The sequence below is a fragment of the Ruditapes philippinarum genome, unplaced genomic scaffold, assembly GCF_026571515.1.
Source record: "Ruditapes philippinarum isolate M1 unplaced genomic scaffold, ASM2657151v2 ctg5696_1_1_1_1, whole genome shotgun sequence".
Taxonomy (NCBI): domain Eukaryota; kingdom Metazoa; phylum Mollusca; class Bivalvia; order Venerida; family Veneridae; genus Ruditapes; species Ruditapes philippinarum.
In genome coordinates, this window is record NW_026864013.1 from 72,661 (window position 1) to 181,830 (window position 109,170).

Sequence of the window (109,170 nt, forward strand, 5' to 3'; positions counted from 1 at the left end):
CTTTTTGTTTGAAGTTTTGACATTTCTTTCTATAAATCTGAGTGAATTATTTGCTTTTGCTGTTATGTTGTTTATATGATTGGTCCAAGATAAATCTTTACTAATTGTTACACCTAAATATTTTGCAGCCTCAGTTGATTTTAGAACTTTGTTTACCATGTAAATTATAAGGGGATGCTTCTGGATGTTGTTTTTTTTTGCAGCTGATACTAAGGACTTCACATTTATCTGGGTTAAATTCCATGGACTAATCAGATCCCAAGTTTTCAAGACTGTTGAAATCTTTTTGGAGGGTTTTTGCATCTTGGGTTGATTTGATTGTTACTATTGTATCGTCTGCAAATACAATGTAGTCTAACCTTGCCCTTAACACTATCAGTGAGGTCATTTATGTAAGAAAAGGCAAGGTCTCAGGATCGAGCCTTGGGGGACACCAGAAAGAACTGCTAGGTTGTCAGAGTTTTGACCATCGACCACGACCTGTTTGGTGCGACCATATAAAAATGACCTTGTCCAATTGATGACCTCTGAACTAACACCTAGTCTGTGTGGTTTAAGAAGAAGCTTGTGGTGGTCGACTTTATCAAATGCTTTGCTGAAGTCCATAACAATGACATCGTCTGTTGGCCTTGCTCTAAATTGTCATGAACTTCCTGGGTGAAACTGATAAGCTGGGTTTCACAGCTATGTTTTGACCTGAAACCATGTTGGAATTTGCTGAGAATATCATGCTTATCGTAGAAAGACATGATATTGGAGACAATTATGTGCTCCATTAGTTTTGAGGCAATGCAAGTTAATGATATTGGTCTATAGTTACTAGGCTTCCAGTTTCGCCCTTTCTTATAAACAGGGGCAATGACTGCATGCTTCCAGTCATAAGGAACAGTACCAGTTTTTAAGGAAATTTGGAAGATGTGTGTGAGAACTGGGGCAATATCAGTATGAAGTTCTTTCAATAACCTTGGGGACAGGTGGTCGGGACCAGAGGCTTTGCTTGGGTTTAAACCTTTGAGTAGTTTCTTTGTAAACTCATTCCTCGGTTATGTTGACATTTGGCTTTTGGTTAGTTTTGTGGAATGAGCAATTGTTTGCATGACAGGTTTAGACTTAATGGTTGGGGGCGGGAAAAGACAGACTCAAATTGTTTGTTTAGTATGTCTGCCTTCATTTTGGAACCAGTAAAGGTTTGACCATCACTCTTTAAAGGTGCGACTCCACAGTTTTCTGTTTTGTTTGATTTGATGAAAGAGTAGAACTTCTTACTCATGAGTCATGCCTGGTTGTGAATTATCAGAGAAAATAACCTTTTCTAAGTACAACAAGTATGAGTTCCTTTTTTTCTTTTTGGACTTTGCCTCTAAGCTTTTTTAATTTGCTTAGCAGGTCCGGGGTATTTTTTTGAATACAGTCGATCACGTTTCCTAATTTGGCTAATGATGTTTGGATTAACCAGGGTAGATCGCGACGTACCTTAATTCGTACATGTACAGACTCAATCAAACCGAGACTGCAATTCTCTTGTAATTTTGTTGTGATTAATGCTTCCGAGGAATCACTTTTGTAACATTCTGTTTATTTGAGGATTATTAAAATCAACACCACAGCTAGCTTATAATACAGCTTTATTGTTTTACATTCATACATACACTGTAACTCTCTATAAAATACATGATAAACATAACATATTAAAACAACTATCTAAATAGCTCCACCTCTTGGGTGTGTACTAAGTGTCAGTCATCACATCCTCCCTTGATTTGAATAGTTTCTCACGGTATAAATTCATAAACTAATAACATCTACTTCTAGTATGAACACCTAGAAAACTAATTGCTTATTAGATAAATATAACACTATAATGATTGCTTATTAGATAAATATAACAACATAATCCAACTTCTAATGTCAACACACCCTTTGTTTGATAACACAATTATTATCCAAAGTATGGCTTTACATGACTTACATTCCTGTAATAAATGTTGCCACTTGTACTTATCACCTTCACAGATGTGCCCTTTTGACTTACAACCCTACAGATATCATTTGCCCAATTAGTTAACATTTTACCTTTATTTTTTCTCATGTCTGAGAATTAGGACTCTCTGCCCTATCTTGAATTTTCTGTACCCTTTGGCCATATGTTTGTTTGCCCAATATTGAATTCTTTGTTTCTGTATCCTGTCCCTATTTCTCAATTTTGCGTTAACTCTTATTTTTTCTAACTGTGGAATTTTTGTTTTAATATCTCTGTTAAACATCAAAAATGCTGGTGCAAAATTTGTAGTGCAATGTGGTGTTGCTCTGAAATGTAGCAAAAATGTGTTTAATGCTTCTCTCCAATTTTTGTTTTCTGAGATTGCAGTATGAACACACTTTTTTAGAGACCTATTAAAATTCTCTACTAAACCATTTGACCTAGGAAAGTATGGTGTTGACCTACAATGTTTGATGCCATGTTCATGACAAAATACCTTAAATTCCTCACTGCAAAACTTTGATGCATTATCCGTTCTAATTTGTCTGGGATATCCAAACATTGCAAACCATTTACTTAACTGATTTATGATTGACTTACTTGTGGTTGACTTTAGAATTGCCACTAAAGGATACCTGGTGTAATAATCTATCAGAACCAACAGGTTCTCATTATTTGTTGGACCCATAAAATAAATCTATGCTTTGTTCTTTCCAGGGGTAGATGGAAGTTTTGTCATTACCACAGGAGGTTCTTGCGGGGTTTGAGACACCATCTGACATGCATGACAAAATTTTATCATATTTTCTACTTGTTTGTCTAAGTTTGGGAACAAAACTTTTTCTCTAATAAGCCTTTTTGTTTTCTGTATTCCCACGTGTGATGGGTGAGCGGATTGAAGTACATGGGATTGTAAAAAAATGCTCTGGAATGCGGAGTTTATTACCCTTCAAGATAAGAGAATCTTTGACCGAAAGATTATGTCTGACTTGGTAATAGGGTTTTAATTGATGCGGGTTTTTCCATTTATTTTCTCTAGACAAGTGCGTACTTGTTTCAAGACTGGGTCACTTTGTGAACATCCTTGAAGTTCATCTAAGGTTACAGCTATTGGGACAGAACAATTTGTAACAAGATGCACATAATTTTCTGTTTGGCTACAGATTGAATCATCTGTTTCCCTAATTGGTTTTCTGGACAAAATATCTGCCCGATTCAGATAACCTGGTAGAAATTGTACTTGAAAAGAAAATGGCTGTACTTTTAAAACCAAGTTTAATATTCTTGGGGTTGATTCATGCCTTCGAGTGAAAATTTTCTCAAGGGATCTACAGTCAGACAAGACTGTGAAATTAATTCCCCAAAGATAAACATGAAATCTGAGTATCATATACACAACTGCCAAGGTCTCGCGCTCAGCTTGACTGTAACGCCTTTCTACATCAGACAAGATACGACTTGCATACGCTATTGGTTTAAATGTACCATCTTTTTGTTTTTGCTCAAGAACTCCCCCTACCCCAACAGGAGATCCATCCACAATGAGCCTTGTTTCTGCTTCAGGATTATAATAGGACATGACCCTAGCACTTATGAGACATTGTTTGAGTTTTTCGAAGCTTTCATGCTGGTCATTTCCCCAGACCCAGGGTTCTTTCTTTCTTGTTAATTTTCGCAAGGGCTCAGACAGAGTGGCATAATTTGGGATGAATTTTGAACAGAATGAAACCAGACCTAAGAATGATTTGACTTCTGTGATATTGGTCGGAGGTTCGGCATCTCGGACTGCCCTGACTTTTGCGTCATCAATTTTGATGCCATCTTTGGACAGTATATGACCCATGAACTTAAGTTCAGTTTTACAAAACTCACATTTGTCACGGTTCAGAGTCAGATTCTTTTCACGCAACCTTTGTAAGACACGGACAAGGGCTTTATCGTGTTTTTCAACAGAGTCTGCATAAATAATTATGTCATCAGCAATATTTTGGCAATTTGGAATATCTTGAAGCAATTGCTGAATGATTCTCTGGTGTGTTTCTGGGGCCATATTAATACCAAAATTTAGTACTTTGTACTGGTATAAACCCTTGTGACATACAAAAGTGGTAATATATCTTGATTTTTCATCTAATTCTATCTGGTGAAAAGATTGTTTTAGATCTAATTTTGAAAATATTACAGATCCATTCATCTGTCTGCATCAAAACCTCCTCTATATTTGGCATAGGAAATCTTTCCCTCAATCTAGCTTTGTTTGCCATTCTCATGTCAACGCAAAGTCTTACATCATTATTTTGTTTTGGGATGGGAACTAAACTGGACACCCAGGGAGTCGGACCCTCTAATTTCCGTTAGTAGGGTTTTAAAAAAAACTTTTTAATATGGTCAAAGTACTGAAAAAAATACAAAATCTAAGAACACTGGTGTAAAAAGTCAACCGGGTGATAGGATTTCAATCTGAAATATAATAGCAAAAGTGTTAGCTGCTGATTGAAGTTTCATTATGCTTAATTTTTCGCTGTCAATTTCAGCTGAATAAGTTTTATATTTACTGAATAAACTTGTTTAAATGATAATCCATTTGTAAATAGATAACAAATCCAATACTTGATTTCTAAACTACTGCAAGTGTAATCGCCGACAGCTTTTATAACTTAATTGTATCCCATATCATATTTTTATTTGCTTCTGAGTTAGATTTTAAGTCAAAATTATTTTCAAATGTTTATTTGTCAAGAATTTATCAACACCTACTTATAATAGTTTGCTTTTAAAAAGACGAGATAGTCATGTTTTTCCAAATGCTGTATTTAATCTTTTGTATTTTGTCACAAACCCATTTTCCATTATTTGGGTATCCAAACAAACATCATTCAGACTCTGCTAACATAGATTTGATAACTTTTTTTTTTGCGTGTTTTTATAGTGATTATATAATTTTCAATGTATTTATAATTATGCTAGAATCATTGTGTAATGTTTCAAGTGACCAAGTATGCCCATCCAAGTGTAAATGACTGGTCAGTGGAAGATAAATGTAAAAATAACCTGCCATTTTGCCATATGTATGTTCAATTTTATATTTTACTATGAAAAAGTCTTCAATAAGTCAAGTGACAAGCATAAATTTTTTATAAAACTTTATATTGTTAACATCAAATATTATATTGTATTGTCAGAGATGTAGATAACATCTATGTTTCTGATATTGTACTGTACTGTGCTGTGTACGTACTGTACTGTACTGCTCTTTATTCACTTAATAAGCTGTACACTATATATGCAGGAATAATTTATTTCTTTAAACATGCCTTTGAATATTGTTGATATAATGGAAATAACCACAGCGATGTCGTTGCCTATTTACATTTTTAAAACCAATTATGTTTCATTAAATATTATGTTTGACATTTGTGTACGGAAATTTTTACCACTGTGTTATATTCTTTATTAAATTGAAGTTAAATATTTGATGAAAATTTGTGACAAATTGCATTTTTGATGTAAATATTTGCTATTTACCAATAAATGTCTTATTCTTCCGGGTTTTTTACGTTCATGCTATATTCTGGTATCTTCCCTTTACCATACACTAAATTAAAAGCTATATTGCCGGCTCGCCACGGCGAGCCGGTATTATATACGTTAGGATTTTACCGAGAAACAACCTAAAACTCGGTTTGATTGAGTCTGTTCATGGTAATGGAAATTGCAAGTTACCGTCCACGCCCCCTAAAACATGATCCCGAATTTGGTCGTCTTGGTCAATAAACTCACAGGACACTGCCAATTTCGACAAACGAACAACATAGTTATCAATTGTTTCACCACACATTTGTTTTGATTGATGAAACACATGCCTTTCGTATTGAGTATTGTTTTTGGCTTTGAAATAATTGGATAGACTGTCAGCTGCATCCTTATATTATGTAGTTCTAGGGCTGCCTAAGCTATCAAAGACATCTTGTATTTGTGACCCACCGACATGCAGTAGCAATGCTTTCTTTTGAGAATCTTTAGTAACTCCAGCTGCTTGAATATATATTTCAAATCGTTTTTCGCATTGTTCCCAAGCTTTTGATAAATTTGTTTGCTCCCCAACTACTATAAATGGTCCTGGTGTTGATAGTTCAAATTTTGCTGCCATCAGTTTATTTCATGTAGACACATGCCTTTGAATATTGTTGATATAATGGAAATAACCACAGCGATGTCGTTGCCTATTTACATTTTTAAATCCATTATGTTTCCGAGCCGGTATTATATACGTTAGGATTTTACCGAGAAACAACCTAAAACTCCGAATCCATCCAAAAATTTAATCGAAGCTTGGCTTCCAGCTTTCTTCAAAATTTATCTGTCAGGGCTGGAATCCAAAATGATTTAGCCAATCAAATGTAATCTTACATAGCGTCATTTTTAAAAAGCAGCAAGTATTGCTTTGAGCGCAAAGATATTTATAATGATGATTAAAATGTTTGTTATCATGAATTCTTTTCAATAAATCATATTTACACTGACTTTTGATTTAGCGATTTCACCTGTTTTCTCTGTAGTAAGTTTTCGTTTGGTTAGTTAACATAAGTGTACATCTGGTTCTGTGCATTTTTTCCTTTTTCTTTTTTTTCCGGTCACTTTATCATTTCCGGTGTGTGTGTGTGTGTGGGGGGGGGGGGGCGGGGATCCCGGGATCCGGGACGCCCGGGATAGTATTAGATATATCGGGAAATGGAATAAACTATATTTGTGTTGATTATTGTCGTAATGAAAGGCGATTAAACGATATTTTTTTATTGTATGTTATGAATGGTAAATTAATTTAACTTAAGATTTAAATATATTTAAAGCTATTTATTAACAAACTTAAAATGCGGAAATCGCAATACTTGGTAATTAAATGCCTAATTAAATCAAAGTTTTTGTTAATATAATATTTGGCTAAATTTTTATGTTCATGTATTTAAATATTATTTTTAGAAAAGATCATAAGATATACTTAAAATAGTTGGTAACAAAAAAGATTTTTTCCATCAAAATTGATTTCAAAGTCCTGCAACTTTTTAATGGATTGAGATAGAGTCAAATGCTTTTCAGCGTTGGTTACACGTTACCTTATGATCGATCTGGGGTCATTTTTAGCCTGTCACAAGTCCAAAAGTTTCTTGGCGATGAGAGGGACTGCCGCCCCCTTCAAACCCCCCAAACAGAAGGGGGCACATCCCCCTTCTGGTAACCCCCTGATGTATCTTTTGGTTGGGGGCCCACGGATTTATATTACTATAAATCCGTGAGGGGGCGCGCCGAAAAAGTGGTCACTTTTTGAAAACAACATTTCTCAACCAAAAACAAGTGTTGGGGGCCTAAATAAGACATTTTTTCACCATTTGAGACAACAAAAAATGGGGAGGGGGGGTGAAAAGGCGTTAAAAGGCGTGTATATCGCGTATTGGGTTAATACGATCCCGGCTTTTCTGAATATGACGTGGCAGTGGTTAACTCCCATCTAATACCATCAGGAGTCCTCTTTCATAGTTGTTCATATTTTTCTTCACATAGGTCAAGGACACGTCTTATATAGAAACACATACGCACACCTTTATACCTTATTAATGACTAAACCTTAAACATTTGGCATGTGGTATTGCCTTGTTGACCACTTAAAAATTTTGTTCATGTATCTACATCATATCCATTTGTTTAAAATGTTTCACATACCAAGATGAAGTGGACATATAATTTTTATAAAAATGCTTAGGGAAAATATGTTTAAGCTTCAATGCCTCCAGCTTTAATATTGAATATGTACCAATGCCATGAGAACTTGTACAAATCAAATGTTAATCATGCCCTCGCCCACACCCAAGAGAGTTCCTCAGTAATATATTCCTGTATAGGACTTGTGTCACTCATTCCAATACTAAATAACATATTACAACTTAACTTCGTATAAAGAGACATCTTTATGAATTCTACCTATCTAACATTTTTTTGGTTAAGGTGAACAGGCCATATAGTAAATGTGCATAGACATAGGGACTTCATTCTATCTGTTTACATGCATCTTCATAATTATATATTCCTCTTTGTTAAACTGAGAGAACTGGCTTCCATAACTTTATATGTCACTTTTATTTTGATGTTCGCTGAAGTCTCTTCAGCTAACAGAACTGTCATTTTTACATCCTGGAAAAAAATTACGAAACAGTCTGATCAGGATCCACGCTGTTCGCTTACCAACCCTATTACAAGTAGAGAAACTGATAGCGAACAGCATGGATCCTGATCAGACTGCAAACGCACTATGTTGGTTTTGTCGTGACACGGCTCATATAATTGTCTCAATTGGATTTACGGCAACTCGACGAAATATAGATCAATTGATTTACGGCAAAATACGGATGATTCACTTTATGGTAAAGCAGTTGTTAACAACACCATCAATTAAGGATATAGAGGATATTTGTTTGTTTTGCATGTAAGATTGAAATATAATTTCACTGAGTGAACACCAGGCATAGCCACGAGTGGAAATATAACAGCTGGTGTTCACGAATGAAATATATTTCAATCTTATATGTAAAACAAATAAATTTTCTTTTTATTTCATGCGTTTTAAGTGATTTTAAGTAATTTTTACTGATTTTGCCGCGTAACGTCGCGCATTATCCTTTGTGACGTCATCACATCATGAGTCGCATCATCAATTTTGAAATATAGTTCTGTTAAATTTCTCTAATTTTGTTACATTTTTAACATTACGTATGGTGACATCGACTTTCTTTTCCTAAAGAAGCAAAATTTACGCATGACGGCATTTATTTCTGCCTGTTATTCCATTTAGTTATGATTTTCTTTTCGTCCGCATTCAGATATAGTCCGGCTACAGTGAAATTATATTTTATAAATTTCACTAGTGGTTTATCAGAATATAATCATCTGATATATTACAATAAAACACTGGAAAGCATGAAATAAATATATATAATTTAAGATAATTATTATAAATTCAAATGTTGGTATTATAATTTGGAGAGAACACATTCTTCTATAATTATCACAAATTAACGTACTCATCTCAGTTAAAGTTAATAGATTCATAGATTAACAAAATAATATAACTGGTGAATTCTGCCTTAAAATCCTGTGAATTTCGATATGTTTTCTTCATGCTTTTTTGTAGAATCTTTTACCGACAATGCTGCGGTCATCCATCGGGCTTGTTGCCTGAAATATTTACATATTGAATTCTAATCAAACTCATATCTGTGGTGTATTGAATGTTAGGCAATTTTTTGTCAATCATATTTTATAGAATCCAGTACTTGTAACAGGCATAGAGCAGGCCAATATATGAAGCTCGGTTATGCAAAAGAGAAACAAACAAAAAACTTCTTACAACTGATATTAATCACTTTCAAGTTCGCTTCCTGCAACCAACCAGTACTGATGTCAAACGAGAAATCTTGGTCATGCCTCAAGTCGGACTCGAACCCACGAACCTTATATCGAGAGGCAGTCACCTTACCATAAGGACGCCGCTACCGTTTAAGTTTTATGTTTTAGCTCTAATCAGAAAATAATGGACTCAACTTCTTTTAATAAAGTTTAAGATTTCTTCGGTCCGTCATATGAGTTTAGAAAATAAGAAGGATTGCTATATTTTTACGGCCTCTATATTGCACACATTTTGTTAATGGAAGCATTTTCTTCTAAAGTAAAAATGTTGTTGCTAGGTAAATTCTGTCACTGACAATTAATTTATGTTCCTGCATGACAAACATTTTTAACAATTACTGAACGAGGTTCCAGTACACACTTATTTCCATATCTTACCACAATTTTGATTGAGTCGACATGGTGACCACAGCAGGAATGTGTCCATGTCCGATGCATTTAATAAAAGTGGGCTAGAATGTACTAAATATTTTATGTACCTCCGTGCATGTACTTGATAGCTTTATAACATAATCAACTTTACCGAAACAAGTTCACCATCCTTAATGTATACAACAGTGACGTTGTCGAACTTCCTAGGACCAGTGAGCTGAGATCTGCTCTCGTATGTAAGTTTTCCGTCTTTAAAGGTGCATAGAACCTGCAAAACATGATTTATTAAGAACTGATCTTTTAACAAAGTTAAATTTTGAAAATTAACCCAATGTGCCTTATCATAAATCTGAAAAAGAAGGACTGGGCATGATGTGTTCTTTAGTGTGTTTGCATCATGGACCTACACTGGTGGCAAATCAAAAGGCTAAACACTTTTGGTTCCAGCAGGTTAAGGTTTAATTCTCTGACATGGCTTTGACTGGAAGTAAGTTTATTTGAGTGTACAATAAAGCTACCATTTGAGAATTGTGACATACTGGATTGAAATATGAAGAAAATAATGGCTGTTTAGGAGTTATTAGGTCTTGCAAATCAAACCTTATTATGGTACAAGGGATTCTCCGGTGATTTCTTATCTTTTGCTTCAAACTCCTTGTCTAGCTCATATGTGACGTCATCAACTACGCCTTTTATCAGTTCTGTAGAGTGGACAACTTTGTTTCCTTCAACCTTTATTGTCATGATCGGCTTCGTGGACATTATAAAATCTATGTCTTCTTTTGCCATTTCTGTAAAATGAATTTCAAAAATAATAGTCCACCGTTTAAAAGCCCATTATGCCTCATGAATGCTTCTTTTTTTCATTTCTCAAAAACTTTTTTTTATTTAGTTTGGTACCTTTATAGTATCCAAAAAGTTACTCATTGTCCAATTACCTGAACCCTCTTATTCAGCTGTTGCTTTTAGGCCATGAATACAGTAATAGTGAATCAGTATTTTGTATGGAAGTCAAAATACTACTTTGTTTACATTTTGCTACCTTCACGACAAATTAATTCACATTGATCGCTACTTTCTTTAGGGAATATAATATCTAACATTATCTTAAACCATTATTTAAATATTATCAAATTATTATCTGCCCTTTTTTAAAAAGAGAAAATTTATGTATTTCCACAACAAAATGTGCCTTTAACAAAAAAACGCCGTAAAAGAGAGATTATAGAGACCATATGGCTTGTTCAGAATCTAGCTTATGACATGAAAATTTGCATTCTGAGAAAATGATTGCTGTTTATAAAATGTTACACACACACATACGCACGCACGCACGCACGCATACACATTAGTTTTCCAACGGGGACATAGGAAAATTGCTCTGCAATCATATATTAATACCAGCATTAAGTCAGCTTTTAAAAGATGTACCAATAAATTGGCAATAATCATTTTTGGTCCATAACACGGCGTAGGCAGCTTAAAAATAACCCATACCATATTGCAATGTACAGATTAGTCACGGGACAGCACGGTGTCTAGTTGTAACATGCGACGCCCTCAATGCTTTGATGTAAATGCATGTTCGATTTTAAATAAAACGTATGTAAATATTGAGATAAATGAAAACATACAGATTATGATGTATGCTAATGTGAGGTAAAAATACGTGTCTGTAGGAAAAATGATTTACAAGTTGAAAGTTCAATGAAAAGTGTAAAAATTACATTGCAAATTGTTCCTCCCTTTGTCATAGTCTGTGTGACAGCAATATGAATAGATTACAAATATTTGCACAAATAATTGTTGAACAATGCCTGTCTTTCTTTTCATGTTTGCTTTTTGCGTTCTGACAAAGTAAATTCTTGTTTAACTACCAATGTCATGATTAGTTTTTTTCAACATGTATATTTTTTTCTATACAGTTGAAACTTGAATAAGCCAGACGGTATTTACTTTTGTATTGTTCTTAGATAATACGGTTCCCGCCGCACTTACAAAATTGAAAATATGTTTTCCCGCCATAATTACAAAAAAAGTGTTGGGAATACGGTTTCTCTCCACAATTACAAAAGTGGGAAAACAGTTTCCTATCATACTTACAAAAGTGGGAAAACAGTTTCCTATCATACTTACAAAAGTGGGAATACAGTTTCCTATCATACTTACAAAAGTGGGAATACAGTTTCCTATCATACTTACAAAAGTGGGAATACAGTTTCACGGTTGGGCCGTGTTTTTAAACAGGCTTTAATGTATTAATGGCCAGTGAAGGGTTAGATATCAATATATAGTTCATATTTGAGAATTTTGCTTTATAAAGATGTAAAGTATACCATTCAAAGAATGATGCATAAAACTAAAATTAAATTTTGCGGAGTATAGTCTGAAAAAGCGCGGAAGGAGGTTAATTCCATAAGAGTCGTTTTTTCATCTTTTACAAACAGCCATTATGATAATTTTGGGGTTCAATATGAACATAAGTACATTATAACTATTTATACAATTCTTCAAGAACAGAATGATTTCAACAGTAAAAGCATCGCTTCCATTAGATATCATCAGTTCATCATAAAGGTGCTAGTCGCAATGATTTGACCTAAAATATGTTTAATCTCGTTATTTATGCAATGTAATATCAAATCATTTAAAGAAAATAAAACGTTTTTTTGTTTGTTTTATTGTTATAGAGAATATAACAAAAAATCAGATATATACTATTTTTTTAATAATTTGATATTATGTTGCATAAATAACAAAATTAAACATATTTAGGTGAAATCAATGCCACAAGCACCTTTGGTACATCAGTGTAAATCATGTTTTATTCGCAAACTCATAATTCGTACGCATTACACGCACGCATAACGAAAAAACACACGCTAGAATGCAAGAACGCAAAAAGAAAACTAAGAAAAACGGTACGGTTACAAATACTGTACTATATTCTTTTCAGAAAGGGGAAAAAAATAATGCGTTTTGAAGAAAAAAAATCAAAATAGACGTCATTTCGACAAGGAATCGGGATAAGACAGTGATCTACTATATAAAATAGAAAAATCAAACTTACTGCCAGCTTCCATTGATTCTCTGAAATTTTCGTCCCGGACATGGTTCCAGGTACCGCATAACGTGTTTTTCAGTTCCTCCATATTGAAACAAGTCTGGACTATTTGTAGATGACACTCGAGGACGACTGTGTTGAACTAAATGATCGACTGGGCATGTCTTACTTTCTACACTTAATATTAAATGTATATAGATAAGAGTATTGATTTAAGTGTGCCAATAATTGGTAAAATTTTGCATGTTATATTTGACCTGTACAAATAACTAAATATTGATAAAGATATTAGGCCAAAAATTGCTAAAATTCTAAGTTTTATGTCCAACCATTTTTCGGATTTTAACTCAATAAAATGAAAATGTTGGTTCTGTTGAAGATAACCTGATTTAATGAAAATAGAGCCGTGTCATGACAAAACCAACATAATGGGTTTGCGACCAGCATGGATCCAGACCAGCCTGCGCATCCGCGCAGTCTGATCAGGATCCATATTGTTCGCTTACCAACTCTATTACAAGTAGAGAAACTGATAGCGAACAGCATGGATCCTGATCAGACTGCGCGGATGCGCAGGCTGGTCTGAATCCATGCTGGTCGCAAACCCATTATGTTGGTTTTGTCATGACACGGCTGAAATATATTCATAACTTTAATACGACAAAAATGCAAAAGGCCGGGTATTTGTTTTTTTAAGTTATACAATGGAATCGACAAAATGGAAAAATTAAACAAAGACCAACACAGAAATTGTTGCAGCAGACTATGTTTGTTTTTTGATGGCTAGTGATTTAACTACACGTCCACGCCCTAAGCTTAAGCAAAACTCAACACTTGAACATAGAAATGGTGATTTTTTTTACTAATAGGACATCCGCAGATATAAATGTTCCTACAAAACATTGTTGAAGTATCATTTTTCCTCATTTATCTAACCTTGTTGATGACCATAACGTAGAATATTATATGAGCCGCGTCATGACAAAACCAACATAATGCGTTTGCGACCAGCATGGATACAGACCAGCCTGCGCATCCGCGCAGTCTGATCAGGATCCATGCTGTTCGCTTACCAACCCTTCTACAAGTACAGAAACTGATAGCGAACAGCATGGATTCATGTTGGTCGGAAATCCACTATGTTGGTTTTGTCGTGACACGGCTCATATATACATGTAATCCGTTCCTGATGCATGGTCTCGTTTGTGTTGACAAAGTTCTTGCATTTTAGCACGACAAGGGGTCATGAAACACACAATTGTTTTATGTCAGCCTTTTACCTGAGTTTATCAACTTCAATTTTGAATTTTTTGCAATATTATCGCTGTTTAAAATTTAGACAATCGATTAAATGTCTAAAAATACATTGACCCCACGTTATTACTTGCCGGGTTTATGTCAAAGGCAGGTTGCAATATGAATAGATACAGAATTTCGTTCGTACGCCTGTTCGTTCATAATTCCTGGAGTAACTCCGTCTTAAAGAAGCTTCAGTTTGTATATTGGTTGTCAAAGCGGGTTCAGATTCAAATGAAATATAATCTTTCACAGTACATGTTTGCTGTTCAAGTGTTTAAACAGCTGGTCTTACTTCTTTATTATACGTATAATGAGGAACTATCTTACGCAAAATTAACCATTGTACAACTTGCACCCGTCGGCATCACCTCTCCCCCAAAGCAGATATTCAAATATTCCTTATTTCTCAATTATTTCTTTACATAATTAAAATGATTTAATCAACGGTCACATTGTCAATAAAGGCCAATTTTCGCTAACCCTTTATTTAATAGAACAGGGTAACTTACAAATAAAGACCACTTGTTTGTAACAGCCGTGTTCAGTATCACCCTTGGATGACCTTTGTTCACGGGTTTTACTGTAAAGTTAATTTTTTCAGAAGCAAAAACTGGAAATTATTTCTTGTCTTAGAAAATAAAAGTACTATAATTCAATGTTAAAACATATTTATTTATCTTTAATCGTTGAAAGTTCTACAATATAAAAAAAATTTTGTGTAGTGATATTCTGCAAGCAGACATTTACAATAAATACAAGCACTTGTAATCTGAATGTACAGATCTAAAACAAAGTGTACAATCAAAGTCAATGAACTATTCTACAGTACTTTCAAATATTTAGAATCTACAATGCCCGAATTATTGTATTCAGGTGCTTTTGTTATTTTTCAACAGAAATAATATCAAGCAGAAATTATATTATAAAATAAATAAATTTCGATATGATTTCTGTATTTGACAGCTGATGTTAATAAACATACATTTATTTTCTTTTCACTTTGTTTAAATAGTGGTGAAAAAATGTGAATTCAAAAGAAATGTTACATTCCCCTTTAATCTCAAATATGAAACTCTCAAGTTAAGACATTAACTTTCTTTTATAATTCTTAACACTAAATAAACTTTCTTTTATAATATTTTATAAGAAGACCTCTGAGATAGTCCAACTAATTGTGCACCGCGGTGAGATATTGTAATATTTTATATTATATAGGGGCAATATCTTCTCTCTCCGTAGCAGAAGCGAGATTCTGACCCAGAACAAAAATATATCAGAATCTAGCTTTGGCACGTCAATATATTTTGACTAACCTTTGAGGCACTAGCTCCTGGTAGCCATTTGTCGGGACTTGTATCGAAGTTCAGATGAGATTTTTTTACGTTATATATATGTGGACAATATTGTATGTGTGCGTGCGGGCGTGTGTCCTCCGATTTCAAAGATTACTTCACAAGCTCAGCTGTATGTGATGGAGCATTATCATGGAATAGACGAATATACATGAATCCTGACACAGGATCTATAATACTTTTGCCCATAGGCACCGAAATTTTACGACTATACCTTCACGGGTGAAGAATATGCAATAACGGACCTTCTTTGTGCCCAAGGTCCTTTTGGCAACTACAAGCTTTCTACGTGTTCGGTTAGCTATATTTTGTTTCCAATTTTTATTAATGGTTTGAAATAGTGAAACCATGTTAAGTATATATACAGAATTTATTTTAGTTCGACTGTGGAAGAAGCTATATAAGCTTATAGACACACTTTCAAATCCGTTCCTTCTGACCAATGAGTGTAAAGTTTATTGATGAAGAAAACAACGACTTGCCACTGACAGGGGTTGAACCGATGTGGCTAGAGATAATAAGATAACTTGTCCGACGCGTTAACCACTCGGCCATGCCGCCACTTAAATTGTTTCGTTACCACTAACAATGTTTGCAAACTGTCTTTGATTGGAGCAATTATTCAGCGTTATGGAATCGTGTACCATTATTTCCCCGACTTTTCAGACAGTTGGTCAGAAATAGGCCAGATTTTTTTGATTTTTTTTTTTTGACGGACTCCATGCTAGTCACAAATCGTTCTTAACCTACGAACTGTCTTTTAATGTTGTTGTTTTTTTTTGGTAGAAATTGCTTTAAAATGTATAAATTTGGCGAATCAAGCCGGTGGACAGGGTTTGACCCTCGGGACAGGGTTTGACCCTCAGTACCTGGCGGCATTCTATATTAGCTTAGGTCAACAGTTTTCAAGCACTTTAGCGGCCTTGTTCTTCCTTATAATGCTTATTCGTTTAGTTAACTGTAAGGGAAATAACCTGTCAGATTGACTTTCATATTTAGGAAAATTAGTTTACTCCCTTAGTAGCAAAAAAAGGCGTTATTTAAATAACATAATTGCATCATCAAACCATGCAAAAGGGGAGGTCAATCATAGTTTATTTTATAAACAACATCCTAGCACGTACGCCATCGTCCGTAACAAATCGATTTGTATGCAAGTCGGCTTACACATTTTACACGTCTTGTTTCACATTTTAATGTGTATGAAATACTGCAGTAGTACATGGGCTTAATTTTGTACTGAGCGCGTGGTTATTAATTGTTTACGTTGCATGCTCGACAAAAAATATGGCGGAACAACAAGTTGAAAATTCGGCAGAGGGATCATCTCCAAAGAGAAACATTTTGATTGCTATGGATGGTAGTAAACATTCAGAACATGCTTTTGAATGTAAGTAATGTTTATTTTTGTAATCCTTCATGCGTTAATTAAACATTTTGTAAAGCCAAATTGCTTAAATATCCCAACTAACGTTACAGTCTAATTTAATTTTACTTGCAAATACATGTATTACAACTGTGTAGTGGGGTGCTGTATTGTTTTACGCATGTAGATTTAAGAAATTAACTTTTTACATATTTTATAGATGCACACGGATCGTAATGTTATGGACGTACACTATATCACCGTAGGGAACGTGTTACAGTATCGCGTTTTTCGGTTACAGTATAGAATTTTCAAGATGGAGGATTATTTGTTGGGAGGACAGGTAGGTGATTTTTATTCCGGTCCATACTACAAGTAGTTTAGTTTCTAAAAGATGTTTTTGTGCTTTACTTGGAAGGAATAGAATCCGGTATCTAGTCATATATTTCTTTAGACCCTGCACCGCAGATTTATCGCTATATTGTCTCATAAATATGCAGATTTGACAGTTTGGAAATTTGAATCGAGAGACCAACGCATTTTTCCTGCAATTTCGACATTATTTATGCATGCCTAGAAAAAGTGAATCTACAAAACGTTAGTCCTTTATGTTAGGAAACGTTTATAAAAGTAAATGACCAGTTGAACCTATTTTCCTGTTCGTTAAATCCGTTTGAAAAAATAAACAATGTTACAGTATAGAGCGAGGTAATTTGTGCAGGGTTACAGCATAGACCTAGCGATTTTTATCCGATTTTGTTACAGTTTATACCCAGATTTCGGTTACAGTTTAGACTTCGATATTTTCTATATATACTAGGTAAAATGTATGAATGTTACATAGACTTTTAAATCTCTGTGAGCTTATTGGCCCGATGGCTATTCGTCCGTCTGTCGTACATATGTGTGTGCAATCTCATCCGCTCAGTAACTACTTGACTAAATGTGATGAAATTTACATGACTTTCTACCAATTAAGTTGTTCAAATGGTTTCGGTTGCAATCGGGGATACGAAAACCCAAAACATAGATTTTGAAAAAAGACAATGTTTAAAGACCCTTCTCATCTCGAACCAAAAGCATTCAAATCAAATCATGATCATGGCGTCATTTCGAATGCTTCTTTGTTGAAGTTACGATTATTTTGTCATTATTAAATTAAAAGTCGTTTTTCTTTATTTCAGACATCCTGTATAGCAGTTTTCAATTTTTTGAAAAAGAAAACAATATTGAAAGTTAAAGAGTATAAATTAAGGTCAGACAATTACAATATTTTTTTTTTCTAGTGAGCCTGATGGAGGTACATAATAGTGGCAGAGTCGGGATAAGGCCGTCGACTTCAAATCATCGTTCATTTACTGCTGTAGTTGAAATCCAATCATGACTTTGGATTCTTTGTATGTGAGGAATTTATAAAGCTAATTTACGGAAGGTCGGTGGTTCTAGTCAGGTGCCCGCTCGTGTCTTTAATGTTTCACAAAGGGTATCTGGGGTCTTTCTTTACACTAAAGCAGAAATGTTTTCACATGACTTCAGTGTCGTTGAAACTTAAAATCCGAGAAAGCCAAACGTAACAAAATAGAGTTAAACAGAATCCCTAAAGAAATTTCAACACAACAAAATTGAAAATATCCATAAACCTTTTTAAATACTCACAAAATACATTATGGTAGATGAAAATTCCAACTTAAAATAAAATTTAAGGTTGCAGTATTGCTCACTTAAATACTGTTTAATCATTCTTAGGGTATTGCCTGCCTGTTAATTGTGTTTTTTGACAGCTTATCTATGGTATGCAGGTTTCATGACTTCCGATCCCCTCTCAAAATTTCATTTTGTTTAGTTTCACTCATTGTAATCTCGTTTAGGGCACACACAATTTTTAACTTGGGGGAATATGCCGCTTTTCACAGAATGGCAATAACGTGTCACATTGACGGTTCCATGATAACCGCCATATGAACACATCCACAGATGTTAAAAAATCTGAAGTGTACCAGTTCATGTTTAATGTGAATTCTGCTGAAGCCGGTGCTAGGAGGCGTGGACGGTAGCTTGCAGTTACCACTACCTTCCATGAACAGGTTTAATCAAACTGAGCCTGCAACATTTTCATGTTTTCCGTGTTGGACTTCTGTTAAGGATTATTTTTTCTCTATTTTATTACTAATAGGCATTATTATAATGTGTAATGATATCAAGCAATAATCTTTCTTCTCTCAATACAATTCGATAAAAGTTACTGTTGTTGTCGTGAAAACAGTCCTTACTTAGGACATTACTTATTCTGCAAAAAGTCTCAATCTGAAACTTAAAGTAAGAAAATAGCAAACTATAACTTTTCTGCTATTGAAAAAAAGTAATAGAACCTTTTAAGAATGTATTAAATAGAAAGGTATGAGTTATTTCATAAAAATAATGGATACACGAACTTTAATTGAAATTTGGCAAGTATCTAAACTGTAACAGAAATCTGGGTATAAACTGTAACAAAATTAGATGATAGTCGCTAGGTCTATGCTGTAACCCTTCGAAATTAACCTCGCTCTATACTGTAACATTGTTTATTTTTTCAAACGCATTTTACCAACAACAAAATAGGTTCAACTGGTCATTTACTTTTATAAACGTTTCTAAACATAAAGGACTAACGTTTTGTAGATTTACTTTATCTAGGCATGCTTAAATAATGTCGGAATGGGAGAAAAATGCGTTGGTCTCTCGATTCAAATTTTCAAACCGTCAAATCTGCACATTTATGGGACAATATAGAGATAAATCTGCTGTGCAGTGTCTGAAGAAATATATGACTAGATACCGGATTCTATTCCTTACAAGCAAAGCACAAAAACATCTTTTAGAAACTAAACTACTTGTAGTATGGACCGGAATAAAAATCACCTACCTGTCCTCCCAACAAATAATCCTCCATCTTGAAAATTCTATACTGTAACCGAAAAACGCGATACTGTAACACGTTCCCTACGGTGTATATAGCTAACGCATATACACGTGCATGTACCTCTCAATTTAAAGCATATTCAAACTAGAAATGTGTCCATAGGACACGGGTGCCCCCACCGCGCCACTGTTCTGTCAATCTTTTTACTAAGTCAAGGGAAATAACTCTACAAATATTTGATAAATCCACAAGCGAAACTCCAGGTGCAAATCTAAAATATGCTGAGCAACCTGCCCATAAGGTTTAATGACTATGTCAAATCCAAGTTGAAAATTGCAAAAATTTTCTAAGTGAAGGGCAATAACTCTAAAAATACTAAATAAATCCAGACGAAAATACCTGGTGCACAACCCGACATGCTTTATCAATTTTTTCTGTAAAGTTACAAAGGCTTCCCCAGGGGCAAAAAACTTTTTGAGGGTTTCGTTCGGGGCACCCTGTTTGGGAAAATTTCCAAAATTTTTTCTAAAATCCCAAGGGGCAATAAAACCCGGGAAAAACTAAAAAAAATCCACATGAAAAATACCCCCGGTGGGAAAACTACTATGCGATCAACATTCCTGTAAAATTTCATGACCCCTAGGTTTAAAAAAACTTTTCGGGGGGTTTACCCTTTTCGACACAAAATTGAAAAATTGAAAATTTTTAAATAATTTAAGGGCAAAAAACTCTGAAAAATTTCTAAAAAATCCAGACAAAAAATACCCGGGGGGACAAATACACATTTCTGTCAACATTCCCGGGGAAAGTTTCAAAGGGCTCAGTTTAAAAAAATTTTTTTTGGTTTCATGCCGACACAAGGCTTTAAAATTTTCAAAAATTTTTCTAAATCAAGGGCCCAAAAAAACTCTGAAAATAAATTAAAATTCCCCGAAAGAAAAAATTTGGGGGTTGCAAACAACCATGCCTTTATTTAACATTTCGGGGAAAGTTTCCAATTTACTCTAGGTTTTAAATACTTTTTTGGGGTTTAAAATGCGACACAAAAGTGAAAGGAAAGGGAAGGGGAAACCCCGGACGGAACGGACAAGGGGTTAAAATTTCCGGCCCAACTTACGGTTTTTGGGGGCCCCCCAAAAAGAAACCCTCTTAAAAGGTTAACCCTTTTTTTTTCAAAATTTAAGTTTTATATGTATCGCATGTTGTTTCAGCATGTAATGTGAAAAATGACGTTTTTTTACCCAAAACCCCTTTTTAAATCAAAAATTGTACAATCAACAAGGGGACCTTAGCCCTTCCCCTTATAAAATTTGTAATGTTTAATTTTATGGGAAAATTTTTTTAAATTTTTTAAAACCCCATCCTCCCCGAAAGGGCCCCAAAATATTTCCCGAAAATTTTAAATTTTGGGGGAAAAAAAAGTACTGGGGTTTTTTTTTTTTTAAAAAAAAATAAAAAAGATTCCAAAATAAAAAAATTAAAAAAATTTTCCGGGGTTATTTGGGGAAAAAAATGACCGATTTTGGGAGTTTTATTTCTATGCATTATTACAAATTTTGGAATTTTCTTGTTAAAATGCAAGTGCGGGGTTTCCCATTTTGTTAAATTAATCTTTGTTCACTTTACAATAAATTTTTCTTGTTTTAAAAAACATTTTTTTTAAAAATTTTTATTTCTTATTTTCATAAAATTTTTAAGGGGGGAAAAATTTCAAAGGATTTGTCTTTATTTTGAAAAAGGGAAAAAAAAAACGGAGTTTTCGATTTAGATTGGGAAGGTGTCCCGTTGGAGCTTTTCGCTACTTTACACCATAAGCTCCAAAACCACCCCGGGAAAAACTGGGGTTTTTGGGGGAAATGAAATAAAAACGAAGAGTCCGAAAGGGATTTGCGATTTGATGACCCAGGGACTTTGAAAAGTCGAAATACCCGGGTTTTGGTTTTGACACGAAGTTAAATAAAATCACGGTTTTTGATCCGGTGGGTTTTTCGGGTTTTTTTCGGAATTTTTTTTCCAATGATCGGGTATTTTTTCGTGTTATCGTTGTTTCGAGTTGTGTGTGTGCGTGCATGCGTGCGTGCGTGCGTGCGTGTGTGTGTGTGTCGCGATGTCCATAACGGGACATCGTGAGATTGTTATAAAAAATAATTATATGTAGCGTTGTTATAACATTAATTTAAGTCTTCCTGAAATTTAACAGTTGGGTAAAAGTTTGGTATTGATCTCTAAATCCCTGGTGGAAGCTCACGAGTGTGAACAAGAACACGTTAGTTATATCACCTATACTGTTTACTAGTTGCCTATATATTCTGTTTGATTTAAGTATTTCATTACAGGGATGTATGAGTGAATGTGTTTTTTATCAATGTGGAGTTGTTGCCCTTTTGAATTGGGCTTCAATTTTTCGGGGTCTTTCAAGGGTTTTGTTGGAAACACATCTAATAACAAAGGACACCCGACAACGGTTTTTTAAACTTGCTCAACAAAGTGCAGGAATAGAAGTCAAATTACCAAAGTAAGAAATAAATAAACAAAGGGTTCTCAGTTTATATTTTTACATGCTTTTGGGGGCACGTTCTTTTTTTTTTGCATGATCTTTACTGTAGAACGAATTTCATAAAATGACCCAAAAAGCAAAAACCAAACCCCGTTAACATCCCTAAAACTCGGATTTTCGCCATGGCAATGATTTCTTTTTTTTTTTGTCAGAGAGATAGGGTCTTATTTTTAATTATTTACCATATCTTAAACACTCAAAGCATATCTCGCTATGGATTATTGTTACACCTCTAATGGGATGTACTATGCAGCTTTAAAGATGAAAAAACGTCAGCCTATTTTATCTTTAAGCATCACTGAATCTGTGTTTTTATAAGTTCATGATGTATAACTTCACATTTATATCTTTTAAGGTCATTTAAACACACATAAAAGTTTCTTTATCAAAGATCGTCTGCTTCTACATTTTTAAATTCTAAATGGCAAGTGTAAGCGCTTAACACTTAGAAACTTCTTTTCAATAGATTTTGCAGGAAAAAGATTTTATAGAGAACATACAGAAAAAAAATATTGTTTAATCATTTATTCATATTCATTAATGTGTATACATTGCAGTGTCCTATTTATTTGACTTCATCTTCAGTGGCACATTTTAATAATCTTTCAAAACAATTGATTGCCGACCGCTCCTCACATTATATATGAACTCCGCTTACTGGTAAAGTCTTCTGATTTTACAAAATACTATTGTGTTATGAAAGATAACTTTTAAAACCCCTGGTATTGTTAACAATTAATGTAAGGTTGGTAAAAGTAAATGCTATTTCATTGGCCACTGTACTGTAAACTAATTATCAAAAATGTGAATTATTCTAGAATAAAGATTTGTTTGTTTACAGCGGCGGCATTAATGGGAAGTCCAGCAACTAAACATGCCATGTTTCAAGAGCACGAGGACCAAGTGAAGAAAGTATTCAGATCTATTGAAAATATAGCAAACAAACATAACGTGAGTTTACTATATCGATGTTTGACTGTATTTCTTACTTAAGTATCCATTATGCATGCATGGGTACAATTTTTAGGCATTTACCTAAAGATCAACTTTTTCTGCTCCTGAAAGCACTGTATTTCTATATAAAACCAACTGATATAATGATAAATTGTTCAGATATTTTTAACTTGCACCCATGTGTATGTATGGAATGTTATTTTGAAACCTTTAGTAGAAAATATTTCCTTTGATTGAAGCCAGTCTTTAATTTTTTACACAGTCCTGATATACATGTATGATGGAGTCTGTTGCATCTTTAGGTACCACATAAATTGGAGCGTTTAAACAAACCGGAAAAACCGGGGGAGGCAATAATAAAAGCCGCGGAACAACAAGACGTACACCTGATAATCGTAGGAAGCCGAGGTATGGGTACGATCAGACGTACAATCATGGGCAGCGTTAGTGATTACATCATGCATCACTCGCACGTGCCAGTTGTCGTCTGCAAGCACGAGGATGAACACCATAAACTAAAATAACAAGTGTGTTGATTAAAATACGTACATGTATGTTGTGCCATTTTAAATATACATGTCCATTTATTTGATAAGATCACTGCTGATTGTCGTCAAGTTTTATTTTGATGTAAACTGTTTTACTTGAAATGTCCGATACCGCAACAAAGAAACATGTTCAGAGTTTTCTCGTCCTAGGTGAAACAAGTGTCTTAGATTTTATATAAGTGTTTACGAAATAGAAAGTGAAGTTTTCACAATGGGTTTCCCCGTTGTAATGATTACTTTAATTTTGTTTTATCTTAAATATATTTCATTGCATAATGTGCATGTATGACAGAACAGAACAGAACAGAAATTTTATTAAGACTTGTACAAAGTACATCATCTACAATACATTATATTCACATATATTTTAGCTGCATGAAAATTTACAAACAAAATCTGGATATCAATTTTACGTTTCTCAATTAGTTTAATAATAAAATATAAAGTAGGTAAACTAACAAACGGGAGAACAAGAACTGCATAGCTACTGAAAAAAAGATGGCATTTTGTATGATTTTTATAATAAATTAAGATCAATTATGAATATTTTTGGCTGATGGAAACAAATCATTTGGAGATGAACATTTGATTCAATACTCAAAGACATTAATAAGCTTAAAAAGTATGTATACCCAATATCGCAAAGAGCTTCTTGAAACAAATTTTGATAAAACGCTACAAAGCTCATTATTTTATGTGTTTTGAGTTAACAGTTTGGAAGTAATTTGTAAAATATCTGAATGGATTTCTTTAATAGGTAAGTTATTTTTAATATTGTTTTCTTAATACCGTCATACCGATTTTTACCATATACAAAAAAAAATGGTATTCATCTTTCAATATCTAGATATTGCAACCACAAACATATATTTCTTCCGGTCGGAGAATCCTATGTTCTACTAATCTACATGTTTTGAATTCTAAGCGGAAGACATTCATTCTTATGCTACAAAAAATAAAATCTAAACACCTAGGATAGTATATTTCAAGATAACTTCATTATCAAAACAAGAATTTAACATTTCTTCATATATATACATAAACAGGCTTTTTCCAGATTAACTGAACGCCATCTTGCTTGAAGGAATCAAATAAGGCGACATTTATTAATTCTGAATAAAAAGCATAAACACGCTATGTCTATTGTATGTTAAATATGGTTAAATCAAATCGTCAATGTTAAAAATCACCTTATCAGTATTTTTTATTTAAAAAAATATTTTTTATACAAAATTTTTTTCTAGGAACAAAACTACAAACCACCAAATTTGGGGTTCCCACACTGCCCTTTATGGGCTTACTCAAGTGCTTGAGTATAGAACTGTATTTTATATCATAATTGTCTGTATTTACACAGTTTTAAACAAATTTAATAATTCTTACATATCTATGGAATATATAATGGATATCTTCACAAGTTCCATATAACTAGTATTACATATATTTAATTCTAAACTTTTAACAACCTTTTCAAAATTTTCACCATGTATTCTTTCCAATTTCCTTAGAATTTAGAATAACCCCAAATTCTCACCATGAATAATTTTAATCATTGGTTGAAACGAAGGCATCAAACAACTGAACATAATGTTTTTGACTAGATCAAATCTTACATTTACATAACAGTATGTTCTTTTTGATTTTAAAGCTTTTCTTCAATTAACGTGTTCTTGATTTAGAATAAATTTAACGCTTAGTATAGTTATCAAAATAGATACCTAGATAATTTGAATCCATTAATCAGCTTTCGATTCTTGGCCATTCATAGGTCCAATGCTCAAGATGCTAAAATGCAACACCCCTTTTTCGAATACCATGGATAACATTTTTGTTTTTGAGGTAATAACTTTTAAGGCCCCAAGTTTACAATAAGACAATAAGAAGATTCAAAAGAAGTTTTGTCATTACATCTTCTGGGTTTGTTTTATGACACAATTAACATTATTTACAAAAATAAGCAATAATTAAGCTTAATATTGACACATGTAAATACAAAACGCCAAGACACTAATTTGAGGCCGCGTCTGACAATAAACCAACCATAAATGAGTATTTGCGACCATACTTCAAGCATAGAACTCAGACCGGCCTGACGCATCTGCGCAGTCTGATCAGGATCCATACTGTTCGCTTACAAACCCTATAGCAAGTAGGGAAACTGATAGCGAACAGCATGGATCCTGATCAGACTGCGCGGATGCGGCTGGTCTGGATCCATGCTGGTCGCAAACGCACTATGTTGGTTTTGTCGTGACGCAGCTCATTTGTTATTGCTTTCATATGAACAGTGGCCTTTGAATGGCCTTCATTACTTTAATTCATGTTTTATTTATTGTATATTGACAATGGTTAATTAAAAATCTTATATGCTATATTGTTTTGTTTACTTCATATTTGTATATTCAATCGGTATTTCTATAATTTTGGTAAACAGGTTTGCTTAAATAGAAATAACATATCGCATCTTTACATGAGTTATGTTGTACTGTAGTTTATTTCTCTCAATAAAATGACATCGGTGAATAACAAGTAAAAAAAATAAAAAACAACAGCTTTTTTGGGCATTACCCACCCAATTAATTGTTGTAGAATTATATGAATTACAGATTAGAGACATGAGTGTTGATTTTATCTTACTAACATTTAGATACTTTGTCGACATTAGCCAGTAAGTGACGCGGAGAAATGCAAATTTATCTGCGTTATTTAAAATGTATAAAATATGGCAAAGGGGAATAACTGTATGAAACAGATGTCTGGCTTCTACGTATTTTTAGCATAATAGTGTTTTATTGTTCATGAATTTATAATCCATATGCTTTATGTTGCTAAATTCATATTTTCATGTTGTACACATATGTAAGTATCAGTATGACGCGGCTGTTATTTGGTAAGCTCTGGTATTAGTAAAAACTTTAAGCTGAGACGAAATTTTACATTACATTATGTACTACATTTTTGTAATACTTATGCAAGATTTTTGTTTATTATTTTATTATTCTTTACATCTGGACCAATTATTCCATCTGTTATATTTATATTGTTTTTTGTTAAGTGACACCAAGTGTTTGTTTTGTTCTAAAGTAGGTATGTTTGGTATTTTTGTTCTACACAATTTTTGGCATGTTAACAAATGACCAAGATCTAATTTCAACAAATGTGAACAATATAGGTCTCTGCTTTTATGTAATAAATGCATGAACTTGAACTGTTTTGTGTTTGAATTACACATGTATATATGAGCTGCGCCACGACAAAACCAACGTAATGTGTTTGCGACCAGCATGGATCCAGATCAGCCTGCGCATCCGCGCAGTCTGATCAGGATCCATGATGTTCGTTTGCAAACCCTATTACAAGTAGAGAAACTGATAGCGAACAGCAATGTTGATCCTGATCAGACTGCGCGAATGCGCAGGCTTGGTCTCGGATGCAATGCTGGTGCGTTCTGATCAGCTCATTATGGTATGGTTGTCACATTTGGCGCGGGCTCATCATTTATGTTTAAATACAGCACCAGTTGCAATCCTTACAATTGATATATAACAAAAGAAAATATCCGAACTAAGAGTCAACTGTGTAGACAAGGCACGAAAACGGTTGCATTGTTCGATTATGAAAGTGACCTCAAACATACATACTAATTATACGCGGTTTCTTTAGCGAGAGGTCAACTAAGACTAAGACATGCGCAGTTGTTGTCATCGCACTTATTTAGGTTTAACAACAACTCGTTAGAAAATATTTCCTTTGTTAGCTCCAGGGCTAATTTTAAGTTTCATATTATAATGACTATTTCATATGAGTAACAAGGTGCACAAAAATTATATTGTAATGAATCGGGACCAAAGAATTTCAAGAGTTTTATGGTCGTTATCAAATCCTTTTAATTATAATTAGAGAATTCCGCAGCCAAAAAACTTTGAGGAAAGTGTTATACACTCGGAAAATCTACTCAAAAAACATTATATCTAGAGAATATTTATCATACAGACAGAAAATAATGCATATTTGCATAACTGTGTGATACAAGACAAGCATATTGGTAAGAAATGGAGTATTGCTAGAGAGTTTTCTCACTTGTGGGAACTTTTCATTTTCGTTTAACTTTGCACTAAACCCCATAGTGAAGCATGAGTTGTGTTGAATTGTGATTCTCTACTTTTCGTAAAAATATGATACAATAAGAAGTTAGAAAGGGGTGCATTTGTTATGTTAGTTTAGCAGACGAGAAATATAATTCTGAAAACAAATGGAAGACAGGTGTGTCCTAGTGCTCCATACAAAGAAATACCTAGGCAAAAGTATTAGATGAGCAAGGGTCCCGGTGTAAATACAAATTTGGTATGTACTCTATACATGGAAATAATAGTTTTTGAACAACTCTTTATATAATGATGTTACAGCTCACGGCATATCTAATGGTACTATAGTGGAGGAATCTGTATTGTCTGAGCCCTGGGGTTCTGCATTAAACAGGAATATTCTATTTTGAAGTTCGTGATGCAATATTAAAAATCGGGATAGAAACAAAACAGGCATTGCTGATGGTATTGACGATCTGCACATATGAAATTTTTTGAAAGATAAATAGTAAAATTCAGATTATATAGTTTTACATAAACTCTTTCTAATGTTTGTTTATGAAACGTGGTATGTCCTTGGTGAACTAGGGTAAAAGGTATTAATTAACGACCATTCCGAATCAAATACTAAAGATCAAAGGGATCCAATCGAATTAACAGGGGTAAATTACTTTGGACCCAACCATGTACAAATTATATTGTTATAGTTCTCAAATGAAGACTTAGCAAACTGGCTTGAAGATAATGAAATTACTTGCAGAAGGGGCAAAACGGTTTTTCAGAAATAGAGAAGTACTTTAACAGATCATATTACATAGCCTAAACAAGCACTTATTGAGTAAAACTGGCTACTTTTGGGCTTCCAATTGACTTCAGAAGGCATATGATACTGTAGTTTCCGGCTCTGTTTGTTGGAATCGTATGCTACCATGGGTGTTAATGATATTTGAATGTTAAAGCATTAAATCTTTGTAGCTAATAGTAAGGTTCTGGTGTTAAATTGAATGGCTACATATAAGATTGGTTTTATGTAAGATTGGTTTGGAGACATAGGATGCATTATTGTCACCTGTGCCTTATTTAATTGTTTTAAATAAATGAACTTGTCTTTACTATCAATACACGCTTAGATTTGGGCTTAGAAATTAAGATGATCGGTACTGGAAGGTATCTATTCTTTTATACGCAGATGACATTGTTCTACTGCAAAAATGAAAATTGATTTGCAGACTATGTTGAATACCGTTGTTGTGATTGGTGTTATACCACTATGTCTATTAATATGTCTAAAAGTAATGTTATTACCAGGGTTACTTTAGAGACACATTTCATAGGTCTAAGATCCGAGTATGATAATTGTAAATGTAATGGCATGCGTTAGCACTATACAAGACAAATAATTAACTATATTTAGGTTTGTATTGAATGAGTTCTTAGATTATAATGTAAAGCAAAGTTTTATGTCACAAGCAGCAGGATAGAGCCTTGGGCTTTTAATTGCTAATATTTCAAACTATGAGTGGCATGCCCTACCATGTTTTAAACAAAGTTATGTCACGACTCCGCTAGTTTGCCGGTAGTAGCATATGGGGCTCTATATTTGGGGACAAACAGTATGCCTGTATTGAGATGCCGATCCAAAACAGGAGCTATGAGGTTTCTTTTTGGGTCACAGATAGATATACCCAAATCTGCTGTTTGCTGGTGACTTGGTGCTGGGAACCCAGTGTTTGCTAAGCAGGTTTAAAATGTGGGTAATTAAATGTTTTTATGTGATTTTCAAGTATGGCCAGATTCTCCGTCTAGATAAAACGATCTTTAAACATTAGTAATAATGCTGTCTGGTACCTATAACTTAAAAATGGAATTAAGAGTACAGAATATTTTGAAAGATAACAAACTTGTGGTGATTATATTGCTATGGAACATGTACATGTTACACAAGAAAGAATTGTTAGATAAAGTTGTAGATAATGTTTTTTTAGTGAATATCTAGACAAATTTGTGATTGATCACTTTCACTGATATACGTAGTTTCTAGCATTTCGTGGTCTTAATAGAACTAAGACATATAGAAACATTTTCAAGTTTAACTATGAGACGAAGAAGGGGATGTCAAAACTATAACTGCATAGCAACAGATCTTGCATATGCCTAAATTTCGTATATATGTGGAGTAGCACCCATTATAGGCTAGAGACTGGTAGATTGAGCGGACTTGGCAAGTAAATGAAATAGAATTATTGTCCTTTAATGGCATTAGGGGTAGAAATGAAAACATGTGTTGTGTAATCTGCAAATGTCTATTCTGACATTAGGAATCTTATAAAATTTTTATATACATGTATTTGTTTTGACAAATGTCAGACATAATACCCCGCGTCGGAAAAATCCCCTTTGCATACCCGGGACAAATCCCCTTCATGGGTGGACATAATCCCCTTTCATGTTTTTTGCAAGCGTGGACAAAATCCCCTTCACTACCCCGACAAAATCCTTGTTCATAGGTTTCTAATGTACTTATTAATGCTCATAAAATTATTGATGAATAATGCACTTTTGTTATTTTTTCATTTATAATTATGTATCACTAGTTAACATTTAAATCTTAGTTGGAAGTTTTCATTAAAATTATTGTAATTATCACTTGCATACATCATATTTGATTAGGCAATTTCTTTAATTGTTTTTAAATTGATTTAGTATGAATTAACATTTTTTTATTAGCCCAATTAATTGTTTCATTGATTGTATATTAGTTGATAATTCTAATTGAAATAATATATCATTGTTACAATTTCTATTGATGAAAAGAGTGATTAATATTAATCCCAATCCCACCCCAAGATCACTGGCAAATACCTTTGAATTGATATGACATGCTTTTAACAAAGCAATTTTAATGTGATCAAAATGGTGTCTCTAACCATTGATGTGCTTTCTGCTGAATATATTTTCTACTTATTTATACATTTAGGATATTTCCACACAGCATAATGCAGTATGTCGCTCTCATACACTTTATAATTTATAAACCTTTATAAACACTTTTAAAGGAAAATTCATTCGAGGGGGATTTTGTCCAGGTAGCAATTTTTTATGAGGGGATTTGTACTTCAAAATTTCCCACACATGAAGGGGATTATGTCCACCCATGGAGGGATTATAGTCCAGAATATACAAACAATACATGAAGGGGAGTTATTGTCCGAAGGGGATATATGTCCGTACAAATAAACGATTTTTGACTAATACTTGTATTAATGCTTCAGACTTGCGGTGTCTCCAGATATTGGTAGTAATTGTCGAAATAAATTGATTATACACATGGTAAGGATTTCTCTAATAATAAGTTAAGGGCTTTATATTTTTTATCACATGATAAGACACTGGTTTAATCTAGTTCTCATTTCTATTCCTATTTAAAGTAACAGAAGTATTTGGTTTTAAGAGGGCTGTATCATTTGATTATGACAGAATTTTAAAGTGTTTTTTATTTGACAGCTTGTTTTTAGATAAATTTTAGATAAAGTTTATGTATGGATTAGCAACTGTGTACTATTAATTTTTTTTTTATATGCTAACTTATGGAAAATATTGGGATGTTCTGGTTTTGTGCAGTTCATGGTGTGGGTGGAGCACGACACGTGGTTAACATAAGGTTTAACACTTCTGTGTTCCAACAAAATGCTGATTACTGAATTGTGTATATGCGTGTATAGCGTTCATCTAATTGTATAATGCAGTGGAGTTTTCCATTCTAATAAGACCACCTTGAATGTTTCAAAATCAATTGCCAAATCTCGGCAATATAGTAGATATAGAGTTTTTAAGTTTATGGGAGCTGTAAGTGGCTCGCTGATAGGGACCATTTCCGCTGTTGGGGCCATCATTTTGCTTGTGGTCTCTTTTTTTTATTTCATTTTTGGTGTGAAACTATTACTGTTAACTGTTAAGTATATGTAAATATATGTAAACATATAGTCTCAGATAATTTTCTTTTTAGGAATGACCATATTCGTAAATTGTGTAATTTTATATTTCATTTTAAAATTGTTAACTTTTATGCGATGAGTACTGGAAATGAGATATAAATTATATATTTATTATGGTGGCTGATTAGGAACGCTTTTGTGCGTCGTGTTGACGCTCGCGACAACAGGACAAAGCGCCAAACGGCGCGTTGTCGGACTTTCGTCCTGTCGCTAACGATGTACGCCAAACGGCGCGTTGTCGTGCGGCGTGTTGTCGCGATGTCACATTGCCGCTCGGTTCAAATCAAAGGATTGGCTCATAAGTCAAGCGTCAGGGCGACATCGACAACGCAACGCGCAATGTACCAAATCAGCCACTATATTTTATAGTTAAATTGTTTACTTTTAATTTTTGTGAATAGAAGTGAATATATTGGTATGAAAGAAAAAATATCTGCATGACTCGAGCATGTGTAATATATACGTGTATTAGGCCATTCATTCTGAAGTAAGGCACTTGTATACAAAATGTATAGCTACATTTGTAAGTAAAATAATTCACATAGTAACTCCATTAATATCATTGGGGAGAGGACAGACGAAGAATTGTGTTATTACATTAAGTGTACTTATTAAGAATCCTTTGTTTAGTACACGAATAATGCAACGATTTTAATGTTGAAATGACCTTTAACATACCACCCGTTCTGTCTCGCCTTATAGATAGCGGGATAATGAGATAAGTTTGTTTGTCGTTTTTTTCTGTCTTTCTTTTTCTGAATCATTCATGTATGATCTTGAGAGGTTTTGTTCATTTTTTTATTTTATTTAGAAACATATGAGCGGCGTCACGACAAAACCAACATAATGGGTTTGCGACCAGCATGGATCCAGACCAGCCTGCGCATCCGCGCAGTCTGATCATGATCCATGCTGTTCGCTATCAGTTTCTCTACTTGTAATAGAGTTGGTAAGCGAACAGCATGGATCCTGATCAGACTAATCGGATGCGCAGGATGGTCTGGATCCATGCTGGTCGCAAACGCACTATGTTGGTTTTGTCATGACACGGCTCAAATTATAATTTGGTATTGTAATGTAATACGTACGCATTTCTCGTATCGTATAACGTCTTTGTAGTTTTAAAGGGTAAAAGTTACCGCCGCCTTAAGATGTTTAAAATAAAAACGTATCACTTAAAACAGATAATTAATGACTCATAATTAAACCCATATAAGATATAGTCGTGACAGTGTACACCCTTGATTTAATGTTTTATATTTATATGTTCTTATAAATACTTATAAATACGCGTTTTAACTATAAGCGTTATAAACTAAATATTTTACACATAAAAAGGCCCCAATTGCATTAAACTGAAACCTGGTTTTACCCAAAAAGTTTCAACCTAAAATAACAAAGAATTTTACCATTTATAAAATATTTACAATTATGGTACGGATTTATGTATGGAGTTCAAAAGAAAAGTTGAATTTATCGATTGCCGATGATCGAACATTTAGCGTAATATATCTAACATATACATGTATATATATGCATTTAGGTTTAAAAAAGATTTCGCTGCATTTGGCATTAAGATCCGGGTACCAGTCCAGTGCACACAGTTGTATTTTATTTATAGATAAATCGCATGTCTAAACAAACTAGATCTGACATTTTTACAAAATGGCCGACTCTGGACAGACAGTGACAAATTCTGGAAAGAAGGTTCTAATTGCAATTGACGGAAGCAAACATTCGCACTTTGCATTTGAATGTAAGTTTAAATTTGTTTTACAAGTTTAATTTATTGCTTTTTTTATTTTATTATTAAGTAGCATTATAAACCTTATTATTATTTATTTGGACAAATGGAAGCGACAAGATTTAACTAGAGCTATGTTTATATCGAAACAGAAATATTGTATCATCATTATGGAATTTTAGTTACCAACTTTAACCTAAATAACGACTTAATTTTCTGGTTTACTTCTTAAAACTGCATTTATTCTAAAGTTTTGAACTCCTTTCATATAAAACGTGTTATTGAATAAATGTATTTATCGTTTTAGTTTCGCTGATAAATATTACCATGTAATGTCAAACTAAAACTACGTTGCCTTAACATTACATTTGAAGTTTGGTTTTTGTAATAGCAAGAATAATCAACAATACATTGATCGTTCTGATATAAATGAGCCGCGTCACGACAAAACCAACATAATGGGTTTGCGACCAGCATGGATCCAGACCAGCCTGCGCATCCGCGCAGTCTGATCAGGATCCATGCTGTTCGCTTACAAACCCTATAACAAGTAGAGAAACTGATAGCGAACAGCATGGATCCTGATCAGACTGCGCGGATGCGCAAACCCATTATGTTGGTTTTGTCGTGACGTGACTCAAATAATGAATTTTATTTTCACAAACAGTACAACCTTGAATTTATTGACTAAACATGAATTACATGTATGTTAAAAAAACAAGTGGGCGAAAAGGAACAGAACAGAATAGAAAATTATCTAGGTCTTGTACGATAAATACAAAATTAATGAACAACATCTGTCGAAAATATAATCTGCGTCTTTTTATAGAAGACCTATATCTATGCACAAGTCAATTTAAACTCGACTCTCACGTGCGGAGTTTCACTTTTGTAATTCCAAAGCCCTGGAAAAGGTACTGCCCTGTGGAAACAGTAAGGTGTTAAAGTCCCGATATAATTTTTCTGCATTGTGATACAGTTTTATCAACAAAACAAAAACACCTCATCTATCCGGCAGTTCGATGACAGAGGGATGGTAAAATCTTGGTTCATTTTCTCGGCTATCGCCCGAGCACCGTCCCGGTATGGGGTGGGGTGATGTTTCAAGAGATTGGTGCATTACTGGCATATAAATTAAACGAAACAATGCTTAGCGATGACATTGTAGAAAAGAATTTTGTAAATAACCTGCTTTAAGTATTTTTCTTGTGTAAGGAAATTTATCATGTATTTGATAATGGTATGTGACATCTTAAGACAGAAAAAATATATACAATACAAACTTAATGGAGTTTTCCTTCAAACAAAGAAGATGAAAAGAAAGGTTAAACATCTATAAATCAATTTTCTTTTGATATTTAACTGAAATGCCAGATAACAAAGGCATAAATAATGTTTTATCAGAAGGAAAAACACTTTAAGTAGATTTTCGAAAAGTTCGAACACTTAGGAAATTTGTTTTAACTCCACAAAGTACGAAGGTTTTGTACGACTATGACAATCGCTTCGAATATGTTAATCTGTACGAATAATATATAAGATATTTCATTACAAAAAATGAAGTATTTCACATTTTTCATCTTTCCAACCAATGATGATAATTACCCTACTATTTTTGGTCAACTGTTAGCCACCTTGTGAAGTTTATATATTTCAGGGTATGCTGAAACTGTTTATAAGCCTAGCGATGAAGTCATCATCGGATTTTGCTCCGAAATCGGCACACACCTGTCAGGTACTCTTATTTCTAACTTCTCCAAGCGAAATATGTATATATATTTGCGTGTTAAAATGTTTTACTCAGTGCAAACAATAATGACCATAAGATTTGTACGGGTTCTTCAATGGTATATCACTTAAATGTTTAATAGCGTCACATAATTATAATCTTTTGAACTAGGTTTACTTTACTAAGCCATAGAAATTCACATACCGCATGAATAAAATGTTCGTATTGCATTCTGTTTTTGTACGTGTTTAAGCACCTCCCAACTTATATATACTTGCATATATTGAGTAGAGTCGATGACTTCTAATCCAGTTACCTCTCTGGCATGGGTTCAATCCCCGGGAGATGCTTTGGTAGTTTTGCACGGAGGAAGGTAGTCTGGTACTGGTGTAACTCTCCAGGAACGATGGTTAGCAAACAAACAAACAGAAAGCATATATTGATATGACTTTTGTTACTCTGTCAGGGATCGAATCTGCTACATTATTCATGGCAATCTCACTCTTAAACACAATAGAACACCGCTTTATATAGCATGAAATGAGACAAATAAACAACACATGTGTTTATCATTCCAGCAACTGCGGTGCAGGCAAGTCCGGCAACCTTACATGCTTTGGTAGAAAAACATGAAGGGAAGGCGAAGGAAATATTTGATTCATTCGACAAAATAGCAAACAAATATAACGTATGATCATTAGTAAATCTCTTGTTTCATACACGTAATTTATAACATATAAACGAGTGCTATTATTATCAATATTATACCTCACGTGATTTATTTGTTTGGTAAAATAAAACAAATATCGCATCCAACTGAGGTTGATAAAAAGAAACTTCACCTCTGAGAAGAGGTTTGTACCTCGGTTGATATCACTTGCTAACATTCAGTTCACAAACCCTCGGTGGGATTTGATGAGAAGGCAAACGATTAAGAGTCTTGATCCTTATTTCTTTAAAAGAAAATTCAAAGTTGTTTTATGTATAAAAAGCATAAAGAGAATATAAAACACGTTTCAAGCTTAAAATTTCAATATTTTTAAAACTAAATTTTTATTTTTACAGATACAGCACAAACTTGAACGCTTACATGACCCTCCTGGAGAGAACATCGTGAAATTCGCGCACGAAAATAACGTGGATTTGATCATTGCCGGAAGTCGAGGTCACGGAACACTAAGACGCACCATTATGGGTAGCGTGAGTGACTATATCGTGCATCATTCTCATGTACCCGTTCTTATTTGTAAGCACAAGGACGAGCATCATAAGATCAAATGATCAATTTGAAGATCAAGTGACAGTTCCAACTGATGGCATATATATATACACAAAAACGATTATAGCATTGTACAAATATTATTCAACGCTGTAACTTATATCTAACTAGATCTCGTCGCCTACATATTTTTATGTGAATAACTCGGATGTAGACCAAAAAAATGGAATTCTAAATCAATATCATTCTTGTTGCACAATTTACAAATTGTTCGGTTTCGGGAATTCTGTGTGCTTCTCTTTCCTACGTAGTTATCATAATACAGTTAGTTTGTAGTTTGATTGTAAATATATAATTATAATTATACAATATATTCTTGTTTTATGTGATTATTTCATCTTTTAAACTATCCATCTATGTTCCCCCAAGTTCTGGGATTATATTATTCAAAGAATCTCAGTCCGATGATTATTTGTACAGATGCTCGTATCATATCATATCATATCATTGAAAGTATAACTTGTGAGTTTGATATATTCAAATATAGAATGAAGTGAAATAAGAAGTGTATAAGAATACTGAAAAGAAGAATATGTCTTTACATGAATTTTGAACATAAATTGACCTATGTTTGATTATAGACCCCTCCCACTACCCGCTCCATCCCCCCCCCACCACCACTCACAAATGTAGCAAATAGTTTTTGTGTGTTTCTTTTAGAGGGAGGATAAATCTCATATTCAAACATGCATGAACGTACATGCTCTGCTTTTTCAAAGAAAGTTTATGCACATTTATAAATACCTTTGTTCATAGCATGACGAATGCTTCGATAAATATTTGTTTATGCTTCAGACTGAATTGCTGCATGCAATGCTTGAAATTATTCAGTGTCTTTTTTAATCAAATACAGATATCAATATCTTTTCGACAGTTAAATCTTATCTATTGCCAGTCTTGCGTTGAAATATAAGAGATTCTATGAATAATTACATGATGAGAAGTTTATACCACTGTTTAAGACGAAGAATTCTGTGGTGGTAATGGTGTTAATAGTTTACCCTCTGGCTCACCAGAGCACAGTTCAGCCCAGCATCGTTTTTTGTCAGGCTTTCGTGTAGTTTACCATGCAGTACTAGTAACTTCAATTTCGCAAGGAACTGATAACTTCTGTACATGCCAGAGCAGATGGACAGTGCGAATGACCGTAGAAAGGATTTCATGATCAATCGCAACGAAAATGACATAAATGACATAACCACAAGTGAATCAACCCCGGGTCTTGATTCACAGACCAACTCTTTATCGAGCTTACAGAACAGTTATGAAGAAATCGTTTTGGTTGAACTCCTCGCAGTACTCAAAGGCACCGGTCATCCTCTTTTAAGCAGTCAGAACTGGTGTCATATAAGAAAACAATCCTGATCTCTGATGCCTCCCACCCCGAAGCCTCCCGGGGTTAGAGAAACGTGACACATCTTAGTTACCACCCACTGAAATAATGTATAAAGTGATTAGAAGCACCTAAAACATATTAGTCGAAGTGATCAAATTCCAGCCAGATTTTGTTTCCATTATCTAGAGAAGAATGTCATATATATAATATCTATAATCTTATTATCTCCACATCCCCTTTTTGAAAGCTATCAACTGATACAAATCAATATATACCACTTTGCTATCTATCTATACGTAATGTAGTGTATATCTTTATTTGTCAGCGAACATGAGTCAATGTCATCACAACAGAAAATCAGGAAGAACACAATTACACCTTCTAACATTAGTCATGTTCAATGAAATTATTTACCAAACGTGAACAGCTGTTTCATTTACAAGAAAAACAATCTGGGCTGTAGTTTGAAATCATTGAAATTCAGTAAATAAATAAATGAGCCGCGTCACGACAAAACCAACGTAATGCGTTTGCGACAAGCATGGATCCAGACCAGCCTGCGCATCCGCGCAGTCTGATCAGGATCCATGCTGTTCGCTTACAAACCCTATTACAAGCAGAGAAACTGATAGCGAACAGCATGGGTCCTGATCAGACTGCGCGGATGCGCAGTGTGATTTTGATCCATGCTGGTCGCAAACGCATTACGTTGGTTTTGTCGTGACGCGGCTTTAATGTAGATAAAACCAGCGTGAAATGAGAGAAAGGTCATATTTAAAGAAATGCTGCATCTAGTAATAACATATATTTCTGATTATATAGATGTAACACAACAAGGGTAACACATATAAAGTTATAATATTAGTTTCCTTTTTGTCTCCGCTCTGACGGGTCATAGCGGTGATTTTGTTTTGGACTACGGGGTATGTTCAATTCGCAATTAGGGGTCATTTAGAGGCGAGTGGAATTTTATCACACGAAAGTCCGGAAAGGCCGGTGACTTTATCGGACCTTCAATAATCCATAACAAAGTCCCCACTTTTCCCCCGAGTTTTCAGGCCGGGGTTATAATTTACTTACTTATACATACGATCACATGAGACATATATATAGTCCGACCCTTGCTTTTTTCACATATCTTAACTATTTTACTTGACCTCTTAAAAAGCACAATAATATGCTACAGTAACTGAAACAGAATACCAAAACTAACACGAAAATGATACATGTAGTATTTTGGGTGACGATTTATTATCATTTAAAATATAAAATATTAGAAACATACTAAGATTTTCATCAAGATAAACATGAACAGTTGTTACCCAGGGTAGTGATATTTTGTAATTAAAACAAAGGTAAAATAAAAAAGTTATAGACTGGTAATGTGGCTGAAGCACTTGTGATTAATAAGGTTGAGGCAGCTTAGTATGTGATCAAGCTTGGTAACGGGGTAACGGTATGGTGGAAGTTCCAATGGCCATTTAAGCGGCTGAGCACACACAGAAAATTAATTTTGCATTTAGTCGTGCATAAAATTTAAAATAAAAGATTGTGTTATTTACCAGTAACTAGTAATTCTTATTTAACTCGTTCAATACAATCAATGGCGCGCGAGTTTTGCTTTAACAACTGAGATTTATATAAACCATATTATACATGAAATAATGTACTTCAAACAAAAAGTTATCATATAATCGTGGATACATATGTAGCCAAATAAACGCTAGACTTCAAACTTTGTACCGTTTTATCAAATTTTGTTTCAAATCATATCAGTTTATGAGAAATATGTACATTTTTTCTTCTCTCCAATTCTAAATTCCAATTCTTATGTATATTATTTAAATTTAATTTTTTCCGGACCAAACATCAAAACCTCGTCTTACCAAACATTATATATGCAGTGCATCAATATATACATGTATATGATTGTAATATCTCAATAATACTAAATATTTTATCACAAACTGTGATGCCTTTTACAATATTTTAATCACTTTTTTATACATTCAATTACATTTAACTAAATGGAAGAAATGTAAATTTTGTAAGTAAAGTTTTCTGATTATGCTTAAACGTTATTTATGATATAATCTTTTACTGCTAATTCCAACCATTTTTTTCCAACTTTCAAGCAAACTTTTTTTCAAAGTGGTTGCATAAAAGTTTGGATGCTGAAGATGGAAAAGTGCCTCCGTGTAATATATTATATGTTTTTTGACAAACAGAAAAACAAACAGACATACAAAAAATATAAGCCCTTCCAATCAATCGATCTGGACTATTTTAGAATGTAATGTTTATTTCTGTTGCAACATCTGTCAGTCATGGCGGTCATAAAACAAAGAAAGGAATTTAATTACGGAAGTGCAAAAACAAACGAGTAAACAGATAAACGAATTTACGTGAATGAAACATTTTCTTCTTGCTTTTATCTTTAGTTTTTTATTCTTCCTTCTAAACAGTAATTGAAGTTAACTCTCGAGTTACGCCGCGTTAATTAATGTAGAAATAGTCTCGAGCGAGAACGCACGCGCAGTGAAATACCGTTCAATATAAACATCTTATATTGGCTGATACGTTAGATAGCTGTGCGTTTAGTGTGTTGTTATTTCTACATATTTACGAGAATATTTAAATCCTATACACAATAATGGCTGAAGCAGGAAATACATCGGAAGGGAAACGGAATATTATGATTGCTATGGATGGTAGTAAACACGCAGTTTTTGCCTTTGAATGTAAGTTGATATTATATTCTATATACTGCACGCATACAAGTTACATGCATTTTGTATGCATATGATGCTGTGTGTTAGTCTATATAGCTAGTATTAATGTATATTCAATTGATTAATAATGTACATTTATTACGTACTGAATAAATTCAAGCTAATTTGATGCCTAGATTGCTAGTGCTATCACTCGGAGAAGCGGTTTTTTATCATTTTTAGCGTGAGATGATATACATTATTAGAGAATCAATATACAACTCTATGGAACGCCAAAACTAACATTTTTTCATGCTCGGTTAATTAGAATTCGGTTAAGTAGAAACAGGTTTAATGTGTATATTTTTAAGTCAAGTTTTCATTGTGTTGAGTAAAATTAGACTGAGGTTGAGTATTTGATCAAACTGACATTAGATTGACTCAAATTGACATAAAGTTTAGTCTGGTTGGATGTTTTTGTTTGGTCAGTTAGATATTAAGTTGAGTCAATATGACATTATTTTTAAGTTAGCAGCATTTTCAACCACTGTGGCATTATGCTGGGCCAAAATAGTATTATGTTAATTAATATTGCAATAAGTTGAGTCAAATAAGCATAATGACATATGTTCGTATCTATTTAGCATAAAGTTGATTCAAAGTCTCAAATATATCAAACATTCATTTGAACACAGCATAACTGGCAACTGAATATAAAGTTTTCAGCTTAACAACTTTGCAAACATTCACAAAATTTGTGTCACTTGACCCAACATATAAATGTTAAAACGACAAAACTTAATGTCAACTTGACCTAATATACCAATTATGCAAAGTTCAGCCAGCTTAATACATGTACCAAACTGACACAACATGGTGAGTGAAAACAGACTCTTTCTTATGCTAATTTGACCAAATCTGATATCAATCTGTCCAAAATAAACATAAAGCAAACGTGAACCATCATGATGCCTAGTTGACTCAACATTATGATTATGCTAATCTGACGCATTATAATGCCAACTTAAAACAATAAAATGCCATTTCGACTCAACCTAACGTGAACTCAACCTTACTATAAGATAACCGAACATAAGGATATTTTGATTCAGCCTAGCTAACTCAACAGAATGCCATTTTGACTCAACCGAATTTCTTCTTGGCTAAACAAAATGCCAGATTTACTCCATCTAATGCCAGTTTGTCTTAACAACATAATTCATCTAGATGTCATAAATACAGCACTGAACCCAATGCAGATGTTAACTTTACCCAACATAACACCAATCTAAATGAAGTTCGACATCTAACCAAACATCTCTGAACAAAAGGTAATATTGGCGTTCCATAGTATTCAGTGTTAAGTGTTGAGAAAAGTCAATACCGCGTATTCCTTTCTTTACAATGTAACAAATGTTTCTGCCTGTCGTCTATTCATTTGTTGTGACATTTACTGTCTTGTAAAATTAAACCTTCGGTCACCATATATTATACTGACAATCACGATGTTAAAGGCTGTAAAAGTGTTCAGTTTAAAGTGGTCTTCTCGTGTTCCTCTTTCGGGAGCGGGGATTTCAAAATATATAGATATGGAAATAAATCATTAGTATTTAGTGATACAAGGGGACGAACAATATAATGATCGATGTCAGATTCAACGATTATTCCACTTAACCGGCACTTTCGTATTGTGCTAGAGCAAATAATTTTTATTTATTTAGTCGTCCTTTCAAACTTTAATTTGTACCAGGGTTATATGAATATTTTGAGAGCAAGGTTATATGAGCATACTGGGACAATTGTTATATGAATATACTGAGTCAGAGACCAATTTCAATTACATTTATTTAAATAAAAGTGAAAAAATTACATATTTGCATTAGTTAATTACTTTTTTATTAGTAAATTACCTGGCGTTATAATATATATCGTTAATAAGTGTTTGCGTGTAAAACAGTTCTAGACAGGTGAAATGAGTAATATATTGTACAAGATGAGTAATAATGGGAGATAATGATATTCAATACATGTGATGATACCACTTACTTGCCCTTGGATTTGTTTACTTGACAAGAACGGCACGAATATTTATGCTATTAATAACAATTTCAAATAAATATTTGAGATCTTGACACTAAATTATAATTATAAATTCCTTGTCATTTCATACAGACATTAAGCGCTTGTACTAAACCTCCACACAGGCTCGCTTTAAATAGAACGTTTTCCTAAAATTCTTTGAAATAATAAGACCCTTCTGAAGCTAACATTCCTATCTCTTAAAGCTTTCCATCACTCAAAATATTTCAATGCCACCGAGTGAATACTCGGAACAATATATTTAACACTCTTACAGTTCTTACAGTAGCTTAGCACACCGGAAGGCTTTCATAAATTGCTAACTTTAGCTTGATTCAAGGCTTTAAAAATTGTATCCTTTTCTCAATCTGATTTAATAGATAGAATATATCTACATGTGAGAAATAAGAAGATCTGAACTTTAGTCCATTGATCCATTTCTTACATGTTCCATTTCTTACATGTACAGCTAAACTAAGTGCAGCCAGATGTGTTTATTTTTCTTTAGGTTTTAGAAATAAAACGATTCCTATTTGACGTGTATTACGGTGAGAACTTATTAACGACGGGCATCCGTGGTCGAGAGGTTAAGGTCGTTGACTTCAAACTACTTTCCCCTCGCCGCTGTGGGTTCGAATCCCGACAGGAACTTTGGATTCTTTCATGTGAGGAAGCTATCCAGCTAGCTTACGGAACGTCGGTGGTTCTACTCAGGTGCGTGCCTGAATTATGCACGGAAGGGCACCTGAGGTCTTCCTCCACCAGTATAGCTGGCACGATATGACCTATACTGTGTCGATGTGACGTAAAACCCAATATAAATAAATAAATATTTACGAGTAATTCTATTTTTTTCTTCAGGTTTTGTGGAGAATATATACCGTGAGGGGGACAATGTGATAATGGCTCATTGTGCTGAACATTCGATTAATCTGCCAGGTATATTCTAATGCATCATCATAAAATGACAGTAAAATTATTTACACAAACAACATCTGTGCCAGAGACCGCATCCAATTAACACAAATATGACATAAAAAGAGGCTAAAGAATATATTATTACCGGTATATCATTATTAATTTGGCAGAATAAATGTCTGTTTTTGAGATTAGAATGGCACCAACGTGCCTTATTTGAAAGAACGATTTTTTGTAGAGTTCGATGAAACTAAATTATCGCTAAACCTACTTAAGAAAGAACACGAAAAAGAAACAGTATGTGATACAGTCCTTCAGCAATTGATCAACGTGTTTTAAATATTATAAGAGAATGAAGTAATTGTGAGTGATTTACATATAATACATAATACTTAGCCTTTTATAAATAACCTTAAACCCTTTAAACCTCAAAATAACTTGTTTAAAAATCACAGACAACATACCAATGGTAACAAAATTTCCATCATTTTAGATGGTATACCTAAAAATAATCGTATCTCTTATTGTAGAGAAATAACAAAAGGTTCATGGTAAATAAAAATAGAAACCACAGAATGTCGACATAACGGTGGCGAAACAAAAAAGTCATACACTTTTGACATTTGAGCACCATACTTAATGGTCTCAACCTTTGGACTTTAGACCTCTGACTTTTAAGATACATGTATTTTATATTCGGCGATGGCCGTAACAGAACACCGTATACATAGTATTTCGTAATTATAATATGAAGTTTAATTTTATGATGTATGATTGAATTATATGAAGTACGTCCTAACTGCAGGGACAGATTAGTGTACCAGATGCAATTATCATGATAACACTATTAATGTTGATAATCAAAGTGTCGGTTTTATCTGAATTCCGACATTTATTTATTTTTGTTTTGTCTCTTTCCTTGTTTCTCAGGAAGACACTTGTCGATCAGTGTTCCTTGGGCGTGTTCCAGTATTATCATGTTTTTTCCGCATGTGGTTTCTTCTCTACACTCATTTAAAACATTGGTCGAGAAGATTTCGCATTTAACATATAGTTTTCAACAAAATCATAGAGCTCTAACTCACGAATTCGAAGATCACTAGCGAGAAAGAATGTTGTGGGTATAATTACCCATATACATTTTATGTTTGTGCTCGATTGTTTAAGTTTTACTTCCTTAAAATGGCTAAATCTTTTAGTCATAATAGGCTAATTGATTATTATAATAATGATAATGATAAATCTTTACTTCATGAATATAACATATATGTATGTGTTCAAAGTTAATAAAATTAAAACACAACTTATTTTCATATGGCCTTTTGAAATGGCACCAGATAATGTTAGTTTAACTTTCCGTCATTTCAGTAAAACTTTGCTGAATATATAGTGATGTTAATTTGAGGAGGGAGGGATATACACAAGTATACAATAAGAAACGATAAAACAGATTTGATTAAAAAACATTCTTCTCTGTCAAAGAAATAACAGATGTCCATTTGGACTGATGCCGATTCGTATGCCAGGATGTAAAATTGTTGTTATTCCTGTTACAGCTACAATGTTAAAGGCTGACAGCGCAGCTGAATTAGAATCTTTGATGAAACAACACGAAGAGAAGTTATCTAAAACATTTCAATTTATTGACGATTTAGCAAACAAACACAAAGTAAGTGTCCAATCTGATGTTCATTATATTTATTTTGCCCAGCCAAGGGTATATAGTGATTGAACATGCTGTTGGAGTCAAAATAGGTTTACATCCTGCCATTGTTAATTTCAATTTCGCGATAAAAATTTGCTTGATCTAAGAAGTTTTCTGCAGATATCCATCACAAAAAAAGTGGGACAGTCTTTTTATAAAGTTTAGGCAGATTTATATCTTATCCTAAACAATTTTCCTATATCAACTGTTGGTCACTCACCATTATATCAGTCAACATGACAATGAAAAAATGAGCATGTCACTTTATACCAAGTGCAAAATATTATATACACTTTCTCAATAAATAGATAAATGTATGTCTTAACCCTTAGCCTGCTGAATTTCTGTAATGAACTTTTCCACCTTCCTATTTGAGAATTATCCATAATCATTTAAGGGATATCAAGATAAGAACTTGAAGATGGTCAGCCACCAGTATAGAGCCTGGTCAGACTGCACGGATGTGCAGGCTGGCCTGGCTCTATACTGGTGGCAAAGGCAGGTCACTTTTGCTGCCAAAATGTCGGCTCTGTCTTTCAAATGTCACTAATTTTGTGAGCTTTTTTGTGTGTGTATACTGATGTATTACTTTTGTGTAAAAAGGTGCTTTGTCATTTTTAGACTTAAACGTATTGTACAATAAATATTTATTCTAATATTTTCAAATAGTCGTATATAGGTCAACAGATACCTGTAAAGAAAGTTATTGTTTAAATGATCAATTCACTGAAAATTGATTTATTTTCACATGCCCTTGTTATTTTGAAAAAGTGGATGTAGTAAATTAACATTGTGTCTATAAGCACGAGTGTCCTTGTTTATATAGTTCATATATGTTGCCATATTTTTAATTTGTTGTTGACGTATCAGTACGCCGGCCGGGAAGTGATTACTAGTGATATATCACCAGTCTATTGATTTCATTAAAATGAAATCTTTGAACTTGGTCATTATGTATGATACATGTGTATATATAGTAGATGTTCAAGTTTACCCTTGAACACAATCATATATTACAAAATTATAATGAGCCGTGTCACGACAAAACCAACATAATGGGTTTGCGACCAGCATGGATCCAGACCAGCCTGCGCATCCGCGCAGTCTGATCAGGGTCCATGCTGTTCGCTTACAAACCATATAACAAGTATAGAGAAACTGATAGCGAACAGCATGGATCCTGATCAGACTGCGCGGATGCGCAGGCTGGTCTGGATCCATGCTGGTCGCAAACCCATTATGTTGGTTTTGTCATGACACGGCTCAATTATTATTATATCGATACATTGTACTTGGACGCTAAACCCATTAGCGATGTGTCATTTCTATCGCAATGTATAGGCATAAATATAAACATTTTGTCGGAATAGTCTCTTCCAGTCAAACTTTATTTGTATTTTTCTAATTGTGTATTTTTGCAATATATGAATTAGTACACCATAATTTGCATTGTAATTCCCTTGAAATGTCAATGTCTGGTAAATCGTCGGAAGGATAATAAAATCTGAATGAGATACTTTGTTCTTCATTGCGGAAACAAGTTTTATTGCAAATATGTATTGTAATCTGGTAAATAATTTCTGACTTTCTAATTTGGATAAAGGAATGTACAAACTTTGTTTCGGAAGCCGTATTTCCTATTAGGATTAAATTAATTTGGTCTTTTACTTTAAAAATGCCAGTTTTTTCCATGTAGTTTGTATAGATTAAAACGTTACATATCTTCGCGGTGTACTGTATACTTGATCTTTATTTTTCATTTCAAAAATTTTCAGTTTTTCTTTCAAATATCAAATTTGAACATAATAATCTTTAATTTTCATGACAAAATTTATCTTTATTTTTCAGATTAAACATACTTTAGAATGTTTGAATGGATCGCCAGGCGAGTCATTAGTAAAAGCAGCGGAACAACAGAACGTTGATTTGATAATTGTCGGAAGTCGTGGTCACGGTACAATACGCCGCACGGTGATGGGATGCACGAGCGACTATGTTGTACATCACTCCCGCGTTCCTGTGATGGTGTGTAAACACGAGGACGAACATCATAAACTCAAATAATACAGCAAAACTTAACATTGACTCTAAATATTTCACCAACACCCTGCGTTATTTATGTAATGAGCGCGCCCTCTATTGACAATTAAAGTTTACTATTAAACATTATGTATTACGTTGACATATGGATTGGTTTAGAGCTGTGTAGTTATATGTATATGTGGTTATTTTATCATATCACAGAGAATAATAAAGATAAATGATTTAAAACATTCGTATTGAGTTCGTCTGCCGTCAGCTTCCTTTAATTTGTTAATCTGGGTCCGAGGTTATATAGAAATTCCCATAGCTCAAACTCATATCTCTGGCATTTGATTGGCCAGAAATTGCCACAGAATGTACACTGACCAATGGAAATCACAAAAAATTGTAACCGTGGGACCTGGTCCCTTATGAAGTAAGAAAATAACAATATCCTCTGTTGGAAATAGATTGTATTATACAAAAAAGTTTCTTTTTTCTATGTTCAAATAGATAATGTATTCACGTAATACCATTATGTTTTCTATACGAACATGAATTATTTACAATCTAACAATAATACAGCCTCTGTTGTGAAGAAACAACAAAGCAATATAATATATAAGAGGTCAGAACCGGCGTCGTTTACTTGTCAGTAATTACAAGTCACATTTATACTTAGATGGTTTCTGGAAAATCAAATTAACCATATATTGTGATCTAGTGAGTCTCTTAACAAATACGATATGATATCAATTTAAAAATGTCCAAGGAACCATCTTTCAGTCACTAGCAATAACAGTTTAAACATATTTTATTCCTTTCAATTTTTTACAATATGTACAATGCAAATATATAGAGAGAAAAATATATAAATACATTTTGAAAGAAAAAGGGTTGGACCACAAGTTCAAATAACATAATGATAGGAGTAAAATTCTCTCGCGCTGATTTCATATTGCTGAAATAGATAAAATAGCATAAAAATACATGGCCAATCACAATAAAGAGAATTTCAGTTTCAGCACCGAAAATCATAACTTAGACACATTGATTCACTCAGAGAAAATCCTGAGGTCTGAATAGAAACTGATCGTGTCAAAAACATAACTTGGGTCCCTTTAATTCAGTTAAAACAAAAGAAGGAAAATAAAGCCGTCATTATATGTACACTATGTATTTTATACAATCTTAAAAAGCGTTGTCCGTGTGAAAATATTTTATCTCAAATAGTGTGCTACATTTAAGACAATAAATGGAAAACGCGGAAGAAAATAAATTTCAGATATTTTACAACTGATACCAAGGATAAGGTATTTCATCCATCCATGTTAAGTTTAAAGATCTGCACACTTCATCAGGTTCCCTAAATGTGAAAAGTTGAGAGTTGACAATAAACTAAGGTGTCCCCTTATGACCAGCGCGGTTTCTCTGAGAACATACAAAGGAAAAGCGCTTGCAATGACGTCACTTCGCAATAAACGGCCGTGTTCGTTCATTCCCATTTATATAATTTTCCATTAACAAGATTAGCCTGACTCAGCCAGCCACTATAGGGTATATATGAGCCGCGTCACGACAAAACCAACATAATGCGTTTGCGACCAGCATGGATCCAGACCAGCCTGCCCTTCCGCGCAGTCTGATCAGGATCCATGCTGTTCGCTATCAGTTTCTCTACTTGTAATAGACTTGGTAAGCGAACAGCATGGATCCTGATCAGACTGCGCGGATGAGCAAGCTGGCCTGGATCCGTGCTGGTCGCACACCCATTATGTTGGTTTTGTCGTGACACGGCTCATATACAATTATATTTGAAGAATTCAGCTTTTTTGTCACTTTCCTTATATAAAATGTTTCATTATATTTACATGTATTTTAATATTTTGTTTTAATAATTTTAAAGTTTTTATTCACTATGCCACTTTCCGAATTCAATATTTATTTGAAGTGTTTGTTTGACTAGATCCGGTTTACAAAGGCACTTTCCAGTTGTAATATTTATTGGAAGTTTTGAATTGGCAAGATTCAAATAAATAGTATGACACTCCGTTTGTAATAATCAATTTACCTTTCAATTTTCCAATTTCTGGCTTACTACGGCAGTTTCGTATTATTATGTTTATATGTTGTTCTGATATAAAAAAAAAGTTCGGCCAACTATCGAACTTCGTATGTAATATTTGTTTGTACTTTTGAATTAACAAGGTTTCGGTTAACTAAGACATTTCTATGTGTAACATTTATATGAAGTTCTGAATTGATATGGTAACTGTAGCTTAATAAAATACTTCCCATGCGTAGTGTATTAGCAATTAAAGTCATTTTTAGACAAATGAGTCGCGTCACGACAAAACCAACATAGTGGGTTTGCGACCAGCATGGATCCAGACCAGCCTGCGCATCCGCTGGTCGCAAAGCCATTGTTTTGGTTTTGTCATGGCGCGGCTCAAATATGTGGCGCCTTCTACAAGTTGCCAAATTTGCCATACTCAATGTTATTCGATTCTGCCATAGGAAATCTGTGACGACTGACTTCTAATGCTCACTTTTTCATTTTGAAATGTATATAGAATATATAAATATAATAAATTTGGGAAAAGCTACTCGTACTTAAGACTTTCTTTGTAACGAAACTGAGTTTTTTCCCCTTAAAAGAAATCGTCTTCATTTTGTTTCACCGATAAAGTTATGTCTACTTTCTTTGATATAACTTGTTTGAGGAAGTATGTTATATTCGTTAATGTCGGTTTATTTCGTATGTCATTAAACAAGTGTTTCCGGCCTAGACGCATTAATCTGCAGGAATCTCTTGACAAAATCAATGCTTCCTTTACATAGTCGCAGCTAACGTGATTGTTCTCTGCAGAACTCTTTCCTGTCTCCTCTAGAGATTGGGGTCAAGTGTTTGGGTTTTAATGGTTTCTTAGTTGATGTAAACGCACTCCTTGCTTTCATTTAGTAATGGCATTGAACACTAAACCGGCTGAAATTCTAATATGAACTATTTAAGTTTCCATGTTTAAAGTATCTCTGATGCCAAGTTGAAAACTTAAAGTAATAAAAAAAATTGTTGGACTGCATGGGTGTGCAGGCTGGCTTGGCTCTATACTGGTGACAAAGTCTGATCATTTTCTGTTCCATCAATGAGAGTTTAGATACGCTATTCATCATTTTGCTTTCGCCGATGACAATGGTATGATACTATGTCATTACGCATCTTCTCAATACTCCTGACTTGATCATTTTAGCTCACCTGAGCACAAAGCTCTTAGAGGTGAGCTTTTGTGATGGCAGTGTGTCCAGCGTTCGTCGTTGTCTACAATATCTCCTTCTAAACCACTTGATAAATTTTGACCACACTTTACAGGAATGATCCTTAGGTGGTCCATTAAAAAACTATATAAATGGTTCCAGTCTGATGCAAAGTAGGTGACGGGAGCTAAATATACTTCTTTAAAAAATATTCTTGCCAATAATTGCAATGCCCAGAGCATACATATTTAACATGTAGTATCACTATAAAATTATGTAAATTATGCCCGTAGGAACAACAATGGCGACACCCTTGGAGTCACTTAGATTGCATAGGCTTATACATAGAAAAATACACTTAAGTCTTCTTTCATAAAAATGCCAAGACCTTAAATATTTAGCTTGTAGCTTTGTCAAGTAAACCTCTGCAAAAATAACCAAACCACTGGTGCAGTTCGGGTGTCACTTAAATTTTATGAATTTTTGTGACCTCAACAAAGTTATATAAGCCACCTTGGGTAACAAATGGCCCCGGCCTAGGGTCACTTATTTTACATACACTTGTATAGTAAAATGCCTCTTTGAAATTGCAATACAAAGAGCTTAGATATTTTACATGTAACATCATAAAACAGATCCCTGGGTCAAAATTGGCATTGCCTCTGGGTCACTTAGTTTATTTTATTTAAACTTGTAAAGGAAAATCCATTTAAGTTTTCTTTTGTGAAACTATAATACCAACCCTTAGATATTTGGTATGTAGCATTTCCTCTGGGTTCAAAATTGGCCATGTCCTGGGGGTCACTTATTATACATAGACTTGTATAGTAAAAACGTCCCAAAGGTCATTTTCTCAGAAATTAAAATGCCCGAGCTTATATATTTTGTATTGAAGAATCACCTTGTAGTCTTATACAGAAGTTATGTCATGGCCCTGTGGTCATAACTGGCCCGGCCATGAAGGTCACTTTCAGTTTAATTAGACTTGTATAGATAAATACATTCAAATAAAACATGGCCTAGTGGACATCTACAAATTTAAATTAAGTTATGCCCCTAGGGTTAAAAATAACCCCACCCCGGAGGTAGCTTAGTTTACATCGTTTTGTAAGTAAAGATGCCTTCAAATATTCTTCTGCCTAGAGCTTAGATATTTTGCATGAAGCATGACCATGTAGTTCTCTACAAAAGTTTTATAAATCAAACTGGCCCACACTGGAGGTAACTAAGTTTGCATAGACTTTTAATTAATAAAGTATTCGTTTCTAAAATCACAATGTTAAAAACTTAGATATTTGTCATGAAACATTTCGTAGCATGCATCTTAATATATTTTTAAATATATATTTTATTTTATATCTTAAAGAAAAAGATGACAAACTCAATGTGACTTCATTGCAGGGTTTACCTTTTCTTAATCTTAATCTCAGGTGACCGATCCAGTACCATAATGACTCTCTTGTTTAGGTTAAATGGTAACGGTGACGGAATAGTAAAATATTGATGCACATTAAGTTAGACATTTCGGCACCAAACTATCCTATTGAGATGCCGGAGACAGAAACTAAAAATTAAAAACTCTTCTCATTCCGCAAGTCACCCCTCTCGGTACTGACTCGGGGCACGAACGCCGATGTTGCATAATGCAAACATTTTTGCAAGCATTCGATTAATGTTAAGGAATAAGAAAGAAAGTCGTTCTCAACAGTTGATTCAAATTATTATCAGAAGATGCTCATTTTAATAGGTTACATTTGCCCGAAATTATCAAATAGCGTTTTATAGAGGATATTTAATGAGTGTAAGTTCATTACTGAATTTATTGCACTCGTTGAATAAAAATTATATTATGCGAGCCTCTGGCGAGCATAATTTTATTTTATTCAACGAGTGCAATAAATTCAGTAATGAACTTACACGAATTTAATATTCTATTTATCACATACCCAAATTACAGACCGTTTAAAGTGAAATAAGAGTCATTTTTCTTTGACGCGGCTATAGTTCACAACGCTAACATTTAGCGCGTCTTTACATTAAGTTTGTCTATAACGCTAATGACGTCACGTCAAAATATATGCACGGCCGTGCAATACCATATTTACGGAGTCGCAAAATCGGCACGGGTGTGTGATAAATATTATTATTATTATTATTGAATCTGTTGTGATTTTTTTTTCAATTTTAGTTTAAGAGACCACATGAATGTAAGAAAAATGTTATTAACCTTTCTTTCAAAATTTATACATACATGTCACCTTGTTGAAATTGAGATTTTTATTATTGTAACAATGTATTATGTTAATTAATTCAGATACGCTGGTGTAATTGGTTTTGACGGAAATAAAACATTTCTGGAACATCAATATTTGCTTCGCTATTTTTCGTCCGAGCTACATTCAAACCAAAGAGTAAAATAATAAACATGATAATAACTGCATGATTACACATAAAAAGACTAAAAACTTGTAAAAGGAAATTTATCGATTTCAAAAGTGTTCACAAAGTTTAAATTTTAAACAAATAGGAGTTATAGTTAGATCTACAAATAAACTTTTGTTGGCCTTACATTACCAAAACGAAATACAGCAAAAGTAAACAGTTCAATATTATAGAAAAGAATATTTACATGTAGTTTACATGTACAATCGAATACGGTACATAACGTTTTGGCCTTGAACTATAAATAATACATTAAACCAACTGGTTTAAAATAACAACGCCGGCTGACACGTAGTCAATTTTATTATCTATATCATGTATGACGGGAAAACATTGATCGTATACATGTGTTATCATAAGTTCAAACTCCATCATGTGATGTAAATGTAAGGACCTTAGATATACATATAAGGTGCATTGTGAAAAAAAACGTGTTGTGAAAATCAATCGTGTAAAATCTAAAGAATTTTTGTCGTCTGCAAAGAGGGGACTTAAAATTAAATAATGGCGGAGTCGGATACACAGAAACAAACAGAAGAGAAGAGGAATGTTATGATAGCCATGGATGGGAGCAAACATGCTATATATGCATTTGAATGTAAGTAAATCTATGCCTACAATGGCTACATGTAGAAATATAGAATCTATATTAATAGGCCTATTTCATAAATATTTCTACAGTACAGTATTCTTTAACAGTGTTTAAGATGGTATTTTAAAAGCTTTAAATATTCAAGTGGGAAAACAACTAGATCTAAACCACAGACACTTGGGGTTTGGAGCTCAAAACGCCTTTAAAATCCAAATAAAATGCATATTTGTCAATCCCAGCACATGTACTGATCATATATATCAAAAAAACTTAATATAAGCCGTTTTGAAAAAAAATCATATTTCAACATCTATAATAATAGTTGTTGAAATATGATTTTTTTTTTCAAAACGGCATATATTAAGTTTTTTTGATATATATGATCAGTACATGTCCTGGGATTGACAAATATGCATTTTATTTGGATTTTAAAGGCGTTTTGAGCTCCAAACCCCAAGTATCTGTGATCTAAACATGTCAACTTTAGACCAAAACCAGCTGCTAAGTCTGAAGGTAACTGGAAGGTAGTGAGTGTCTTAACTGATCGACTGCTGAAAAATAAATAGCATTTTATGTCCGGGCAATCATAACAAATAAAAGACTTCAATTTACCGCGATTGCTCACTGTTCTAGGCCTGTGTAGTGCCCTATTCTTAAAAGGGGCCATAATAGCAAAGGGGCTCCTGTGCTTGAAAGTTACAAATATTAAAATTGAAACTGGTAGTACTAGGCCTAGTAGTAGACTTATTCATATTCATCTATATATACCGATTCCGTTCATGGCCAAAAGAAAACTTCACGTGACAAAGAAACTAAATCGGTTAAGACGTTACTCTGCTATTTTATATTAATATAAACAGTACAGTATAAATCAGTAGAAAATGGTTTTTTGGTCTGACACATTGTTAACCCTTGAACACGCCACACACTCGACATGTCTACATTAAGACACAAATAGACTAACTTATTAACGCCAACCGACCAGTTATCATAATTATACATGTACATGTATTGTTATTAAAGTCCTTTTGAGCAACGGTCAATAAGTGTGGCATAACACTCATCTGTCTAGATAAGTAGGCCTACTAATCAAATGAGGAGCATAATAGTAACAGACAACTCAGTGAACGTCTGATTCTCTACTATACAGCTCATGGTGCAAGTAGGGTAACACCGAACAACATTGAAAGTAAAACTGTTTTTTTGACGCACCTTGTCAATTAATGCCAAAATTTCATTATCAAGGGCACATCCTAGTCATGTATATATTGCATATTTAATAGATTTTATGCCCACATAAAATAATTTATGTCATTGTTCTGTCCCTATACTCATTACGGTACAGAATATTGCGGGTCAGGTTTTTAGCCGTTACGGGTCAGGTTTTAGCCAAGTATGTCTTAGCCAATCGATATCAAGACTTAAATCATGTGATGTTAATTAACCAATGATTACATTAGATCTATCACAAAGAAATAATTTTGGCGAGGAATGATTCTCGCCTTTCTGTTTACTAAAATTTATCTATTTTTGAAGTCATAAGCTTTATTTAAAGTGAACTAATTACGTATTACTATGAACAGTTATCTTATTAATCTGCTGGGAGCGAATTTTAGGGACGGTGTCCCCCGTTTCATATTCAATTTCGTGACGAAAATGGCAATTCATTTCACGGCAACACGGGCAGGATATCGTAACAGGATACAATTTATTATCAAATGAACATTTCTACATTCGTTATTAAATTTCACCTCATTTGAGACTCGGGAATTTAGACAGAACGATTATTTCGTAGATACCATACTATTTACGAGTCCTGAAAGTTACCATTGTTCAACAGTTCAAGTTTTGTACAGATGCCAAAACAAACATAAACGATCATACTTATGGCGAATAAATGGTTCATGGTTGACATGTCTAAACAACATTTACCTGTTTACACCAGATGGATGCCACCTGTTTACTCTGATCAGCTACGTCTCCTCAATGAGATAAGAACAGCAGCTTGGTCGCCGCCCCGAAGCATTTCATTTGTCAGACAATTTCAAAAGATAAGTATTTTGTTTACTATGTCTTTAAGTTATATTGTACTAAAGTCAGTATTTTACTGCATTGTCTGCCTGCCCTGTTATACAAACTATGAACAGATGAAGTCTAGGTTTGTTGCTTTGTCTTAACAAATTAATATAATAAGCTTTGATTATGACTCGAAGTAGATCTACTTAATGAATTTATCAGTGAGTAAATTTCTTTATATTTATAATATATAAGGTTATTCATTGCCGGGTTTGTTGTTGGTCATCAATTATTCTCCTAATGATAATGTACAAGAATGCAGTAGTAATCAGACATAATTTTTCCTGGACACATAATTGAAATTCTATATTAGTCATGTTAGTTATCACTTATTTCCAATTCATTTACAGTTCACACAAACTTCTAATTAGAGTAGATAATAGTAAATGTTGATTTTCTGCTAGTCTACTATACATTTGTACACACTCACATCATCATAGCAGTATTATTTAGCAACATGTTAAGTAACAGTCCAGATTGGAGCGATTTAGCCTTATTTCTTTTTAATTTTACATTTTTTTTTTTTTTTTGACTCCAACTAAATACAGTAAGTGTGATTTAGTTTATAATTTCCATACATTCATGTTTCACTGTTTTGTTTTGTTTTTTCAGTCATTGAATTTAAGATTCAAAATTACTGTTCTGAATTCTAATTTTGAATTTATTCTACTATACACTTAATCAAATTTTCTTTAAATTTACACTGACCTGAACTAATTTTCACTGGCCTAGGACCAGTGTTAAATTCTATGACTGGTTTTACAACAGTTTAAACACGATTACAACACAAGGTTAGTTTACAGTCCGTGTTAGTTGCATTTATACATATTCTAGTATACATGGCTTAATATATAGTTTTATGTCTGCGGGACTTAGTTAACATTTAGTACACATTTTCAACACAATATAGTTGACGATCCATGTGAGTGTGATTTTGTTTATAATTATACGCATCGTATGATAAATGACTTGGTTTATAATCCATGTCTGCTTGATAACGTTTACAGTTCACACATAGTTTTATGATACATGTACATGTAAGTGTGATTTTGTTTACAATTCGCACACATCCCATGATACATGGCTCCGGTTATAGACCATGTCTTAGTGATTTAGTTTACCGATGATACACATGGTTTAGTTTACACGCATATTTTCTACACATGGTTTAGTTTACACTCCTGGTGAGTGTGATTGAGTTTAGAGTTCTCGCATATCCAATTATACATTGCTTAAGTTTATAGACAATGTCTGCGTGATTTAGTTTACAGTTCACGCCTAATTTCTACACATGGTTAGTTTACAGTCCATGTGAGTGTGATTTAGTTTACAGTTCACACTTATCATATTATACATGGCTTAGTTTAAAGTCCATGTCTGCGTGATTTAGTTTACAGTTCACGCCTATTTACACATGGTTTAGTTTACAGTCCATGTGAGTGTGCTTTAGTTTACAGTTCACACATATCCTATTGTACATGGTTTAGTTTAAAGCCCATGTCTGCGTGATTTAATTTACAGTTCACAATTATTTATTCACACATGGTTTAGTTTACAGTCAGTGCGAGTGTGATTTAGTTTATAGTTCACTCATAATTATCCTATCAGAATTAATTTAATAATCAATTACATTTCATACATTTAGTCTACCTTAATGACAAAATAATTCATATTTTTCAGATGAAACGGCCACAAATTCTCCTTACACCTGTTATTCAGGTCCACAACAAGGAAAAGCCAAATACCAAGAATGTCCAGTAAATCCTGCAAAAGCCAAGACTAGTCGAGGGAGCAATCATTATCGTAGAATTAATAGTGCAAGCGGACCTGGGACCTAAGACAATGCTTTCATCAGTACATTAGCAGCCTTTCATTACATGTTTCATAGTTTTCAAGGTTGAGTCAGATAATTAATAAACTGATGTTGGCATACATGTTTTACACAGCTTCAAGGAAATTCATATTTATTGCCCAAGACAGTTGAAATAACATAAGAAGTAATGGTATTCAGATTGCTGAGCTAATAATTACACCTTTTATAAACCAGAAATAGATTCTGTACTTGTCTTGTCATCTTGGTTTAGTTACACGCCTTGCTATTCTTTCAACATACCATTATTGTACTATGCATTGCTTAGTTTACACGCTTTGCCATTTGTTTGTCTGTACTTGTCAGCTTGGCTTAGTTTACACGCCTTGCTATTATTTCAGCTTATCATTGCTGTATTAGGCATTGCTTAGTTGACACGCTTTGCCATTTGTTTGTCTGTACTGGTCAGCTTGGCTTAGTTTACACGCCTTGCTATTATTTCAGCATACCATTGCTGTATTAGGCATTGCTTAGTTTACACGCTTTGCCATTTGTTTGTCTGTACTTGTCAGCTTGGCTTAGTTTACACGCCTTGCTATTATTTCAGCATATCATTGCTGTATTAGGCATTGCTTAGTTGACACGCTTTGCCATTTGTTTGTCTGTACTGGTCAGCTTGGCTTAGTTTACACGCCTTGCTATTATTTCAGCATACCATTGCTGTATTAGGCATTGCTTAGTTGACACGCTTTGCCATTTGTTTGTCTGTACTGGTCGGCTTGGCTTAGTTTACACGCCTTGCTATTATTTCAGCATACCCTTGCTGTATTAGGCATTGCTTAGTTGACACGCTTTGCCATTTGTTTGTCTGTACTGGTCAGCTTGGCTTAGTTTACACGCCTTGCTATTATTTCAGCATATCATTGCTGTATTAGGCATTGCTTAGTTGACGCGATTTGCCTTCATTCATAAATTTTTAATAGTGTGCATTGCTTAGTTTAAATGCTTTGCAATTTGTTTTCAAGTCTCAAATTATGTACTGTCTTGTCAGCTTGGCTTAGTTTATTTTATCTCAGCACGGCTGATGCTTTAATTTGATATGAAATTGGATTTTAATTGTACATAGATACATTGTTACATCATGCCAGAAGTTCTTTTTCAAATTAATCATGTATGGAACCCTACTAGCCCGCGCAAGAAAATGTCCAATATCTAGTCAGGAACGACAGCCTTTATAAAAGGCCGCGGGAGATTTCCACATCATGTCTTAAATACATAAGTTTTTAATTAATCTAGGTTACAGTTTTACACTTTAATTTTTCGTAATTTAAGATCTGTCGGTATAAGGCAGCAGATCTTTATATATAGAAAAGGCAGTGAATTTCAGCAAACTGAGTGCCATTACAATCTTTTAAATTACTGACAGTTAAAGGCTGCAGTACGTTATACATACTGTAGGTTACAGTTTTCCACTTTTATTTTGGTAATTTATGATCTGTCGGTATATAAGGCAGCAGTTCTTTAGATATTATAAAAAAGACAGTGAATTACTGCAAACTGAGTGTCATTACAATCTTTCAAATAACTGACAGTTCAAGGCTGCAGTTTTCTCCTTGCTGACGGTGCAAGGCTGAAGTTTATTTCTTTCGTGCCATAATAATGTGTATGACGGTATTCCTATTCATGTATATCTTTGTGGCAGATATGCACAATTTGGCTTCATAAAGGTTTTATAAATCTGACAGTACAAGGCTGCAGGTTTCTTAATTAATCATACATATAATTTCAGATTGAGTTCATGCTACTGCATGATATTAATATCACTAGTTGAATGGATTTATGTAAATGTTATAAGTACATTTGTACTGAAGGTTTTATGTATTATTGTAGAAATGTTACATTCACATCTTGTTCAAAGGTCTTGTTTGGAAGAGTCTAGTCTTGTATAGAAACTTTTTCTATTTATCCTTACTTAATACATTAATTTATATTTTTCATGCAACAATCATATAATGAACAAATTAACATTAGACACGTCAGACTCACATGTATTTAGGTCAAATGCATAAATAAGGTTTAATTAGATATTTTACAATTTTGATTTCAATTCTACATTAGGTCTTAACTGATAATTGGAAAAATGTATAGCGAACAAATTGACATTTACATCTATTTTGGTTTAATGCATTTTAAAGGTTTAACGAATAAATGATTCGAAAGAATTGGCATATCCGCTAGGTCTTACGCAAATTGAAGATACTAACTGAAATTCAATGTCACATACCTTACATAGGAGATGTGTATGTTTAAATGTCTAAGGTGCCACGCACTGTTGACATACTCCAGTCTATGCATTTAAAATTTTAATTTACAATCTACTAGCCCAAATTCAGTTTTAAATTCATACTACTATATATTTAACTAAATTTTTGTATATTTTTTCACTTCATGAACTAGTTTCATAGGCTAGGGCCTGTGCTAAGTTTGATGACTGCAACTTGGAAGCCATGGCCATGCAATTTTGCTGTTCACCATTGAAGGATATCTGGTTGCTTATACAATAATAATCCATTCCTAATTTCTAATTTAAAAAAAGAATTTTTTCTAGTTTCATTGTCATTGATGACTAGTATATCTTGTAACAATTTTCCATTACACATAGTTTGAAACTATAAATTTGATTCATACCTCTATTTGTTACAATCAGTTTAGACGTTGAAACAGTCCGGATAATGCATACTGTCAGATGTCTCAATAATACATATATTAATGTAATTTATAAGTATTTTCACAGCTAATTATTTGGTCTATTAACTCAGTTGCTGGTTTACAATAGCATATCCTGTAATGTGCCTGACAGTTTAAGGCTGCAGTCCACATATATTTAAAGAACAAGTCAGGATCCATTTAAATGTTAGACATTAATTCTACACATATTATAATATTGTCATTAGATATATGATTTGTCGTAACATTTTTGTCCTAACATGACTTGATTAAATTAATGGTAACTTCGGCAAATTTAGCCCCTCTGTTTCAATCCTTATTACAGGTCAAGCTCATCCCTAGTCAAGTCTCCCTGGGTGGCGGAAGGTTCCCTTTGTGGCGGTTTTTACCTCCCAGTTTGGTTATTTCGATACAAATATGTACATGCCATGTTTGTTATTATGTAACATTTGTCATGTTTGTTATTATGTAACATTTGTCATTTATGGCATTTAATAAATGCCCTATTTCATTCAACCTAAGTGTTGTGTTTTATCTCATACCAAACAAGTTCGTCTTGCCAGTTATATTTGCTTGACCTGGACAATACATAAAATAGATTTTATGCCCACATAAAATAATTTATGTCATTGTTCTGTCCCTATACTCATTACGGTACAGAATATTGCGGGTCAGGTTTTTAGCCGTTACGGGTCAGGTTTTAGCCAAGTATGTCTTAGCCAATCGATATCAAGACTTAAATCATGTGATGTTAATTAACCAATGATTACATTAGATCTATCACAAAGAAATAATTTTGGCGAGGAATGATTCTCGCCTTTCTGTTTACTAAAATCCACCTCCTCCAACTCCATCCTCCTCTTTCAATTTTTGATGTTGATATAAATACCATTTCATTTATTCTTAATGAATCAGTTGTTTTCACTTATTGTTTATCTCAATTATTTGTGCAACTATTCATGAGATACACTATATATATATATAATATTATGTATATTGTTCATGCAAAGATTTATAAAACTAGTCGATGTTATATTATCTCTTTCAAATATTTTTCTATTTGTTGTCATAAATACTTATGATCTAGTCATATGTTATACACTTTTTAATGTATAGAATGTTTTAAACTATTTTCCAAGGATGGAGCCCTACATCAAGTGGTACTAGACACAAGATAAAAGGGCACAGGTTTCCAAACTATGGTTTTTCCTGGGCGAGTCGACCACGATTTGGAAAATATTTATTTTTTCTGGTCAATTGTTTTTGATCAGCAATCCATTTTATTATATTTATGTAGATGGTTTTTGGTTCAACTTTGTCATCTTACATAACTTTTGTTAAGATTGTAATCTATTTGAATTACATTACAATGTTATCATAATCTGGCGGTTTTTACCTCCCAGTTTGGTTATTTCGATACAAATATGTACATGCCATGTTTGTTATTATGGCGGTTTTTACCTCCCAGTTTGGTTATTTCGATACAAATATGTACATGCCATGTTTGTTATTATGTAACATTTGTCATGTTTGTTATTATGTAACATTTGTCATTTATGGCATTTAATAAATGCCCTATGGCGGTTTTTACCTCCCAGTTTGGTTATTTCGATACAAATATGTACATGCCATGTTTGTTATTATGTAACATTTGTCATGTTTGTTATTATGTAACATTTGTCATTTATGGCATTTAATAAATGCCCTATTTCATTCAACCTAAGTGTTGTGTTTTATCTCATACCAAACAAGTTCGTCTTGCCAGTTATATTTGCTTGACCTGGACAATACATAAATATACATACATGTATATGTGCTCTAAATGGATGATTTACTTTTCTAATCTAAGATTTTAATTGTTTAACCTCAAAAGTGCACAATTTATCAGCTGATATCTCGAAACTCAATTTTATAATTTGTAAATGACTTAGATCTAGTTCATGGTCGTATAATCACGATGAATTCTGCATATAGATAAGTTACATTTTATAAATAGAAATTGGATACCCACTCTAATGCAAGAAAACGATTCGAAGTATTAGCTGTTTTAAAAGACCATAAGACTATCAATGTTTTGTATAGAAGTCAAGAGGAGATCGAACTTGCCACCATTGCATTTGTATCACCAATCACAATCAATACTATAACTGACTCATACTGTAATATCGATGTCTGATCAGTGGGCTTTCTTCTACAATTACATAAATTCTGTATTTTCAAAGACGGTATTCGTTGTCAAAAATAACAGATTACAATTAAATATTAAGTATTATTGTAAGTTCTTTGTAATATAAAGTGTCTGTCATATTAAAACATAAGCCGGGTAAAGTTGATTTAATATAGGGTTAACGCACGTTTTTCCGTGTTATAACGTCTGCAGAGTCCCGAGGAACGGTTGGTGCCCGAGCCCGGTAGGGCGAGGGCTCCAACAGTTCCGAGGGACTCTGCAGACTTTATAACACGAAATAAACGTGCGTTGACGCTATTATAGCATAAAATTTTCAAACAGATTCGTGATGTATAGTTTATATAAAACACAATTACATTAAAGTCTTGTGCTTGGACGGTATTTATCCAATTCTATGTTTTACGTATGCGTTTCATTTTTCCGGGGCCAACAACTTGGAAAATTCTCGGAACCGAACGAAATTTTAAATTTTAATTGATTTAACAAAGCTTGGCCTTTGGAGATTTATTATCTCAAGAAAAAAAACGTTCATTACACGTTACATTACTCTACCCTCTACCGAAGACAAAACATGACCTCAGAAATTCTTAGAATGATTTCAGATTGACGGTAGAAAAAAGATCAGTGACATCAGAATCGGGTTTTTTTTCAAGCAAACAAGTTTATTAAAAAAATCAGGCACTAAGCATTATTCTCTCAAAGAAATATAAAGAGCATTTATCAACATTAACATAAATAAAAAACATTTTCTCATATTAATTTTGTGTTATCTAGTTTTGTAAGTTAATCGGAGTGTTAAACTGAATGACAGGTAGATTTTACTGTATTTGTTTACATTGACAACTGTCCGTTTCTTAGAAAGGGCGACAACCAAGATTAATTAGCACCGATGTCTATACGCCGTTTTTCCGGCATAGTTACTTGAATATGCGACTGAGGCCCTCGAATCAATAAATTTCAATATAACAAGAGCGCATGACTCTTCGGCAAACAGGCCAAATCGTCATTTTTTGTTTGTTTGTTTACTGGGCCCTGTATGTATTGCGCATAGGTGAAACCGGGCTATAACAAGAGCGCGTGACTATGTTAACACATGGTTTTGGTCCCGTTATAACATGGGCAAAAGAGGGAATAATAGCCGATTTTATGCTATAATACTTATTATAGCATAAAATCGGCTATTTTCCCCTCTTTTGCCCATGTTATAACGGGACCAAAACCATGTGTTAACATAGTCACGCGCTCTTGTTATAGCCCGGTTTCACCTATGCGCAATACATACAGGGCTAAACAAACAAACAAACAAACAAAAAATGACGATTTGGCCTGTTTGTCAAAGAGGCACGCGCTCTTGTTATATTCGAGGGCCTCAATCGCATATTCAAGTAACTATGCCGGAAAACGGCGTATAGACATCGGTGCTAATCTTGGTTGTCGCCCTTTCTAAGAAACGGACAGTTGTCAATGTAAACAAATGCAGTAGAATCTACCTGTCATTCAGTTTAACACTCCGATTAACTTACAAAACTAGATAACACAAAATTAATATGAGAAATGTTTTTTATTTATGTTAATACTGATAAATGCTCTTTATATTTCTTTGAGAGAATAATGCTTAGTGCCTGATTTTTTTGTAAACTTGTTTGCTTGAAAAGAAAAACCGATTCTGATGTCACTGATCTTTTTCTACCGTCAATCTGAAATCATTCTAAGAATTTCTGAGGGTCATATTTTGTCTTGGGTAGAGGGTAGAGTAATGTAATGTTTTTTTTTCTTGAGATAATAAATCTCCAAAGGCCAAACTTTGTTAAATCAATTAAAATTCAAAATTTCGTTCGGTTCCGAGAATTTTCCAAATTGTTGGCCCCGGAAAAATGAAACGCATACGTAAAACATAGAATTGGATAAATACCGTCCAAGCACAAGAATTTAATGTAATTGTGTTTTGTATAAACTATACATCACGACTCTGTTTGAAAATTTTATGCTATAATAGCGTCAACGCACGTTTATTTCGTGTTATAAAGTCTGCAGAGTCCCTCGGAACTGTTGGAGCCCTCGCCCTACCGGGCTCGGGCACCAACCGTTCCTCGGGACTCTGCAGACGTTATAACACGGAAAAACGTGCGTTAACCCTATATTCCGACTTCGTGTAGATATAAATACACGCGGATATCGCCCCTATATCGTTGTATGTCTAAAATAATGTTCATGTTATAAGATCAAAATTACGAGTGTCACACTTGTGTAGTTGTTTTAGAGCGTGTGGCACTGTGCAGTGGTTCGATGGTAATACCGACTGACTGTTACAAATCTTTAAAGCTATCCTATCGTTAGTTCGATCCCCAAAAGCCCAATTGAAATTACCTTTACTTTTTGTTTTACGACAATAGGAATATGCACTGGTGACACTGTAAATATATGCATAACACAAGTTGTAAGAAAATATTGTCTCACGTGTGGATTTGGTTTATCAACAGGATTCAGACAGCATTGACAATGACAATGCTTAGTGTTATAAATTCTTGCCGATACGTACGGTTATTATAAACTCGAAATTTTCACTAAACTATAATTCATTAGCAACCATAACTTAACGGCATGACGTCAGCAACGTCATACCGTAAATCACTTGTATACAAATACTGTCTTTCTTTCTGTCGGGTTGTATTTGTGCATGTGATGTAATACATAGGGCCTACAGTAGACAAAATATGAACAATTATATATATAATAAAAAGAAAAAGTCTACAGATTACACAAAAGACAAATCCAGATATAACGTTGTCATACAAAACCCAATAAGTATACAAATACAACATGTATACAAATTTGATTATTATGTGAGTCATATGACATCATTTATAAGTAGAAAATATTTTTCAGGGTATGCCGAAAATGTGTACCAGCCTACGGACAATGTGATCATGGCTCATTGTGCCGAACATGGAGTCAATTTACCTCGTAAGTTTTTTTTAACGCTAGCCTATTTGTTTTGCGGTCGTTGTCACAAGCACTATATTACACACTGTCTCTTGAAAAAAATCACAAAAAGTGCGAAAGTAATTTGCACGTTATTTATACGTAATTAACCTGTGTGTTTAATTCAGGACATGGAAATTTCAATACAATTACAATGAATCATATTTACATATGATATTTCAAATGTCTGTAAACTATGTTACATAACTATGGAATGTGTCACATGTGTGATTACATATCTGCACTTGATAAAATAGAGAAAAACAGAATAAATTGCGTTTGAATATTAGTTCTGACTCACAATTTTATGTTATTTAAAATTCACCTAATTAAACCAGTAAAATTTCACATGCATTTAATTTTAATTATACATAATTTTATTGTGTGTTATTATTGTATGTTAATGTAATTATGTCGATCTCTATGACTAATTCAACCATATCTCCTTTTAGCAATATTTTTTCTTTCGGTTTATTTACTGTCCGTTTCGGATGCCTCTGAAGATTTAGTTAGTTTTTATTTTCTGGGCAGTGCATGAATACAGAAGTTGTTTCGTTCCTAAGGCGACCCTGATATTTTTACATGTTGGTTATAGGGCACCAAAACAGGGGTGCTTCACATCAGTATTGTTGTTGGGGAATGTGGGATCAAACCTTCGACCCAACCCCTATGTAAATACTCCAGTGGGTCACAACTTGACTACTTATCCACGTCTTGCAAGGCTGCCTTAGAAACATACCCACATGCGGTTCAGGGCAAAATATCATATTAGATATTTCGGACAATGAAATTCCTTTATACAGTAAAGGACAGTTCGAAATTTAAAGAATCAGGAAAGTTCAATTCATAAACTCAGCAGTTGTAAAGATATTCGCACATAGAATTACATAATCATGACTTTAAAGAAACTTTAGAAAATAGATTGTCTGTCAAACAGACTCATTAAACAATATGACTAACTGTAAAGAACATCTCATAAATATATATATCATATTGTATATTTATATTACAACAGCAACCGCATTAATGGCGGGAAATCCAACAGTTATACAAGCTATGATGAAAGAACACGAGGAGGAAGTGATGAAAGTGTTCCGTACAATCGACGAGTTGGCAAATAAACATAACGTAAGTAACAATCAACTGCAACGTAAATGAAAGTGTTCCATACAATTGCCAAAATTGGCAAACTTGCATTTTATAATTATTAGTAGCGTGAAAAATAACGAAAGTTGGTGTGTTTCATTTAGTAATGGTCGTAGGAAGCTGATTTCTAAGGAAGAGTGGTCACAGAAGTATAATATCAAATTTCCTCATTTATAAAATTTAGATTTATGCAAATATGATTTTACTGAAGTTGGGTCGGCCGATAAATCCAAGATGGCCGCCAATTCTTAACGGATTACATAAAATCATGACAGAAAACACGCTTTCTTACATCCATGAGAAAAGTTGGAACAAGGCATAACATAAATGTTTTGATACATCGAAAGTTGACTATGTGCCCGAACGTGATTTGAAACTGAACGCAAGTTAGAAACGCAACGTTCAAGTGTTGGATGACAGTGAACAAGGTTTTGTTACAGTGAAGAATTGAGAATGGCTATAGTTTCGAGTTTGTCTTGAACATACCTCGATCGGCTATATAACATTTAATTGTCATTTTAATTTTTATAATTTGCAGATAAAACATACTCTAGAGCGTTTGAACGGGCCACCAGGTGAGTCTCTGATCAAGGCTGCAGAACAACAGGATGTGACGTTGATCATCGCCGGAAGTAGAGGTCATGGAACTATAAGACGCACTATTATGGGAAGTACGGGAGATTATATCGTGCACCATTCGCACGTGCCAGTGTTGATTGTGAAGCACGAGGACGAACATCATAAACTGAAGTGAAGAGACAGTACTAACATGACTTTTATTCAAACTAATATATCCCCCCTTTCCATTCATGAAAAAAATATGCAATTTTTGAAGGTAAAATGGAATTGAAAAACATTTTTACATAAGCAATGGTTTTCATTTTTTGTTTCATCCCAATACTCCCCATAGGGTTAAAAACCGGGTAAAATTGAAAAATGTAATAAAATTTTTGAAAATCAAATCTGTATCGATTTTTTTGGTTCCCGAAAAAAGATGCTTTAAATTTAAGAGTTTACAGTCTCTTAAAAACGGGAAAATTTTAGGGCAAATGTCCCGGGAAATAAAAAAAAGAAAGTGGTCATAGGGACACCGGGTGGCTTTTTTGGTTAATTTTTTATGCATTTTAAATAAACTTCTTTGGGTTCAAATCCCTCAGGGCCTTAGGACTTTCACGTGGGGAAGTTTAACCCTTTTTTTTTTTAAAAGGGAAAGGGTGGGTTTGGTTTTCTCAGATGCAAGCTATTGTCTAAAATATTGTACGAAGGGGCACCTGTTGTCTTCCTCCACCGGCAAAGCTGGAAAGTCGCTGTATGACATTTGCAGCGTCGATTTGACTTAAAACCTAATAAAGCAAACGAACAAACGTAACTATTTAAGTATGAACGTGCACTTCAGCACAACTATTGACCTCTGTAAAGAGACTGGGTAGTATCATATCATGATAGTCTTAAAATCTACAAATTTAATTACAACTCCCAACTATTTTTTTGCCTGTTATGATAAGGAATCTTCTTTCGTACTGTTGAATGGCGCTTGTCCATTTTCCTTTATATAAAATAACCTGATAACTATTTTATGTACTGTCTTCATATTTACTTAGGAGTTATGACCAGTTAATTAATGACCTTTAATGATTTTGATCGCATTAGGTCTAAGGTCACGGTAGCAATTATTGGCAAACGTTAAGACATTGTCCGTGACCACTAGACGACCACTATCAATTTTGAGGTCACAAGGTCTAAATTCAAGGTCACATTGACGTTTCAAGGTCCTTGCCAGATCAATAAATTGAGAAATAATAAGCCTACATTTTTTTTTATGAAACTTATGAGGGACAATGTCAGTGGAAAGTTTGTGACTCCTATCGAATTTAAGGTCACAGTGGCACTTGTGTAAATTTTTTGTCAAACCAGTATCTTGTTCTTTTATTTTTTCACAGTTTAACTTTGTATACCCGGTATATTACCTCAGCATAAACTTCGGATATATAATGCTCACGTAGTTTTTGTTTGGGTATTTAATCGCAATATGGCTAATGCTAATGCTGCTAAATGTAATAAGGTTATTGTCTGGTTCATGATCTCAGTCTAGAAAAAAAAAACTCCGATAATCCGTAAGATATCTGGTTATTTTCCTCATATGATAGAATTTAAACTTTCTGACGACATTTGAACAAAAACCAATCGGAACTTCTCGACTATTATTCATAATAACCTCGGACTAAGTAGTTTTACCACGTGGTTTTCGATGTTTAAAAACATAAACAGAGGGTGTAATCTTTGATAATGTATAACGAATGTATATAGATTTGTTGTATTTGATATCCAAAGGAAAATAAAGTCTATTTTGGTAAAATTATCTGACAATCATTATCAATTTAAAAATGCCCACTGATGTACACTTATAACCAATTCCGAAACTGTCAACGGATCGACATTGAATTCCGAAACTGTCAACGGATCGACATTGAATTCCGAAACTGTCAACGGATCGGCATTGAATTCCAGAACTGTCAACGAATCGATATTGTGTACTTTTGGTTTCTGCAACCATAAGTATATAAGTAATGCACTGTAGATTTACATGTACTTTGTTAAGGTGGATTTTTAGTATTGGAGCAACTCCAAGCATTAAATAACTATTTGTCTACATGACTAGCGTAAGAGGCCGTCCGGTTAGCTCAATAGGTAGAGCGTTGGGCGTTGAATACGGCGGCCCGAGTTCGATTCCCGGACGGTGCATGTCACTTTCGTTGTGATTGATTATGAAATATTTCCTACGTTCATTCGCACTGTACTTCTGCTCTGGTATGTACAGAAGTTTCAGTTCCTTGCGAAAGTGGAGACAACTAGTACTGGTGAACTGCTTGACAGCCTGCTCAGGAACGATGCGATGGCTGAACTGTGCTCTGGTAAATTCAATGTTGCTTACTGCCGTGATCCGGAGTAAAAACTACCAACACCACTTGATTTAAGTAAAAACGAAAATACCGTATCCGATCTGTGTATTCTTACTATTATGGTCGAGGTCCTTATCCGAAGTTTGTCGTAAAGGGCCGAAGTCAGTCGAGTATCAAATGAAAATCAATCTAGTAGAAAAATCAACAATTTGAATAGAAAAAAAAATGTTTTATATAGGTAAAAGATCTCGGTTTCGTTAGTGTTTTATTTTCTCAGTTCAATATATAATTTACATACTTTTTATTATCCTTTCTTTACGTTAAGGCTAAAAGCATGAATTTAGATAATCATACATATATTATTTAAAACGAAAATACTGAAAACCCGAAAAATGTAATTTGAAAGTGTACGAATTATCTGAATGTTTTGCACTCCAGCTATTGACAAAGTCCTCCCGTCAAATGGTATAAAAATCTCGGAAAAAAACCAATTCTGTCATGTCAAAAGAAAACTCAAATTCTCAGTGCAGTATCTAAATGGCTTATACATGCTTAAAAGATAATATTCATAGATTTTTTTTCTAATTAAGCTTCTAAGTAAGCTAATACTGGAAGAAAATGATAATTAGTATTACATTATCTTCTATATATCATAGTTTTGTTTTGCAAAGTAAACAATTAGTTTCCCAGACCGATGTCTTAAGATCCAATGACGGATAACTATGTTTATACATGTTAGGTTCATTACCAATGTAGTCATTTGTTCAAAAGATAAGCAATCTAGTATAAGATAAGTATATGATTAAAGGGTATATAAGAGTACATAGAGGTTTAATCACGACAAATCATCATATTAATCCTGTTCATTACTGAATGATTGTAATGTACTTTAAACTTATAAATCATTAAACAAAGATATTATGGCTTATAGGTTGGCTTTTTTCTTTCTTATTTTTTTTAATTTTTTTTTTCAAACATATTAAAATAAAAGATTGGTGGTGTTTATATAATGAAACCAAATATAAACAAGCTCAGCGGCAGTCTTTCCGGTTTTATTCAAACGTTTGTGACGGCAGCATCATTTGCGCAAAATGAAACTGTATGACTCCCTTGATAAGCCCTTCTTCCTTGGTTAGCACATACTTAAATCTTGAAATCTTGTTTCCGTCTTTAAACCAGTACCCTTGCTAAATTACTGGGATTAAGGAGAGTATAATTGGCTTGTCACTTGAAATGTAAGATATAAGTATAAGATGATATTAGAATACATAGTTTACCTTTTAAATTTCTTTCTTTTTCACTTTTTTATTTTTCAATGTTATCTTTTCACGCTCAATTTGATCATCATTGACAAATTCACCTTGGTCAAATAGAACACAACAATTACTGAACGATTTTTATTGTCTTAAACAAAACACAACATTAAACCGGCAACAATTCACTTGAAATGTTAATTAAAAATAATTAAACATTGAGAAACTGTGATCATAAAAAAGAAATAATTGAGTGAAAATGCTAGAATCTAAATAAGATAATTTACAAGAAACATGTGTCACCATGGCGACAAATTGCATGAGAAATACCAAAAGTCAAAACTTGCTTAAAACATTTTGCGCATTTGGACAATACAACGTAAAATACTCAGTCACTAAAGGTCAATCGATACGTGTCTTTGATTTTTCATTTTCTGGTTATTCAGCGCAGAAAGTTCTGGTTCATTCTGGTTCATCGGCGCAGTCAGTTCTGGTTCATCGGCGCAGTTTGTTCTGGTTCATCAGCGCAGTTCATTCTGTTTCATCGCGCAGTCAGTTCTGGTTCATCGGCGCAGTCAGTTCTGGTTCATCGACGCAGTCAGTTCTGGTTCATCGGCGCAGTTCATTCTGGTTCATCGGCGCAGTCAGTTCTGGTTCATAGGCGCAGTTTGTTCTGGTTCATCAGCGCAGTTCATTCTGGTTCATCGGCGCAGTTTGTTCTGGTTCATCGGCGCAGTTCATTCTGGTTCATCGGCGCAGTCAAATCTGGTTCATCGGCGCAGTTTGTTCTGGTTCATCGGCGCAGTTCATTCTGGTTCATCGGCGCAGTCAGTTCTGGTTTCATCAGCGCGATTAGTTCTGGTTCATCGGCGCAGTTCATTCTGGTTCATCGCCGCAGTCAGTTCTGGTTCATCAGCGCGATTAGTTCTGGTTCATCTGAGCGATTAGTTCTGATTCATCAGCGCAGTTTGTTCTGGTTCATCAGCGCGATTAGTTCTGGTTCATCAGCGCGATTAGTTCTGGTTCATCAGCGCGATTAGTTCTGGTTCATCAGCGCAGTCAGTTCTGGTTCATCAGCGCAGTCAGTTCTGGTTCATCAGCGCAGTCAGTTCTGGTTCATAAGCGCGATTAGTTCTGGTTCATCAGCGCGATTAGTTCTGGTTCATCAGCGCGATTAGTTCTGGTTCAGTTGATTCTGGTTAAACGGTGTTGGTCATATACTAAGTAATATCTTTTCATTCTTGCAAACTTAAACAATACTACCACACAACACAAATTATCTACATTTTGTTATAACAATATACATAAATATATAATTGACAGTCCGTCATTGTAGATGCACGGTCGTACTGGTTATGCTCTTAGACGCGGCAATCTGTGAAACGCAAAATTTTCTTCACCCTGCCACGGAAACCGTAGTTGTTTACGTCTTAAGCGCTCACCCCTCTGACGAAAAAATAAATGTTTGAAGGGTTACAGTATCTGAGATGACGGGAAATATCAAATTAATTTATCTAGAAGTAAAATGATGAGGCTGTTGATTTTTATTCTAAGTGATGGGAATAGTAAAAAGTTGAAAAGTAAAAGTTGGCTGGCTTTGTTTACCTTTTGGTACTTTTTAGATACGTGAAATTTGATTCCGCGCCGTCTAAAAATGAACGAAAGTGACCTTGACTGTATGGACCTGACGAAACGTCTTGTGAAATCTGTGAATATGATGTTCTATTCATGAGTCCATGTATTCAAATGCAAAGTTGGTTCTGGCGATTATTTCACGAATGAAGGTTTAATATAGGTTGCCTTTTATGCCAAAGCACCTGCGTTCGTCAAAAGGTATTGTTGGGGATTGTCACCCACATGATCTTAATACTGAATTAATACTAAAAAACTTAGGTCATACAACATTTCTTCATTCTTGCAAACCGCACAACACAAATTGTATGTATGTTTATTATTGACATTCCGTTGATTGTTTTATAGAAGATGTAGAACGCTCGTCAGGGTTGTGTTTGTAGACGCGGCAATCTGTGAAACACAGAATTTCCTTCACCCTACCACGGAATGCACTCGAACAGAGGACATAGAAGAAAAAGTTTACGGCATAGTTGATCTGTTCAAGCATCTGGGCAAGTTCACGATAGATGAAGAAGCCGTAGCTGTTGACGTCGAAAGCGCTCACTCCTGCGGTAAAGGAGTAAATATGTACCGTCGTAATAGGGATGATCAGCACAATGTAAGCGATCATGACTCCTAGGACCATTATGCTTGCTCGCATCATCTCTTCATCACGTTTCGAACGAGACATCACGGGATTGCTTGACGTCTTGACGGCGTTTGATTTACTAGTAGTTAATGATCTAGTAGACAGCTGACGTCGCACTTTGGTCTGGCGGATTAATCTGACAATGATTTGCGGTGTGAACACTATCAGGAGTGCTGTCGGGATAAACGAGTAGAAGGAGCAGCCGATGATGACGAAATAGTAGTGTTTCAGACTCGGCAAGTCGGGCTTACAGATCCCGTTGACCACACCCGAAGAGAATGACCATACAGAGTTGTAAACAAAATTAGCAAAGTAGTTGACTGCAATGGCAGGCAGGATCAATCGTTTTCTGATGATTGTTTTCGCTTTAAGCGGAAAGACAACAGCAACAAAGCGCTCAAAGCATAGAAAGACAACAAGCCATGATGACGTCATTTTAGCAGACCGGAAAATGACGAAGAAGGCTTTGCATGAAGCAATAGACAGTGCTCGCACATCTTGTCCTAGCATCTTGATGACCCATAGTTTATTGAAGGGCTGTGTCAGAAGTAGAACAGTATCTGATATGGCGAGAAATATCAGGATGTATCTAGAAGTGAGATGCTGAAATCGGGATGACGCCATTGTTACAATGGTGAACAAATTTCCGAACAACCCTGTAACGAGGAACAGCGGTAGAAGGGCGTACTGAATAGTGAACATAACGTCCTTCGCCGTCTGAAGTCTTTCATCAACAAAAGGAGCCTCCGTCGGAGAAGTATTATTGCTGGTGTCGTTCAAAAACGACGTGGCGTTGCTGAAGAACACGGAAATGTCGTCCTCCATCTTTTAGATCTGATTAAGTAATCTGAGTTATTGTGTAAATCTGGCTGTAAAAAAAAAGAAAAGAAAAAAATGTAAAATAAGAACATCATCTAACTTATATTGTTTTTTTTTTTTAATCGCAATTAGATAAATAATACGGATTTATTGATATAATGCTGATATATTTTTTTTTATATCAGCGGATACTTTTTCTAAAAATTAGGCATCAATAAATCATTAAAATTCTTTTATTTTTTCATTTAATAAAATAATTAAATTTGCATTATTGATTTAGTCACACATTTAGTTAAAAAGGACCCTTTCTAAATTAGCATGTTCTTATATGAACCACACATATATCTCTAAACATGCACATGCTAAAGGGTTGGCAATATTAGCGGGTATAACCCGTTCTGTAACATATCAAGATATAATTACAGATAACAAAACTACGTCTTATCTAAAGAAAATATGGTTTAATGAAATGACCTCCTTTTTTTCGATAAATTTAAAAAAAAAATAAAGCTAATAGACCTGTTTATCACAAATAAATTACATCAAAAAAGTGTTAACTTTATGAATATTTTTATCTTTAACTTTTAACATTTAAATAAAATTATAATAATAAAACTATTTATGATATACTTATAAATGAAATATTGAGAAATATTGATGAAATAAAATGCGTATTTTCATTTTCCGTATTTTCACTGTAGAAATTTATTTTTCACTGCAGTGAAACATATTTTCCGTATTTTCACTGCAGTCTTGCCGAACTACTTTCTTCTAAATTCAGCCAAAACACATTTTTTGGGAAGTCTATCAAATTGTAATTCATTAAAAAGGAAAAAATGTAATAAACAGAAAATTCAAGTTTTTGTATAAAAACACGATTTATTTTCATCTTGTGGTGAAAATCATCATATTTCACTCGTGGCTACCGCCACTCATGAAATATTTAGTTTCATACCAGTCGATTATTTATTTTAAAAAAGAAAAACCTTGAATATCCTCTATATATTTGTTTTTTTTTTTTGGTATAACAAAAATTTTAATACAAATTATCTAAAATATACAGATTAAAAAAGAACACATTACAATGTAGTTACTCCAAAACAGATACGAAAAGTAAAAAATAAAATAAAAAAATAACATGTTTCTATGAACATTAATATTAAATCACATAAATCTTTAAAATAAAAAAAAGATCAGTAGATCATAAATAAATAATAAATCATTTTTATTATTATTCACGGATTTTATTTTGAATTCGTAAAAACTTACCGTTTTCAAGACGGATCCTTGTTTGCTGAAATGTATCATCCGACGCCAAGCTTTATATATCTACATACGTGTTCCCACACACGAGCCGTGTATTAACCCCCTTTAATTCATTTTGTTTTGTTTTTCTCAGAAAATTCCGTTATACAACAAATAATAATGTACCCAAAAAAATACATTTACACATCAAGATTACCAATGACAATACATGATTTACAGACGTCATTCTTCTTGGAATAAAAAAGTAAATGATCATCAGCATTTTCATTAGCGTTTATTTGTGTTGTCACCGGACGTGGATGATGGCGAATTGTGTTGTAAATAATAAATTGGCAACTTATTTGATATTTACAACTAACCATTGATTAACCATCATTTATTGAAAGAAGGTTATTATCAATAAATAATAGTTAATATCTCAGTGTCTTTGAACATGGATAACAGGTATCTATATGTATTAAATAAGTAAAATGATCCTGCAAAATACAGAGGCGGGCTTTAATTCCCATTTTTATTAACTGATTTCTGTGCAAAATATGTAATAACCAAATCATACCAGTCAGTATCTACGGTGTTTAATAGACATTACCTTTTACTGATAATTTCACAACTGGATTTTACTGCTTTACGCAAACTCGCCAGTGTAATAATAAGATTTGGGCCACCAAAAATGTTCGCAGACAATGCATTGCCAAGCTTTTGAAAAGTGACAGTTGTACGTTATTTTGGCCGTTCTGTCACATCCAAGCATTCGGCATGTATATGTGTATAGAATGGTTAAGAAAAAATGTTTAACACTTAAAAACACCGAGCGTATTCTCTAGACTTGCCATCGTGTAACTTTTTCATCTCTCCTAGACTTAAAAAAAACATCGATGCACCAATAGAAATGGACTAGGGTCGGCCATTTTTCAGTAACTTATTTAAAGGTACAAGTATATCTAAGGAGGACTTTGTTGAAGCATTTAAAAATTGGATTAAATGTCTGAAATTTAGTATTACTGTAGATTATTTCGAAAGGTTGAAATAGAAAATTGTTAATATTTATTATTTTGATAAATGTATTCACGAAATTACATTACATATTGACCCACCTCGTATGTTTTACAGTAAGTTGTTAAAAAGTCAATATGAAACCTCATCATTCTTAATAATAAGATAAATAAAACGTCGCAAAATCGTGACGTTGACAAGTTCTCTAACATTATTAGTTATAAAGATTGTTGACAGGTTATATGGCCCTATATAAACGGCTGGTTATATTGCAAACAGCCGTTTATATACGGCCATATATCCTGTCAACAATCTTTTTAACGAATTTATAATACAGCACGCATCATTTTTTAGAGAAAAAAAGTAAGATTTCTAAATAAATCGACAGTAGCCGTGTATATAAAACTATATAAACGTCACGATTATCCAATGAAAAGCGACGTTACAAACGTGCAGTATTATAAAACGTGATATAAACGGCATTAAAATGCTACTACAACAAATATGTAACAGCAGTAAGTAAGTTATGAGAAAATTCGTAACTATAGAAGTAACTGAATGCCGTTGTATTCAAATATAATGTTCATGCCTCGTTTCACATATTCGCTTTGAAAAACGAGAGGTTTGAAAATCATAAATGAGCCGCGTCATGACAAAACCAACATAATGCGTTTGCGACCAGCATGGATCCAGACCAGCCTGTGCATGCGCGCAGTCTGATCAGGATCCATGCTGTTCGCTTACAAACCCTATAGCAGGTAGAGAAACTGATAGCGAACAGCATGGATCCTGATCAGACTGCGCGGAAGCGCAGGCTGGTCTGGATCCATGCTGGTCGCAAACCCATTATGTTGGTTTTATCATGACACGGCTCGCTTTGAAAAACGAGTGGTTTGAAAATCATAAATCATTTTATCAACAACAATTTATATCTGTTTAAGAATCTTTATTAAAACACTTAGGTATATATTAACAAAATTCGATAACATATAATGTTCATAATTCAGTAACAAAAACAAACACCTGTAAAAATACATGTGGATATATTGTATCACATCAACATTAATCTGTCTTCCGAGATAGCAATGCATACATGATTTAAAGACATAATTAAACACCCAAAACAGACCATTACATGAAGGTAGAAGCAAAGACATGTTCATCAGTTACTCTTCTTGATAATAGCTGGGAGACAATGGCTTGTTTTTTACTATATTCTACGTCGCATCAACATAGTAGTCATACGGCTACTTTTTAGCTTAACTACTGAAGACCTCACTTGCCTCTCCGTGCATTATTTCAGGCCCGAACGGACATCCGAGGAGAGCCACGTGAAATAGCTGGATACATTCCTCACATGAGAGAATTCAAAGTTCCTTTGCAGAATTCAAACCTACATATACAGCGTTGAAGGGCAAGTGGTTTGTAGTAAACGACCTAAACCATAAGACAAGGGAACCCTAAATCACTTGTCTATAGTTATATCAGTGAAAATGATTAGCCTCAATTAGTAATGAAAGAAATGGATTTGCCTCGCTTTTTATCAGAGAAAAATCGAGTAAATAGTTTAAGCTATGGTAAAGTATCCGTAATTCATGTTAATTACATAAGTTATGCAAAAATACAAAGAACACCTTTGCTCTCTTATGAATATGGAGATTCAATATGAATTGTAAATTTTATCATATTTTGTATACAACTTGAAAAATATTATATGAATTATGGATATTTATACAAGTTAACATTGTGAAGTTTAGAAAGAAAGTAATTTATACAATGTAAACGGTGCTTGCAATCCAAGTAAATTGTCTATAAAGAAGTCACAATATGCAAAAATCGCCCTTACTGTGTTAGTAACGCAGTAGAAAGAATGTGATAAATACTGCAAATAATCACACATATCACATAAATTATTACTCAAATCTTAAATCTTTTTACTTTTCTTAAAATCTTCCTACATTGTTCTCAAGTTTGATTTTCTTGAAATATTTTTGCTCATTTGGAGGTATGCAGCTTCAAATTCTTTATAAAGCATTAACAAAACTTATTTAATTGTGTTTACTCATCTAGAAGATTATGATGACTTTAAAATGACACTGATCACAACCTGGCATTTTTACTCTACATCACGCCCTTATTTTTGTTTGTAATTAATTACTTTTTAAGACAGCTGCGTGAAAAAAAACTTCTATATCTAGTGTGGCAATAGAGAAGCAAATTGTTCACAGTCTCACAAACTGAAACAGTGAGAGATTGAATTTTTATTTTATACCACTTCCTTAAGTTTTTTTTTTTTTTTTTTTTTTTTCATAATTACTATTTGGTAACAAATGCATTAAATGAGAATTGTGTCAAGTTAGGTCATAAGGAAACAATCTGTATATAACCATTATATGTCAGATCAATGATATAAATGGTAAAGGAGGAATTTATTAAAGGAATTTATTATACATTCTGTAATGTTCTAAATTATCCTTTACAGCAATAACACTTTCATCCTGTTGTCTGGATTTTACACATTTTCTTCTTTGGACAGTAGCAGCATGCCCTGCAAATAAAAAGCACATACAATTATCAGACCCCTCATTCATCAACAGATTATATTGATTTAGTATCCATTTAAGGGGAGCGGTGGCCTTAAGTTGTTAAGGTGTCTGCCTCTCAACCGAGAGATCATGGGTTCGAGCCCTACTTAGGTCACGACCATGTTTCTTCATATGACACCAGTACTGGTTGGTTCCAGGAAGCAGACTTGAAAGTGATTAATATAAGTTGCAAGAACTTGTTTCGCAATCAAGTTTATTTTAGTATCATCAGGTTTTATATTAAGGATATGTTTTAGCTGAAGTAAATATAGGATATCTCCTTATAAACCATGTTCTAAACATATTAAACTCATTCTAACAACCTTTATCAGACTTATTGTGATTTATTTGCACAAACTTTGGCAAATTTACTGATTAAAGACTTTATTTTTTATTGAGTTAAAAAATTTTTTCTTAAACTGCTGGAACCCAAACTAATAAGTTATAGCAACCAGCTTGCTGGCTCATGTAATGTGACCAAGCTCTATATTGTGGGCAGTTCAAATTTCATTATTTTTTTTTTGGAATCCCTTAACTTCATTCGGATGGTCCACAAAGCTTGTCAAAGGATTTCACAGGGAGAGACAATAACTTACCAGTTAGGTTGATGATGCATTATATAAGGTACTGTATCATGTCCTGAAACATTCAATTGGAACATGGTTATAAAGTATAAACGACAAGAAATGACAATAAAAAAGTATACCACGTTTCAAGTGAATAGCTTTTATAGTTTCTGAAAAAAAAATGGACCTTAACGAAAAGGTTTAAGCAATGTCAAAGGAGACGAGAGGGTCATGACTATAGCTCAACTGTTTTTCTTCAGAAAGTGGTGTGAATAATAGCGATCAATAAAATTATTAGGTATAGTCATTGTCATGTTTGACTTTTGTTTGGCAATGTTTATCCCCTTAATGAACATCTGTTTCCTGCACTTCAATGAAAACAGTTGAAAATTGCTGTGCAGTCGGAGGATAGTAACGCTTGACTATTCGACAAGTTGTCACAAGGGTGTTTCATTGAGTATAATAATCCTTACCTATATGAATACGAAAAGGTACAAACCCTTCAGTAGTTATGGAGATACCAGCTTACAAGCAAACATTTACCTAGAATTTCTAAGTCAAAAAAGGGGCATAATTATGCAAAAAAGTAAATCACAGTTATGGAACTTGTGCCAATCATCTTAGATAATCACAGACAACAAGAGTGTGAAGTTTCAATCCATTCCCGTCAGTAGTTATGGAGATACCAGCTTACACGCATAAACTTAACCAAGAATTTCTAAGTAAAAAAAGGGGCACAATTACGCAAAAAAGCAAATCAGAGTTATGGGACTGGTGCCAATCATCTTAGATAATCACAGAAAACAAGTGTGTGAAGTTTCAATCCATTCCCTTCAGTAGTTATGGAGATACCAGAAAACACGAAAAAACTTAACCAAGAATTTCAAAGTTGAAAAAGGGGCATAATTATGTAAAAAAGCAAATAAGAGTTATGGGACTTTTGCCAATCATCTAAGATAATCACAGACAACAAGAGTGTGAAGTTTCAATCCATTCCTTTCAGTAGTTATGGAGATACCAGCTTACACGCAAAAACTTAACCAAGAATTTCTAAGTTGAGAAGGGGCATAATTATGTAAAAAGCAAATCAGAGTTATGGGACTTGTGCCAATCATCTAAGATTATCACAGAGAACAAGTGTGTAAAGTTTCAATCTATTCCCTTCAGTAGTTATGGAGCTTACTTGCAAAAACTTAACCAAGAATTTCTAAGTCGAAATAGGGGCATAATGTGCTTAAAAGCAACTCAGACTTATGGGACTTGTGTCGATCATTTTAGATAATCACAGAGAAAAAGTGTGTGAAGTTTAAATCCATTCCCTTCAGTAGTTATGGAGATACTAGCTTACACGCAAAAACTTAACCACAGGGACGCCAACTCCGGCAAATGGGTGACTGCATAAGCTCGATAATTCTGCGAATAGTCGAGCTAAAAAATTATTGTTTTTTTATGATTATGCTATATATCTCACACCGAAATGAGAAAATATGTGCATATTCGCTTGTACTTCACACTTAATATTGCACTTTTTCACTTATCATTATGTTAAATACAGGTATATATGTCAATATAGGATACCTGATAAATATGCATTTGTATATTCACTCTAAACAAACAAATATCCTCTGTGTGTTAAAACTGGCAAAATAATGACAATAATGATAAGTGATAAAGTGACACTGACAGATCTTGATTTGATCCAGCTAGAATACAACACAATGATAAATAGAACAGTAACTTTTCTTTTCTTCATAATTATATGTTCTGTAAAATCTGGGACCAAATTTTTTGTCCCACGTAAAATGTAAAATAACAATCTGAACACAACCAAAAAAAGACATATTTTTCCCCTTTACTTAGGCTAAAAACATGTTGTAGACTATAACATGTTGACAAAAATGTTTCCTGGTTATTGATATGTTGTTATAACATGAATATGAATGTATGAAGACTTTATTTTCTTTTTTTATATGAGGGGAGGGGCGGGAAATTAAATCACACCAATGTTGTTAGGCTTTTAAGGTCATAAAATTTGGCTTTCTAACATTCCCATTAAATCAGACCTCAGGTCACCTCAGGTATGACATCGTGTACTATTTCTGGTGTGAGCGGCCGGGCACCTACATGTAAGCAGTATTATCATATAAAATATATATCATGTAAAATATGAAATGGGGAAAATTGATCCAGATTGACATATCTTGTCCATCAATCCAAATGCGTGTATCTCATCCATAGAAAATAATAAAGTAAAGTAATAGTAAAGAAAAAATAGCAAATATTTTTCACTAAAATGATTTTAAAAAAAATATACATGTATATATATTAAGACCTACCTGTATGACAAGCTTCCATACAAGATCTGCATATCCCTGAATATATCAAATTATAGTTAAAATATACCCAGTAACACTTTATGATGAAATGTCTAGCATTGACCTCTCTATTGGTAATTTACATGGATTGTAAGTGATGTTTGCAATGTGAAAATTATTTTCTTTAATCACTTCACAATATTTTACTTAAATTTTTTTTTCTCAAAATTTTCATGAAAATTAGCATGATTCTGGAGGCATGCTGCTTTAAGACACCTTAACCACAGCTTCATTCATTGAAGAACTTACATTTAAATGAGCAACTATTGCACGAGAAATAATCTACACGTTGACTGGTGTCACCCTTCTTATACACGTCAGCAAAACATTTCTTTGGTAGGTCGCTCTCTAATTTTACTGTACCATATATCAGGATCACACTTCCTGGTTTCTGCACAAATAAAACAACTACATGTACATACAATTTCAAAATATGGCATGATTACACCATTACAAAAATGCATGTGAAATACACAATTAAAAATGAGTTTTTTACATTATCTATGAAAACTTGATTAGAAAAGAATCCCGCAGCTTGTTTGAAACATTTTTTAAGTCCACTTCCTCAGACTAACTAGAACTGTTTCATATGAGAAAGCATGGTCGTCACACAAGTAGCCCTGAAGCCCTGGGTTGACAGGGACACAACTGATAAACTCAGTTTTGACAACAAGGGCATGATTTATATAACCAAATAGCCAAACATTTAAGTTCTCAGCATTGTAGTTTCATAAGAGAATACCTAAATGTATTTTCCTATCAAAGCCTATGTAAATCAAGTGACATCTAGGGCAGGTCCATTTTACACCCCAAGGAGATGATTTATATAACCACAAGATGATGCTACAGGCAAGATATCTAAGCTCTTGGCATTGTAGTTTCAGAGAAGAAGAATTTTATGTAATTCTTTTCTTAAGTCTATTTTAAGCTCCTATGACTTACTACTTCATCAGACTGGTAATATCTTTAGGTATATACCTTTTGTAGAGGATTATTCTTGTAAAGTTTGGTCAAAGTCCATCAAGTGGTTTAGGAAAAGATGTTGTTTAAAGAAAATGTGGACAATGACAGACGATGAACGGTGGTCGATGGACACACTGCCATCAGAAAAGCTCACGTCTGAACACAAAGTGCTCAGGTGAGCCAACAACTGAAAAAACATCAAGGTTAAAAACCACTATTAATAATACCATGGCATATTGTAGACCCAGCATACAACCCTCGTTGACTATTTGTACATCTGGTATAAGAGTACCACTAGTGAGGTAGTCATTAACTATCTTTTCCATTTCACATTCACTACATTTTGCAAAGGGCCTGAAACATAATAATCAACAAATACTTATATGGTTAAAAGGTGCAATTATACAGTTGGGTGCTGAAGTATACACACGGTGGGGTTAAGGATAATAGCAAAGATGTGTACGGATGTTTATATACTCCAGATTGACAGCACTCTTTATGGGGTTTACATATTATGACAACAGAAGAGTTGATATTTTAGGTATGAAACAAAACAGAAAGAATATTAGAACAATTTGCTCCCTGATTTCTATTTGAAAGTTATGCACCCTTGTAAAAATCAGATAACCTTTTGTTTTGATGCTTATTCTATTGCTTATCTTCCAAAAGAATACGTACCTTTGCTGATGGAACCATAATATTAAAGACTGACTATCAAAACACTAACAACTGTATTTTTTGTTTGTTTGGTTTAAAAGTAACTCCTTGAGGTCCAAAAGTCTAAAACCTTAAAATTTGAACTTCTTACATAGATCAGCTGTGCCACTTTCAACAAAAAGATATACTAATTAAGAAATATACTCGTCAATAAATTGAAAATCATATTTTTGTGCTTTCAAAGTCCGATTTGAGTGAAAAGTGTTTCATTTTTGGATCATTTTTTACAATTTGAATAATACTTTTTTAGGAAAAACGAAGTCAGTGAATAATTTGAAATTTTGCATGCATGTAATTGGTCTAGACCTGTAATTAAATAGAATACTAATATCTCGAAAAATTATTTACAGTTCAGTCTTGTCAAAAAACCTCAGTGGAGTCCCTTTAAGATCAGATTCTTTCAATCAGCGCCTAAGATTAAAAAATAGACTGTAAGTTACCCAAATAGAAATGTTTTAACATCATTCTGCCATTCCTGTACAGGGTTATGCTTCTTTATCATGGCTGACTCAACATTGTCTCGAATTTCTTTCAAACTTTAGTAAATAAAAAACATATCAGTATAAACATATTAATTTAAAAATATGACACTATGTAAATACAGGTACATATAAAAAATAATTGGATTAATGTAATGATGTTTGAAATTTACATACATGTATTTATGAAATCACAGTTTGATTTATATCAACTGATTGCATATATTCAACCATTTAAGGCTGCATTCTTTAACTTTAAGCTAGATCCAATGTATCTTGTATTAGCATATCCATCTTTCAATCTTGACCAAGTTATTTATCATTTGTATGGAGAGTTTTCACACTGGCAATAGTGAACATTGCATACCACAATTATGACACTGGTGTGCAGACTGATCTTGGTCTGCACTGTCCACAAAGGTACCAGCAGGTGAATAAATCAGTACAATTATTGAGTAAATAAATCAGTACAATTATTGAGTGAATAAATCAGTACAATTATTGAGTGAATAAATCAGTACAATTATTGAGTGAATAAATCAGTACAATTATTGAGTGAATAAATCAGTACAATTATTGAACAAAAGTTTTTAAAACAAGGGAGTAAACCGTTTGTATAACAAAAAAGCTAATAAGATTTAACTTGTAAAATCTTACTTTGCTACAACTGTTAAGCCAATCTGTGAATCAAAAATTTAATCTTTAACAAAAATAAATTGGCAGCAGTATGTACCAAACATAATCAAATTAGTTTAATGTTATTGTTGTTATTTTTCTTTGTTTTTATTTTCAAATTTGTTATTTTAAATGTACCTGTCTGTAGGCTGAAATACCAAGTCAGGTATGAGTATGTTTTTTCTGGCTATTATTACATTGACTTTCACAGGCAAAACATCTAAACTTGGAATGTGGCTTGATAAATATCTGAAAATATAACAATGTAGATGGTTGAAAGTGTGTAAAGATACAACTGGCAAAGTATAATACTTAGGTGTTAAAATTTACAAAACCGCTTTAAAGTTATCTTCTGGTAAACTGATGATGTTTGCATTCCCGCTTCCCATATAAACCTGATACCACCATATAATGTATTTATCATAAAAAAAAACATTGTGGAAATATTCAGCATTTGGCTAATAACTGTTATTGTCAAAATATTTTGATATGCCAAAGCAAAATTCTCAGATATTTTGGAGAGGGGGGATATTGCCCTTACACAAAATAGCACATTTCAAAGCTCAGATAGCTATAAATGTACCAAATGGAGAAAGTCAGTGAAAAATTTAAATGAAAAAAACTTAAAATTTTGCTCTTGTTTTTAACTATATATAAAAGATATAAATATAAATGAATATTTCATACTTATCATAGGTGTCTGCTATTATATGAGAACATCTATCTAATTCTCGTTGTAACTCTTCCTTCTGTCTATTCAGACTCAACTGTAAATCCTGTGTCTGTAAACTCACCTCTATAACATTATATATATAACACATATATTAATAATCTAACCTCTATAAAAAGTTAAGTAACCATAGGTTGAAAGGGAAAGAACTCCAAAGTCATACTGCAAATTGGAATTTCCAATATTCAAGTTTTACATTTAACAATTAAAATAAGAAACTATTGCTAATTCTTGTAATTTTTTACATATGTATTTGCACCATTGTATTAATTTTTGGTAATTATGTACTGTTTTTATGTTGTCAATATGCCCATATGGGGCCGACGTAATTCAAATAAACCTTGAAACCTACACAAGTGATCTCCCCTTATAGTACAATTTCTGCCAAGGGAGGTAATCACTGTGAGGAGTTTAACCATACTGCAAGGATTTTCCTATAGGCTTTCAGAGTTAACCTCTCTTCCCCTAATCCTTGTTCTGAAAAGAACTTTTAATATTGCTTTTACGCAAAATATAAAAGCTTCCCAATTAAATTCCCTTCCCCCCCCAAAAAAATTTTAAAAATTTTTATTTTAAATGAATTAAATCATTTTCTAAAATGATAAATGACATCTATATTGCAGTTAATAAACCAAATTTTAAAGGGATAAACCCCATGATTTTGGGTGCCCCCATTTAAATCCCCCTTTATATCCCCCTTTTTTTAAATAATACCCCGCTTTTTTCCATTTTAATATATCTAATTTTCATTTGACTAATCTGTTTCTGTACTGATTTGCAGAGTTTTTTAAAAGAAAAATTTTAAATATCAGGAACATTTTTCAAATTTTAAAAAAGAGATATTACTTTGCCCAAAATAAAAAAAAAAAAGTTGGGAAAAACCTTGATTTCCCAAAAACCCTTTCCCCGGGTAAACTTTCATGTTTTTTTTTAATTTTCCCCAAATTGATATTCAAAGATAAAAAAAAGGGTTTTCCCCCAGGGTATAAAAATTAGACCATCCCCCTTAAAAAAATACAAATGTAGTTTTTTTTTTATAATTTTGAAGTGCCTCATTTTAAGTCCTTCCTGATTGGTCTTATTGTATTTTACTGCATCTGTGCAGTTATTGCGTAATATCTAGATGCTTTAAATGCTGTTTCAAGAGCATTCTTCATGACCTCATTTCTGGATGGAAGGATAAAAGATGTAGTACATGCAAGCAGATAGGTTTTTTTTAAATTGGACAAATTCAACACATCAAATGTTTAAAAATTTTGAGAAAAAAAATATTTAAAAAAAACCGACAAGCATATCATTTTACAGGCTTAATTGTACACATGTACTTGGATAGTGTTGATGTTTGAAGCAGAAGAGGGATTTTGGCATCCACAATTATGCCTCAAGTGTGAATGATTTACCACAGAAAATATTTAGGACAAAATTTGAATATGACAAAATTGAATGACCCCACTGTTTAGTTTAACGAAAAACAAAACTAAACGAAAAACAATCTGAATGGGACAAGACTAAATAGAGCAAAGTCATTCCTTATACATTAGAGTTTTAAGTAAACACATTTTAGTTACCTTGAACAGAGAGACCATGGGTACTGAGCTCCATCACAGCTTTCTCTGTCATTGTCTCCAACATCTTCTTTTTATTCTCAAACGATTTCCTTAATGTCTGGTAACATATAATATAACAGAATTACAAACAGATTGTTCTAAATTCCAAGCAATGTAGATTAATTATTGATTCACATAATAAACTTATCAAACAGATAGTCAAGCACATTATTTCATGGATAGACAGACAGCTTTAAAACTACATGCCAATATTGTGGAGTGGTACAGAAATTGCCTGCAGATCTGGAAAAAATCACTCAATTTCATTTTCAAAACATTTAAAAAAAAGAATTTTTAGTACATTTATCAGGAATGCTTAAAAGAACAATATGTCACTTGGTTTCTAACCATTTTATCAAATCAAAGTTGTATGTCAAAACAAGACAACCTTTTTTCTAGATAAGCCCACTATCCACATTTGAAAAAAAATGATAAAAATCCTACAATATGCAATAAAAAAACTAACCTGAAAATAATTCTCATGCTCTAAAAGACCTTTCTTTAAATGTTCTGTAAATAAAAAATGACAATGAGTAAGTTAAGATTCATTCTGAATAAACAGAGAGAGAAAGGGTCACGTATGGTGACAAAAGAACAAATTGAATTATCACTCTAAATATAATTATTGGTATATAGTTTTTTTTCATCCTCTGTCTTTTTGAATGCGAACCAAAAGCTATCTATCCTACGGGGAATAATTTTTGGATAAAACTTTCCAGCTGCCTTTTCCCATGCCCTATAAAAAGGGAAAAAGAGGTGTGCGGGCCCAAAGGGGGGTTTAAGGTTTGGGTTGCCCTTAAAACCACTTGCCCTAAACATTGGGGTTTGAAATCAAAAAAGGGCCCTTCCCCGCCCCTTTTTTTTCATGTGAGAGGGCTACCCCATTTCCCAAACCCCCCTTCCCCTACCCCAGAGGTGCCCCATTTTTGCTTAAAAAAAATCAAAAAGGAAACAATGAGATTTTCCCCCTTCCCCCAGAAAAAGGGGGAAAAAGTTTCCCATAATTTTTAAACCTATTTTTTTGTAGTTTGGTACTTAAAAAAAAATAAGGAAAAAAATTTTTATGGCCCCAAAACCCCCTTTTTGGGCCAAGTGGTTTAAAATTAAAAAAAAAAAATCTTTCTTCTTCCACTCAATTGCCCTTGAACCCTTTTCCCAAATTAAACCCAAAACATTTTTTTTAAGTATGGGATCTATTAACTGGGCTGCCCCCCCCCCAAAAGTAAAAAATAAACACTGCGGGGTTAAGGGGGAAGTTTATAAAATTTAATTTAAAATGAAAGGGCTTTTTTAAAAATAATTTAAAAACTCACCTTGTTTTTGGGGAAAATACCGTCTTTTTTTAAACACCCAATTTTTTTAAATTAAAATTAAAGGAAAATTTGAATAAAATTTTCCTTTTATTTTTAAAAAGTAAGATTTTTCCCTGGGGGGTAAAAAACCCCCATTGAATTTATGTCCCCCTTAATTTGTCCCTGGCTAAAGCGGGTTTAAAAATAAATTTTAATTATATCAATTTTTACTGAAAATTCATAAACAATTATATCTGTGATTGTAGTTTACAATATTACACTTTTATCTACCAGCAAAGACAGATGAAATAATAACAAATATCATGATAGCTGGCGTAACAAAGGTACCGGTACAATAATGGCATATGTATGCTACTACCATAGTGTCTTACACAGTTAAACTAATGTTCTTTTTTATTCTACTACAAAACAAAGCAAGTTTTGAACTTAAAAAAAAAGATAAAAAAATCTGTCCATAGGAAACAGACATGCCCCATCCCATTTTACTGTTTCTTCTGTCTATAGATGGCTTTACAGAGTAATGTACAAAAAAAGCACACAACTATATCCCCCATCCCTAAAATTGGGCATAAAAATTAAAAGTCCATTCCCTAAAACATGCTACTGCAGCTACTCATCAAACTCTATAATTATTTAATCTTACCTTCAGTAATAAGATTCTCAAAATATTTGGATTCTGCTAAATCCTTCTCACCAGTAACAGTACCTACAAATAAATTACAAGAATTGTGTATTTCATTGACAATCTGTAAAGAATTTTTGCATCAGTCAAAGTAAGTCAAGGTATGTTTATATAAAAATATTTTTGGAATGGGGAAAAGAATATTTGATGTAAATTTAATTTAAGAGACAAACTGTATGACTATATTATAAAGAAATTTCTTTTGGAGGCCACCCTTAAATCCCTCTGGTATGAAAGGAAATAAAGGCTCTGAAATGTCCATTAAACAAATTATGTATTATATTAAAAGTACTAAACAAAATACATAAACAATCTCACTAATTAAGCTGTCAAACTGATGGATCTTTGGAATAAGCCTGGTCCTGATGGGGTTAGAAGGTGGTTTACAAAAACGGGAACTAATTAATTGTTTTCTTGTTCAAACCGATTCGAAGAAACAACTTCTTTACAGTATCTTTGTCCCCCAAACCCGTCATTGTTTGTTGAAAAAACAAGGGGTTTCCACCCTACATATAGAAACCCTTTTAGAAAGTCCCTTTTAATGGTGAAGCCCCGGGAAAAAAAAAAAAGAAAATTTTTTGAATTTTAAAAAACTTGTTTCATTTTAAAAAGGTTTTTTTAAAACCCCAACATGTTTCATAAGAAAATTTTTGGGGCAATTTACAAAAATGAACCAGGGCCCAAAAACTTGATGAATTATCAATTTAAAAATATCCAAAAATCTTTAAATTATTTTTGTTTCACATGTTTTAACCCTTAAATTTGGAAAAAGAATTTAAAACCCCGGTTTTTTAGAGAAAAACCCCGTCCCCAAAGAAAAACAATTCAGAAGTCATTTGAAATTAAATTTGGGTGATTTAAAGTTGGAAAACCCGTGGATAGGGTACTCCCACAAAATTTGTTTTTAAATTTTGTTCCCCCTAAATAATCTTTTAAAAACAGAATTTTCCTGTTTTAAAACTTTTTTTTTTAAAAAAAAAAACCCTGGGGAAAAATTTTGAAAATTTTTCCCAAAAAAAATACTTAAAATATGTTTTTCTAAGAAAATAACTTTTTTGTAAATTTTAAAATTATTAAAAAATTGGGGAAAGAGAATGTAAATTTTACTGGGGACTACTCTACGTTGGGGGCTCGGGAGCTTTAAATTAAAACCAACCCCAGTTTCCCCCCTTGGGGGCCATATATCACCCGGGTTAAAAAAAGTACAGGGGCCTTTAAATTTAGGCAAAATCCCAAACCGGGGGCCCTTTTGGAAAACCCCGGGCAACATGATACTTTAAATGAGGGTATCTGGCTTCCCCCCAAACTATCTTCCCCTAATTAGTGAAAAGTTCCCAAAATAACGTAAAATCCAACCCCAAAGGGTACAATTAGTTTTGGGGGTACATTTTTAAAAAAGGAAACAAATTTAAAATGGCCCATAAATTGGGGAAAAAAACAATAAAAGGGCCCCAAAAATGGGGCCCGGGTTTTTGGGGAAAACCCGGGGTTTTAATTAATTTTATGTAACAGATTAAAAATCAAACCCCTTTAAAATTTTAAATTTTAGCAAAAAAAGGGAAATCAAAAATAATTTTCAATTTATTTTAAATTTTTGTATAAATTTAAAAAAATTTTAACCCCATAATTTGTTATAACCCAAAACAAAATAACATTTTTTAAAAGTTTGAAAAAATTACAATTTAAACAATTAAAACTTTACAGGTTTGGGCCAAAAAAAAAAAATGATAAAAATCACTTTAAACCCGAAAATATCAATTGAGAGGGGGACAAATTTCTTAAAAAATTGGAAAATTCCCAAATTTTAATTGCCAAAATGTTTTTCCCAAAACTGGGACCCCTTGGACAAAAAAATTTATTATAAAAAAACTAACAAAAATTTTAAAAAAAAAAAACGTTTTAATAATACACTTTTCGGGGAAAGAGAAAGGGGAGAAACCTTTCTGTTTCCCCCCATGTTTCGTTTTTTAAATGGTTTTTTTGTTGTTTTTGTTTTTGTCTTACTCTGAAAGAAAAGTTTGGGGTTTTTAATTTTTTTAGAAATAAAGGGATTTTTTAAAATCCCCCATGACATTTATGAAAATTTTAAAAACTACCCCTTGGTGAATACCACTAATTTACCTCCTTTTCCCCTTTTGAAATTTTCCCAAACCCCGGGGGTGTTATTATATTTAAACCCAAAAAAAACAAAAAATTTTTTTTGCAGATGCTTGGCTTTGAAATTTAAATTTTCCCAAAACCCCTTTTACCAAAACGGGAGAAAAAAATTTTTACCTGTTTATATTTTAAATATATTTGTTGGTCTACCCGGTGTTTGGGGGATCCCAAACTGACGCGGTACATTTATGGGTGCCTTTTTAAAGTAAAACTTTATATACAGTAAATCGAAAAGCCCAAAATTTTTTTAAAAATTTTTTGTTGGTTTTTTAAATCTTTTTTGGTGGGAAACCCTTTGTGATTTTTAACATTTAAACTAGCAATTCGAAAGCTTAAGCCTAATGGTTATTAAAAACCTAATTTTCCCATGTCAGATATAGGGAAAACCCTTTTTACAGTGTGCCCGAAAGTAATCAGTTCCCCAAAGAAAAAATTTAAAAGAAATTTTTTCCCGTTTAAAAGGGGCCTATATATAAATGTTTTTTTGGTTTTTTTTTTAGCCCCCAAAAGGGATAATTATTTTCAAACAAAATAAATCATAAAACTTTTTTCCAGAAAAAAAAAAAAAAAAAGAACCCCGCCACTGTGGGGGGTTTTTATACAAATGTGAAAATTTTTCCCCGATTACAAAAAACATTGAGATAAATGTCATAAATGAATATTTTTTTTTTCCCTTCTGTTATCATAAATTTAAAAAAGCAAAAAAATATTTTAGAAAGGGGAAAAAACTCCCAATATATACCCTTTAGGGGAAAAATATCCCTTGTCTTACAACCCGCCCTCTTGTCATAAAAGCAAGTATTTTTATTTTTGTGGGTGATTATTTCCAAAAAAAAATGGGCTACATTAAATTTGTTAAAAAAACCCAAAGAATTTCGAAAAAGGCCCGGGAATTTATTAAGAGCTCAGTTTTTTTTTTAAAAAAGACAGGTTTTTTTTTTCCCCTTTTTGGGTTTGGGGTTAAAAAGTTTAAACCAAACACAGTTATGGGGACTTTTTAGCTTTACTGGTGGAGGAAGACCTCAAAGGGGCCCCTTTGGGTTTTCCCGGGCCCAAAACCCGACACCTGAGTAGAACCCCAAAAAATTTTGTTGGCTAGCTGGGTACTTTTCTTCCCTAAAGAATCAAAAATCCCGGCATGCCTTTGAACCCACAGCAGTTGGGGAGGGATAGGGTTTTTAAGATGACCTTTATCATGCATATTTTAAAATCATGATCCAATTCAAAATTTTATTTGGAGTAACAAGTCACAATATCAAGTCATATAACTTGTATATTTGAAGTGCAATTGAAGTTACTGCCCGTTATAAAATAGAGTGAATTGAACAAGGACAAAAACCCTCTTTTTAATTCAAAAGAAATGTCAGCATTTTGACTGATTAAACAAAACTAAACAAATCCTTCAATTAGATTTTATTAAACTGCATGCATGTAACAATTACAGACACGAAATAATGAATATGTAAAAATAAATACATAGCTTCTCTATAAACATCACATAACTTTGGAATTAAAACTCATAAATAAAGCACATATCAATTGTAAATATATATATTAACATAGCACTGATACAGGTTTAACTAAATCCTATCACCTAAAATTCAATTTATAAAATACTGTATAAAATAATAATAAACCAACAACCTCTAAATCTATTTTAACATAAATTTTTTTCTTTCATTTTTTTTCACCATTAGAAGCCCATCAAACAGAAACTGTTAATTTCTTTACGAGATGAGATTAAGTTCCTGTTAAACAAATTTATAAAGACTGTAAGTAATGTGCCAGCTGAACTTGGTTTGCATTGTAGCATGTGTAGAATCAGCTGGTATAAAAGACTTATAGTTCAAACTTGTAAGGAAAAGGTTCATAGAACTTATTGTTGTTCCATTCTTCTGGCATGCTATTAAGTGGATAAAATGACACATGACGATCTAATTCACTGGCTTATACATGTATAATCTTTTACAATTGTTATTCTACTAACAAATGAATACATTATGTTGCTGGCCAACAGTCATTGCCTGTATGTCAATCACTTCACAGAAATTAAAGGAACTCCACTGAGGTTTATAGGCCTAAAAACATAAAATTTTAATTTTTCACATAGATAAACACGTTTAAACGCTTTTCAATTTTGGGTCCCTTTTCACTATTATAACAATTATTCTGGAAAAACGAAGGGAGCTAATGATCTGAAATTTTGCACATACGTTATTAGTATAGATCTACATCAAATGGAGTAATAATCTCAAAAAAATTATTTCCAGTCCCGTCATGTCAAAAAACCTCAGTGGAGTCCCTTTAACAGTCAGAAAATGAAACACAAAAACCTATGAAAGAAAACAATCATTATACTAGTATACATTTTTGGCTTTTGCTAGGATACTAAAAAGTATTATGCTAAATAAATAAGAATAAAAAACCACTAAAAAGATAAAAAAAAAATTGGCCTTGGTATTTTGAAATAACTTGAAACAAAAAGATACAAGTCTGACATTCTTTTGACAACTTCAACTTATTATACAGATAATCAACTAATTAAGGCCCAGTCAAGAAGAACTAGGATTCATTATGAATACACTTTACACAGTAGACTGCTCTTCTTTATGGTTATGATCTTGGAAATTAACAATACCTGAATTACATTCAAAACAAAGAGGGGATTATTATAACACATGAAATAAGGATTAATATTTGACCATTCTGAAAAATTTGCTTAGTAAAAACCAATGCATTCATTAACAAAATAAGATATATATAGAGTGTAAAGTTTAAAGAATGTTGAATATTTTCAATATTTTAAACTGTTAACATTAATTTTTGTAATTCTATCATACAAGAAGACTGAAACTTTGATTAGTTCATGCTAAAAGTACAATAAATATTATATCAAATATCAAGCTCTCTAGAAAATTATGTTTCAATTTGTAAAATAAGTAACTGTTATTAAATATGGAATGTTAGGTGTATAGTTTATTGTTCATTTATAAATAGTGGGTATCTGGAATTGTTTTAGTTTCTACAGCTACAATGCAGTAAGTATCTGATTTCCAAGTTACACTTTTACAATGTATTAATTCTGTTTACATTAAAAATTCTGTATATGATATACTTTGCCTATTTTATTTGACATTTATATTTCAACTGGAAGAAAAAAACCCAGAGGACTTCAATTAGTAATAAGTAATTGGTTAAAAAAGTCTCTGTTTCCATGGTGAATATTAAACAATGACATGATATGCATTATATCCATGAGAAAAATAAAGTATTTCAATAATTCATATGCAGCATTACATTACTGGAGATAATAGTTAACTTATCATTCCCTTTATTCTCATTTTCCACTGAATATTTTACAATATACACATGTAGTAACAAAACACGTAATTATATTGAAATATATCATCTATTAGAAATCCTGATTCCTCAAGCCAGATTTATATTGTTATTCTAAATAACTTGTAAACAAATGAATTGATGTCTTCATGCTTGTTCAGTAACATTGAAGTATGGGTAACAAAACTGACGAAACAAAAATGGCATAACAGTAACAATAAAAGTAACGCAAAAATTTCAAACTACAGTAATGGCTACAAATTATGTGTTCCACTTATAGTCTAAGTTAATATATCATATTAAAGGGGCTGTAACTCTTCCTATCAATATTCAGGTATGATTCAGGTATAATTTAGCTCCAATATTGATCTCCCTTAAAATATATTTTGCTGATATATTTACAATAGCAGTTGAATTTAAGTAGGGAACAAAAATATTTAAATTTTTTTTTAGATGAACCATTATATTAAGTTGTCATACTGTTTTGTTTCAAGTAAATAATAGGTTCTTCAAGAACAATAATTCTATGTACACACAGACTAGTTCCGCTGCTTTATTCTGTCAGAAGTTTTAATCATTGGTAAACATGTGTAAAGATTGGGTCAATTTTAATGAGTAAAGGTCAAGTTCAGTCTTATTTATTTAAAAGTCATATTCAAAGGGTTGTTGGTATGAGTATGAATATAATCCATTCATTAATCCATTCATACTTTAAAAATAATATGATCAATGTTAAAGTTTGCTGATGGCAACAAAAACCACAAACGTAGCAATAGTCAGAACTTTCCTTTGTTCTAAACACCAACACTGTTGATGGGGCGATCATAATAGCAATCATTGTACTTCCAATAACATAATAAAACACAAATTATTTCACATTGACTTACAGAGAAAGACAAAAAACTAAGCTGTATAATGAAATCGAGAAAGAAATAAACACTAAGGTAAAGGCAAAAACGTAACCAAATTGCACAATGTTCAAAAAGTAGCAAACTTTGATAAAACACAAAAACTGTGTCTTTTTTCAATTGTGGTTAGACTTTAAAGCAGAATGCTTCCAGATTCATGCTAATTTTCATGAAAAGTTTGAAAATGTAGCTAAAAGTAAAATTTTGTAAAGTGAACTAAGAAAGGAATTTACACCTTGCAAATGGCACTTGCAATCTACTTAAATCACCAAAAGGATGTCAAAATGTGCCAAAATAAGCCTTACTGTGTTAGTCACACAGTCGAAATATGGTGATAAAAACTGAAAAATCAGTCATTAATTGCACATAGCATGTAAATTATCACTTGAAATTTTAATATTTTTACCATCTTTTTTTTTGAATTTGAGTCACCTTTTCTCAAGTTTATCTTTTTCTAAAAAAATATTTTGTCTCATCTGGAGGCATGCAGTCTTCAACTGTAACGAAGTGAACACAAGAAGGAAGAATATAAGAAACTTACACAGGCTGCCAGTACAGATAAGAATAAATAGATTAATGTTAACTCTTTACCACAGTAACAACACTGTGCCAAGATGAATTTCATTTAACATCTAAATTAAGCAATTAATTCATGAAAGGTGCCAGAATGATGTTGGTTTGAAGCTATATGTTATATCAAGGGGGATTAAAATAAAAATTTTTCCGGGACCTGTTTCAAAAATAATAACCCCGCTGACTTGCAATCCAAAAAATAAAAAGTCCTTTTACTGCTTTATTTAATGAAAAAAACAAACAAAAAATGGTGCACTTTTTATTAATTTTTTTCTGCCAAATTTTACAAATTTTTTAAAACCCGGGCGTTTTGTAAAAGCCAAAAATTTTAAAATTTCAGTATAGTTTAATTTTTTAAAGCCCAAAATATTTTTGCAATGATTTAAAAAAATTGTTACTGAAAAGGAAAAAAAAAGGGAAAAAATATGGCACAAACACAGTATAAGTTTAAACAAAAGAAAAAAAACAACAAAGTATTCAGATTAAAAAGCAAATTTTTCCAAAAAAAATAAATAAACCCTCCCTACATAAAAAACCTAAAAATTTTTTTTTTTTACACAAGAAAAAACCCAACCCAAATTTTACTTTAACTTTTTGATAGTTATCTATATCATCAACAAGGTAAAAAATTAAAAATTAAATTGGTTTTGTAGATTTTTTTTTTGCGCTAAAAAAAAAAAAAAATTTTCCCGGGGTTAAAAATTTTTGAAAGTGTACCAGTAAACCGAAAAATTCTCTAAAAATGAAGAAAAAAAAAGGGGACTACATGAAAAAAACATTTAAAAGTTTTTTTTGTGCAAATTATCTTTTTTTAAAATTTTTCCAAAGGTAGTAATATCTGCGTAACAAGAAAGTATATAAAAAATTTGCTATTAATTTTTCAATTTGATTTTTTAAGTTTGTTTAAATATTTAAACTTCCCGTCATGGAAATTTCATATGTCTTGGATTTCCCAAAAATTAACCCTTTGACCTTTCTGAAAATTTTTTTAATTTAAATTTGGGGCCCCGCCTTTAATTTTAAAAGTCCCTTTTAAAATTTAAAAAGATTTGAAAGGGGAAAAACAAAAAATTTAGTTACCAAATTTTAACAGGGTGGACTGGGCAAGGATTAAATTTTTTCCCGTTCCCGCAGGGGGTTTTTAACTTTGTATTAAAAATAACAGGGGTTTCCCCAAAAATAAAAAAAACTTTTCCCGGGAAAGCAGTAAAAACATTTTAAAGGAGAAATTATAATGCAGTTCTTTCCAATTTTTAAATAAGAAAAAAAAAGAGAAATAAGCAAAAATTTAAACAATAAAGGAAAACACTGTAATAAGAAAATTTGTGAATTTCAAATTTTTAATTTAAATCCAAAAACAAAAAGAAAAATTTAAAACAATATGTATTTTCTATTAAAAATTTCAAAAATATATTTTCTTCTAATTTTATACAAATAAAAGGGCAAATTATTTTGAGAATTTTCCAAAAAATATTTATGACTATTTTCTTTTCAAAAATTTGTTACAAGAACAAAGTTTTAAAATCAGATTGCAAATAATCATTTGGGTTTCCCCTTTTTTGCCAAAGTTAAACAGATAAAAAATGAAAAACCCCTTTTAAAGTAAGCAAATATTTTTTACACAAAATTTTCAAATAAGTAATTTTTCTTTTTTCTTTAATTTAAAAAAATTATTCAACAAAATCACAAAATAGTTTAAGGGACTTTATGGAAAATTAAAGGGAATTACTTGTAAAACCCCAAAAAAAAAAAATAAAACAAAAATAACAAAAAAAACTTGAAGCCTTTTTAACAATGCTGTCCCAATTTAAACAAACTTAAAATCAACTTTACAAAATACAATTTTTTTTCTAAAAAAGAAATATTTTTACAAATATTTTTTTACACCAACATCGTTCAAAAAAAATGTCAGATAAAAACACCAATAGCAAATGTCCCAAATTTAAAAATTTAAAAAGCTAATATGGGGAAAAAATAATAAAATTTCAAAAAAAAAGGGCCCAAAAACAAATCTACCAAATTCTAAAAAAATCCACTAAATAAATTTTTATTTTTTTACGATAAAAATAAAGGTTTTTTTTTTTACAAGGGAAAACCCGTCATTTCTGTCTAAAAAAAAAAAATAGTATATTGAGTTGGGTTTAAAAATATTGATTTTTTATAAAGGAAAAAAATTAATTCACAATTTTTGTTTTAATTTTTCAAACCCCCCTAAATAAAAATATTGTAATTTTTGTGTTCCCATCCCTGTTTTCAAAAAAATGATTTCAAAATCTCCTCTTCTCTAAGTCCCCCCGAAAAAAGTGGGTTTTTAAAACTCTCAAAATGTTTGAAAAGCAAAAAAGTTTTCAATTAAATGTTTTAAAAATTTATGCATCAAAAAATATCAAGAATAATTTTAAAGGGAAATTTTGTTAAAAAATTTTTCTATTATTTAAGCAAGACAAGGGCTTTTAAAAATCAGTCCGTTTTGAAAATTAAAAGACAATTTTGTTGTTTAAAAAAAAAAATAATTCTTTTGGGAAAGTTTTTGTTTTTAAAATTAAAAAGGCTATAGCTTTCTGTAAACAGCCTTAAAAATTGGGAAATTTTGCTTTTATTTGAAAATTTTAAAAAATTTTTTTCTTAAACTAAAACCACCCCAAAGGGAAAAAAACAATATGCTTGAATTAAAAAAAAATGTTTTTTCCCAAAAAGTAAAAACTTTTAAAACAAGGGGAAAGGGAATTTCAAAAATGTGCCAACCAGAACTAAAAAGAAAAAGTGGACAATTATAAAGTTTGAAATTCAACTAAAAAACACTTGAAAAAAAGAGTAAAGGGAAAAAACTAGATTTAAAATATGGTTAAATCTTGTTTATAATTTTTTTATAACACCCCGAGCAGGGAATTGTCCGTGCTTTGCGCCCTAAAATCCAATTTGGGGAACACATTTTGTTTTCCGGGCACTCCGGGTTTTAAATACTTTTTGTGGGGGTTCGTGATTTTTTGGGATTGGGGAGGTGTGGCTTTTACCCGGGGCCCTTTTTCTGATTTTTTTACCCCTTAAATCTTTAAATTTTGGAAACAGGGGTTGGGGTTTTGGGCTAAAATTTTGGGGCTACTTTTTGTGGTTTTTGGGGTTCAAATCCACACAACTTTCGGAAAATCAAGCTTTTGGGTGAAAAAAATTTCGATTTATTTTAAAAAATAAACGCCTGTCTTTTCATAAAAATTTTGATTTTCCCATTCTCGTTTCATCGGAACTAAATTCTTTTATGTTCTGTTTATGGGTTTTTCCTTTTTTTTGTTAGATAGTTTTTTTTTCTGATCAGCGTAAAATTTGGAGCAAATAAATTTGTTTCAGCTGGGAAACCCTATAAAGGGACAACCACGGAAAACACATCTCAACCCTTTCCCGCGGGAAAAATTAAATATTTTTCAACTCCCCCCACTATTTTTCCTTTGCCTTTTTTTTGGGAACCCAAACCCCGCCTTGAACCCTTTTTCCGCTCCAAAAAAAATATCAAACATTTTTTGTGGTTTTTTCAATTTTATTTTTTGGGGATTTTACAAAAACCCTATAAAATTGTTGGTCCAGCTTACCAGACACATTTAAAAAAAAAGGACCTTTTAATTTTTAAGTAAAAAGGAAATCTTCTTTTTTTTCCTCTTTATTGCCTTTTTCCCAAAATTTTTTAAAATTTTTCCCAAAAACTTTTCCCCAAATTTTAAATGTTTGACACAGAAAAGTAATGCTGTGACATCTTATTGGGCCTTTTTTTCCCTTTTTCTAAAAAGTTTCCCAAATTTTGTATGACGTAAAAATTTTTTATCATCACAAAATTTTTGTCAAAGAAACACACCCATAGGGGGTTTTCTAATCATTAACGTTTCAGTAGGTTAAATTTTTCTCCTTAAAAAATTTGGGGAAAACCCAAAGTTGTTTTTTTTCCCCAAATTTAAAATTAAAAAAGCCAGGGTCAAGAGAAATGAAAAGGTTTGAAATTTAATTTCCCCTACTCACAGTTGGAAAGCAACTAAAAAGAAAATAAACAGGCCCTCTGGTTACTAAATGAAATTTAAAACTTTAAATTTCACCCTTTTTTTACTTTCTAAATTAAAACTTCATAATAACCTTAAATTTGAAGAAATTTTGTAGTAATTACTCCTATCCCCTGCCACGATTTATTTTTTGAAATTTTAATAAAAAACATACAAAAAAAAATTTCAGACCTTTTTTAAAATTTCTTTTTTAATCTATCCATTTTCTAAAAAGTTCGTTTAAATTCCAGTATCCTATTAAAATTTTAAGGGGTTTATTTTTTTTACATGTTTTTTAATTTTTTGTGGGAAGGGAAAAATTTTTTTTGTTTTTTTTTTCATTTTATGGACGCCTTTTCCCAAAAGATTTCAGGGCATTAAAGGGGGGATTTTCCAACCCCTAGTTCTGGAGATTCAAAAAACTAAATACTTCCCCTGTGCTAAACTCCAAACATCTCCCGGGGAAACCCAAACCCCGCCCCGAGTTATAACTAAAACATCGATCTAAACCCCTTTGACACGGAGGCGGGTTTTTTGAAAACATAAAAAACCCGTTTAAAAAACAAATTTTTTATATAGATTTTATCAAAGGGGAATTAGTTATAAACTTACCTGGAAAGGCATTCTTTTTCCCCCCTTTCACATTCCATAGGGACCCAATGGCGAGAAAGAGGCCCCTCAAAATGTCAGCAGTAGCGCGTCTATAAAAATGTGACGGGTTTCACATTTTTCAAAGGAAAAAATAAAAACCCCAAATTTAAGGGGCCATAGGGTCCCCCCCTTAGCATCACGAAGTATCGTATCTGCCCCAAAACCCCTTATTGGGCTTGTAGACATGGGCAAAGGACGAAAAAAAAATTTTTTAAATTTCTACACACAAGGGGGTCTTCTTCTTCTTTTAAGACAAAACTATCCCTTTCCCTCCTTCTTTAAAACCTGGATTATAAAAAATTAAAAAAATAATTTTGGGATCCCCTAGATTTCTGTAAAAAGTAAAAAAAAAAAACTTCAAATTTCTGTTGAGTTTAAGCAAACAAATTTTTTTTGGGGGAACAGACACTTTTTAATTTTTAAAGGGGGAGCAAAAAAAACATGCAAATTTTTTTTAAATGGCACATTTTTGAGTTTTCAATTGCAAAGATTCAAAAATTTTAAAAATCTTTTTTATTACCAGAAAACATTGTAATGACAGCTTTTTTTCCTTTAAAAATAATCAATTAGTTATTTAAATTTTTTTCAAAAAATTTTTAAATTTTGGGGACATTTTTTGGGGGGTTTTGGGGTTCACATTAAAATGGGGTTGGGAAAAATTTACGGTTTTTGTTGGATACCTTTTCTTAAAACCCGTAATATTATATATTTTTTTAAATTTATTTAAATCAAAACACCAAACACTGGGCCCACCAACATGTACTTACCAAAAAAAAAAAACCCTTTTCTTAGCATTCCCTTTCAAAGAGAAATCAAAAAAGAACGCCTTACCTAACAGAGCCCCAATTTGGGCCCCTTTACAACAAAAAAGTTTCCCAAAGCCTAGTTCCTAAAAACCAGTTAAAAACCTGGTGTTGATAAGCCAGAACGTAAAACAAAATTAAACCCCTTCATTTTCCTTTTTTTCAGAATATCAATTCCCGGCCCATACAAAAATTAACGAATTTCATGTTTAAAGATTTTTTTTTAAACAAGTTTTCTCTAAAAAAAAAAACACTTTATTTTGTAAGAAGGGAAAAATTTACAGCACACTTATGCAAAACAATGCAAAATTTACGAGTTTTTCGTTTTAGTTAAAATTTCAAATTCTTACAAAACATGGCAAATTTGGGTTAAAAAATTTTTTGCAAAAATTAAAATCCTTTGTGGCTTTTTTCAAAATTTTAAAAGGGATTACAATGCCCTTTATTAAAATTAAAAGTAGATTACGAAATAATGCCCTTTTGTTAATTACATGGATTTCGACATAAAGCCCTTTTGTTAAAATTAAAAAGTGGTTAAAAGACAAAAACCTTTAAGTTTAAATTACAGTGGATTACAGACATAATGCCTTTAGTTAAATTACAGTGGATTACAGACATAATGCCTTTAGTTAAATTACAGTGGATTACAGACATAATGCCTTTAGTTAAATTAGTGGATTACAGACATAATGCCTTTAGTTAAATTACAGTGGATTACAGACATAATGCCTTTAGTAAAATTACAGTAGATTACAGACATAATGCCTTTAGTTAAATTACAGTGGATTACAGACATAATGCCTTTAGTTAAATTACAGTGGATTACAGACATAATGCCTTTAGTAAAATTACAGTAGATTACAGACATAATGCCTTTAGTTAAATTACAGTGGATTACAGACATAATGCCTTTAGTTTAATTACAGTGGATTACAGACACTAATGCCTTTAGTTTAAATTACAGTGGATTACAGACATAATGCCTTTAGTTAAATTACAGTGGATTACAGACATAAATGCCTTTAGTTTTTAAATTAGCAGTAGATTACAGACATAATGCCCTTTAGATCAAATTAAACAGTGCATTCCAAAACATATAGCCTTATAACTAAAATTACAATGAAGACCTAGTAATCGTGTTTTATAAACATTTAATTGCTTTTCATTCTAACTTTTTTACATTAGACATTTGATAATAATGAAAACAACAATGACAAAACAGTGTTCCCAAAGCTAGCCTAAAATAACACACAAAGCAAGCACCTGGATATGACAATGTTAAACCTGATAGTATGAATGTATAAACCTTTGTACCTGTTTGTTTTTGCCTGAGTCTGTTGTAGTCTCCAATCTTCTATACAAAGCTTGTCTATAATACTTCTTTGTAAGGGTATCCCTACACCCCCCGTCTAAAAACCCCTGTCATCCAAATTTTACCCCCACATTGCTGTAGGTTTTAAAGAAGATAACACTATGCAAAAATGTTTGTTTTACCCAAGTAAAACCTAAAATTTAAAAGGCCAAGAAATAAAAAGCATCAGCAAAGCCCTCTAAGTAATTTCCGACCCTTCTCTTTTAAAATGAGGGTCCTGTTTTGTGCCAAATTTTAAAAATGAAATCCCTTAAAACCCCTTACCCCAAAAATAACTCTGGGGGTTTTAATTTTTTAAACTTAAAACAAAAAATTTATTTTTTTAAAGGGAAAAAAAAAATTATTTACCCCGACCAAATAGAGACTCAGTCCCGGGATGATCAGGTTACACCCCGATAGAAGACCGATCTTACCTAAAATATCTTACCTAAAATTGATCTTTACCCACATTTATCTTAGCTACAAATTGACTTAGCCTACATTGGTTTATGGGTATATTGGATGCCCGGGAATTAAGGTTTAATTTTCAATGAACCAATTCCCCAAAAAAAAGTTTGCCAATTTTAAAAATTTCTCAGTTCCATCTTATACATTGGGGGTTTTTTTTTGGGTTTAAATTTAGGGCTTAATTTTAAGTTTTAAAATTATTTCAAAAGTCCCACAAAAACGGGAAACATTTGCAATCTTTTAACATACACAATTACATACAACGAATTCCATAACATAATGGAAAACGGCTATTGATATTTCTAGGACCAGAACAAAACAGATTCCTATTCATTAAAGCTATAAGTTCTGCATACATAATTAAGCTTTTAATGCATCTTGTTAATACAATACTCTCACAGTAACAATGTTTGTTCTCTCTAAATAATGATTATATGATATACATGTAAGTATTCTAGAATGACTTGAAATATCAAGATGTTTTCATTTTTCCAAGAAAATGCACACAGGTAGCTTTAGTTTCCCTACTAGGAAATCAAGTTAAGATGTGTACACCTATAAAACGCCTTTCAAAAAAAACGAAATGCGTATTCCAATATAAAAATTACCTAATGAGGCTGCATGTAATAAACAGTTTCCATCCCTGAGGTTGCCATAGGTAACAATCTCTGACATATACCAAGCTCAGCCCACCAATTCAAACGTCCTGTTTAATAAAGAGAGATAGAAAAAATTAACAAAATTATTTACATTATCTTAGTTATATTATTATCGTTGAGGTTTTACAGTTATCTTGCCCCTCTTATCATTTTGTTTCTTTTCATTTTATGACCGGAGTTCATGTCACACAGACACTAAATTACAGGTCAAAATGGTGACATTCCAACTTACATTGTAACTTGTCAAGTAACACCATAAATGCTTCTCTGTGCATCATTTTAGTCACAATTCAAGCAACCAGGTACAATCTCCGAGGTGGGAAGGTCATAAGGTCAAATAACTTAAAGTTAGCAACCTTACCCACTTCTCAAAAAATCCTCACTTGACATTGTATTATTCTTTTCAAATTTCATGGTCAACCAAGTTTTAAATGGAATAAATATCTATGCAAAAGAAATCTGCCTTAAAAACAATCACTGCAGAGTTTTGAACCTGAATATCACATTTTTATAAAAATCAAGCCACATGATACAAAGATATATTTTACTTAGCCCAACATTACCTGCTTGTTCTAATGAGACTAGAGTAGACTGTTCGATCAAATCTCTTTCGAGAAACTCTCGGAATTCATCAGCGTATCCTGTGATATCTGGCAGAACAAATGTCTGCACGTACATGTGGTCATGACAATCTTCTGTGATGTCATGGAGAACATTCTTGCGTTCTTCATCTACCAATATGGCATTCTGGGAAATCTTTGAAATTCCTCGTTTTAACACTTTTGGAGCTGTAAATAAAGATATATTCCACAGCTATATTGAATTCATCCTGAAACTGTTTGGATATCGAAATTGATCTTTTTTAATATTACCGTATCATAGCTTTGGAGTTTTTAATACCATTAAAAAAAAAATCTTATTATAATTACCTATTATCAAAATATGATTTTATAGCAATTCAGCAAAATAAGGTTGAAATGCCAAATAAAATAATGATATGATAGGGTTTAACATTAAAACTACCACATAGTCATCAACATATTGTAACAGTGCTCCATAAATAGTAAAAATACTGCAAATAACTAGAAGTTATCTAAGATGAAAGGGGATATTAAATCAATTTTAATCTTAAAGATTTTCAAAATAGCTTGTGAAGCCATTTTCATGAAATATATTCAAATAAACAAAATAAAATTCAATAAAAACTTACAAGTACTTCCTATCAAAGCAGGTTTTGGTTCAGGGGGAGACAACTTCACATCTTCATTCTTCGTTGTCTGCTGATTGGGCTGGCTACTAGTAATAACTTTATCAGTCATCTGATTTTGAGACAGACCACCCTTAATATTCTGCTGCTGTGGTGTGTTAAATCCCTTATTGTTTGTCTGAACTTGAGAGTAACCTCCCTTGATATTCTGCTGTAGTTGAGGGTTACTTCCCTTGCTAGTTTGTGGTTCAGGTGCTGCAAACCCAGCTGAAATTTTCAACTCATAATTTATTCCAACCCAATAACTCTATAGTAGACAATGAAATCTGGGCCCAATATGTTACACAATTGATCACAGTAAAATTTTATGAAAAAAAAATATCACACTATGGCAAAACAAAAATTTCACATTTTAAAATCTAATTTAGATTTTCATAATGTACACTGATAAGAGATATGTAAAGAAATCAATGTTACAACATATGTTTTATAATCAAATACAGCATAATCATCACTTTAGTGCAATAACTGATTAACTGCTATTAAATTTAGAAGGACTTATTATGTTACTGCACTAAGGTGACAAATTATATACCATTATTCTCTGCTGATATCATAAGGAGCAAATGATGTAAACATTTAAACTTAAAAACTTTATGTAAATTGATCTGTTTAATCAAAATAAATACATCAAACTACTGACAATATACAAAGAAAATGACAACAAACAAGATCTAGCAAGGTGAATGACCTTGTTTCACCATGGTTTGGGTTCTTTACTTTCTATCTTTAAATTAATCATGACAATGATAGCAGTGTTACTAATGCGTCACTAACATAGAGCCAGGCCAGCCTTGAAATCTATTCTGCCTAAACACACTGTTGGCTGTTTTAATTGAAACATCTTGTTATAAAATATATCTCACATATAAATGGACATTAGAGCCGAGTGCATTATATACAAGTAAAGTTTAGCAATGTCACTTTGTCAGGGTTGTCAAGTATTTAAAATGATTATTCAAGCATTTCTGATCGTATTCATTATTGCTGCATTACTGGTAGGTCTCAAATATCATCTAATTTAAATCCACATATTTCACCAAGCAATCAGTTTGTTTTTTGTCTTTTCTTTTTAGCCATAAGCAAAAGTAATAATCCCATGAGTCAGTATCATGGGATAATAGCCAAATACAAAATTTGTCATCTCAGTGCAATAACTGGTTAATTCCTATAAAATTTCATAAGGAGTTAACCCATTACTGCACTAAGGTGACAATTAATTATTATGCATTTTTTTTTTTTTTTTTTTGGTAAAGTTACAAGTCATTCACATTAACTTTAATAATTTTTTTTCCAGTTGACATTACACTGACACTAGAAAGGTCACAAAGGTGAAAAAAACCTTTTAACTTTAAAGCTGTATAAAAATACTGATGTAAAACCAAAATACTGATGTAAACCCAAAGTATATTTTCATACATAAATTTTAACATTACAAATGGAGTATAATTCACTTGAAATTTTTGTTTCATTTTTCATTTATGTCTGAATACCTTGTACAAGGACAGAGTTGTTGCCCTTGGCTTGCTGTGTTTGTCCCCCTTGTATATCTCCCGCTCCAGGAACTGGGTATGTCTGGGATTTAGGCAAACTATTCTGGGTATTGGTATTTTGTTGCTGGTTTAACCAGGTGCCAGCTGTTTGAGGAGGGGGAGTAACTCTTCCAGCTTTAACAACTGGTTGTCTTGTCTCAATCTGAAAACATTTAATACATGCTTTGCTAAATCTTCATAGTTTAGTCTCTGAATTATTCTTGGATTGTACTAATGAAGTATGAGTTAAAATAACATTGTCATTACAGTCTGCACATAAAACTTTTTATGGTCATAGACATTTGTGCTTTGTCCACCTTAAAAAAAACAAAACTTTTCCCCGCTATTCCCTCATTTTTTTCGGATCTCAAAACATTGAAAGACTGTCCCTACATTTTATACTAGCCAGAACGGAAAGACTTGGGCTCGGACTTTGCCTATTTTTCGCAGACTGGATCAATGGAGATAAATGGTGATAATTACATTGATGTACATGCATCAATTAACATGCAAAGCCTATTAACAATTTATTTACTTTGGATATATGTTTTAAATGATTTTACTATTTAAAAGTAAAATGTGACAGAATAATTTATGATTAAACATGACAAAGATCCTCATGACTTATAGGTAGTTATGAAATAGTCTTAACATTATTTATTAAGATCTGAAGTTTTATTGTGGTTATAATTTTTCAAAACAAGTAAATGTGTGCAAGGCGTGACTTGTAAATAGTATTTCAACATGTTTACCATGTGGCAATAAACACAATTAAGTCAATAAATCACTATTGCCAAATATTAACACATGCTTATGTGAAATAAGATATGTTAAGAAATGAGTCATTATTTTTATACAATGACTACCAAGTACCTTTTTTCAAGTTTTACATGATTACCTGATTTAAGAAGTTCAAAATTTATGACAAACTTTAACTTTGCATGAAATCTACTGTACAATTTACTTTCAGTTCCAGCCAAAGAAGGGTTTGATTTATAAAGTAATTAGCCTTTGCTACCAAAGACAAGCCTGCATCTCTATGCAGTCTGACCAGACTCTATACTGTTAGCAGACTTATTTTCAAATTTTCATCTTGATATCCCCAAGATAGCTGATTGACAATTACAAAAATGTGAATTGGACTGCTGCATGTAACAAATTAAACAGGTAAAAGGTGAAATAATCCAAATATTTTTTAAATTAAACAGGTAAAAGGTGAAATAATCCAAAAAAAATATAACTAAGTAGGAAAATCAAACAATTTGCATTGTTATACATTATCTTATTAAATTCCCAAAAATCATAACTTTTACAATATTCCTCGATATTTGTTATCAAATATATAACCAATTGTTCTAAACTTTGCCTATTTCAATTTCATGTAAATCATAAAAGTTGAGTTATTTTCTGTGGTTTTAAAAGAAATTTCTGAAATATTTTCAACAGAAAACATCTGATGAATTTTCCTCAAAGCTTCCAGTCAATATTGATTATCTAAATTATGAGTTTATTGGTAAATTTAAAGTGCATTACCTGTATTGGAATGATTCTCTCCCTTTCCACTGGAAACTTTGGAACAGGCTTGGGGGACTGAAATGCAGGGTGCACACTACTTCCAACAGCTGGCCCAGTACCTGTCATTACTGATCCAAACATGCCTTGATGATGAAAGTCACTGATAGGTCTTGCGTACCTGACCCCTTGTTGTGGGACTTGCTGGGTCTGGTTCAGAGGTTGAGAGTACCGGTTTTGCATAGCAGGTTTCTGAAAGCCACTCTGAGCCATCTGGTTACTCTTGTATGAACGATAAGCTACATCTACATTCCAGTTAGCCTCTGCAAAAGACAAACATATAAGCAAATTAGCAATGTCTGGTTCTTTGATGCTGGCTTATTATCATCACTACCATTCAGAAAGTTTAGTACTGTATTCTTATCATTATATTACCACCAGCATGGACAGCTAAATTAATAGTCTGTATTTCCCAGGTTGTCCCACAGCCTGTACAGAGAAGATGAATTTTTTTAACAATTCATATGGCTTCAGATAAAAACAGACAAGTAAGTTCAAATCAGATTTTGTCGGCCCTTCAACTGCAGGAAAATACTGTAACAACCATTTAGCAGTGATCCTTGATTCTGTATCAGACTGGCTTGTTAAAGAAAATAGAAATGACTAAACAAGTCTTAGCAAGGACTCGAACCAGTGTCCCTGAGATTAACACACCTTATATTCTCAATTACCAGGATACACTAGTGGAAATTTTAAGCTTAAGACTGAGAAACTAAATAAAGCAAGAAATTTTTCATTTCATTATTAGCAACATCTATCAACAACTACCTCAGTGCACAATATTATAACATATGGTACAGACTATGCCGTTATATAGCATGAATAAATTGCTCCATTTTTTTATAGTTGGTTTAAATATCAAATAAAACCATCAAATTTTATATAAAAGTTTATTTTCTATTCTATCACTTCATATTTTTTTTTGGTCAGGGATGATCTATATGATATACTAAGATGCCCCTATAAATATAATTTATATAATGATACAGTGTCACAATATCTTAATAC

General features: G+C 32.9%; 8 protein-coding genes across 8 annotated transcripts; 4 read left to right on the top strand and 4 right to left on the bottom strand.

Moving 5' to 3' along the window:
- Window positions 1-8,951: 8,951 nt before the first annotated feature.
- On the bottom strand, window positions 8,952-13,060 carry LOC132724094 (uncharacterized). Its single transcript, XM_060708905.1, has 4 exons — window positions 12,882-13,060; window positions 10,412-10,602; window positions 9,963-10,079; window positions 8,952-9,208 (listed from the first exon to the last, which is right to left on the bottom strand). The coding sequence occupies exons 1-4, from the start codon at window positions 12,961-12,963 to the stop codon at window positions 9,149-9,151; spliced, it is 450 nt and encodes a 149-aa protein (XP_060564888.1). The 5' UTR covers window positions 12,964-13,060; the 3' UTR covers window positions 8,952-9,148.
- A 9,223-nt stretch (window positions 13,061-22,283) lies between these two features.
- LOC132724097 (universal stress protein Slr1101-like) lies at window positions 22,284-24,128 on the top strand. The gene is made up of 3 exons (XM_060708908.1): window positions 22,284-22,308; window positions 23,193-23,302; window positions 23,608-24,128. The coding sequence occupies exons 2-3, from the start codon at window positions 23,204-23,206 to the stop codon at window positions 23,827-23,829; spliced, it is 321 nt and encodes a 106-aa protein (XP_060564891.1). The 5' UTR covers window positions 22,284-22,308; window positions 23,193-23,203; the 3' UTR covers window positions 23,830-24,128.
- Window positions 24,129-33,472: 9,344 nt separating this feature from the next.
- Window positions 33,473-37,010, top strand: LOC132724096 (uncharacterized). The gene is made up of 4 exons (XM_060708907.1): window positions 33,473-33,689; window positions 35,335-35,412; window positions 35,985-36,094; window positions 36,472-37,010. The coding sequence occupies exons 1-4, from the start codon at window positions 33,599-33,601 to the stop codon at window positions 36,685-36,687; spliced, it is 495 nt and encodes a 164-aa protein (XP_060564890.1). The 5' UTR covers window positions 33,473-33,598; the 3' UTR covers window positions 36,688-37,010.
- Window positions 37,011-40,465: 3,455 nt separating this feature from the next.
- On the top strand, window positions 40,466-47,709 carry LOC132724093 (uncharacterized). The gene is made up of 4 exons (XM_060708904.1): window positions 40,466-40,762; window positions 43,673-43,750; window positions 45,286-45,398; window positions 47,283-47,709. The coding sequence occupies exons 1-4, from the start codon at window positions 40,675-40,677 to the stop codon at window positions 47,496-47,498; spliced, it is 495 nt and encodes a 164-aa protein (XP_060564887.1). The 5' UTR covers window positions 40,466-40,674; the 3' UTR covers window positions 47,499-47,709.
- A 5,748-nt stretch (window positions 47,710-53,457) lies between these two features.
- On the top strand, window positions 53,458-67,472 carry LOC132724095 (universal stress protein Slr1101-like). The gene is made up of 4 exons (XM_060708906.1): window positions 53,458-53,751; window positions 65,433-65,510; window positions 66,544-66,656; window positions 67,213-67,472. The coding sequence occupies exons 1-4, from the start codon at window positions 53,658-53,660 to the stop codon at window positions 67,426-67,428; spliced, it is 501 nt and encodes a 166-aa protein (XP_060564889.1). The 5' UTR covers window positions 53,458-53,657; the 3' UTR covers window positions 67,429-67,472.
- Window positions 67,473-71,453: 3,981 nt separating this feature from the next.
- On the bottom strand, window positions 71,454-73,954 carry LOC132724102 (C-C chemokine receptor type 6-like). The gene has a single exon (XM_060708915.1). It carries the CDS (start codon window positions 73,913-73,915, stop codon window positions 72,779-72,781), a length of 1,137 nt encoding a protein of 378 aa, XP_060564898.1. The 5' UTR covers window positions 73,916-73,954; the 3' UTR covers window positions 71,454-72,778.
- Window positions 73,955-77,087: 3,133 nt separating this feature from the next.
- Window positions 77,088-87,378, bottom strand: LOC132724098 (uncharacterized). The gene is made up of 10 exons (XM_060708909.1): window positions 87,332-87,378; window positions 86,827-86,923; window positions 85,216-85,324; window positions 84,667-84,777; window positions 83,815-83,910; window positions 82,885-83,011; window positions 81,944-82,085; window positions 81,656-81,691; window positions 79,350-79,392; window positions 77,088-78,716 (listed from the first exon to the last, which is right to left on the bottom strand). Exons 2-10 carry the CDS (start codon window positions 86,888-86,890, stop codon window positions 78,662-78,664), a joined length of 783 nt encoding a protein of 260 aa, XP_060564892.1. The 5' UTR covers window positions 86,891-86,923; window positions 87,332-87,378; the 3' UTR covers window positions 77,088-78,661.
- Window positions 87,379-103,699: 16,321 nt separating this feature from the next.
- Window positions 103,700-108,425, bottom strand: LOC132724103 (uncharacterized; the record flags this gene model as incomplete). The annotated part of the gene is given in 5 exon segments (XM_060708916.1): window positions 103,700-103,838; window positions 104,355-104,579; window positions 105,002-105,265; window positions 106,552-106,753; window positions 108,124-108,425. Coding segments are annotated over 5 exon segments (1,091 nt in total), but the record flags the coding sequence as incomplete, so codon positions are not given.
- Between the last annotated feature and the right edge of the window lie 745 nt (window positions 108,426-109,170).

Bases quoted from the DNA above. Each gene is read 5' to 3' on its own strand.
- LOC132724094 (XM_060708905.1), bottom strand. From the start codon at position 12,963: ATGGAGGAACTGAAAAACACGTTATGCGGTACCTGGAACCATGTCCGG. The intron at 10,080-10,411 runs GTTTGATTTGCA...CATGTTTTGCAG, and splicing joins ATCCCTTGTACCATAATAAG to GTTCTATGCACCTTTAAAGA. The intron at 9,209-9,962 runs GTAAAGTTGATT...TAAATATTTCAG, and splicing joins AGGATGGTGAACTTGTTTCG to GCAACAAGCCCGATGGATGA.
- LOC132724097 (XM_060708908.1), top strand. From the start codon at position 23,204: ATGGGAAGTCCAGCAACTAAACATGCCATGTTTCAAGAGCACGAGGAC. The intron at 23,303-23,607 runs GTGAGTTTACTA...TTGCATCTTTAG, and splicing joins ATATAGCAAACAAACATAAC to GTACCACATAAATTGGAGCG.
- LOC132724096 (XM_060708907.1), top strand. From the start codon at position 33,599: ATGGCCGACTCTGGACAGACAGTGACAAATTCTGGAAAGAAGGTTCTA. The intron at 33,690-35,334 runs GTAAGTTTAAAT...TATATATTTCAG, and splicing joins TTCGCACTTTGCATTTGAAT to GGTATGCTGAAACTGTTTAT. The intron at 36,095-36,471 runs GTATGATCATTA...TTATTTTTACAG, and splicing joins AAATAGCAAACAAATATAAC to ATACAGCACAAACTTGAACG.
- LOC132724093 (XM_060708904.1), top strand. From the start codon at position 40,675: ATGGCTGAAGCAGGAAATACATCGGAAGGGAAACGGAATATTATGATT. The intron at 40,763-43,672 runs GTAAGTTGATAT...TTTTTTCTTCAG, and splicing joins CGCAGTTTTTGCCTTTGAAT to GTTTTGTGGAGAATATATAC. The intron at 43,751-45,285 runs GTATATTCTAAT...TTCCTGTTACAG, and splicing joins ACATTCGATTAATCTGCCAG to CTACAATGTTAAAGGCTGAC.
- LOC132724095 (XM_060708906.1), top strand. From the start codon at position 53,658: ATGGCGGAGTCGGATACACAGAAACAAACAGAAGAGAAGAGGAATGTT. The intron at 53,752-65,432 runs GTAAGTAAATCT...AATATTTTTCAG, and splicing joins TGCTATATATGCATTTGAAT to GGTATGCCGAAAATGTGTAC. The intron at 66,657-67,212 runs GTAAGTAACAAT...TATAATTTGCAG, and splicing joins AGTTGGCAAATAAACATAAC to ATAAAACATACTCTAGAGCG.
- LOC132724102 (XM_060708915.1), bottom strand. From the start codon at position 73,915: ATGGAGGACGACATTTCCGTGTTCTTCAGCAACGCCACGTCGTTTTTG.
- LOC132724098 (XM_060708909.1), bottom strand. From the start codon at position 86,890: ATGTTGGAGACAATGACAGAGAAAGCTGTGATGGAGCTCAGTACCCAT. The intron at 82,086-82,884 runs GTATTATTAATA...TTATTTGTGCAG, and splicing joins TGGGTCTACAATATGCCATG to AAACCAGGAAGTGTGATCCT. The intron at 79,393-81,655 runs GTAGGTCTTAAT...TGAATGTTTCAG, and splicing joins TATGGAAGCTTGTCATACAG to GACATGATACAGTACCTTAT.